Source organism: Tamandua tetradactyla, chromosome X, assembly GCF_023851605.1.
Source record: "Tamandua tetradactyla isolate mTamTet1 chromosome X, mTamTet1.pri, whole genome shotgun sequence".
NCBI classification, from domain to species: domain Eukaryota; kingdom Metazoa; phylum Chordata; class Mammalia; order Pilosa; family Myrmecophagidae; genus Tamandua; species Tamandua tetradactyla.
This window is the reverse complement of record NC_135353.1, coordinates 25252119-25396297: the sequence shown is the minus strand read 5'-3', so window position 1 is coordinate 25396297 and position 144179 is coordinate 25252119. Positions and strand designations below refer to the sequence as shown.

Here is a 144179-nt window from a genome sequence, read left to right as displayed (position 1 = left end):
GAACATTCTTCCTCCAAATCATCACAAAGCTTCCTCCTTGATATTACTTAGGTTTCAGCTCTAATATTACCCTGTCGAAAAAGCCTTTCCTGACCACCTTAGTCAAATAAAACACCCCTACAAACAATTACTCCCAAGTCTAGACCACTGCTGTACAAGGTGTTCTCTGTAACAGCTTGTACATGGACATGGAGTTTGTTAGAAATGCAGAGTCTGGGTCCCCATCCACGACCTACCAAAACAGAATCTTAATTTTAACAAGAACCCCAAGTGATTCATATTCATGTTAAAGTCCTTAGAGCACTGCTCAAGAGCAGGGGTTGACAAACTCTTTCTGTACAAAGATAAATAATAATTTCAGATTTGCAAGCCTTATGGTCTGTGTTATACCTCCTAGTTTTGCCACTGTAGTGCTAATCAAGCCAAAGACAACAACAGGACAAATGAACATGATTGTGTTGCAATAAAATTTCTTTACAAAACAGGCGAGAGGAATGGGGAGTGACAGCTAATGGTGTAGTGTTTCTTTTATGTGGGACAAAAATGTTCTACAGCTAGATTGTGGTGGTGGTTGCATAGCACTGTGAATACACCTTAAAAAATACTGAATTGCACACTTTAAATAAGGTGAACTACAGGTTATGTGAATCAGAACTCAATAAAACTGTTAAAAAAAGAAAAGAAAAAACCAGCAGGCCATATTTAGCCCAAGGGCCACAAACTGCCACTCCAGTCTTACTAGGTAGGAATGGGAATTTTATGACCTTCCACCCCATCTCTCCTAGACAAACAATTTTACTTTTTTTTCTGAGAGGTGGTGGCTTATAACCAACCCTATGGTACCAATCTCTTTATCAATTAGGATTCTTGGCTGTAATCAAGAAATTTAGCTTTCAGTCTCCCAGGGAGCACATAAGAAATTGACATGAAGCCTAGAGAGCCAGACTTGAATTCAGGGAGGAGCTACTTAACTGCTATGGTACAGATACTGGTATAAATAAACTCTAGCAATGTCTTTCATTCTTGTATCACTATACTTATGAATCAAAGTCCAAGAGGAAATGTGAGTAAGCCGAAATTAGATCACATGCTTAGCTCTTGGAAGAACCAGTATGGTGAAAGACAGTATCTGACTACTACAATTTACTACGACTCCCAAGACTGCACCATGAGCATTTTTCCAACATGAAATGGAAGGTATAACTAGAAAACTAGACGCTGGTGGGCAAAGAAACACAAAATTCTATTACAATAATATAAACTTGAAGGTTGTAACATGAAAGACTTCATCACAACTTTTTGCATCAAGTACTATATGCATCAGTAATACCCAACTACCTCTGGTGCTCACTCATACCCACACACTTCTACAACATTGAACTAGCTAGCTGAACCCTTTGACTCTGTCTTCTCACCTATAAAGCAGGAATAAATAAGCAAGCTATTGTTTGTTCCTCACTATTCTTGGCACATAGTAATCATCTAAGTCATTTTGGCTTACTACATGCCGGGCATTTAAATTCCTCATGGAACTTTTTTTATCATGAGGAGAGAGATATAAAAGAGAAAACAGCTAAGGAAAATATATAATAAACTAGATGGTAATACGTGCTAAGAAGAAAAAATAAAGCAGAAAACAATGAACAGCAGGGTTGATGGAGAACAATGTTTAATGCAATTCTCAGAGAATGTTTGATAATGGTTTTAAAACACCTGTGCAGGAAGTAGTTCATCACTTAGGTCCAGAAAAAGAAAACATTGATAAAGGAAATCCAAGAATTTTAAGAACCTATGATGTGAAATGCGCTCTAAAAAAGATGCCAATAGGAAAAAAAAATCAAAGAATGAACATTCATTTTCAAAAGGCTCCACTAAAACGTTAAAAGCACCAATATAAGATTATTAGAAAGGATTAAGGCGACACTCTGATTAATCCACCATGAAAACTGTTAACAACCTCCACTTAACACTCTTGTTTTAGAAATAATTGTTTCGTTTTACAAAGCTTAGTTTTTCAAAACACATTTAAATGAGGCCCTTGTGTGCTAAACGAAAAAACCCTGTACAGGGAGTGAAAGTATTGGTTTCTTATTAACACCTTTGCACTAGGGTCATAGAAATTGTTCTCCAAAGATAGCATGACTGTGTGCTTTCCACCACAACTGCACTGATGACATCAGATTTCTGAGGTATGTATCTATCAGGAAGTTTCAGAGAATCCAGTGTGAAAAAAATACTACCATTTATCAACCCATATCTTCCACAGAGGCTAGTAATGCAGACCTGGGAAAATATAAGAAATGAAAATATTTATTTAAAACCATACATTGTCACAAAGTATGCACTTCCTTATCCTGAATATCATGTCAAAACAATGATTCCAAACCTGATGAGCATATTTGAAATACCGTGGGTGCTTTGTAAAATACTGATGCCAAATCCCATCTCGGAGCGATTAAATCAGATGAAACCCAGGTCTTGGATTTTAAAAAGTTCTCTAAGTATCACATGAAATGTTCATTAACCTCTAGTGCTAAGGTTGAGATAATGAAAGGGGCTAAGTAAGACAGGGATGTGATGATAAGTTAAACATCATTTTTTCTCTACTTCCTCTGCCACATTCCAAGCTCATTTCTTTATATGTACTTTTTGTGCAAACTGAATTTTCTACTCATTTTCAGTCACTACTACTCAAATCATACCCAGATTTTACTGGTATGCTCAAGTCCCAGGACCCAATTAATTCATTCTTTCCCAACAACTCTCACCAGATGAACGGCTTATCTTTGTTATTCTCAAAATATTCTAATACTTCCCAAATATACCACATAATTTAGAACTTAATTATATGTGTGTTCTATATTCTCTATTTCCTTTCATAAGTGAAGCCTTTTTGCCAAAGACTCCTCTTTGCCAAAAAAAAAAAACATTTCTTCTTATTTTTCTAGATTTCCCAGCACAACCAACAGAATCCTGGGGAGTGGAAATTATCACCAATGGACAGTTTAGTAGAAATAAATGACAAGTTAAATGTATAAATGAATTACCTCATTCATGTGTTTACAGTTCATGGGCTTCACTGAGATTGTCTTAATGTATAGTGTGTCTGGCTGGACAGAATACTCAGCTTATACCCAGTCTCCTTTATAAGGCTCAAAACCTAAAACAGCCACGGAGAAAATTAAGTTGTAATTCTGTTAATGTTGGTAAATTATAATTCACTAGTTATTTTGAAGCTACAATACACTAAAATATTAGGTAAGTATGAGATATATTTTGAACATTAAAAAATGTATCTTATAAATGTTTCTTTCAGGAAGAAAGCTTATAATTCTTTAGGCACTGATTGGTCTCTACTGACTTAACAGATTGAAATGACAGAACGTGGCACCTTTAAATTCACAGGCAAATCTTTTGGAGGAAAGCAAAGAATTTCTTAAACCATTGACCACATTCACAACTCCTTCAGGAGAAGTAATAAAGGTAAGAATTCAAGTATGAACCTGGCTGCCTACATTCAAATCTTGATACAGTCATGTAGTTTGCAATGCTGATACTTAACCATTCTATGACTTGGTTTCTTAATCTGTAAAATGGGAAGTACTATAACAGTATTTAACCATACAGAGTTGTAAGGATAAGTAATCAATATATATGAAACTCACAGAATAGTGCTTGGCACATAATTCTAATCATCATCCAAAAATGCTGATTGCTGTTAGTGGAGCAGTAGCAGTAAGATATATTGTGATTGTACTAATGAATCAGTCTCCCCAGTCTTTTTGGCCAGCTGATAACCTCCAAGATATAAATTTTATATTTTACAGTTCTGAACAAATAATACAAACAAGCTTTCACAGTTAGTTAAAGTAAGTCTCAGCAGCCATATCAATAGGTCAAGCCTTCGATCTTGGGGTTCGCCCCTATGAAACTTATTCCTGCAAAGGACAGACTAAGCCTACTTAAAATTAGGCCTAAGGGTCACCCCCAGAGAACCTCCTTAGTTGCTCAGATATGGCCCCTCTCTCTAAGCTAACTTGGCAGGTGAACTCACTGCCCTCCCCTCTATGTGGGACATGATGACCAGGGGTGTAAATCTTCCTGGCAACAAGGGACAGAACTCGTGGGATGAGCCAGGACCTGGCAACAAGGGACTGAGAAAGCCTTCCTCGCCAAAAGGGGCAATAGAGAAATGAGACAAAATGAAGACAATTGTATAAAGATATAACTTTTACAATGTGATTGTGTGATTGTGAAATCCTTGTGTCTGATACTCCTTTTATCCGGCGTATGGACAGATGATTTTTTATGGGTAAAAAACAAGTAAATATTGGGCAGGATAAGGGGTAAAATAAATTGGGTAGATGGAGATACTAGTGGTCAAAGAGAGGGAGGGTAAGGGGTATGGTATGTATGAATTTTTTCTTTTTTCTTCTTATTTCTTTTTCTGGGGTGATGCAAATGTTCTAAAAAATGATCATGGCAATGACTGCCCAATTACGTGAAGATATTGTGAGTCACTGATTGTATACCATGTATGGAATGTATGTGTGTGAAGATTTGTCAATAAAAAATTTTGAAAAATTAAAGTTAAGTCTCCGTGGTACCAGCAAGGATTTGGAACAACTGGAAATCTCAAAGTGCAAGTGAAGTACAAATTGGTACAACCACTTCAGGAAACTGGCCCTATATGCTAAATTTAAACGTGTTTACCCTATGACTCAGTATTTCCTAATTACTTCACAGTCATTTCTTTACTCTCATTTCATTACAACTAAAAATAAGAATGCAATAAGCCACAGGATTTGAACCTCTTCCCACTCTTTCTCTTCTACATATTTGTTATGCATTTATAAAATATTGATAGGTGATAACCCCAAAATTTATAACTAATTACCTACTCAAATTTAACGTGTCTAAAGCTGAGCTCTTACTCTTCTTCTTTTGCACCCAAGTTTGCCCTTTCAGTTTTCTACATCTCAAAATCGGCAGCTCCACCCATATCATTCATTGCTCAAATCAAAACTTTGAACTAATACTTGATATCTCCTTACTTCACACCAAAGGTTCAATCTATTAGCCAATACATTCATTTTTACCTCCAAATTACACCCAGAATCAAGCCACTTTTTAAAGCCTCCACCTCTACTACCCTCATCCAAGTACCAATAATTTCCCAAGGACTATACAATGAACTCCTAAGTGGTCTTCCTGATTCCACCTTTGTCCCACACAGTCTCTTTTCAACAAAACAGACAGAATGACTATCTTAAAACATAATTATGTCAGGGACTTCGCTTTTACATCCATGAAATGTAAAACAGCAAGCAGCTTGGTTGGAATGACCGAATCTCCTCTTTTGTATTCAAGCTACACGCAGTCTAATTAAACTAAAAAAGAATTAAAAAATTGTGTACAAGATATAAGTATATGGATACTAGTGACTGCATTCAACAAATGAACATACAATAAATTAAATGACAGCATAAATCTGTAAAAACATTATGTGTTTCTCCCTATGCTGTAAATTATCTTCAACTGTGCAAAGGTCCACCTCAAACATAAAGAGCCACTAAGAGAAGCAGACTACATTGTAGACGTAGTTCTAGTACTACAGTCCTCTAAAAAAATTAAGCATGTCCTAATTTGACTCTTCAAATAGTCAATGCCTGTAATCATCCGACATTTATAAAGTTTTGTAAAAGTTAAAGACTGGTTTAAAAACATATTTTTTAATTTAAAAAATATGAATCGTACCTTTACAAACAATGTCTAGAGAGAAGTAAACTGATTTATTAATGTAGCCACCATCTTTCATTAGAGAGGTAACACTACCAAATAAAAGGTTGGTACCAGAGTCTGACTGTCCATCATCATCACGACTATCAGAGAAAGCACGCACCTGTAAAATAATGAAATAGGTAGCTCAAACATTAAAATTAAAAAATGGGAAGACATTTAAGTCATTGTTGTTCAAGAAATTATTAATATTCAACAATAGTGAACATATTTTAGATGACAACTACATCAAAGACATGAGATAGGAAAATTTATGCATGAACTTCATATACTCTTATACATCTAAAAACATCAATTGTACATCAAGCTTTATGCACTGATAGTATTAGATTCAAAGATAATAGTATATTGTTTCTAAAAAAAAAACTATACTGTTTCTGCCCTATAAGAATTCACAATTACATGGTGTGCTGGTTTGAAAAAGTTTATGTACCCTAGAAAAGCCATGTTTTAATCCTAATCAAGTTTGTGGGAGCAATGGTTTCTTCTAATCCCTATTCAGTACTGTATGCTGGAGACTTTAATTAAATGATCTCCATAGAGATGTGATTCACTCAAAAGTGGGTGTTAAACTGGATTAGGTGGAGACGCGTCTCCAGCCATTCCAGGTGGGTCTTGATTGGTTTTACTGAGTTCCTTTAAAAGAAGAAGCACTTTGGAAAAAGCTAGAGATTCGACATGTCTATAGACTTGCTTTAATTGGGACATTTCCATGGCCTAAAAACTGTTAACTTACAACTTATTAAACTCCCTTTTCTAAAAGCCATTCTGTTTCTGGTAAATTGCGTTCTGGCAGCTAGCAAACTAGAACACATGAGGGCAACTGTCAAAATTAACTAAGGAAAAGTAAGCCATGATAAATAATACAAAACAAAATTTTTAAATTGGTATCTGGGAATCCCAGGAGGGAGAGAATTTCAGAATGGAGAACTATAGGGAAATTTCTCAGATGAAATGGAATTTGATATGGGTTGTAAACAAGAGAAGGGTTGTTTTTTAATTGGCAAAAGGAGTTAGATGGAGCAGGACAAGGAGACAGGAAGGAGGGGAAGTACACGTTAAAGGAAGAGAGAGAAAAACCATTAAGATTCATGATCAGACAAAAGCGTGAAATAAAGTTGCAAAAATAATCTCAGACTGGGGAGGGCTCTAAAAAGGACAAGTAAAAAATTAGGGTTTTAGTTTATCTACAACAGTGTCACATCCTATTCTTTTCAATATGCCTAAAATCTGACTCTGATATCAAAACCACATCGTCTGTGCCCAAGAACCCTGACTTTTGACACTCAGACATGGAAGAATAAACCATCCAAGTGGACTGAAGAGCAACATCTGGAGCACTCCTCTGTGTAAGGAGCTGCAATGGAGTAAAAATAGGCAAAGTCTGAAACTCAGCCTTGACATTTCCTGAAAAATTATTTCTGAGGCAAGGGTAATTTGTGGCTCATGGTGGTTGGTAGAAAGAGAAGCCAGATAACAGTGAGATGACACACGACTAAAAGGAAAGGCAATGGAAACAGACAATTCTTTTTCAGATACCTGCCTACAAAAAGGAAGGGGCACAACTGGAAGGAAAAGCAATTTTTAAAGCTAGGAGTTATTTTTCAGGAGCTAAGATTTGGGTATGTTCAAACATTGATGGATATAGCCCGTAAAGGGAGAGAGACTAAAGAGACAGGAGGAAAAGAGACACTCAGTAGCATGAGAAAGGGTTCTATGAAGCAAAGGGAATGGGATCTGAAACACAAGTGCAGAGGGTTAGTTAGCCTTAGGAAGAAGGACACTTTTTCCATTCTAATGGGAGAGAAGGAGAGGCTAGGTGAAGACATGGGTATATTTTCAGGCTTTTTTGTTAAAACAAACAAGAACATAAAAACTAATAGCTTTGGATGGAAATGAAGAGCTACCCCAACCCACCCATCCCTTCCCTCCAGGGAAAGGCAAGCTTAATATGGTTTGATAGATAAGTTCTTTAAAATCTTCATGGAACATACATTCAGATATTATACTGTGCAAGAGCATAAAGAATGAAGGAAAGCTTCCCAATTCTTTATATAAAGGCAATAAAACAGTGACTTCAAAAATTGACAAAACAAGCATAGAAAGAGAGGAAGTAGACCTTCCCTTTACAGAGATGCAAAAAATCTAAACAAAAAACAAGCAAAACAAATCCAACAGTACTTTAAAAGGATCATATATCATATATAACCAGATGGGGATCATTCCCACAAAGTAAGAATGGCTTAAACATTAGGATGATTCATATTTTCTTCATATTAAATGGCTCAAAGAAAAAAAGTACATGAATTAAGATCTTGGGGATGCCGAAAAACATTTGAAAAACCTATAATTTCTTAATTTTAAAATATCTAGTAATATAGTACAGATAAACATTTCATTACCATAACCAACACAGGTATGCATTTTCAACAAAACAGGAACCAGATAAGGGCTCTAATCAGTTTTTTTTATAATTCAACATGCCCACTGTTTTTCAAATTTTAATATTATGAAATAAAAATTATGATCGTAATCTATGTATTCTTTATGTTTTCGTTATTAAATTAATGGTGTGTCTTAAAATTGATGGGCACATTAGAATTGAGGATATTCTGTTCTGAAAGGTAAGTCAGTGTAGATGGAATAGGCATAAATATTGTATTTTCTAGATTCTAAGACTACCTTTTAAGATTTGGAATCATGATATTTATTATATTATGTGTCAAAAAGTGGCAATTATTAATTTTGAAGTTATAAAACTAACCTACAGAAGAACTACAAAGAATATGCATGTGCATGTGTGTGTATAAATTAATACATTATCGATAAAAGGGAAAAGGTAATGTAATTGAGCCAAATTCCACATCTTTCATAATACAAATTTAATAAATATTGTCTAATATTGATGACTTAAGAAAAGGTATAACTTTGGATGATTACATAGTACGTGACTATATATATATATATCAATAAAAAAGAAAAGCTGTAAACATATTATTCAAGTTACCCAGGTACCTACCAGAAAAACTAAAATAGAAACCATGAAAACCATCATGTCTGAGGAATGAAATTGGAATTGGAGGGCATGGAGGGAGATTTTTAACTTAAATTTTATAATTTTCTATAGTTTAAATTATTTGTGTATGACTTTTATGTGGTAGAGAACTTTTAAAAGTTGATATTAAACATTCAGTTGACAGATGCTGTTTAAATAATAATAAAGTACATCTGAATCATTTTTAAAAAGTGGAAGTTTGCCATTTACCAAACTATACAACAAAAATCAGTATTTTTATATATAGGAAGGAAAATAGACTGAAAATACAGCATAAAATTATGATGATAATGGAATAAAAACACAGAATGTACTGGAAATAAACTTAACTAGAAATATACAGAACCACTGGAGAAAGCTGTAAAACAGTTCAGAAGAATATTAGAGGAGAGGTTTGCATTGTTGGGGAAAGACTGTTGCCAATATATCAATTCTCTCTAAATTAAATCTATAAACTCAATGTCATCCCAACAGAAAATGTTTTGAACAACTTTTGTTGTTATTTCTGGGGGCACACAGTCCAGCCAATGGGGACGCAGCACGCGCAGCAGCGGCCACTGAGGTGCTGTGAGCTGGTGGGTGGAATGTCGTAGCTCCTCCCACAACAGTGAGGGCTGAAACTTGGTGGCTACCAACAGTGTTTCCAGCAGAAATTCTTGTGTGTGCCTCAGGGGGTACAGGGGCTCCTCTGTGGGGTTCACCAGGAGGAGTGGGTGGCTGCCTTGGAAGAGAAGGGTCAGCAGCCTGCCCCCATGGTGTGAAGCTGGGCCAGACCTGGGGTCCCAGGTGTTTGGCTCCCACATCTTGCTGCCTCAGGGTCCTTTTCTCTCCCTTTGCCTCAGGGCATCCTCCTCCCCAGCTCTAAGCAAGGGATTTCCTTGTAATGTTAAATGCTACCTTAGATGTGGTGGAAAAGCCAAGCTTTCACCGCCACTGTGGCCTCAAAACATAGACTGGGCCTAGTTCTGCTTGGAAGCACAGGCCTACAGTGGCTTTATAGCAAAGCACCCCTTATGGTCCTGAGTTAAAAATGACTAATCTAAGCCATATCAAAATACACATTTCTTCATCAAATCAATGTGGAGATAAGGGTATAGAGGTGAACAAGTTCAGGTGATGCAGCCCCATATAGGGAGTTTGGATTGTGTGACATATTTTACTTGGGGGACTTGAACCTTTTGTATGCAGACATGGTCATGTTAAGGACATTATATGATGAATTGGGTTGTCTTTGATGAGCCACTCACCAAAAATCTGTTTCTAAAACATTTATGTAGCGTTAAGAATCCCCATGTTCAATTCAGGTCACACTAGTGGCCATGTACTTAAGACTGTCTGGTGTGACTCCAGTGTGCCCCCAAAGTAGATAAATGCTGTTAGAGACAGGAAACCACTTCATTAACACCCCCAAGCAAACAATATAGTGGGTATTATTCTTTCAGTGGGACCTTGGCCTGTCAAATCTCCCCTTCTTTGGATGTAAGACAAACCTCTGAAACAGCCTTGCTGCCCCTTCTTCTCACTGGCAAGCCCCACACATACCAAGTGGCTTCCCAGTCCATAGCTTACTTTCTGCACCTCGAGTTCTACCAAGTGCCACCCCAGTTCCCGTGCTCACCCTTGGGCATAGCTTAGGCCCTATCTCTGGCAAACCCTGTCCAGCCGAGAGCTCCAGACCCTCGGAGGTGCCCTGGAGGTGAAAGCATTTACCTTATCTGTGATCCCCACCCTCTGAAGCCCAGGTCTTGCAACCTTGCTTCCTCACCCTCCACTTCAAGTATGTCTCCCCAGATGGTTCTCGGAGCCCGTTATCTGCAGGGCCTCTCCTCCAGTCCATCCTGGCAGCCTACCACCTGTTGGACTCCTAAGATATATCACTCAGACACCTTATTAACCTGATCTCAGTATTATTGAAGTACTCTTTTGACATGAAAGACATAGATATTTTCTTAAGACTTAAATTGAACTTTCAGAGATGAAAAAAAAAATACACCAGGTGGTATTATCAGAATAACCCAGTCTATCCTGACTGTTACAGAAATCTGGAAGTAGAATTGCTACAAACAATGGAAAACGCATTGCCAATGCTAATGTATACTGTGAAATTGTCCTCCAAAAAGGCTGTGCTATGTTTCAGACCCACAACAATTGTATGAGAGTGCCATGCTTGCCACATCATCCTTACCAACACTGGAATGTATCTGGAATATATATTTATATACACTCACACACACATATACTTATACATATACATATATTTATATTTATATATAAAATTTTTGGCCTATCTAGGATTCGCTTCTACATCTATAAAATTAGGATTTTGCCTTGTGTAGTGATCCAGGAAAACATTCCTGTCCCTTCTCTGCCCCACCACTAATATTATCTTCCTAAACTTCAGATGTCCATGACAATATTCTACAGTTTTCATGAATCTTTTCACTTTTGCATGTCACTACTGAGAACTTAAAATATATCTAGTGTGATAGAGGAATTGAATTTTAATTTAATTAATTTTAAGTACTTTGTATTAGTTTAATTTTAAGTACCTTAAATTTAAATAGCTAGTTTATGACTGATGCCTACCATACTAGACAATACATCTCTAGAGAAAGAATTTGGAAAAGTGGGGTGTAATTTTGATCCTTTGATGATGACAGCTAGAAGGATCCTGAGATTCACAGGTGAGAGAATAGGGTGCCATGTCCCTTCCTTCACAACTCCTTCCCCAAGGGATGGAGGAGAAGGGAGTACTCATCTCTTCTGCTCAGGTTTGGCAGCTTGGACTGAGGGAGAGGAAGACTGCATGCTCTTGTAGGAATGCAGTTAACTTCCGGTGGCCTATTCGAAGCACCATCTCCACAGTAAGTCTGAGATGTAAGGGATTTTTCCTTTTGTAAACTCATCACACCATCTAATCTCTCTAAAAAGAAACTAGAGGGCTGTACTAGTTTCCAGATTACCCAAATTCTCCAGCGTTAGTACATACCCTTAGGAGGGTGAGAGATCCGAGTTTACATGATTGATTGAGATTACCTTATTTACCAGTCTTCTATGGATGATCAGGAAGTTCCCTGTAAGATATTGAGTAGTTAGGGCCAATTGTTCTGGGGCATCATCCAAGTCTGAAACTGTATAGAGTTCCACTTGACCGTCCAGCTACAATATCTTGAATATCTGTATGATTATGGATATATCCAAGTACTGATTGGCACCTTTTAGTTGCCATTTAGAACCTACTTCTCTGCAAATTGCTTTCTTCACTCAATGTTATGATTCTGAGATTTATTCATGTGGATACATGTAGCTCTGCTTCCTTAATTTTAGTTTTTCCTTGTACGGCAAAAGACTATAGGAGGTTGGATAGATCAATTTCTGCTCCTCTGGTATGTATTCTTCTTGCCCTACCTGCTGCTGCTTCAGCCTCAACAGTTCACCTTTTCTCTATCTCACATCCTCTGTTTGATCATATATGACATGATGACTAGGAGTGTTCAGACACATTTCTCTCAAACAGTGCACCAAGGAGAACCCCCTACCTGACAACTCTTCTCAGCCCTTTCCACGCCATCCTACAGCTCATCTGCATTCTCTGAGAGAAGACCAGTGGCTGCATTTCAGCAATGCTCAATCATAGCATAGACAGCAAAGGGAATAGAGAAAAGAGGAAAAGCACATAGAGGGGTTAGAGAGTTCTACATAATAAAGAACAGGAAAAGAGCGGACTAAAAGGAGAGAGATTAATAGTCCCTTAAATGAAGGTGGATAAGGAGAGACAGGAATTGTGTTGGAGAAATGCTCTAGAAGATCTGTACTTACAGGAAATTAGGGAGGAGAGGAAGGGGATTAAGAAGAGTATTGCTGCGAGTTTGATTTGGGAAGTCCCTTTAAAGGGTAATAGTAATGCTTGGAATTTGTGACTGTTGTAAATATTTCATTTTATTTTAATTTAATCTTACTCATAAGCTTGCTCATATCCCCTCATGTCCTGACCTTTGACTTTCTTTTTCAATTCAGCTTTAATTCTCACTACTGAATGTCCAACTTTCTACACAATTTCCAGTTCAAATTTCTTGGAGTGAGTATCTGACCTCCCCAGCACTTTCCTTTGGGGAGCTTTTTTAGTGGGGACCATTTTACAACTCTTGTTGACCAATCAGCTTCAAGCAAATGAATTCGGTTCAACGAACTATGGCCTGAATAGGTCAATTTCACATGCAGAAAAAAGTGACAACCTGGAGAGTCCACATTTTTGGGGAAATAGCAGGACAATTACTTTTAGAATACTCTATGAACATGATGTCCCCGATATTAAAATAACTTGCGTTCTGATATTTTTTATATCAAATGAAGCCGAGAAAGACACAACAATGTAGCTCCCTATGTCATCAGCTCAATAAGGTGTCCCAAATTTCCCACCTAGCTCATAGCTTGCTCTTTCTTCAACAATGTTTTTTTAACCAGAGTAAGCAATTAGGTTTTAGAGAACATGACGGATTTTCTCCAAAATGCTAGAGAAAAATTTGGGGTCCTCGAATGTCCATGTACTACATAACTATTCCCTCACATTTTTTCCCGGTTAATGTTGGGTGAGCTCTGATATGCAACATGATTCCACCATCTCCCGTGTGTTGGAGAGCTCCTGCGTAGAATGTTTAGAATGAATAAATTCTCCAGTCCAGCGTAACCTAACAAGGCCATATCTACAAAAAACAAACCAAACCAAAAAGAAGTGAGAGCTCAGCTTCTATTTCAATGCCTCAAACAGAAGAGGAGGTTTTTGTTCTAAATGCCATTTTTGGCTTTTTTATAATTCCGGGTAGGCATAAGCAGGTAAGTCACACAATGTTTTGGTAAAGGCAAATACCCCTCTGGGATTTCTTGTACCAGTGCCCACAGCCAATTCACCAGGTCCACAGCATTTCTGGGAATCCCCAGTTGCCTACCAAGTAAAAAGTTATTTCGTTTTTAGAGGCCAGTTTGGGTTTTAAGTATTCATCTGCCTTCTTCCTCACCCCCAGTGTAGATGTGCTTGGATCAACTTCAGAGCTTCTTGTATCTTTGAATGAGTAACACCACAGATTGCTTCCGGAAGACAACACAACAAAGAAAATCTGAAAACTAAGATGAAACTCAGATAATCAGGTGGACCCAGGGGTCTCTTCCCCACTCCATATCCCTCCTACACACTCCCCACCCCCCCCACACACTTGTTACCAGTCGTAGTCAGAAGAGTGTTTGGGGGCATCAGCTGCTCTGAAATACCAATGTTATCAATTTTCTGTTATATACATGGGTCTATGTCTAGAATCTCTACTCTGTACCATTGACATAGTTTCAATTGCTAAATTTAAGGTGTAGATTTTCATACCTTGTGGCAAAAGCTCCCTCTTATGTATATCCTCACATGTGTTTTCTTCTGATTAATTGAATAAGCAACTTGTTTTGTTTCATGACAAAATGTAGTTAAGGCTCATGACTAAGATCGTCCTAAATTCATAGATTAATCTGTGGAAGAATTGCTACAATTAAAACAATTTTCCTATCCAGAAAAAAATTGTAATTTTAGTGTTGAAACAGGAAACTCATTAAAAAGTTTCACATGTATTTCCCTCTATTTTTAAAATTCATATTCACATGTGTTTTGTGGACGGTGATATCTTATTTCTGCTATTTCATAATTTGTTGTTAGAGAAATATCCAATATCTTCTCTCATGTTTTTACCTTGTATCCATCTTACTTTTTTGTCAAATATCTAAGTGATTGACTTGTTTTACTGAAAAAGTCAGTCACTTACTTAGGAAGACAAAGGGCAATATTTTCCAACTTTGTTATGTTAATAAATTTTAGTACATCAATATGAAATAGAAGGCAAGTATTGAAAAAAATGAAGCTTTTGAAAAAGGGGTCCACTGTGTACTGATATGGAAAAGAATTTTCTCTTGGTGAAGAGCTTTCTCTTGGTGATTGGATCCTGAGGCCAAAATTGCTGACCATTGCCCAGTGGACCTGTTGAAACACAGTGGACACAGACATTTTGGTAACTTCTTCAACAGGAGACATTTTAGTGGAGATATTTTTCACAAGACACCAAAGAACTCTAAGGACGAGATAGCTGAGTGTCCAGGAAACAGATAAGGGAATCGTACTTATCCGTGAGTAATACCTACTATATCTTCCAGCACTTCTCACTCACCTTATTCAGCCCTGGACCAAAAGTAACCGAGGAGGTGGTGTTCAGTGTTTGGATATCGCCATCAGTGTGGACACAAAGTTCTGAAGGCCACTGTGAGACACTGTGACTTTTCTAGGTGTTTAACCAATCAGGCCTTGGGTCTAAGGGAAAGTGAGAAGGAAAAGGAAGAGAAGGGATTTTTCCTCTCCTTCATTGCTTTCTCTTCCAGACCAATCACTAATCCTACAGGAACTGTGGATGCTCAGAGTAATAATAATTTATAATAATTTACCCCAGTGATTTGGGGGGTAAAACATTCAGTTACAACTAGATAATGTAGCATCCTTTTCTGCCATCACAGAATAAATTGACCTGATAAACCCCAACTACTCTGAGTAATGGTGCGGGCTGACTTTTGCCCAAATTAGTAAAATAACATTGCATACAGAAATAGTTTTGGAGTATAGGCTCAAAAGAGAAGCTGTCTGGTTTCCAATCCAGCTCTGTGTGACATTGGGCAAGTCCCTTAACTTCTCTGATCCTCAGCTCCCCTCTCCCCCATAAAGTGGGGATAGCTATAGCACCTCTCCCCTTGAGTGTTTGTGAAGATTAAATGAGATGACACTACGAAGGCACTCAGAAGAGTGGTTGGTATGCAGGGAGTATTCAGATGGTCTTAGAATTTATCACTGAGGCCATCTCAGCAAACTTCTTCTGATTTAACAATCTCAGTTGGATGTATATTTAGTTCCTTTAGCGTTAACCTCCTTCTCTCCCTCTCATTTCCACAGATAAGTGATTGGAGTAAGACAAAGCTCGTGCCTTGGCCTCAATCAGGACATTTGCACACTCTGGGCCATCCTTTTCCTAGTTGGTCCTTGTCTTCTTTATCTGTCCCTCAGCACTCACATGGAGTCTTCCACTGGGGCGTGCAGCTGGAACTCATACATGCCACAAATAAACCATGGGAAACAAAAGGACCTCTCTTTTAGGAATGCCAGGCTGTCATTTCTGACCTTCTGTTACCTTTTCTTGTTTGGGTGGGGCACTGAGAAGTGGTCTCCCTCTCAGGTCCAGATAGGATATAGAACCAGATTCCATTTTGCTCTGGGATTCCTAGCCAGTCTTGATTTCTGCCTTGATACTTTTACCTTTATTCCAGACCTCTTAAAGCTTCCCCTTTTTTTTCTCCAGGGTAACTGCATACAGTTGTGCAGGTTGTATACTCAACAATTGGAGGTGATCCATTAACATGCGATGCACCCTGGAGTTGTGTAGGGCACAGCCTGCATGATCGGACATATTGACCCTGTGCCCAGCTCCTCTCTTGCTCCCCTTTGCACAGCTCCAGAAGAGCCCTACTACTTCCTACAGATCAGAAATCAGTACTTATGTCCTATCCTGCATCCCCTGTATCTATTGCTTAAGATGCAAATCTCCAGACTCTGAGACCTCCAAGCTTTGCCTCCCTAAAGTCCTCACGGACTTTTTTTTTTCAACAAAGCCTGGGTCCTGCAAATGAAAACCTTCATTTTCTCAACTGAGGTCCATGCAGTGGGCTTTCCAATCCTATTTCAGAAATGCAAAGCTGCACCTTGACTGGAAGCCAGTTTCTGTCATCCTTCTATAAAAGTCCGCCATGGTCAGGTTCATATGTCAACTTGGCTAGTGGTGGTGCCTGTTTGTCTGGTTGGGCAAGTGCTGGCCTGTCTGTTGCTATGAGGACATTTCATAGAATTAAATCATGAGCACGTCGGCTGCATCCACAGCTGATTGCATTTGTATTCAGCCACGGGGAGTGTCTTCTGCAATGAGTGATGCTTAATCTAATCACTGGAAGGCTTTTAAGGAGGATTCAGAAGAGACGGTTTCTCTTCCTGCTTCGGCCAACAAGCCTCTCCTGTGGAGTTCGTCCAGACCTTCCATCGGAGTCGTCAGCTTCACAGCCTGCCCTACCGCTTTTGGACTGTAAGCTCCCACAGTTACGTGAGACACATTTATAAATTTTATGTCTGTGGATATTTCCTCCTGATTCTGTTTCTCTCGAAGAACCCTAACTTGTACAAAGTCTATGTCTTAACATAGGGTACATGACAGCAATAATGATTTTTTTTTTTATCTTCCAATAAAACTTTATTTACAAAAACTGGTAGCAAACTGGATTTGCAGTTGCTGGCCCCTGATTTAAAGAGTAAGTGCACTCATTATCCTGGCTTACATCATTGTTATCTTACAAGAAACAAGATGTTTCAGAGGAGGTTAGTTTGGGGGTCGGTTAATTCAGCAGCTCAACAATTTAATCAAGGGCCTAGATTCTTTTCATCAACTTGGCTCAGCTTTGTGCAGGCTTTGTCCTCAGCCTTGTGTCCTCCTAGTCATGAGATAACTACAGCAGCTGTATGCATCCTATCTTCACATAACAGTGTGCAAAGGACAGAAATCTCTCTTTCCTGTGTCTTCTTTTTACCAGCAGAGGAAACTTAGCAGATGCCTCCTAACAAGATTTGATTCACTTCCTGAGGCTGGGGAAGAAAGTGTGGTAGGTGTGCACGTGGGGTTGCGTTGGGGCAGGCAGCTTGGGATTCACTATTTTATGACCAGTATTGGTTTCCTATTGCTGTGTGACAAACAATCACACATCTAGTGGCTTAAAACAACATTCATCTATCGTCTCAGTGTCTGTTGGTAAAGATCCCAAGCAAAGCTTACCCATCCTCTGTTCAGGGTCTCACCAGGCTGGGTTTTCTTCTGGAACAAACGTGTGGTTACTGACAGAATTCAGTTCCTTGTAGTTGTAGGACTGAAGCCCTTGCTTTCTTGCTGACCGTCAGCCAGGGATTTGGGCTCACAGAAGCCACTTGTAGTTCCCTGCCACAGGCCCCCTTACTGGCTCCCATGCAACATGACATCTTTCTCCTTCAAGGCCAGCAGGAGATGCTCTTTCCAATCTCTCCAATCAAGGAAGTGATATCCCATCATGTCTACAGGTGCCAGCCATACCCAATGGAGGGGATTATACACAGGGCATATACCCCAGGTGCAGGAATCTTGGGGGGACATCTTGGAATTCTTCCTACCACAAGCTCTAGCCTTTTGTCTGCTGGTCTTCCCTTTGCCACCCATCCCTTCCAACATGAAAGCCATGTCACATAAATCACTGCAATGGGGTCAAGTTGATGGAAAAAGTCTAAGCATCACCTAAAGTTGCAGGCATGTCCGGGTTGGCCTCTCAGGCATGGCCAGCTGCGTGATCCTGGAGGAACAGTCCTTCTAAGCCTGTTACTGCATCTAGAAGGAGGGAGACCTGGCGCGCTGCAGCAGCTCAGGACTAGCACGTTATCAGTGCGGTGGGTGCTGAAGCAGCTGGAGGGCTGAGCCGAAGGGAACGCTGACGTTCCGGGCTTGACTGCAGGTGGGGGGTGGGGGTGCGGTGAGGGGTGGGAGCTCGAGTTCACATTTAGCCATAAAACGAGAAAATCTGTGACTATTCTTTCTGACTTCCCCCTCAACACGCCAAATGGGCAGCGTGTACCCCCCGTGACAGCGACTTCCTTCCTTCTCGGGGGGAACGCCTCCACCTTCCCCTTCCCACAGGAGACCGCGGCCTCAGCGGCGCGAACCGCATCCCGCCGGCCCGCCGAGCCCCCAGCAATAATGATTTTTGTAAAGAAAATTTTGGACTCATATTCCCAAATATTTCCCTATTGCAACTTTAAGTGGTAGTTAGCTTTTGAGTATGTAAAGGATAGAAGACTCAGAACTGAAACCCTGCCAAAAGGACAAGAATGCTTAAGCATGGTCCTGTATTCAAAGACCAACAAAAAACAGAGTTTTGCCATGTCCATTCTTCCTTGTAAATGAGAGAAGGCTTCCAAGCAAGGCCAAAAAGGGGTTATAGTCAGGATAACAGCGAGTTATAACTGGAGGAGGTAGCTTAACTATGGTAAATGAAGTGAGGTTCACTATGTTTTCTTTTTGTTTGTTTGTTTTGTAGGCTATCTGGTGGGGGTCACATTTCTTTCTTTTTTCATGTGCATATCCCCTTATTACAGCACCATTTACTGATTTTGTTTGCTTGTTTTTCTGTTTGTTTGGAAAGTGCATGGGCTGGGAATCAAACCCAGGTTTCCTTCATTGCAGGCGAGAGTTCTACCACTGAACCACTCTTGCATCCAGCATCCCCAGTTCACTAGGCTTTGAGGGCTGTGGATCGGCTCATTTGAAAAATTTCAGTGGGATTTGTGTTTATGGGCTGTCCCAAGTTATAGGGTATGTGGCCCCAGGGCACTTAGCATCTTAAATAAACTTATATTACATGCCTTAAGAAACTAGAACAAAAGAGCAAACTAAACTGAAAACCAGCAGAAGGAAATTATCGATTTTAGAGTAGAGGTAAATGAAATAGAGACTAGAAAAACAAAAGAGAGAATCAATGAAACCAAAAGTTCACTCTTTGAAAGTGATGAGCAAAATTGACAAACTTTTAGCTAGAATTGACTAAGAAAATAAGCGAGAAGACTCAAGTCACCAAAATAAGAAATGAGAGCAGAGACATCACTAATGACTTTAAAGAAATATAAATCCTTCGAGAAAGGAAATAAAATGAAAGAAAGTAGCTTAGGCTAAGAGACTTAAAATGGAATCAGAGAGCTGTGCCTACAGAAAGTCCGTTATAGGCACTCCTGAATTCCTAAAACTGGTTGTTATAAATGAAACCTAAGCAGCTGATAAATTCACTCCCCTTTAGAAAACAATGACACCTAATTCTAAGACCCTTACCTTAACCAACTTCTCCTTGATTTTCCTCATTTTTCACCCTTTTAAAAATCGTTGCCTAGAGCTGACCAAGATGCAGACATCTGGAGATGCTTGAAGTACCAACAGGGAGAGCAGACGCCTAGACAGAGACATTTGGAGATGCAGAGTCCAGCAGACGTCGCATGTGCCTTACCATGAGATGCTAAGGGAGCCAGAACCCAGAGTTGTATCCTGAAGAACTAAGGGAAGGCCCACACATGTTTAGAGAGGAAACCACTGGCATGAAAAACTGGAAGCAACTGAACCAAGAACAAGGACCAACAGACGCCAGCCATGTGCCTTCCCTTGTGACAGATATTGGCCTTTCTTGAGTCAAGGTATCTTTTCCTGGATCCTGTGATTTGGACATTTTTATGGCCTTAGAACTGTAAATTTGTAACTTAATAAATTCCCTTTTTAAAAGAAAGAAAAACTGTTGCCCGACAGACCCAACTTGAGACACAATTTAGGTTGCCACCTGAATTTGTGTTCCCCCAATTGCAATTCTAATATCCCAAATAAATTATTTTATTGCTTTACAGGTTGAAACTTTATAAGGCAATACCATGGACAATTAAACCCTAAAAAAACAACAACTTAGATGGAATGGAAAAATTCTTAGAAACACACAAATTAACAAAACTCACTGAAGATAAAATCGAAAATAGTGATCAAAACCTTGACAACAAATAAAAGCCCAGGATATCTGTAAATCCATAGAGACAGAAGTAGGCTGGCGGTTAAAAGGGACTGGAGGGAAGAAGTAATTGGGAGTGACTGCTTAGTATGTATGGAGTTTCCCGTGGGGTGTTGAAAATGTTTTAGAACTAGATAAGGGTGATGGTTGCTATTGAATATTTTTCTTTTTGCATGGGCAGGCTCCGGGGATCAAACCCAGGTTTCCAGCATGGCAAGCAAGAATTCTGCCACTGAGCCATCATTGCACAGCCCTGGCTATTGAATTTTCTACTTTTTAATAAGTTAATTGTTTGTTATGTGAATGTTTACCTCATTACAACAAAATTACAGCAAGAATTTCTGCATAGATAGACAAGCATATTCTAAAACTTACATGAAAAGACTCAGGCCTTAGAGTTTCCAAAACAATCTCAAAAAGGAAGAAATAATTGGGAATAATAATTCTTCCTGATATTAATTCCTCTTATGTACCTATAGAAATCAACACAGTGTAGTAGTCACAAGGAATAAATAAATAAGTTTATGGAACAGAAGAGAGAACCCAGAAATAGACCTACACAAATATATTAAACTTATTTTTGATAAAATTGTAAAAGCAGTTTGTGCTGGTTTGAAAGGATGTATGGACCCTAGAAAAGCCATGTTTTAACCAAAATCCTATTTCGTAAAAGCAGAATAATCCCTATTCAATACTGTATATTTGAAACTGTAATCAAATCATCTCCCTGGAGATGTGATTTAATCAAGAGTGGTTGTTAAGCTGGATTAGGTGATGACATGTCTCCACCCATTTGGGTGAGTCTTGATAAGTTTCTGGAGTCCTGTAAAAGAGGAAACATTTTGGAGAATGAAAGAGATTTGGAGAGAGCAGAGCATGCTGCAGCACCATGAAGCAGAGAGTCCACGAGCCAGCGACCTTTAGAGATGAAGAAGGAAAATGCCTCCCGGGGAGCTTCATGAAACTAGAAGCCAGAAGAGAAAGCTATCAGATGACGCTGTGATGGCCATGTGCCCTTCCAAGTGAGAGAGAAACTCTGAACTTCATCAGCCTTCTTGAATCAAAGTATCTTCTCCTGGATGCCTTAGATTGGACATTTCTATAGACTTGTTTTAACTGGAACATTTTCTGGGCCTTAGAACTGTAAACTAGCAACTTATTAAATTCCCTGTGGAGAGCCGGGAGCAATACATCAGGCCCAAGCAGGAAAAGTCCCCAAGAGTTAAACAATGACCAATGTTAGGAAACTGAGGGAACGGAATGTGTTTTGGCAACAGCTAATGGCATTTTGCTTCTATGATTACTCTTGCTTGCTAGCAACTGCAAACCAGGATGTGGTTTTAGCCTTTATAAGCTCACCTTGAAAACCTCTGGGGGTTGCTCTCTGAATCTTCCTTCTTGGTTGGAGGTTTCTGAAGCAGTCGCCGGCCAGCTAATAAAAACTCCCAATTGGCTTGCAGTTTTGAATTACGTGGTCTCTGTTTTGGTGTGCTTCACAAATTCTTCTTTTCAAAAGCCATTCCGTTTCTGGTATATTGCATTCTGGCAGCTAGCAAACTAGAATGCAATTCAACTAAGGAGGATAGCTTTTTCTTTTTTTTACATGGGAAGGCACCAGGAAACGAACCCGGGTCCTCTGGCATGGCAGGCAAGCATTCTCGCCTGCTGAGCCACCGTGCCCCGAGGATAGCTTTTTCAAGAAATAGTATTGAAGCAACAGAGCATCCATAGACAAACAAAAACCAAACCCTTTAAGCTGATTCTTACCTTTTATGAAAAAACTAACTCAGAATTGATTATGCACTTAAATGTAAAACATAAAACTATAAAACTTTTTTAACCCTTTGGAATCTAAGGCTAAGCAATGCCTGTTTTGAGTCACTAAAAGCATAAACCATCAAAGGAAAAATGAATAAATTGGACATTATCAAAATTAAAATGTTTCCTCTGTGAAAGATCTTCTTAAAAGGATGAAATCACAAGCTACAGCCTAAGGGAAATGTTTGCAAACTGCATATCCAATAACATACTAGTATCTAGAATATATAAAGCACTCTCAAAACTCAACAGTAAAAACCAAAGAACCAAATTAGAAAATAGGCAAATGACATCAACATACATTTTTCTAAAGAGGATATATAGATGGCAATTAAGCATATGGAAATATGTTTAACGCCATTAGCATTGAAGAAAATGCAAACTACAAGTACCATGACATCTCACACACATGAAAAGAGCTAAAAAAAAATCATGACGATGCCAGATGCCAGATAGGATTTGTAGAAACTGAATCACTCATACATCACAGATCCTAATGTAAATGATACAGCCACACTAGGAAAAAAGCTTGAAAGTTTCTTATAAAACTAAACATAAAACTACCACACAACACAGATATGGAACTTTAGGGCATTTATCCGAGAGAAATGGAAGCTTATGCTCATACAAAAACCTTTACACAAATGTTCATACCAGCCCTTATGTGATGCAGAGACACTTTGACAGGTGAATAGTTAAACAAACTGGTACATCCACACTACGGAATACCACACTCAGTAGCAAAAAGGAAGGGATTCTTAATATATGCAGCAACTTGAGATGAGTCTCCAGGGAATTATGCTGAATGAAAAAAGCCAATCCCAAGGGTTCACGTAGTGTACAATTCCATTTATATAGTATTCTTGAAGCAACAAAACTATAGAAATAGGGAACAGATTAGCAGTTGCCAGGGCGTAGCAACAACAGTGTGGGGAGTAGGGAAAGGATGTGAGTGGGACTATAGAAGAAAAAGCATAGGGATCCTTATGGTGATGGCTGCTCAGATCTAAATCTCATTTCTGTACTTCAGGCTTCAGGATCTCTCATTTAACTTCCTTTTGCCTCAGTTTCCTCACTTACAGAATGGAGACGATAATAGTAGCTACCTTGCAAAGCTCTGAGGATTAAATTTGTTATGGCATATTAAGTGCTCAGAACAGTACTCGGCACAAACATCCGGTAAGTTTAAGATATTCCTAATACCTTAAAGAAAGTGTGGCTTCATTCTACCCCACCTCTCTCATTCCTTTCACGCTGACAATTGTTGAAAGGACAAGTCACGCTCCCTATGTTCCTTCACCATCTATTGCTGTCCCAACCCATCCCCTCCACCCCTAGAAATCACATAACTCTAAGTCCAGTGGACACTGTTCAGCTCATTGCACTGGGCACAATTGAACCTTCCCCACTTGAAGACCTTCCTTTGTTGCCCAATTACTGATCTCGCCTGCATCCTCCATCCAAAACCCGTCCTCAGTAACTGAAGAAAGGGGAATATGCTGGTTTGAAACTGTTATGTACCCCAGAAAAGCCAGGTCCTTTTAATCCAATATTGTGGGGGCAGACCTATTATTGGAAGAGAACTTTTGATTAGTTTGTTTCCCTGGAGATGTGACCCCACCCATTCAAGGTGGGTCTTAATCCTTTTACTGGAGTCCTCTATGAAGAGAATAAAAGCAGAAAGCATAGAGAAAGCTCAGATCCAACACAGAGAGCAGAGAGATGAAACCAAGACACAGACGTTTGGAGATGCTAAACTAAGAGATGAAACCCAGAGTCTGTCCCCAGAGAAGCTAAGTGAGGACCCACAGACACTTATAGAGAAAGTCACTGGAAACAGGAGCTGAGAGAGAGTTTGAAACCAGAAGCCAGGAGTGAAGGAAAACAGACATTACCATGTACCTTCTCATGTGACAAAGAAACCCCCGACATCATCGGCCTTTCTTCAGAGTCAAGCAATCTTTCTCTGGATGCCTTAATTCAGAAATCTTCATGGCCTTGGGACTGTAAATTTGTAATTTAATAAATCCCCTTTGAAAAAGCCAATCCATTTCTGGTATATTGCATTCTGGCAGATTTAGCAAACCAAAACAGGGAGCTATGTCAATAGACCTCTGAGGGGAGTATGCAGATACTTGAGACGGTTTCTAGCCTTTCTACTTGGCATGGTTTCTTGTTTTTCTATGGAGCTGGAGTCAAACCTAAATTCTGGGTACATGAATGGGGAGTATATAGTGGGAAGTTTGAGGAGTCACAAGGTGAGCGTAGGGACAGCTGGGCAGTCACTGAACAACCTGTAATGTGAGCTCACTGGTGTCCAGAGCCAGCTGGATGTGGAGGTCATGTATGCTGCCCATACTTGGGCGTCCGGGACCAGGTATGGCACTTGACAGAGCTGGGTGATGACAAGTCCATCTTGTAATAGCTATAAGGATATTAGAAAAATGATGTGATTGAATTGAAGCTGGAGAGTGAGGGCTTTTAAGAGATTTGGTGGCTAACGAGGCATAGAGACTCCCAGAAAAGCAGGCTGATGAGGTCTCTGAGTGATATTTCTTAGGGGGCCAAGGGATAGTTGGAGGTATGGTTGGTCTGGAGGAGAGGCACTGGAGACAAGGAACTCTGGGAACCAATGGTTCAGGACAACTGAGAAATTGTGGCTTCCTGGAAGTGGGAAGAATTTCTTGAACCAGAGCAGGGGTCGATAGGCTTTAGATGTTGGGGATTACAGAAAAGTAAATGCTCTCACCCCTAAGACATCTCCCAGGGTCAGGAGCTCCTAGGTGGAGTGGACTTCTCAGAGACAGAGCTTAAACTATGCCCAAGGGTGAGTACATGAGAGCTCACCAATGCTTGGAGGACTCAAGGTTCAGAAGGCAAGCTCTCGACTGGAAAGCTGCCTGGGATGCAAGGTGGATGCCTGTGAGAAGGGGTATTGAGGCTGACTCAGAGATCTATCTTAGATTCCAAGAATATGGGGAAACTTTGACAAAGTAAGGTCATATTGAAAGAATATGCGCACTAAATTATTTGGGGATGTCCTTGTCTCTCACAGAGTTTCACTGTCTTGGAGGATATTGGAATCATTCCAGAGAGTCACATGTAAATGGCCTCTAGTGTGAACTGAACATGGAGACTGTTGAAGCTACGTAAACGTTTTAGAAACAGATTTTTGGTGAGTGGCTCATTAAAAACAACTGAAATCATCATCTAATGTCCTTCATGTGACCATGCCGGCCAAGGGAAGGTTCAAGTCCCCAAAGTAAACACTCACACGATGCAAATCCCTACTGGTGCTGTAGCAACCGAAATTATTCATCTCTACATCCTCATCTCCAGACCAATTTGATGAAGAGATGTGTATTTTGACCTGGCTTGGATTAGTTATTCTTAATTCAGCACCACGAGGAGGGTGTTGGTGTAAAGCTGCAGTCTGCCCAGCTTCCAAGCCGAGTTCTGGGTTCGAGGCCCAAGTGGTTAAGAAAATTTGGCTTTTCCACAATATTTATGGTAGCATCCAATATTGCACAGAAAGAACTTGCTTAGAGCTGACCACTAAACTCTGTGCTGGCAGGGAGGTCGCCTCGAGGCATCCAGGAGTAAGGTCTAGACACTGGGAATCTGAGCACTACCCTAAGCCTCAGAGCACGATTCTGCCCCACGTTCCAGGCTAGGCACTAGACCCTCTAAGGACTCCCCACTGATGAGTCCCTCTACCCAATGAGGTCCTCACAGCAGCTTCAGAACTGACACCATTTTCCTATGGCTGCTGCGTTTGTGCCCCTCCCCCCATTGATGGGAGGAGCTACAATGGTCTTTCTGCTTTCCTATTGGTTGAACGGCAGACTGGGCGGGCACGGGCACAGGCACATGCGCAAACTCAAACGCGCGAGTTGTCGCCGGTAGCGGACATCGTCTACTCAGGTGGCAGCAACGGCTTTGGCTCCTGTGAAGGCTTTTGCTTTTGCGAGGGCTTTTTGTGAAGGCTTTTGCTTTTGCGAGGGCTTTTTGTGAAGGCTTTTGCTTTTGCGAGGGCTTTTTGTGAAGGCTTTTGCTTTTGCGAGGGCTTTTTGTGAAGGCTTTTGCTTTTGCGAGGGCTTTTTGTGAAGGCTTTTGCTTTTGCGAGGGCTTTTTGTGAAGGCTTTTGCTTTTGCGAGGGCTTTTTGTGAAGGCTTTTGCTTTTGCGAGGGCTTTTTGTGAAGGCTTTTGCTTTTGCGAGGGCTTTTTGTGAAGGCTTTTGCTTTTGCGAGGGCTTTTTGTGAAGGCTTTTGCTTTTGCGAGGGCTTTTGCTCCTGTGAGAGCTACTGGCCAACGGTTGGGGCTCACAGAGGCTAAGAAGGAGGAGGAGAGGTCCCTAAGTGACCACTGCGACCAGAAGGCAGCCTGGAGGCAGAAGCGGCGACTGAGATGGCCTCGCACCTTGACTCTCCTGTTGCGAAGGCTGACTCTGACCAGGCGACCAGGCGCCGTGTTGTGAACGCGGCTCTGCCTGTGTTGGGGTCGAGGGAAGAGAAGGAAGAAGAGAAGCAGCCTCAACAACTGGGTATCCACTGCAATCCTTTCTCTGCCCCCCCCCCCCCCCCAAGGAGCCTTTGTTTAGGGACACCTCACCCCTGGTTCTGGGCGCGGGTTTTCGGGCTGGCGCCGCATGTCTGCGGCGGCGCCATCTTGAGGTACTGGGGACCGTCGTCTAGTCAGCGATTCACCCCCAGAGCTCGGCCGGCATCGACCTATAATCCAAACTCTCCTGTGTATAAAGTGGTGATCGGCGATCCTGTGGACAGAGAAGACCCCTGGGGGCTGGGTTCCGTCCTTGTATTTCCGCAGGTGCCTCGGGAACTTAACTTATGCAGATTTTAGGCGATCATGCAAAATACTCCTTTTTAGATTTCCAGGAGTGGTCAGTCTCCCCGATTTGAGTTTGATTTTGTTCCGGGCCGGTCTTTTGATGCCAAGTGGTCGAGTTAACACAAGTTTTCAGTCAGCTATGAAACGGGTGGGGCCGTTAGTTTATCTCGCTCTCTTTTTGTGCCTAAAACCCGCCCCAGAGTCTGGTACTAAGCAGATGCTCAGTGGCTCCCTGTGAAGGCACGCATTTGGTTGGCGGGAATCGTCAAAAGGTGACAAGGTTTTCTCAGTGAATCGTAAACTTGCGCTGAATAGCACTCATGTCGGGTGTGTTGAGTGCTTTTATGTGTTTTATGGGCATTAGTGTCATTAAATCCTCACAAAGCCAACAAGGGACGTAGTAGCATCGTCAAGTTCATTTAACAGCCGAATCAGGGAGACTCTCTTGACCCGTGAACCAGGGCACATAGCTAATATGTAGTGGAGCAGAATTTATGCCCGCGTCGTACAGCATCCGTGTTCATGTGAGGATTTTCTTAGCTTCTGATTCTGTAATGGAGTATAATTAACATTTCGCTCAGACAGATAAATGGTCTGTTCACCCAAATCTATGGGGAAGTGGCTGTGGTATGGAGGTTCAGAGTGTGGACTCTGCCCGCAGACTGCCTGGGTTCAGATCCCAAAGTATTGCTTACTAGCTGTGCTTGTTCAGAAAAGATAACTCCCTTGGGTCATTCTGGTGTGCTTTGGGGATAGATTTCAATCCCCAGATACTTTTTACTGTTTCATCTCATGAAATTTTTAAGAATCTCCTTAGATTGCTCCTGATTATGTTGATGATAATGAAGTGATACAATACTAGTGGATGTTTAAGGACTCTCCATATACAGATATGATAATAATAATTAACATTTACACTCTAACCTATATGAGGCACTCAGTTCTAGGCAGTTTATATGTATGTGTCACTTGGTACTCCTCAAAACCCTAATTGGCAGAAATTGTTATTGCCCTCGTTTGATAGATGAAAACCAAGATTAGAGAGATTAAGAAATGTGGCGAGGTTGCATGTTTTCTTAAGTGGAAGGGCTGTGATTCAAACCCAGGGCTGTGATTCAAACCCAGCCAAATTCAAAATTTGGCTCCAGATTCAGTGCTCTTAACCAAGGGGCTCCCCTGCCTGTTGCATGGAGCTATTGTGCTTTACACAGAAATGATGGAACCTGGGCATTCTGCTTCTAGAATCCTGCAGGTTAAATTCCTTTGCTCTACTGTCGTTGTTGTCAGTATCTTGAAACAAGCCCATTTATTTATAAAGTTAGATCATTTTTTACCTTACCTTCCTCTCATAGGGCTTATTTGTGGTGTGTATTTGCTTTTGAGATTAGCTCATGTAACCTTTTGTTAATCCATTTTATAGGTAACGTCAAGTTGGAAACTATACATGGAGTTGTGACAACGTTGTGTAGCAATTATGGCTTGATTAATGAATTGATCTGCTTTCGTAATGATGCTGTGACTGGCAATGTGCTTCTGAAAGTTGGGCAAAAAGTGACTGTACTTATGGAAGAAGATGAAAAATCTCGTGGAATGAAAGCAGTCAAAGTAAGATTCGCATAAATTTGGGGATAGTTTCTATTCCTGTTGGGCTTCAAGCCTTGCTTTTCTTGTATCTATTCAACTTTTCTGATAAGACCTGGTATAGTGGATGTGGAGTGGAATTTCAAGTTCCACTCACCTCATATTACAGTGCTTTTTTTTTTTTTTAAACATGGCCAGGCACCGGGAATTGAACCTGGGTCCTCTGGCTTGGCAGGTGAGCATTCTTGCCTGCTGAGCCACCGTGGTCCGCCCTCTAGTGGTTTCTGTTTTAAAAATATAAGCTGTATGTCTATTTTTCTAGCGTTAAAAATATAATTAGCAGTGATAATTATTAGGATCTGTTCTATCCTGCGACTTTCTTTTTCAGGAAAAAAGCTGCTGTAGTATACATTCATAGAAGTGGAATTGCTAGGTTTAAGTACATGTACTGTAAACGTTTTAAAAATGCCTGTATTCAGGTATAATTTATATAACATGAAGTTCTCCTGTTTTAAGAGTACGATTCAATGATTTGTTTAGTAAATAAAGTCATGCAACAGTCATCACAGATATTTACCATTTTAATGGGTAGCATCAGATTATCCTTCAGTTCTGTTGTACCAATTTACACTGCCAGCAGCAGGGTGTGTGATTATCTGTCTGCCAATTTTGGAAAGAATGGGAATATTATCTACCTTTAAAATCTTTGCCAATCTGAGAAATGAAAAGCAGTCTTAACCTTTTATTTGGCATTTCTTTAAGTGTTAGAATAGATCAAATTTCCTTTTTTACAGATATTTATATATTAGAGATATTAGAGATATTATATATTAGATATTATATATTAGAGATATTCTTTGTTACGGAAATTAGAGTTTTATTAGGAATATTATCATATGAAGGTTTTCCAAATATTTCCTCCAAGACCTTCCTTTGACTTTGGTTTAAGGCGTTCGATTTTTATGTATTATAATTATGTCCATGCTGGCCATGTGGCTTTTGAATTCACTAAAGAAACCTTAGAGAGATTTATTCCACTTCCTAATTCATGCATATATTCACTGCTCTGAAAGTAATTTGTTTATTTATATCTAAACATTTAGTTTGCCTGGAATTTATTTAGGTGTACAGACTGAGCATCCATATCTTGTTTTGCTAATGAATACCCATTTGTCCCGTGCCATTAATTGAGTAATCTACTTTTTTTCGTATTTAATTGTAGTGCCACCTTCATCATAAAATACCTTCCCATAAATATTTGAATCTATCTGAACTCCCTATCGTGTTGGTGGTACTTGCAAAGGAGAAGAAACAGACTAGGGAGAGTGGGGGGGCAGTTTAAATACGAAATTTGAATGAGCTTTCAGTCTCTGGTATGACTGTGAGCTAGTGTGGATTGAGAGAACAAAGAAGTTAGAGTATCTTATAGATCATAAGCTTGGATAATTACAGAAGTGGTGGTGGAGAGAGAGATGTGAGCCTGGTGTTTCAGCCCTCAGTGAAAATGAATGGGGGTGGGGCTGGGATTGGCAGGTGAAAAGATGTGAGAACTGAGAATAGGCCCTGACCTAGGCTTTTCAAACAAGAAAACTGAACAAGAATATACTCCTTAATGGATCAAATTTCATCAGAAACCTTTGAACAACAAATTTTACTCCTAAGAGTTTATTCTATAGAAATAAATATTACCCATTAAAATAATGTTTCAGAAATCTCTTGTTATGGAAAGATGTTCGGGATACTCTAGCGAAAACTTAAAGTGTATGTGTGTATACACACACACACACACATTGTTAAATTTTACTTTAAAAATGGTGCCTAGGCCATTGATTGTACACTTGGATGATTACATGATGTGTAAATATATAATATATATCAATAAAAATATTAATAGAAAAAAGTACAAAAATGGTGCATAGGTATATTTTTGTATAAGGAAATCATCTGGAGTAGTACATATACCAAAATATTCTAAATGGTTATCTTTAGGTGGTGCAATTATGGATTATAGGTAATTGATTTTTACCATATGCTTGTTTTTTCTAAAATGGACACGTGTTGTATAATTTAAAAATCAAAATATGTAAGGATAAACATTGTATGATGCCAATGATAAGAGATGTCTAGAAATAACAAATCTGCAGAAACAAAATATAGATTAGAGCCTAATAGGAGAAGGGGGAAGATGGAAAGGAGGCTGTATGCCTGGTAAATGTGTAATGTGTGTAAATAAAATGAATTTAAAAAATCAAAATATAAAATTAAGCTTATAACATTTATAACAAAATGTTCAAATCTCTCTCTATGGTAGATATAGCTCTAATTTGATTTGTTCTTTTTAGAGCTTTCACTTGTTTGAGGTTATTTTCCAACTTAATCTCATGTTTCTGTACCCCCAGGGCCCCAGTCTTGGATCCTAGAGTTTTCTTCCTTATTCTTCTTACTTGTTTTTGTTTCTCCTCCCTGTCTCCCTGTCCCTGCCCTTATCCTGCCCACACTTGCCAGGTAAAATTGCTCTTTTTATCAAAGCCCAAGTCAAATCTCACTTCCTCCAAGAAACTCTCCTATATTCTCCCAGTCTGAAATTTTCTGCCCCCTGAAAATTCCCTTCTGCCAACTTTTGAACTCGTTTCATAATATTTATCAGAACCTGCTTTGAATTAGTTATATTTGTCTGTTACCCCCATTTAATTGTGAATTCTTGGAGGGCAGGGACAAGTATATCATCTCTCTTTGACTCTTATACTATTAGTACATTACACTTGGGTGTGCAATGAACATTTTTTGATGTCTGTTAACAGTATATGAAGGTCAGGCTTTGTTTTGACCATCATCTCAGGTCAATGATGTGTATTTGTTATCTGAAATATGTTCTCTACTATTATGTATAGCCATTTAAAACATTTCTGGAACAAAAATGATTTAAGCATATGTTTAACCGTGTTTTAACTTTTGTTATGTTTGAAGCATTTAAGCATGTGTTTTCCCATGTTTTAACTTTTGTTACGTTTGAAGTAACTGCTTCTTTATCTTTCAGGTGGATGCTTTCTTTGATGATTATGATTTCAATGGACTATCAGATTCTAGTACCGGAGTATTAATTGGGTTTGTTACCTCTCTAATAAAAGGTGGTGGCTACATTAATAATACAACTTTCTTCTCTCTAGACATTGTTTGTGAAGGTATGATTTACACTAAGATTTAAAAGTTGGTTTATCTATTTTTAAAAAATTATATAGACTGGTTTGTGAGATGGTTACAGGCATCATTTCAGCATTCAAATTAGGGCACATATAATTTGATTAGAAGATTGTAGTACTAGAACCACTTCTGCAATGTACTTTGATCCAGTCAGTGGCTCTTTTATGTTTTGATGTGGACTTTTGCAGTTGAAACTAATTTACAGCATTGGGAAAAACTCATAATATTTTTTAAAAACTTCATGCTTTTGTCTATTGTCTGTTTATTTGTTGAATGCAGTCACTGATAACTGGATATCACATAAGAATTTAATTATAATCTAACTCAAAAATAGTATAAGCATACAGGAACACTATTACTTTGTAAAATTCTTGAAATATTTCAAACTAAGGTTTAGAGATGGCTTGTGTGTGTGTGCATGAACACACATGTGTTTATGTATATGTGTGTGCATCAATTGTTGGATTCTATTTGTAATTAGGATTTTATTTGTATAAGACTGTTTATATGTAAAGCAACAACTTTTTATGCTATTTGAGTTAAGTCAGCTGCCACATAGCTTGGATACAAAATGGGAGATTAGTTCAACCCCGCTAGGCTGTTTGGTACTTTCCTTTTCTTGGACATAAAATTCAGGACTCTGACATTAATTCTGTTTTTTAAATTTTTTAACTCAATTTTACTGAGATATGTTCACACACCATACAGCCATCCAAAGTATATAATCAGTGGCTCACGGTATCATTACATAGCTGTGTATTCATCACAATCAATTTTAGGATATTTTAATAACTCGGAGAAAATCCAAAACATCCCATAGCCTTTATCCCACTCCCATCATTGTTCCCTAGAATTGATGCAGTACGTTTGTTAATGTTGATGAAAGAATATTTAGATATTGCCATTAACTATATTCCATAGTTTGCAATAAGTGTGTTTTCTTCCCATTAGTTATGTTTTAAGATGTACATTTTTCTTTGTTAAGAAGAGATTATATGGGACAAGGGTGGAATTGGGAAAGTCACGTAGGAGTTCATTGTTAACAGTCCTGGTGAGAGATGATGGAAACTTGGATGAGGTTAGTAGAAGGGGCTGTAAAGAGTGGTTTGATTCTGGGTATATTTTGAAAGTAAAGATGAAAGTTTTGGCTGATAAAGTTTGGATCTTTGGTGTGAAGAAAAGAGAAGTTAAGAGTTACTTCAGAAAATTTGGTTTGAGGGCAAAGTTATTAAATTTGAGATGTGGAAGACTGAGAGGAGAAAAAACTACAAGAGTTCAGCTTTAGACCTATTAAATTTGAGTAGGCATTTGGAGATATGAATTTGAGGTTGCTTACATCTGGAAGTGTAGAGCTAGAGGTATATATATTTCAGAGTAATCAGCCTATGAGCATTATATAAGGTAACATCAAAAAGGTGTGTATAGATAAAAGAGAGAAAGAGAGAAGAGGTCCAAGTCCTGTGGCTTGTGTCATTCAAAAATTTAGTTTTACTGAAAGGAGGAAGGACAAGGAAAGGACTGTGGAGGAAGTACGAAATGCTGGGTCATGGGGTAAACAAATATTTACATTTAGTAGATAGAGCCAGTTTCTGAAGTGATTGTACCAACTTACACTCCTACTTGCAGTGTTTGAGATTTAGAATTGCTCCAAATCCTTCCTGTTACCGTTTATCCTGTGCTTTATTTTTAACTTATTGTTAAACTCTGTTAGAAATTACTTGTTTATAACTTTGAAATGTAAGATATATATCTTACAGTTCATCAGCTGACAAAAAACCTGGGGAAATTGATTCATTCTTACAGTAGCAGTATTTCCTACTGATACCACTAATAGCAGTCAACATTTATTTGATAGTTATTATGTACCAAGTATTTTCCTATGAATTTTACCTGAATTAATTAATTGCCACAGCAGCCTTATGTGGTAAATGCTATTATTGAGTTTCTCATTTTAGAGATGAAGAAATTGAGTCCCAGAAAGGTTATACCTTGGCCAAGGTTGCAGACTACATGGCCATATCAGGATTTGAATGCGGGCAGCGAGGTTCAAACTTCCACTCTTACATGCTTTACTGCCTCTTCTGAAGGCGTTGTGAATGTGACCAATCATTTAATAAATTCTGTGTTGCTCCCCAAAAGACTGACCTGGGAATATAAAGTTGTCACTTATCCCCATTTGACTTGTTCCATCAGTAGAGAATCAGTGTTTAAAGGATTATGAACTTTTTCTCACAGGAAAACTTACAGGGTACCTGTTTTAAAATGTTCAAAATATACCTTAGTTTAAAGGTAAATTATTTTAGTGTATACAATGTCAGCATAATTTGTAAAATATATTACCCAAATTAAGAGATAATTACAGCTCATTTTTATCTCCATGGCTGTTTTAGGTTTTGAGCCTTATGATGGGGATTGGGTGGAAGCTGAATATTCCATAGAGCCAGACGTGCCAAACATCAAGGTCATTTCAGTGAAGCCTCTGAGGTGTAAGAATGTGAATGAGGTAATTCATTTACATGTTGTATTTGTTATTTGTTTCTGCCAAACCTTCCATTAGTGATGATTGTCACTACCCAGGATTCTCTTAGATATGTTGGGAAATATAGAAATTACATGAAAATGCATTCTTTGCCAAAGAGGAGCCTTTTATTGAAAAGGCTTTTCTTTAGAAAGGAAATCATTAGAGAATATTGTAGAACATGCATATAATTACATTCAAAATTATGTAGTTTATTTGGGAAATATTCTGAGAACAGTAAGAACAAAAACAATTGGTGTTCCAGAGAATTGTCAGGAAAGGATGAATGGAGTAGAACTTGAGCTTACTGGTAAAATCTGGGTATGATTTGGGTCATAGAAACCGAAGATGAATTAGAAATTCAGTTTGCACTGATGGAGGAATAAGCTTGGAGCATGACAGCGGAAATAGGGAACGAATGATAGCAAACTTACCAACAAATTCCCTTCTTACTCATCCTTTTTTGCTTTTTCAACCTAAACTATGGAGGTTAGTATACATGTTGTGTAATAGATAGATAGTGTTTCTCATCCCAGATCCCTGCACTATCCTCTGAGGTTCTGGTTTAATTAATCTGAAATGCGGTCTGAGCTTGAGTAGTTTTACAAAACATCTCTGGTATTTTAAATATCAGTCAGATTGGGAATCACTGCTTTGGAGTGATCTGCAGAGTGAGGAGGTATACACCTTGTGACAATGTATGCTTTTATATAACTAATTTCATTTCTTATATTTCCAGGTCTGCATTACTAGGCTATTTGGAAGAAATGGGTTAATAGACGATAATATCTTTTTCACGTTGGATTCTCTGAAGCTTACCAGTAGATACATACCTCAAAACTTTGATGTTGTCAATGCGGTCGTGGTAGAGAGCACTCAGTTATGCTGTCTTTGGAGAGCTCTTTCTATGACACTAGTGAAAAGGTAATAGTAAGAAAACAACATTTTTATTCCCTGAGTAGCATTTCTTCCTTGATTGTGAAAGAATCTGGTTTAAATGTGTCTTGAAAAAATTAGCATAGTAAACCTAAACAATATTTAAAATACTACTCCTCAGTTAAATAGGATTTACATGAATTTGTTGGCTCAAAGGAGTGTTTTCTGGAAGAGGATGTTAAGAATGTTCATGGTGGGTTAAAGAGATTCCCCTATTATTGCTTTCTAATAATCTTATACTGGTATTTTTAATTTTTTACTGGATCCATTTTAAAAAATTGATATATACTCTTTGTTTTTGTTTTCCTTCACCTTTTGGCATTTTTAAACATCACATTGTATATCATAGGTTCTTAAATGTCTTGGATTTCATTTATCGTACTGTTTTTTTTCTGGGCCTAAGTAATCCACTGGGGTTTTCAAACTCTTGTTAAACTTTCTGTATTATTTAACTATTTACTGTCCCTTTTTTTTTTCTTCTTAGCACCTATCACCATCCAGGTTATTATATAATTTTCTTTATTGTGGTTTTTATTGCCTCTTTCTCCTCACAATAAAGTAAGTTTCAGAAAGGAGGGAGCTTTGTTTCTCCTGTCTCCTGTTGTGTTTCTATGCCTGGCATGTAGTGTAACTTGAATGACTAGTATTTGTCAGGCACCATGAGGATATGATATGATATGTTTGCTTACTTACCTCTATTTTAAACTTGAGAAACTTAGACTCAAGGGGCTCAGCAAGCTAGTTCAAAGCTGTAGAAGTGTGTATGGGTAGGTGGGCCTATATAAATATATAAATTCCTGTTAACTTATTTCAGGATAAAATATAATGAAGAAAAGGAAATAAAGAAATAATCTTGAGCAGGGGCTGGCATTCTATAGCTAAGTCTGGCACTGGCAGTTTTTGTTAATAAATTTTATTTTAACAGCCACTCTATTTATTTCCTTACTGTTTTAGTACTACAGTGGCAAAGTTGAGTTTTTGTAACAGAAGCCATCTGGCCTGCAAAACAAAAACTGTTTACCATCCGGCCCTTTACAGAAAAATTTTGCCAACCTTAGGTCTTGAGCAGCGCTTCTCAGACTTTAACATATATACGAACCCCCTGGAGATCTTGGTAAAATGAATTCCGTTTTGGAAGTTCTTGCGGTGGAGGCTGGAATTCTGCATTTCCAGCAAGTTTCACAGTCATGTTCAAGTTATGGTTTACAGGGCTCATCATGGAGCAGCAGGGGAACAAGTGTTTATGGGGGAGTATTATTTTACTAAAATGTTCAGGGAAGTCCTTTTTGAAAAGGTAATACTTAAGACTAAGTCACGTCAAGGAGCCCACTGTTTGAAGATTCGAAGAAAGAATGTTCCAGGCTAAAATAATTTTGGATGCATAATGACAACTTGGATTCTGCCTGCTCACATTTTAATTATACAATATTTTTTTCATCTCTGTGAATCATTTCTTGATGACTGATTATCTTCTTGATTACTTTTTCTGATTTTCAAAATGAATGTATTCTTGGATATTGATAGCAAATACTTTTTGGGGGAAGTGGGAGGGGGTGAACCTATTAAACCAGGAAACTTGCCTCAGAGTCTTCCATTGAGATCTTACTTTGAACTATAGTGCTTTCCTTAAGTTTGAAGACTTTTTGTTTGCTTCTCTTTACTGAAGTTCTGTTTTTGCCAAGTGGAAATAGTACCTGAATCTCAGGGTTGCTGTAGATATTTATTGAATTGATTCCAGAAAAATGGCGTGTTAGTGAAGGACCTGGAACCTACTCAGGGCCTAATATGTTGTACCTACTGTCAATGCCACCATCATTATAGTGGTAGTTGTTAATAGAGGTGCTTTGAAATCTCTCATCACGAGTGTGGTTTCATCCATTTCTACTTGTGCTTCTACTGGGTTCTGGTTTGTTTATTTCCATGCTGTGTTATTAGGTACATGAAAGTTTGACTCTAGATCTTCCTAATGCATTATATCTTTTGTCAGTTTAAATAATCCCTTTTCGTCATGTTGAATGCATGGAATCTTTTTTATTATTTATCTTTTTTTGTTTTTGTTTATTCCTTTCTTGTGAATGCATGGAATCTTGATTTCTCTTGTCTAAAATTGAAAAAGCATTTGCTTTGATTAACTAACATCATTTTGAATATTTTCTTTCCTTTATTTTCAATATTTGCTTTGTCTTACATTAGGTATGACTTTTAAACAGCATAGATCTTTTCCTTTACCTATATTTTACTCCTTTAAGTAGAGGAATGTAACCCATTTTAGTTTGAGTTGATTTCTCTTATGGTGTGATGTATTCCTTTCATGATACTTTTTGTTTGTGACTTACTGTACTTAATGTTTTTTTTCAATTACAAGTTGTTGGTGGATTGAATGAGTCATCTGTCTTCATTTTCTTCATGTATTTTTGGACGTTAGTCATCCTATGTTCCATCTTGTGCATGTTGCCCTTAATTATTTTTATTATGTATTTTATACATAAATAGCTGTAGTAGTATTGAGAAATTGCCTCTATTTCTCTCCACTGTATCTTTTCCATAATTATGGAAACATGGTAGAATATCTCCCATCTGAAAACAAAACAATAAAACAAGTTTAAAAAAAAAAAAACCTCTGTTCTTGAGACCTCCTTCCTCTTTAGCTCCTATGGTGTTTCTTATCTCTTTATTATACCAACAACTTAAAAGAGTTGTCTAGAATTTCTGACTCTGATTCCTTTATTCATGCTGTCACTTTCATTTTTCTAGCCTGGGTTGAATTTTGTGCTTCTTCACATCAGGCCTCTGGAAGTATTGTTGATAATATCTGGGTGTACTCAGTTTTGTAAGCCTACAACTAGGTACTTAATTTTTTAAACTTATTATCATGAAGCAATTTCAATTTTATAGAAAAGATGGAAGAACAGAACAGAGAATTCCTGCATATGCTTCACTTAGAGACAGATGGATTCAATTTTTTGTCAGTGACCCTCGTAATATCTTTAGTAAGGAATCCAACCCAGGCTAGAAAAATGAAAGTGACTCACTATCATACATTGCATCCAGATGCCATGTTTCTCTAGTCTCCTTCAATTTTGAACACTTCGTAAGCCTTTGCCTGATGCTCCTTACCCTGCCAGTTTTTCAAGGCTATAGGCAAGTCAATTGCAGAATATCTTGTGCTTTGGGTTCCTCCCCAGTTTCTTCATGATTAAACAGACTCAGGCTATGTATTTGTGCCCTGAATAGCATAAAAGTAATGCCATGTACTTCTCATTGTGTCCTATGGGCTCTTGCACAACATTTATTTGTCCCATTGCTACTGATGTTAACTTAAGTTGACATATTTTAATACATGTGCGATATATTAGAGAGCATGCAATATTGAACTCTGCAAAAGAAGTGTTTGGGAGGGGAGAAATGGAACTCATTTTGTTGAAATTTTTAGCAGAGAAAGAAAGGTGGTAAATACTTAAAAGAGGAATTTGAATATGTAGAGGAAGAGAAGGAACTGGTTGAAAAGGGGGCATGGTTGAACTTCAGAACATGAGAGACTCACTGGTGAGGTTGAAAATGTCAATATGTTTGTAGATAGGCAGCCAGGAATTTAAGGGAGCTTATTTCCTGAAGGCGCCTATTTTCTTGATGCTGCTGAAAAGTAGGTCTGTCTCTATTTAATGGAGTGGAGGGGTAAAACCTGATCAGATTAATTTCTGGAAGGATTTCTATGGATAGGTGGTGAGTAGAATAACACCTTTGTTTTCATAAGTTACCTTCTTCTGTAAGAGTAGTAATATTGATAGAATATTGGACAGTAGTCAGAACTATTGGAAGGGGAGCACATTTTCTCATGTTTTTTCAAAAGAAAAACTCGTTATTTAGTGGTCTTAAAATATTTTTAAGCAGCAACATTGTCCTTCCATCGGAAACCTTCAGTGGAACCCCAACATACAAACCAGGATAATTGGAGGTGACTGTTTTTGACATATTCCAGTTGACCTCATATCTCTACCTTTTATTTATCCTGTGAGGCAGCCATAGAGAAGATAGTCTGCAAACCCACTGAGAAATGGAGATTATCTTACCTCATTCTCGTATTATGAATATCTTTTCAGGAAAACTACTAACTTGTGGAGACAGATCTAGCTTATGTGGCCAAATCAGCAACTTTCTTGAGATAGCAGTGTGTTTCTTCCTTTTTTTGATTTTATAGTACTTACATATTTTTTGTTCCTTCAATTTTCTAAAATAGTGTGGAAATGTGTTTATGTAATAATCTCCAAGAGGGCTTGCTTTTTAAAAGAATCCAAATTATGTAGCAGTTGGTCATATGTCCTTTAGTTTTGTAGTTTGGGAAGGATAGTGTAAGTCTGAGCAAGTGCACAGTGGTGTTAGAGGAATGCTTTTAATATAATAACAATGCAGTTTATTTGGCTCTTTTCCTCAGAGGCTCTTCTGCTTTTCCTGAGGGGCTTGATGCATCAGTTTTAGTTTCTTTACTGGAAAACAAAGGCAATATTGAAGTTACAGAGTTGACGCATTTTGGAACCGTAAATGAAGGAGAAAGTAAAACTATGATGATATGGATTGAGTAAGTTTTTTCCTTAAAAATTTTACATAGAACTACATGAAGAGTTTTTTAAACCATGATTAAAGAATTTCTGCAAAGTAAGCTTACTGTGCCCATTCGTTGTTTTCTTTTTTCTTTAGACAAATTCTTTCATTATTTATTTCAAAGTTGACTTTTCCTTATATTCATAAATGTAGTTCAGCCACTATTCCTTAGGTAAAGTTCTGTATTTTATGCTCCTGTTTTATGGTAACTGAATATGTTAACATTAGAAATACTGTCTAGGTTCAAAATTAATTCTCTTTTTTTCAGGAATAAAGGACAATTTCCTCAAAACTTAGTCAGATACAAATTTGCTGGCTGGGAAAAAACTAAACAATTCGGATTTCAAATATACGATGAATGCCAGAGTTGCCCAGTATTATCTCATTATCCTCTTTTTTCTGGGAAGGAGAAATTTTTAAATGAGGATATTAGCTCATCAAATGACGATAGTAAAGGTGCGATAGTTCAGGCACTGGAAAGCAGTTTGGTGGACGGCCGCAAATTCTCTCCAGGTATGCATTTACCCTATTAGCATATACTTTACACTTGATTTGGTTTGAAACCCCAGTAAAACTTCACTTTAGTGTGTGTGTGTGTGTGTGTGTGTGTGTGTGTGTGTGTGTGTGTGTGTGGTGTGTTGGGGAATAGCAATTTGTCAGATCAAGCCCAACTACTTTTTTTGAGGTCCAGAAGGTACCAGTATAGTTTTTTTTTCTTCAATGATTTTTCTATTGAGATATAATCATCTAAAGTGTAGAATCAGTGGTTCACAGTACTATCATAAAGCTATACATTCATTACAGTAGATTTTTGAACATTCTCATTATTCCAAAACCAATAAAAATAATAAGAAAAAAGTAAAAAAGAACAACCAAAACATTCCATACCCTCACACCCCTATTGTTTATATATTTATTTTATTTTATTTTCCTTACTCATCTGTTTATACACTGGATGAAAAGAGTGTCAGTCATAAGGTTTTCACACTCACATGCTCACATTTTAAAGCTGCATAGTTATTCAGTCATTTTCAAAAATAAGACCATTGGATTGTAGTTCAACTGTTTTAGGTATTTCCCTCTAGCTACTCCAATAAATCAAAAACTGAAAATGGATATCTATATACAACATAAGAATAGCCTCCAGAATGCCCCCTCAACTCTATTTAAAATCTCACAAGCACTGAAACTTTATTTTGTTTCATTTATCTTCCCTCTTTTGGTCGAAAAGCCTTTCTCATTCCCACAATGCAAGGGCGAGGCTCATCCCCAGGAGTCATGTCCCATGTTGTCAGTGAGATTTTCACCCCTGGGAGACATGTCCCATGTAGGGGGATGGCAGTGAGTTCACTTGCAGAGTTGGCTTAGAAAGAGAGGCCACATTTGAGTAACAAAATAGGTTCTCTGGGGTGACTCTTATGCATAATCATAAAAAGGCTTAGCTTCTCATTTGTCAGAATAATTTTCATAAGGGCAAGCTTATGATTGAGGGCTTGTCCCAACAAATTGGCAGTCTCCAGTGCTTGTGAAAATATCAGGTCTTCTCCAAATGGAGAAGTTTAATATTTCCACCTTTTCCCCCTGTCCCTAAAGGGGATTTTGCAAATCCCAGATTACTTTGGGATGTATGAAGGCATCATACCAACCTATACAAACCAACAAAATTTCACTCCCTATTCGTATTTCCATGTAATTATAAGCCAAGCTATTCTTGCTCTTTGAGTTCTGTACTATTTTTCGAGAATCCGTCACTCCTGCCTATTCCTCTTAATATTTTCAAGGGGAGCTAAAATAGCTTAACTCATACCATGAATTGCTTCTTATTTTGACAGTTTTCTTCAGAGTGTTTCTAAATTGGGGAAAAGTTGCTAAGTTGTGTTCCAGGTGTCATCATGTTGTCATTGTTTCTTCTCCCCCAGTGATTTGGAAGATTTTTACAATTACATCCCGTTCTTCTTTCTTACTGGCATTTTTTTTTATTACTATCTGATGCTCTAGTTGTGTTTGTTTTTATATCTGAGTATACATGTGTATATGTATAGGTATTATTTCCACTAAGCATGCCACCATTGTTGAAAAGCTTTTGCTCCAATTTTGGATTTAAACTTCATTGCATTGCATGAATTTACTTTGCAAGGAGAAAATCAAGAAAAATGGGACACTGTACCTGGGAATCAGATTACAGAAGTTGAATCTAGTGGTCATGGATTAATTCCTCCAGGTGAAAAAACCCGCATTATAGTTACCTGTGATGCAAGGTATGTGATTTGGGGCTTTGGAGTGAGCTGAATTTGGGGACATTTGTTCATTTTTCTTTTTAAAATGTCATCTATTATCCTTTTGGGCTATGTGTTATTAAAAGTATTCACAGACTAGGGCGTGCAAGGGTAGTTCAGTGGTAGAATTCTTGCCTGCCATGCGGGAGACTCGGGTTCAATTTCCAGCCCATGCACTCCCCACCCCCACAAAAAAATTCAACAAATGGTGCCACAATAATGGAATAATCACATGACCCCCACCACAGAATACAAAAAAAAAGTTATTCACAGACTATTCAGATGTGACAAAACCAACTGAAAAAGAATTGGTCCAGATAATGACAGAAGTGAGTTTTACCTACTTGAGGCAATGGCTGTTTTAAACCTTTGTAACTTGGAAGCTTATTCACTTAATTCTATATCACTGATCTCAGTTCCTACATTACAAAAAAAAAAACAGCGTTCAGATATAAATCCCCTTTATTTAACTCACCTTTTCATCTTGAAGTTACCCTATGCCTTTATTCAGCCTTACTACATTCCTTATGTTTCTTGTAGCTCATTAATGACTGAATCACTATTGAGACCTTTATTCCATTAACCTATTCACTCATCCAACTGTCCACATTCCATCCTACTATCCAACTACCTAGTGAAGAGACAGATAATCAGGAATTTATGGTGCCATGTGATTTACAAAGTATAGGGATTTGGAATTGGGGCATCTAGACCCTCCTTTGTGACCCCTCAATACCTTGTACATATTTATGTTGTAGTGTATTGTTGGTATTTATAGCCCTGATATTGTACGGAGTGCCCAGTTGGGAAGCATGGATGAGCTTATTGAGTGAGAGGAAGGGGAGCTTGAAAATGCATAAAGCAAGAGATATTTGGAGCATTATTCCAGCAAGAGTCCAACAGAGGTAGTGGAGAAAGCTTTGGGTCATATGATTCCCACTTATCTAGTATAAGTCAGATCCTGAGATACAGAAGTGGAGGGCATAGGTCTTGTTATCCAGGAGCTTGTAGGCTGCGAGGGAATACTGATAAATCAGCAATTTCATTATGATTTGATATGAGGATAAAAAGAGACATAGTATCTGGCTCCTGGGGGATATAATAAGTAAATAATATTTTAAAAACTTTTATGACATCATAAAAACATACTTTTTGAAATAAGTTGAAAAGAAAATCAATTTTCTATACTGTACATGGTTAAAATAAAAGCAAGAAATAAGGAAGAAGTAAAAATATGTGTTGTATTTTTTTCATGCTGCACGTTTCAACTTTAGTCTCAGAGTTATTGAATCTGTTTTTCATGTTGTTCCTAAATTTGTGAACTACAAAAAAGACAACTTTAGGTGCTTAATTTAATCTTGGGAAAATAGCAATTGCTTATTTTTGAAAGTCTGTTTTTTACCCCCCTGTAAAATGAACAAATACTACTCATGATCACTTTTGTTAGCAATGACTTTTCTTATGTGTTCCTAAGTGAAAGTGTTGACAATTTTATTTGTGATTTAAAAAGAAATTGTATTCCTTTTCTTTTCCAAGACATCCTGGCTACTGCAAGGAACTGCTTTTGCTTCGTTTTTCAAATTTTACAATTGGGCGATACATTGAAGTAAACGTAGTAAGTCCTGAAGAATCACTTCTAACTGTCACAAATCCATGTTCTTGGATGAGGTCTAAGAATTCCCGAGCATTACTTCCCAGAAAATCTGATGTACTTGAGACCAGACCAAGAAGGTATTGTAACTAAAATAAGACAGTAAATGTAAACTGAGAGTATATCTTTCTTGTCATCTATTTTCTTGGCCATTTTCTTTGTTATAAAGAAACTGACTTACAATGAGCATTTATCCCACGGTGAGCACTGGGCTCTGCTTTACCCAAAATTACCTGCCATACACTTAGGGACTGGGTGGTTAACAAGCTTAGCACCTGAAAGCTAAACATGATGGAGATAGGATTTGAGTCTGTTATTGCTCACTTTTTCCTAGTCTATATTCAGTGATGTATAATTTATTGTAGCCGTATCTTCCAGGCACTGTGCCAGGGATTGATCTTAAAGTATAGAGAGCAACACAGATTTATGAGCCAATTGTTAGAACAGTGTGATGAGTTTGAGGTTAGGATGGGCCCTGGACTCTACCTCTTCCTTGTTAGATCACAGTGTCACTCACTGCCTAATACAAGTGTTGATATCTCTAGGGATTAGAGAGAGGAAATCTGACACATGTCCTCATCTCTTGTCATACCCATAAAACTAGCCTGTCTTCCTGAGAGAAGGGGCTATACTGTCTCTTACTCATCTTTGCATTCCATCTGACATAGTGCCTCACACACAACAGGAACTTAATAAATGTTGCAACTATGAGATGGCCTCTGCTTTGTCCTTAGTATTCAGACTTGAGACATTTTTAGTGTAACTTTTTTTTAAAAGCAACAGCAAAATATCTTGGCTGTTTGAAGGTTTTTTAAAAAGATATGTTTACCAATTAAGAATTGATTTTTAAGTAGGATTTTTTAGGTATAGTCTATCAATGACATGTCCAAAGAAGGTGCTAGGGAATTTGGGAACCATTCAGGTTTTCTTTAGGGTGTAGTGTAAAGAGAGTCCACATTTCCTTCTATACAGTTTCATGAAACATGTAAGTCTATTGGAAAACAATTTTTTCCTTAAGTCTGGTGCCAAAATTAGGGAACAAGACCTAACCTGAAGGGATTGGAGAATATATGTTGACTTTATTCTGTTTAGTGTGAGAGAAATTCATGAATTGCCTACATTGATATTGATGGGTTAATTGAGGATATTTATATTAGTCAATGTTCTCCAGAGAAATAGAACTGATAGATAGGATATATATATATATATAAAATGAGATTTATCATAAAAATTGAATCACATGATCATGAGGACTGCAAGTCCTAATTCCATAGGACAGGATGCAGGTTGGGAACTCTGATGAAAGCTTCAATTAGTTCCCCAAAAGAAGCTGATTAGCTGAAGTAGAGTTAGAAATTCTTCCTTATGCCTGCTGAAATCATCTGTTTTCTCTTTAATGCCTTCAATTGATTGGATGGGATTTCTCTAATTGAATTGCTGAAGAAATCTCATTTATTGATTGTAGATGTAACCAGCCTTAGATGCAGTCAACTGACAAATGATTAAAATCCATGAAATACTCTCATAGTAACAGTCAGGTTAATGTTTGCTTCACCAGTTGTTACTGGACACCATAGCCTAACCAAGTTGACATATGAACTCAACAATCATAGTATTATGTACTACTTCTCTAAAATAGGAGATTTCTGGATTCTACAATGCATCTTGCCTTAGTGGTTTAGATAAGGGCTTATGGATCTGTAGTCACATCCAGGCTAAGGAAAAAAATCTGTTATCAGAAATGAGTGAATTTTTTCTGATTTTAGAGTCAAGCTTTGGAGTTCGAATTGCCCTATTTCTACTAGTTAGTGATGAGACTTTAGGCAAGTTTTTGTTTAACTTCTCTGAGTCTCATTCTCCTCATATCTAAAATGTAAAAAATAATCATTTCTAATTCCTATCATGGTTGAGGATGACATGAGATGAAGTAAATAAAATACTTAGCATCATTTTGGCACAGAGACATACTCAATAAATAAAAATAATCAGTGTTAACCTTAAGGGGTCAGTATGGAGCCTAGAAAAGGGAATCAGGAAACTCTCATTGCCTTTCAAGGCAGTGGAGGCCAGCAAGCTGGTATGTGTGAATCTTTAAGACTTCCCTGGTTCTGCTTAACTGGCAGAACATCCTTATTTGACTTATGTTGAGGGAGGGAGAATATACAGAACAGCCACCATAAATATTTTATTACCCTTTGTTAGTTTTTTCCCTTTAAATATTCATATATTATCATGGTATAGGACCTTCTGTGATAGACATTTGCTTCTTGCCAATTCAGTTAGTGGAGCTGATCCTGATTTTGTCAGAGTATGCATAAAACGTAGAATTTCTGGACCTACCAAACCCAGATTCTAGAATTCAGTGAGCCAACCATGGTGGCATTCCAACCATAGTATTTCCCTGAACATGTCACCATCCAGTGCCACTCAGCAGCATCTCTCAGTCTTTACTTCTTCCTTCTAAAATTATGCTCATTTAATAATTTAGCAAATATTTTTTGAACAGCCTCCTTATGCGATGACCTGAGTCAGCTATCCTAAGCCATAAGCAGTCAGACATGTTTCACTGAGATAATTGGGTTCTTTGTTTCTTTTAAAGACCGTGCAGTAAGGTTGAATATTCAGGCCAGCTAACTAAATGTGTATATAGCAGTCGTCGTCGTACACCTTCATTCCTGTTGTGCCCACTGCTTTTCACATGTGCTTTATACATGCTAACTTAATCCTCCAGCGCAAACCTAAGCAGTGGATATCTGCATTTTCTCCTAATTTTCAAGTAAATAGGTTCAGAGAGTTTAAATAGACCTTTTCCTGTGCTGGAAAGTGATGGAGTTGGGATTCATTCAGATATCCCTGGTTGTAAAGGCTTTTCTTTATTTGGTTTAGTTATTCATCATTGGAATAAGGAACCCAGCTCTCTCTACTGCATCCCAACATGAAATGACTACGGTATAAGGTGACTGGGGAAAAACAGTTCCTCCCCATTCCCATTTAGAGATAAAAACGAAGGAAGAGTTAGAATGGAATGAGGGGAACATCATCACATATCTTCTTCATGTTACCAAAATTAGCTGCAGAGAGTCTCCACCTCTGAACTCCTGGAAGTGATATTTGCCAGACCTCACTCTTTGATCATTTTAAACCTCTCTTTTCTTTCCCATGTCTTCTCCAAATTTTTCATTTTCCTGTAATTCCCATTGATATGTTAGAGCTGCCTATGGTAGTTTGTGATATTCTATATCTTGCTGGTGACAAAGTTGTTGCAAACTTCTGCCCCACTCCAGCTTGGATGGCCCAGAATCTTGTTTTGAAACTGTGAACCTTCCCAGAGAAATGCAGACTGAGAAACAAATGAGAAGGCAGGACCCAAGCCGAGTAAACTTTACTAAATGTATTCTTGTTTGCAGTGAAAACATGGGCATAATTTCGGATCTTCATCCATGATTGTTAAAAATATGGTGCTAAGAATTTAGCTAATTGAGAACTTGAAGACAGTTGTTTTCCAACTGTTGGTTCCATGAGGTGTCTGGAAGTTCTAGACCCATTCTCCTACCTATTGCAATCAGATTAGCTGTCTTTATCGGCTTTATGTAGTATTTTAATTCCAACTAAGAACACCTTGTTTGAAAGATTTATTCTAAACCTAAAATAAATGTTTGAACAGTACTGATTAAACATTGGTTAATATATTTCAGATATGTTTTCATTTAGTGAGTAAACTTGAATCTTTTTCAAAGTATGGAAAGGATGTTTAAATAAAATTAACTGGTATAAAAGACTTGCGGACAGGGGGTGCAAGGGTAGGTCAGTTGTAGAATTCTTGCTTGCCATGTGGGAGCATACAAAAAAAAGACTTGTGGACAATTCAGAATTGCTTTTAACTTCTGTTTGTTTGTTTCTTTTAAAGGAATTCAAGACAAATACTTCCGATTTCCCTTCCACATTATCTTATCCCAGAGGCACTTAAACAGTGTGTGGAACAAAACCTTGACATATTGACTTTTCAGCCGTTACTTGCAGAGGTAGGAAAATTATATGTGTGATACTGTGTCAATGAAAATTTAACTTCTCATTTTGTTTTATTTTTTGATCTGTCAAAAACAGAGAGGTCTCTCGTCTCAGATTGGGAAATTATTTTGATTTATTTTTATAATAGTTAGCTGAGAATTTCAGGAAATGAAAGATCAAGGTGACAAAAGAAATTTGTCATCCATTTACGCCCTGAAATTACATGCTCAGTTATTATTCACGCTGCTCTAGCCTGCAGCCATGCCGTAAAGTAGGTGCCATACTTGTTCTTAATAATTCACTACACCTAGTCTTTTAGGGGCTGGTGATAGAGGGAAAGATAATGATGTATCATTTGTCTCTTTTGACTAGATCAGGAAGCAATCTGAGCATTATTGAGGTATAATTTATATACCCATTGACTTTACCTGTTTTAGCTGTACAGTTCACTGACTTTTAGAAATTTTCAGAGTTGTGCTGCTACCACTAATATCTCATTTTAGAACATTTTCTTCTCTCCAGAAAGATCCCTTATGATCATTTGTAGTCAATATCTATTCCTTTCCCCATCCAGATAACCAGTAATCTGCTTTATGTCTATGAATTTGCCATTTCTTGACATTTTGTGTAGGTGGAGTCATGTAATATGGAATCATGGGATGTGTAGTCTTTTGAGTATGGCTAGTTTCATTAGGAAATATTTAGATTAATCCATGTTGTAGCATGTATCAGTAGTTTTTTCCTTTTAATTTTAAACCCCAATTTTATTTACCCATTCAGCATTTAATGGATATCTGGGTTGTTTCTACTTTATGACTTCTATGAATAATGTTGCCATGAGCATTCACATACAATTCTTAATGTGCACATATATTTTCATTTTTCTTGGGGTTGAATCCTGGGCTGCATCACATACTTGTTTTTAAGTTTTGAAGAAGTTGCCAAATGATTAACTATGGTAGCTACACTGTTTTACATTCCCACAGGGAGGGTTCCACTTTTTCTCAGCTTTGCATACACTTGTTGTTGTCTGTCATTTTGTTCATAGCCATTCTTGTGGTGAAGTTGTATCTCATTATGAATTTAACTTAATTTCCCTAATGATTAATGATATTGAGCATGCATTCATAAACTTGTTAACCATTTGTATTCCCTATGTGTTGAAATATCTATGCAAATCTTTTGTCATTTTTTTAAAATTAAGTCCGTCTCCTTCTTATAATTAAGTGATAAAAGTTCTTTCTATATTTGCGATATAGTCCATCACATGTATGATTTGTAAATATTTTCTCCCAATTTGTGGCTGGCTATCTTTTCATTTTCCTAATGGTGTCTATTGAAACACAAAATTTTGAATTGTGGTAACATTCAATTTATCAATTCTTTAATTTTGTGTATTCTGTTTTTGGTGTTATATATAAGAAATCATTGCCTATTTCAAAGTCAGGATGATTTACACCTATGTTTTCATAGTTTAAGCTCTTTGATCCATTTGGGCTTAATTTTTGTGTTTGATATGAGGTAAGGGTCCACTTCATTGTTTTGCATATGGATATTCAGTTGTCTCAACATCGTTTTTTTCAATGAAAGTGTTTTAGTATGTTAGACCTTCTGACAACATATAATATCTTTTTATTTGATGTTTTTTAACTTTTTACTGAAAATATTTTTAAACTTTCAGGAAAGTTACAAAAATAATACATACCTCATACAGAGAGATCCAACAAAATCCTACTTCTCCCCAAATACCCATATCCACCAATTTTAACATTCTACCACATTTGCAATATAACTCTATTAGTTCATTTTATGAATACTTGAATATATCTTGTATTCATCATGCTCTTTGAACACTATTACTCCCATGTATATTTCCTAAGAACAAAGTTACTCACTTAGGTAACCATCTTAAGGGCAGTTATCACATTCAAGAAATTCGAGATTGATATAAAGCTCATGGTCTTTATTACAATTTTTTCATATATCCCAGTAGTATTCCTTTGATCTTTTTCTCCTCCCTTGCTAAATCTCACCTAGGAACAAGTATTGCATGCAATTATCATTGTCTCCTTAGTAGCTTTGTTTGTTTGTTTCCAAACTGTGGGAACATATGTACCACACAAACTTTCCCATCTCAACCACTCCGAAGCTCACCTTCAATGGGATTATCATATTCACAATATTGTGGTACCCTCACCACCTTTCATTACTCAAACTTTCCCATATCCTCAAACAGAAACTCTACTGCCATTACAGGTTAACTGCCAATTCTCTCTGCCCTTTTTAATCTGTATTGCACTTTCTGTTTCTATGAATTTCAGTATTCTCGGCCACTTTCTTCATAGTTACCTTGGGGTTTGAATTGGATATCCTAAATCTATAAGAACCTTGTTTGCTTCAATAGTAAATTAAGTTCAATAGAACACATAAACTATGTCCCTGTAACCTATCTCCCCCCTTTTATGAAGTATTGGTTAAAAGTTACTTCTTTACAAATTATGAGTCCCAGACCATTGATTAATCATTCTATATTATGCATTTGCCTTTTAGAACCTGTAGGAAGTTAGAAGTGGAGTTATAAACCAAAATATTACAATACTGGTGTGTATATTTACTCATGTTGTAATCATTTACCAGAGATCCTTGTTTGTGTGGCTTTAATATATTGAGTAGTATCCTTTCCTTTCTTTTTTTAAAAGTAGTTTTATTGAGATACATTCACATGCTATGCAATTCATACAAAGTGTACAATCAATGGCTTTTAGTATAATCACAGAAGTGTGCATTCATCATCACCATCAATTTTAGAACATTTTTATTATTTCAAAAAATGAAACCTCACACTCTTTAGCAGTCACCTCTCAATCCCTCTATCATTCCCCAGCCTTACATAACCACTAATTTAATTCTATCTCAATAGATTTATTTGTATTTACATTTTATGTAAAAGGAATTATACCATATGTAGGAATTATACCATATGTATGTTACTAGAAGGAGAGCTACATGGGACTGTATTAATACAGTGAACCCTGCTGTGATGTGGTTAATGGCACAAAAAATTTTATCTGGTTTATTTCGCTTAGCATAATGTTTTCTTTAAACTATTGTTATTTTTTTCTTTTAATTGGAGAAGTTGTAGGTTTACATAAAAGTCATCTGAAAAATATGGCATTCCCATATACCCCCCGTGTTGTTGACACTTTGCATTGGTATGGTACATTTATTATAATTTTTGAAAAAATATTAAAATATTACTGTAAACTGTACCCTGTAGCTTGCATTATGTGTATTTTTCCATATATCACCCTATTATTGACACCTTGCAATAGTGACATACATTTGGCATAATTCATGAAAAAATTTTATTTGTGCCATTAACCACATCACGGCAGGGTTCACTGTATTAATACAGTCCCATGTAGCTCTCCTTCTAGTAACATACACAACCCACAAATTCCCCTTTCAACCACATTCACAAACATAAGTCGTCACTGTTAATTACAGTCACAATAATGTGCTACCATCACATTGTCCATTTACAATTAACCTAAATAGGATTTCCGGGAAGATGGTGGAATTGAATAGGCTGAGATCACGTCTGTTCCAAGGAACAGCTAGAGAAGTGATTGGAAGGTGACTGGGATAGTGATTCCAGGGTGTAAGTGACCTGGGAGGGTCTTCTACACCACATAGGGAGACCCTCATGGCAAAAGCTGAAAAATTGAAATGCAGAGAACTGTAGACCGTCCACCTAGTGCAAACAGCTTCATGTACCCCTTTCGAAAGGGAAGCCTGGAGCCCTCAGACAGGAAGACAAGGAAAAGGAAGTAAACCAAGCCACGTTAATTGGACATGCTACCCTCATGTCCGCTGCCTCCATCCCATGACCTGCAACTCCTCCCACACCCCACACATGTGAACCTCAGCAACCCACCCAACATACTCCAAGCACCCCCCAACCCTACCTACGTGTCCCCACCACACACCCTTGCCCCACGCATACGTGCACTCCTGCCCCAGCCGACCCACCTCCCTTGCACAAGCGCACAGTCTCACCCAGCCACTATCGAGACCCGCTTACCTGTGCCCTGCCCCATACCCCCACCTCCCTCACCCTGCCCCCTGCAGGTGGCTGCATGTGCATCCTGGCTGTGGGTGCTCACCTTAATACCCAAGCCACAAACGTCCCCAGCACATATAGTCATGCAACCTCGCCCCTCCCCACCCTGAACTCTGCACATGCATACATCAGCATCTGACCCCCAAGATTCATGCGTGTGTACACCCCCACCATGACCTCCTTTGGGCAAGCGCTGACCTGTGCATCCTAGCCACACCTGCCCCCAGCCCATGCAGGCCCAGCGTCACCCTGTTGCCCCTAAACTTTGTGCACATGCAAACCAGGGCCCTGACTCCCAGACCCACGCACACCAAAGCCCCACCACATAGGCCGGCACACACATACAGCCACAGCCTCCCCACTGGGTGCCCATGCATCAGTGCACTGACCTCTTGACCCCTATACCTCAACCCCCTGCCTCGCACATGTACACTCCCTTGCCCCACCCCCTGGCACAAGCGACCTGCTCCCCACCTGACAGGTGCTCGTATGCATATCTGTGCCACATAGAATGCGCCCTGTACATGCATGCACCCCTGCCCACCAACCCTAGCACCGCACACCCACGCCAGGCCACCGCCGAAACTGACGTCAACCACCCCGACCCACATCCCGCAACCCCCACAACCTGTGTCCCACCCCTACACACTCGCACATCCACATCCCAGCCCCCTTGGATCCCTCTCCCTGCATAAGGATACACTCGTGCCCTGCCCTCCCTGTGCCCTGAACTCTGTGCCCTGTACCCCAAACCCTGATATTCACAGCTCTGGCATTCCACATGCCCACTCACATCCTGCCTGCACACCAGCCCCGGGGCTGTCCCCAATGCCACAACTTGCTCCAGTATGCCAAGGCCTCTCTGAGCTGCACCCCACCCCCATGGCCCCCACACTGCACCTCAACAACCACACACTTCATGCACACAGGCACCAGCGAAGTGTCTCCCATCCGTGCCTATCACTGCACCACAATCCATCACCACACTGTTGTGCCCTGCTCCACGCCACACATCCTGCTCCACATCCATCCCACAAATACAAAGTTTTAGACTACTGAAGGAAATCAACTTCCAAAGTAACCTTATCAAGATATTTACATGCCTTGAAGGCACCGAAGATAACTAAGCATATGAAGATGCAGACATACATAGCCCAGCCTAATGACCAAATTAAAATACCAGAGGAAGACACAGACTTTGTTCATGTAACTCTACTAAATAAAATCAATGGAAACAGTGCAGTGGTGGCTCAGTGACAGAATTCTTGCCTGCCATGCTGGAGACCTGGGTTCAATTCCTGGTGCCTGCACATACCAAAAAAAAAAAAAAATCAATGGGCTGTCTAATGACATAAAGAAGATCAAGAAGACTCGGGAAGAGAATAAAGAGGAATTTGAAAGAATTAATAGAAAAATAGCAGGTATCACAGAAATTAAAGATGCTGTAGATCAAATCAGATATGAGACACAAAGCAGCAGATTTGAAGAGGCAGAAGAAAGAAGAAGTAAGCTAGAGGGCAGGACAACTGATTTTAGACACACAAAGAAGCAAATGGGGGTGGGATGCAAGGGTATTTCAGTGTTAGAATTCTCGCCTGCCATGAGGGAGACCCAGGTTTGATTCCTGGACCATGCACTCCCCCAAGAAACAAAGAAACAAGCAAAAAACAAACAAAAAGCCAACCAACAAACAAAAATTAAACAAATAGTGCTGCAATAATGGGATACTCACATGGAAACATAGTGAAATGTGACACCTCCATGCAGCATATAAAAAAAAAAAGAGTAAATGGCAAAAAAATATGGAAAAATTGAATTAGATCTCAGAGTAATGATGGACAAAAAGCACGCAAATATAAGAATTATCGGTGTCCCAGAAGAAGAGAAGAGTAAAGAGCTAGGAAGATTAGTTGAGGATATAATGGGGGAAACTTCCCAACCCTTATAAAGGACATAAATAGTCAAATCAAAGAAGCCCAATGAACTCTATTTTGAATAATCTAAATAGGCCTACCCCAAGACACATTCTAATCAGTCTGTCAAATGTTGAAGAGAAGCAAAAAATTCTGCAAGCAGCAAGAGAAAAAAATCTACTACATACAAGGAAAGCCATATAAGACTGGAGTTCAGACTACTCAGCTGGCACTATGGAGGCAAGAAGGTAGTGTTATGATATATATATTTAAGATCCTGAAAGAGAAAGACTTCCAGCCAAGAATTCTGTACCCTGCCAAATTTTCCTTCAAAACTGAGGGAGAGATTAAAATTTTCATAGACAAACAAATGCTGAGAAAATTTGTCAACAAGAAACCAGCCCTACAAGAAATTCTAAAGGGAGTTCTGCTGGCTGAAAAAAAAAAAAAGACAGGAAAGGGAGGTCTGGATGAGGGTACAGAATTGAAGTGTACTAGTAAGGATAACTTAAAGGATAAAAAGAGAAAGAGGGAAAAGAACATATAGATCTGACAAATAAAATCCAAAGGATAAGAAGGTAGATTCAAGAATTGTCTTTACAGTAATAACTTTGATTGTTAATGGACTGAACTGCCAATGCAGACTGGCAGAATGGATTAATAAATATAAGCCAGTTATATACTAGACTCATCTTGGACACAAGAATGCAAGTAGATGGAAAGTGAAAGGATGAAAAAAGATGTTTAATGTAAGTTCTAACCAAAAGAAAGCAGGAGTATATATACAAATATCAGACAAAATAGACTTTAAATGTAAAGACAACATAAGAGACAAAGAAGGAAACTATATATTAATAAGAGACAGTTCACTGCGAAGAAATGACAATCATAAATGTATATGCTCCCAATCAGGGAGCTCCAAAGTACATGAGACAGACATTAGCAAAATTGAAGGTAGTGATAGACATGACGGTTCAACAATAATAGTAGGAGACTTCAGTACACCACTCTCCTCTATAGGTAGAATAACCAGACTGAGAATCAGCAAGGAAAAAGAGAACTTAAATAATTTGATAAATGAATTAGACCTGACAAACATATATAGCTCATTACACCTCAAAACACCAGGATATATCTTATTCTCTAGTGCTTTTGGAACATTCTCCAGGATAGATCATATGCTTGGGCACAAAACAGCTCTTTATAAATTTAAAAGCACTGAAATTATTCAAAGCACCTTTTCTGATCACAATGGATGAAGCTGGAAGTCAATAACCAACAAAGAATGAGAACTTTCACTAATATTTGGAGATTAAATAACACACTCTTAACAAATGTGTCAAAAAAGAAATTGCTAGAGAAATTGATAGCTATCTGGAGACGAATGAAAATGAAAATACACAATATCAGCACTTATGAGATATTACAAAGGCTGTGCTGAGAGGGAAATTTATTGCTCTAAATTCCTGTATTAAAAATGAAGAAAAAGCAAAAATCAAGGACTTAACTGCTCACCTGGAGGAACTTGAGAAAGAACAGCAAACTAACAAATAGAAGAGAAATAGAAGAGAAATAACAAAGATTAAAACAGAGTTACATGAATGGGAGAACAAAAGAGCAATAGAATCAATAAAACCAAGTCTTCGTTCTTTGAGAAAATCAATAAAATAGATGGACCACTAGCAAGGCTGACTGAGAAAAAGAGAGGATACAAATAAACAAAATCAGAAATGAGAGGGGGGTCGTTACCACAGATCCTGAAGGAATAAAAAATGTCATAAGAAGATACTATGGGGCTGGCCACGGTGGCTCAGTGGCAGAGTTCTCACCTGCCATGTCAGAGACCTGGGTTCGATTCCCAGTGCCTGCCCATGCAAAAAAAAAAGAAGATACTATGAACAACTATACACCAACAAACTAGATAATTCAGATGAAATGGACAAATTCCTGGAAATACACGAACATGCTACACTGACTAAAGAATAGATCTCACCAAATCAATCACAAGTAAAGAGGTTTAATCAGTCTTCAAAAATCTTCTTACAAAGAAAAGCCCAGGACCAGATGACATCACAGGGGAATTTTATCAAACATTCCTTAAAGAACTGACAACAATCCTGCTCAAAAATTAAGAACATGTTGTTTAATCTCCATATATATATGTGCAAGCTCTGGTTCTTTGGTAATTATTAATTTTCAGCTTTATTGCATTGTGATCACAGAAAATACTTTGGATAATTTCAATTGTATTAAATTTATTAAGACTCAGTTTGTGTCCCAGCATATGATCTATCCTGGAGAATGCTCCACGTGCACTAGAGAAAAATGTATATCCTGGTGTTTTGGGGTGTAATGATCTATATATGTCTATTAGGTCTAATTCATTTCTCCCATTGTTTAGGTTCTCTATTTCCTTATTCATCCTCTGTCTGGTTGTTCTATCTTTAGTAAAGAATGGTGTATTTAAGTGTTCCACTATTACTCTTGAAACGGCTATAGCTCCCTTCTGTTTTGCCAGTGTTTGACATATGTACTTTGGAGCTCCTCGATTGGGGGTATACACATTTATAATTGTTATTTCCTCTTGGTGAATTGTCCCTTTCATTAATATGTAATTTCTCTCTTTTTCTCTTATGATGTCTTAACATTTTTAAAGTCTATTTTTTCTGATATTAGTATAGGTAGTTGGGCCGGCTTGAAAGTATTATGTACCTCCAGAAAAGCCATGTTTTACTCCTGATCCAGTCTTGTGAGAGCAGCCATTTCTTTTAATTAAATATTGTAGGGCAGAAACTTTGATTAAACTATCTCCAGGGAGATGTGACGCACATAATTGTGGGTGTGCCTTTGATTAGATGGAGATGTGATTCCACCCATTCAAAGTGGGTCTTGATTAGATTACTGGAATCCTTTAAAAGAGGAAACATTTTGGAGAGAGTCAGAAACCATAGAGCTGACAAAGAGAGCCAACAGAAACTTCATGGCCTGCAGAGAGAGCAGTTACCCGAATCTTTGGAGATGCCTGGAGCCCAACAGACATTGCCATGTGCCTTTCCATGAGATGTTAAGTAAGCCAGAACCTGAAGAGAGCCGAGGGAAGTCGAGAGATGAAAGCCATCTGCAGAGAAGAAAGTGAGGAACCCCCCACATGGACAGAGACTAAAAGCAGTGGATCCCAGGAGCAAAGGACCAGCAGATACCAGCTACATGACTTCCCAGTGACAGAGGTGTTCCTGACTTATAAGCCTTCCTTGAATTAAGATATCGTCCCCTGGATGCCTTATTTGGGCATTTTTATAGGCTTAGAACTGTAAACTTGTAACTTATCACATTCACCTTTATAAAAGTCATTCCTGTTCTGGTATATCACATTCTGACAGCTTGCAAACTAACATAGTACTCCTGCTTTCTTTTGGTTACCTCTTGCATAGAAGATATTTTTCCATCCTTTTATTTTCAATCTAACTGTGTCTATGAGTCTCATATGCATTTCTTATAAACAACGTATAGCTGGATTAAGTTTTTTTTAATCCATTCTGCCAGTCTGTATCTTTTAATGGGTGAATTTAGTTCATTAACATTCAAAATAATTATTGTAAAAGCAGATATTGTCTCTAATATCTTATCCTTTAGTCTTTATTTGTCAGATCTATGTATTTTTTCTTCTTCTCTCTTTTTATCCTTTAAACTTCTGTTACTCATATTCCTCAATTCCACGCTCTACTCCATATCTCCCTCTCTTGTCTTTTTTTTCAGCTGATGGGACCCCCTTTAGTATTTCTTGTAAAGTAGGTCTCTTGTTGACTAGTTTTCTCAGTCTTTGTTTATCTTTGAAGATTTTAATCTCTCCCTCAGTTTTGTAGGATGACTGGGCAGGATAAAAAATTCGTGGTTGAAAGCCTGTCTTGTTCAGGCTCTTAAGTACATCATACCACTGCCTTTTTGCTTCCATGGTGCCTATTGAGTAGTTCGAAGTCAGTCTTATGTGTTTTCCCTTATATGTGGTAGATTGTTTTTCTCGTGCTGCTTTCAGGATTTTCTGTTTCTCATCAACATTTGACAGTTTGATTAGTATATGTCTTGGAGTAGGCCTATTCAGATTTATTCTATTTAGAGTTTGTTGGGCCACTTTATTTTCATATTTATGTCTTTTATAAGGGTTGGTAATTTTTCCCTTATTATATCTTCAACTAACTTTCCCAGCTCTTTACTCTTCTTTTCACCTTTTGGGACACCAAAGATTTTTATATTTCTGTGCCTCTTGTTGTCCATCATTTCCAAAAGATCCAGTTGCATTTTTTCCAACGTTCTTGAAATTTTGTTCCTTTGTGCACTCTAGTTCATTTGTTCTGTCTTCTAAGCTCACATATTGTTTATTCTGCTTCTTTGACCCTTCTATCCTGTGTCTCTAGTAAGTTCCTAATTTGTTCTACATTATCTTTCATTTCTGTGAGAACTCCCATTTTTCTACTTAATCTTCTAAATTCTTCTTTATGCTCTTCTAGTGTCTTCCTGATATCCTTTATTTCTTTATAAATATCCTTGAGTAGTTATTCCATATTCAGTGTTCCCTCTGAAATTTTGATTTGGTCGTTTGGTCAAGATTCTGCTTGAATCTTCAATTGCTTTGTCATTTTCTGTTGTGTTTGGGGCATTTGATTATCTTGATCTGTTGTTTTGCCTGTTGGTTTCCTTCACTCATCTGAAGTTTTGTATTTACTTGGTTTTCATTGAAGTTTTCCTTTTGCACTTGGTTTGTCAGTTATTCCCCATCAGCTCAGGATCTGGATCTCATGTAGGGGATACATTTCAACTTGAGGGCCTCTTAGAAGCTAGGCCTAGATGTACAGGTACTTCAACGGTAGAATGGCCACCCACCACACAGGAGGCCGAAGTCTGACTCCTGGCCCATACAAGAAGAAAAAAGAAAAAGAAAGATAATCATAATAAAATAAAAATATAATAAAAATATGAAAGAACAACAGCAAGAACAACAATAAGCACATTTCAACAGTAGGGTCCAGAGTCAAAAAAGAGAAACCCTGAGATATATTGGGAGTGAACTCAGACTGGTGCCCACCAAAGGGAGAGATAATTTAAGAAAAAAATTAAAAATAAATGAAATAAAATAGTATATTAAAAATGATATATAAAATAAGAAATAAAGATCAATAGATATAAAAGTATAAAATATCTGAAAAATAAAAATAAAATAATGAGAAAATAATTCTACTACTAATAAAAATATATGGAAACAATATGTTTAATAAACAGGGGAAAAAGAAAAAGGAATATTAGGAAAAAAATTAAAACCTAGGCAGATAAGGGTTTAGCCTGCCTGCACTTACTTACCCCTTCGCCCCAGCAGCTTATCAGCTGAGACACCTCCTCCCATCAAGCTCTCTCCTCCTGCACATTCTGCTTCTCACCAGCAGGTGATGATCTTGAGGCAGCTCCTCAGGCCCACCCTTCTTGTCCTGTAGTGGCTTGAGGATGGCCTGCATGACTGTGGGGCTGTTCCTGGTCATGGCAGTCAGACTGCTGGTCCTGCCAGTTTGGGAACAGCTGACCTGCAGCACTGGCAGGTCCACCAGCCACTGCGCTTGAGGAGCCAGCTATTCCTGGCACGCAGCTGGACCATTGTTCCTGTGCCTGGGAGCCCGGTCCCCTGTGGTGGGTGGACCATTGGGTCTGTGTACGGGCTCCCCGCTGGTGCTATCAACTATGACCCACTCGGGGAATTCTACCCATTCAGCACCTGGGGCAGGCTGGAGCAGCAGGATGATTAGTTCCCTCTGATCACACCTCCATTCATGCCGCAGCCTACCACCAGCAGGAATCACGGTCACACAGCCCACCGTGCTCTCCTGTCTGGATCACTCCCACCCCTTTCTGCCTAGTTACCCTGTTTGATTACTCACACCCCAGGACCACAGTTCAGGTCATTTTCTCCCCATCCCCTATCTTGTTCCACAGAGCTTGGCCATCTTCACAAATCTGTCGTTACTTCTCTTATGATTCTATTTATATTTTCAAATTTTTCTTAATGCTCACCCAGTGCCTTGTTAATATCCTTTATCTTGTTAACCATGTTTTCTTTCCTCTCCTTGAATTAATTTAGGAAGTTTGTTTGAATATCTTTAATTAGTTACAAATTCTGTGTCTCCTTTGAAGTTTTAATCAGTTCCTTTGACTGTGCCATATCTACCAGGTTCTTAGTATGGCTTGTAAGTTTTTGCTGATATCTAGGCATCTGATTTTCTTGATGGGTTTACTCTGAAAGTTAGTTTCTCTCTTTTTCCTAGAGTTTTATTGTTGATTTTCTTTGTGTCAATGCTCTTTTGGGCACTTGGTTCAACTGATTCTGCAACTTTAGAATTGCCCATGTTTAACTGATCAGATTTTTTCAGCTCTTCTTTACATGATTCTTACCCTGCATATGTGGTACAATTTTTTGTTTCACCCTAAGAAGACAGCCTCCTGTTCTCTTTTCCTTTTCGTGAATCTTGATCTGTTCCATTTGTTTTTGCCTTGCCTTCCTAGCTTTTTTTCTTTTTTTTTTTACACTCTTCATTGCTTCCAGCTGCTTTTGCCTGGAAGGCTAATTCTGGGAGGAAGGTCACTCTGGAGAGGACTTTCCCAAGTCAGTATTTCTCAGCCAAAACAGGGCCAGGGGCACAAAGGAGGCACAGACCAGTTCCAAAGAGCCCTGAGGAAAGAATCAGGAAAGACACCAAAAAGCATTTTGTACGGCTCACCAAACTGCACTTTCCTGATCATCCCAGCAGATGGTGCTCTTCAGCAAACTGTTTCCTGCAACCCTCAAGAGGTCCTGCATCTTTGAACCTCCCCTGCCTTCACCCCTGTCAGGTGTGGGTTTGACACAATGGCCATGGAGTTTCCTGTCCAGGGTGGGTTAATACAGCAACTTAGAGCCAGGACCCAGCAATTTAAATTTGCTGATCAAATACCATGATCAGTACTCGGCTGTGCATCCCCTCTGAGAACAAATCTGAGGTCGTTCACCTCGAGAGTGGGTAATGAGTGCTGGCAGCTGCTGCTTTATTCATAGCTCTTTACCACAGTTTCTCAGACTCTTCATTCTACCCTTCTCTGAACACTGGACACTGATCTCCTGGCCTCTGGAGCCCCAAAACAGTTGTTTCAGCCAGTTTCTGCCTGTCCTCTAGCTGTTTCTGGAGGAGGAGAGAGTCCTGAAGCTCCCTACTTTGTCATCTTTTCTGGAAGCTCGTGTCGTTTCTTTCAAACTGCAGAATTCCTTCTAGCATTTTTTTGTAGGGTCAATCTAGAACTGACAAACTCCCTCAACTTCTGTTTATCTGATAATGTGTTAATTTCTTCTTCATTTTAATTTTTTTCAGGTTATCTATTTCATTTAAAAAAAATTTTTATTTAAGATAACAAATAATCGCTTAGAACCACCAACACCAAGTTAGCTTAACCATAGGCATATTTAAATAAAACATCAATATAATCATTGTAAAGCCTGTGTTTGCCCAGTAGGTTTCATAAACCAATTTAAAATAAGGCATCAAGGGAAAAAATCTACATATTCAGGTGGCAAAGTTCTTAAATTCTAAGTATTAAATAGTAACTTAGATACCATTTGATCAGCTGTCAAAACTGGGAATGTTTTCAAAATATCAGGTAGAAAGTTCCTACAAATATCTGCATTGCTATAGTAATTACCTATGTCACTAAATATTTTCCTGATTTCAGAAAAATATGAAGATATAAATATTTTTACAATTAACATATGGAAATCTTAACCACCTAAATAAATATCTAAGTTAGCTTATCCATAGACATATTTTAAAAATTTAAGTAATCATAGTAAAGCCTGTTTGTACAATATGTTTTATAAACCTATTTTAAATTCAAGGAAGAAAAATACTGTAAATACAGATATCAGAGTTACTTGAATTTTCAATATTAAACAGTATCTTAAATACCATTTGATTAAGTATCAAAACTGTGTGCATTCTCAAAATATCAGGTAAAAAGTTATTATCAGTATCAACTTTGCTATACTAGTGAGCTATGTTACTAAATATTTTCAAAATTTTGATTTCAGGAATTTATTTTATCTACTGTTACTATAACTGCCTACAGTTTTTTTAAACTGTTTTGTAGTTGTAAAATATAACATATATATACACACAAAGAAAAGATAAATATATATATATATACACAAAGAAAAGAAAGGAAAAAAGCAATAATTTTCAAAGCACACTTCAATAAGCACTGCAGAACAGTTCTCAGAGTTTGTCATGGGCTAAAAGGCCCTCAACTCACCTCCAAAACACTGGCAGCTTTATCAGAATCATACAGTATCTGTCCTTTTGTGTCTGACTTATTTCACTCAGCATTATGTCTTCAAGTTTCATCCAAGTTGTCATATGTTTTGGGACATCATTTTGGCTAAATGCTGCATAATATTCCATCGAATGTATATACCGTATTTTGCTTATCCATTCGTCTGTTGATGGGCACCTGGATTGTTTCCATCTCTCGGCAATTGTGAATAGTGCCACTATGAACATCGGTGGGAAAATGTCTGTTCGTGTCACTGTCCTCAACTCTTCTGGGTATATACTGAGTATTGGTATTGTTGGGTCTTAGGGCAACTCAATATTTAGTTTTCTGAGGAATTGCCAAACTGATTTCCACAGCAGCTGAACCATTTTACATTCCCACCAACAGTGAGTAAGTCTTCCGATTTCTCTGCATCTTCTCCAGTATTTATAGTTTCCAGTTTGTTTAATAGCAGCTGTTCTTCAATGAGGTGATATCTCATTGTCATCTTAATTTGCATTTCCCTTATAGCCAGTGAAGATGAGTAGTTCTTATGTACTTTATTTTTTTTTACATCTGCCACTTCATTTATTATTATTTTTCTTATTTGCAGGAGTTTGAAACAAGTCTTCAGGGTGTTTTTCACACACACACACACACACACACACACCTCTTAAACATGAATCGTTCAAGTAAAACCAACTCAACTATAGAGATGTAGCAAAGTAAGGGAAAAATAGCAGAACAACCCAAGAGGCAAAGTAGAGGGGAAGTGGTGGGTGCAGTCCACATGTAACACATGCATAATGCCATATGATTCGCCTGCTCTGGACCACCTCCCCAGAAAGCAAGCACAAAGACTCAGTTTAAGAGAATGTTTTTCCTGACCCCCCAAACATCTGAGAATGTTTCAACTTAAAAAGTTTAAGGGTTAAAAAAAAGAAAAAAATCCTAACCAAACAAAAAAATATTACATAAAAATACCCACAAACCACCCAGCCACAACCACCTTCCTTAATCGATCATAGGAATTTCTTTTCATTTTATAAAAAGATTAATAAAAAAAATAGAAAAAAGTGTTCTCATCTTATATTTGTAAAGATAATAGAATTCAGAAGTTTTTTAGAAAACAGACCAGAAACTGCCCTCTAGTTTCCACTCCAGTTGCTGAGAGGATCAACACAACTAGAAAGTTTGGCATGCTGGAGCTGCTGGTGAAGGATGGAAAGCTCAGCCGAGAAGCAATCAGGAAAAATGGGGAGGTGGAATGTGGTTAGAAGCCACACCATGTGATACATGGTTGGGCAGTAAAGGGGAACACAAGGTGATCAGAAAGGCCTTGAACTCCTCCACGACATATGAAACTGGTTTTTACAAAGATCCGAGCAGTTTGGTCCCGAATATAGAAGAACACGTCAATGTTTACTCACATGCTTTGTTTTTCGTTTTAAGAATCAAAGTTACCCAAATTAAGCCTTTATGCTAATGTTACTACACATGTCTATAAACAAGAAGGGCTTTTAAAATCAGGAAAAGGGAGAAAAGATATAAAATAATCAAATTAGTTCTTAGCTCCACATAAAGTGAAATTAAGAACAAAACTGAGGGTTTCTAATAGGGAACAAACCGAAATCCAAGCATAGCTCTTCCCCTCCCCACCGCAGGCCCCACCCCAGACACCAACAACAAATGAGAAATACAGCTAAGCCCAACATGTTGCGTTCTGCTTAAGAGCTGAACCTGACCCCAGGCCTCACAGCCGGCCTCCTCTGTCCAGTAATATGCAGCGCCAGGGAGACTTTCTGCTGTTGTAAGTTTCCATGTAGCTGGTGGGGGCATGGGAGATTTCCATAATTTTTTAGGTTTCTCTATCTCCTCACCAGCCATTTTCCCAGCGCTACTCTCTCCTAGGCAGGGCGCCCATCACAGTGGCCCCTACTCAGCTGTGGGCTGTAAATTGTCCTTCTCTTCCCGGTTCTCTGTCTCACTTTTGTCGTCTTCAGTTTTATCTTCATGCTACTGTAGGGCATTTCAATACTATTCTTTAGTTGAATTTGTAAGTTGGAAAGGATTCTTTCTAGACAAAGAGAAATTTTCAAGGAAATTCAGATTCTTTCTTTGTTGCCCATATGTAAGCTGTCTTCTGGGCACACTCAGACTTCCAATAATAGAGAGGCTTGAGACTTTTTTTTTTTAAGGCTGTGGGCAAGAGCAAGTGGAAGGAGAGGTTGAAAATAAAGCAGAAAAAGGGAAGAGGGCCCAGAACTATACTGTAGAAGAAGAGTATCTAGGACTTTGAAAGATTGTCCTTTAACAAAACGAGGAGGATGTGATGGTGATGACTGACACTTTGTGGACGTGATGGTGATGACTGTGCAAAGCTCTTCCCGGCTGCCAAGGGTTGAGGTTAGAGCGATGGATGACTGAGAGTCAGCATTTGATATCGTCTGGTGGTAGGAGGGTGAGGGCAATAGAGTGCGCTGTATGTTGTGGTAGGTTTGGTGATGGCGGGTATTAAAGAAGGGGATGGCCAACTACCCAAGGCTTGTTGTCATTCTTGAAGACTGAAGAGAAGTTGGTCATTTTGCATGCAAAATGAATCATGTAGAAATAAAGAGAGAAGTGTGGAAGGGCATGATATTTTGGAGAACTGTAGTTTGTGGTTGGATTGGACATGTGTAAAATCATAGATCTGGCAGCATTTGAGAATGGAAAAATGGAAACAACCAAATCTTTAAGGAACTTGGACACATAGCAAACGAGTTTGAACATGTTTCCCACCTTTCATCTCCTAGGATATTAACACTGTCAGATTTTATGGTCAAAGAATTACTATGAGGGACGACAGTGTGGAAGATAGATTGGTGATGTCCTAGAAAATCTCGTGAAGGGAGATTTGATAGACGTTCTTGCAGTAGTCTTGACGGGTGATTTTATATCCTGATCTGAGGCCACACTAGAAAACCATCTTTATGAATAAAGTAGAAAATAATTCTAAAGGCCAATTTTGTTCCACTTTCCTTACCTGTAAAATAGTATTGATAGTACTTACCTCCTCAGTTATTATGTATCTGACCCTCGGTAAGGGCTCAGTAAATGTTGACAACTAATGATGATGATGATGATGATGGGGATAATGACAAGGATAATGATAATGATTGTAGAAGTCACTGAAAATTGATACTGATTTTAGTTAACTGGAAGAAACAAGCATGATCCTCACCTACCAGTAATTATGATGATATTTTAAATGACAGCTGAATGCCATTATAAAACTGAAGTTTTCAAAGTACTTCCACCCTTTTAACTCAGCCAGTTTTCACAACTAACTTGTGAGGTATGCAGGTCATGTGGCGCCATTCCTTTTGAAAAAATGTCTGTAAAAAACAAGCTCTGCCTTCTTCTGAATGAGCTCAGGCAGCCAGAAAAACCAACAGATAAGAACAGTGAGGTTCAGGGACCAGTACTAGTAGAAAAAGGTATGGCCAGCCATTAAAGGGTAGGGATAAAAAAGCATCCTCCCAACTTCAAGAGTGTAGGGTACTTTTCACATTTGAGGCAGAGCACTCATACCCCCCACAGTTCCTAGAGCCACTGAATTACAGCATATTAAAGAAACGTAATAATTGATTTCATAAATTATGATCTTAAATTGACTCACTTGGTGGTGGTTAAGGGTCATATACAGCAAATGACGTGCTTTAACTTTTCTTTATTTAGAACTGCCTTCTCCATAAACTTGTCCTATCATTGACATGTTATTCTACTTCTCTGAATTCTTGATGTTTTGCTAGTTTTGTTTTTATTTCTTTATTTCTTTTTATTTTTATTTTCCTAATTCCTGATGGGTTATTTTCAGGTTTTGAGTATGTTAAACTACGAGGAGAGGTTTTCAACTTTGTTATGGCTTGAGGAGATTCATGAAGAAATGGAAATAAAAAAGTTCAACATGAGAGAAGTGATTTTAAAGAAGAATGGAAATTTCTTAATTTTGAAGATCCCAGGATTATCTAAAAATAGATCGTCTTTATGTCCAGGTGGGTTCATTACTTGTCATGTTTTAATTTAGTAGACAAAAGAGCAGATATTTCATCACAATTACAACAATTAATTTTTAATTTTGTAACATTAAATTCACAATGTTTAATTTTCTTCCTATTGGTGAGAATTTCACTTAAAATATTTTCAACATGCTTCTCTTGTCACATTTACATTTAAGCACTTGACCCCTTTGGTAATTTTGTTTAATTCCATTCTTACAAAGTGTTTGATTTTGTAGTACATTAGCAGGATGTTGAGATTTTATAACAGTTTTACATATGTTGATGTATTTTTTTAACTAGGTTATAAAGTGATTTTAAGAAATTGGAAGTACAAAGAACGTGTGATTAACTACGTTGTCTATATTCATGAGGTGCGTGACTATTTTATTAATAATTGTATTTAATGCATTATAGGAAATCAAAGGTTTAAAATATCATGTTAACTCTTCTTTCTGTTGTAAGTTGCATGGTTGTGTAGGAAATGTTGCTAGATTTTTATATCTGACATTCAGACATAGGAAGTGTTCCCCTTCAGATGTTTGCCTCTTTTGAGAAATTTGGGTATAAAGTGACATTTTGAATAACTTTTTATGCATAAAGGGGAGTTGTTCTCTAAAAAAAATTCTGTGAAAGCAGATTCATCTTTTAAAAATATTGAGGTATAATCAAACTACAATAAGTTGCGCATATTTTAAGTGAAACTCTTTGTTCAATTTTGATATATGTGTATACCCATGAAATCCCCACACACAACCCAACAGTTTTCTTGTGCCCCTTTGAAATCTATCCCTCCCTCTCCACCTATTCCAGGTAATCACTGATCTGCTTTCTTTCACTCTATATTACTTTGCATTTTCTAGAAGTTTATATAGATAAAAACTTAGAATATGTACTTTCTTTTGCCTAATGATTTTGAGATGTATCCATGTTGTTGGGTGTTGTTGTTGCAACATTCATTCATACATAGTACATGTAATTCATTCATTTTTATTGCTTATGATGCTTCCTTGTGGATATACCACAAGTGGTTTACCCGTTCATCTGTTGATGAGTTATTGGATTGTTTTTCAGTTTTTGTTATTACCAATAAAGATGCTGTAAACATTCTTGTATAGGTCTTTATGGGGATCATATATTTCTGTTTCGCTTGGGTAAATACCTAGAAGTGGAATGGTTGGTTTCCCAGTTAGTTTGTACAATTATAACCTAGCAAGAAGGTAAACAGATTTTTATTGAACTTGTGCAAATGACCACATTGCTGTGAAAAGTCATGAAACACGGTAAAATATTTGTTTTGGAATTCTAAGGGGCCAATTTTTTGTGTTACAAAAGCATAGTCTACTACATTGAGGGTTAGAGGTAGATTAAAAAGGAAAAAAAAGGCTTCCTCATATACTCGTCAGAAAATAGAAGATTAAGAATTAATACCATTAATATTCTAATATAAATTATTTCAATGAAATTTATCTTATTAATTCATTCAGTTATATGCAATTATCTCTTATTTCATTGGGTTGCTTCAACCATCTGCTTTCATGAAATCTCTTGCTTCTGAACTAAAATGATTCCTTGACATTCAGATTTAGTCTTCTGTTACAGTTCCACATTTTAAGCATTTGTCAACTTTGATCTCTGAACCCTGTACCCACATGGGTCTAGTCCTTGAAATATTAATAGTTAAAAGTATCTCATATAGTCCTTTCTACAAGACTCTGATACTCTCTGTCTTTGTTGAATCCAGTTCCTTGATCAAATCCTTAACCAAGTGTCAAAGGAAAGCAGAAATCACCTGGAAATGAGGCTAATGAATAGCTGCTGTTAATTTATTACAATAACCCATAGTTTGAGAATAAAGGAGAATAAAGCTACTTGTTGGGGTACAACACAGAGCAACTTATTAAACATTCATTTATTGTTTCCCCTAAGGGTATAAACATATTAGAGACAGTGAGGGCATTAACAAATCTTAGGACCTTCTAATATATCCTGTAAAGTGCATAATCTCTGAAATATTTACAAAAAAAATCATTTTACTAATACAGATTTAATATAGGGAAGGCTGGACTTCTCATTTGATTTGACAACTTTCCCTTCCAGTTCTTTCAATAGGTTTGAGCCAATTAAAACATATGGAGCATGCCAACCATGAATATTTCAAGTATTCCTCTTTTTAGAAAAGGATAAAGAACTTGCATGGGCCCTCTGGGAAATCTCAAAGATTTTGGTATAAAAAGCATCTTAAGAAGCTATTTTTTTTTTATTAACTAACAGGAAAAAAGAAATAAACCTAACATTTAGAAATCATACCATTCTACATATGCAATCAGTAATTCTTAACATCATCACATAGATGCATGATCATCGTTCTTAGTACATTTGCATCGGTTTAGAAGAACTAGCAACACAACAGAAAAAGATATAGAATGTTAATGCAGAGAAAAGAAATAAAAGTAATAATAATAGCAAAAAAAAAACAAAAAAACAAAAAACCTATAGCTCAGATGCAGCTTCATTCAGTGTTTTAACATGATTACTTTACAATTAGGTATTATTGTGCTGTCCATTTTTGAGTTTTTGTATCTAGTCCTGTTGCACAGTCTGTATCCCCTCAGCTCCAATTACCCATTATCTTACCCTGTTTCTAACTCCTGCTGGACTCTGTTACCAATGACGTATTCCAAGTTTATTCTTGAATGTCCGTTCACATCAGTGGGACCATACAGTATTTGTCCTTTAGTTTTTGGCTAGACTCACTCAGCATAATGTTCTCTAGGTCCATCCATGTTATTACATGCTTCATAAGTTTATCCTGTCTTAAAGCTGCATAATATTCCATCGTATTATATACCACAGTTTGTTTAGCCACTCTTCTGTTGATGGACATTTTGGCTGTTTCCATCTCTTTGCAATTGTAAATAACACTGCTATAAACATTGGTGTGCAAATGTCCGTTTGTGTCTTTGCCCTTAAGTCCTTTGAGTAGATACCCAGCAATGGTATTGCTGGGTCGTATGGCAATTCTATATTCAGCTTTTTGAGGAACCGCCAAACTGCCTTCCACAGTGGTTGCACCATTTGACATTCCCACCAACAGTGGATAAGTGTGCCTCTTTCTCCGCATCCTCTCCAGCACTTGTCATTTTCTGTTTTGTTGATAATGACCATTATGGTGGGTGTGAGATGATATCTCATTGTGGTTTTGATTTGCATTTCTCTAATGGCCAGGGACATTGAGCATCTCTTCATGTGCCTTTTGGCCATTTGTATTTCCTCTTCTGGTAGGTGTCTGTTCAAGTCTTTTTCCCATTTTGTAATTGGGTTGGCTGTCTTTTTCTTGTTGAATTGGACAATCTCTTTATAAATTCTGGATACTAGGCCTTTATCTGATATGTCATTTCCAAATATTGTCTCCCATTGTGTAGGCTGTCTTTCTACTTTCTTGATGAAGTTCTTTGATGCACAAAAGTGTTTAATTTTGAGGAGCTCCCATTTATTTATTTCCTTCTTCAGTGCTCTTGCTTTAGGTTTAAAGTCCATAAAACCACCTCCAATTGTAAGTTTCATAAGATATCTCCCTACATATTCCTCTAACGGTTTTATGGTCTTAGACCTAATGTTTAGATCTTTGATCCATTTTGAGTTAACTTTTGTATAGGGTGTGAGATATGGGTCTTCTTTCATTCTTTTGCATATGGATATCCAGTTCTCTAGGCACCATTTATTGAAGAGACTGTTCTGTCCCAGGTGAGTTGGCTTGACTGCCTTATCAAAGATCAAATGTCCATAGATGAGAGGGTCTATATCTGAGCACTCTATTCGATTCCATTGGTCGATATATCTATCTTTATGCCAATACCATGCTGTTTTGACCACTGTGGCTTCATAATATGCCTTAAAGTCAGGCAGCATGAGACTTCCAGTTTCGTTTTTTTTCCTCAAGATGTTTTTAGCAATTCGGGGCACCCTGCCCTTCCAGATAAATTTGCTTATTGGTTTTTCTATTTCTGAAAAATACGTTGTTGGGATTTTGATTGGTATTGCATTGAATCTGTAGATCAATTTAGGTAGGATTGACATCTTAACTATATTTAGTCTTCCAATCCATGAACACGGTATGCCCTTCCATCTATTTAGGTCTTCTGTGATTTCTTTTAGCAGTTTTTTGTAGTTTTCTTTATATAGGTTTTTTATCTCTTTAGTTAAGTTTATTCCTAGGTATTTTATTCTTTTAGTTGCAATTGTAAATGGGATTCGTTTCTTGATTTCCCCTTCAGCTTGTTCGTTACTAGTGTATAGAAATGCTACAGATTTTTGAATGTTGATCTTGTAACCTGCTACTTTGCTGTACTCATTTATTAGCTCTAGTAGTTTTGTTGTGGATTTTTCCGGGTTTTCGACGTATAGTATCATATCATCTGCAAACAGTGATAGTTTTACTTCTTCCTTTCCAATTTTGATGCCTTGTATTTCTTTTTCTTGTCTAATTGCTCTGGCTAGAACCTCCAATACAATGTTGAATAATAGTGGTGATAGCGGACATCCTTGTCTTGTTCCTGATCTTAGGGGGAAAGTTTTCAATTTTTCCCCATTGAGGATGATATTAGCTGTGGGTTTTTCATATATTCCCTCTATCATTTTAAGGAAGTTCCCTTGTATTCCTATCTTTTGAAGTGTTTTCAACAGGAAAGGATGTTGAATCTTGCCAAATGCCTTCTCTGCATCAATTGAGATGATCATGTGATTTTTCTGCTTTGATTTGTTGATATGGTGTATTACATTAATTGATTTTCTTATGTTGAACCATCCTTGCATACCTGGGATGAATCCTACTTGGTCATGATGTATAATTCTTTTAATGTGTTGTTGGATACGATTTGCTAGAATTTTACTGAGGATTTATTCATTAGAGAGATTGGTCTGTAGTTTTCCTTTTTTGTAATATCTTTGCCTGGTTTTGGTATGAGGGTGATGTTGGCTTCATAGAATGAATTAGGTAGTTTTCCCTCCACTTCAATTTTTTTGAAGAGTTTGAGGAGAGTTGGTACTAATTCTTTCTGGAATGTTTCATAGAATTCATATGTGAAGCCGTCTGATCCTGGACTTTTCTTTTTAGGAAGCTTTTGAATGACTAATTCAATTTCTTTACTTGTGATTGGTTTGTTGAGGTCATCTATTTCTTCTTGAGTCAAAGTTGGTTGTTCATGTCTTTCCAGGAACCCATCCATTTCATCTAAGTTGTTGTATTTATTAGCGTAAAGTTGTTCATAGTATCCTGTTATTACCTCCTTTATTTCTGTGAGGTTAGTAGTTATGTCTCCTCTTCCATTTCTGATCTTATTTATTTGCATCCTCTCTCTTCTTCTTTTTGTCAGTCTTGCTAAGGGCCCATCAATCTTATTGATTTTCTCATAGAACCAACTTCTGGTCTTATTGATTTTCTCTATTGTTTTCATGTTTTCAATTTCATTTATTTCTGCTCTAATCTTTGTTATTTCTTTCCTTTTGCTTGCTTCGGGATTAGTTTCCTGTTCTTTCTCCAGTTCTTCCAAGTGAACAGTTAATTCCTGCATTTTTGCCTTTTCTTCTTTTCTGATATAGGCATTTAGGGCAATAAATTTCCCTCTTAGCACTGCCTTTGCTGCGTCCCATAAGTTTTGATATGTTGTGTTTTCATTTTCATTCTCCTCGAGCTATTTACTAATTTCTCTTGCAATTTCTTCTTTGATCCACTCGTTGTTTAAGAGTGTGTTGTTGAGCCTCCACGTATTTGTGAATTTTCTTGCACTCCGCCTATTATTGATTCCCAACTTCATTCCTTTATGATCCGAGAAAGTGTTGTATATGATTTCAATCTTTTTAAATTTGTTAAGACTTGCTTTGTGACCCAGAATATGGTCTATCTTTGAGAATGATCCATGAGCACTTGAGAAAAAGGTGTATCCTGCTGTTGTGGGATGTAATGTCCTATAAATGTCTGTTAAGTCTAGCTCATTTATAGTAATATTCAGATTCTCTATTTCTTTATTGATCCTCTGTCTAGATGTTCTGTCCCTTGATGAGAGTGGTGAATTGAAGTCTCCAACTATTATGATATATGTGTCTATTTCCCTTTTCAGTGTTTGCAGTGTATTCCTCACGTATTTTGGGGCATTCTGGTTTGGTGCGTAAATATTTATGATTGTTATGTCTTCTTGTTTAATTGTTCCTTTTATTAGTATATAGTGTCCTTCTTTGTGTCTTTTAACTGTTTTACATTTTAAGTCTAATTTGTTGGATATTAGTATAGCTACTCCTGCTCTTTTCTGGTTGTTATTTGCATGAAGTATCTTTTCCCAACCTTTCACTTTCAACCTATGTTTATATTTGGGTCTAAGATGTGTTTCCTGTAGACAGCATATAGAAGGATCCTGTTTTTTAATCCATTCTGCCAGTCTATGTCTTTTGATTGGGGAATTCAGTCCATTAACATTTAGTGTTATTACTGTTTGGATAATATTTTCCTCTACCATTTTGCCTTTTGTATTATATATATCATATCTGACTTTCCTTCTTTCTACGCTCTTCTCCATACCTCTCTCTTCTGTCTTTTCGTATCTGACTCTAGTGCTCCCTTTAGTATTTCTTGCAGAGCTGGTCTCTTGGTCACAAATTCTCTAAGTGACATTTTGGCTGAGAATGTTTTAATTTCTCGCTCATTTTTGAAGGACATTTTTGCTGGATATAGGAGTCTTGGTTGGCAGTTTTTCTCTTTTAGTAATTTAAATATATCATCCCACTGTCTTCTAGCTTCCGTGGTTTCTGCTGAGAAATCTACACATAGTCTTATGGGTTTCCCTTGTATGTGATGGATTGTTTTTCTCTTGCTGCTTTCAAGATCCTCTCTTTCTCTTTGACCTCTGACATTCTAACTAGTAAGTGTCTTGGAGAACGCCTATTTGGGTCTAATCTCTTTGGGGTGTGCTGCACTTCTTGGATCTGTAATTTTAGGTCTTTCATAAGAGTTGGGAAATTTTCAGTGATAATTTCTTCCATTAGTTTTTCTCCTCCTTTTCCCTTCTCTTCTCCTTCTGGGACACCCACAATATGTATATTTGTCCGGTTCATATTGTCCTTGAGTTCCCTGATTCCCTGTTCAAATTCTTCCATTCTTTTCCCGATAGTTTCTGTTTCTTTTTGGAATTCAGATGTTCCATCCTCCAAATCACTAATTCTATCTTCTGTCTCTTTAAATCTATCATTGTAGGTATCCATTGTTTTTTCCATCTTTTCTACTTTATCCTTCACTTCCATAAGTTCTGTGATTTGTTTTTTCAGTTTTTCTATTTCTTCTTTTTGTTCAGCCCATGTCTTCTTCATGTCCTCCCTCAAGTTATCGATTTTGTTTTTGAAGAGGTTTTCCATTTCTGTTCGTATATTCAGCATTAGTTGTCTCAGCTCTTGTATCTCATTTGAACTATTGGTTTGTTCCTTTGACTGCACCATATTTTCAATTTTCTGAGCGTGATCCGTTATCTTCTGCTGGCGTCTGGGCTTTTAGTCAGATTTCCCTGGGTGTTGGACCCAACAGGTTGAAAGATTTTTCTGTGAAATCTCTGGGTTCTGTTTTTCTTATCTTGCCCAGTAGGTGGCGCTCGTGGCACACGTTTGTCTGCGGGTCCCACCAGTAAAAGGTGCTGTGGGTCCTTTAACTTTGGAAACCTCTCGCCGTGGGGGAGGTTTGCCAGCCGACGCAGCTTTGAAGAGTGCCAGCTGGCCCGGGGGTCCCAACGCGGGGAGGGTCGCTGCAGCCCGGGAGAGTGCCTGTCTGAATTTCCTAGTGGGCCCGGGGTGCCAAGCGTGGTGGGAGGGCGCCAGCCGCCGCAGCCCGGGAGATTGCACCATTCCCAGCCGAACCGGGAAATCACATGTTTGAAAGGGACCCCCCCGGTCACCGTTCTCTGCGGTCTGGGGATTTCCAATCCAATTCTCTCAGTTGGTCCGGGGGTCCTCGCATGGTGGGGGCGCCAGCCGCCGCGTCTTGAGGGGACTGCCTGCCCAATTCTGCCAGCTGGCCCGGGAAGGAGGAAGGGAGGGACTCCGGCCGCTTGCCGCCCCGCCTGGGAAAGCCCGTTCCCCTCGGCGATCTCACCGGAGCTGGTTCTCCCAGACAGTCAGCCATTCCAGGATGGGGTACGCTGTCTTTTTGATCTCTGTCGTGGCTCTGGGAGCTGTTCTGTATTGTTTCTACTCCCCTAGTAGCTGTTCTGGACGAGGAAAGGTGAGGGTGACAAGGCTGTTGAGGACGGTGGCGGAGGAGCCGGTGAAGGTGGAAGAGGGCACGGTGGTGGTTGGAGAGCCGCTGGAGTAGGAGGAGAAAGGGAAAGATAAGATGGCGGATTGAGCGCCGCTGGAGCAGAAGGGGAAGAGGAGGGCTGGATGGCGGCGGGAGTGCCGGCGGAGAAGGGGGAAGAGGAGGGCTGGATGGCGGCGGGAGTGCCGGCGGAGAAGGGGGAAGAGGAGGGCTGGATGGCGGCAGGAGCGCCGGCGGAGAAGGGGGAAGAGGAGGGCTGGATGGCGGCGGGAGCGCCAGCGGAGCAAGAAGCTATTTTTATGAATTTAGTATATGATCTTGGGAAGGCATAGTAGGTAGAGTTAATGCCACACCTCAATGATGTCCACATCTTAACCTCCAGAACTTGTGAATATGTTGCACTACATAGCAAAAAGGATTTTGCAGATTTGGTTAAATTAAAGATCATGAGATGTGAAGATTATCATGGATTATCTGGGTGGGCACAACATAATCATAAGGGTCGATAGAAGAGAAAGAGGGAGGCAGGAGAGTCAGAGTTATAAAAGGAAGATAATTATAGAAGCAAAGGTTAGAGTGAGGCAGATTCATTGGCCAAACAATTCAGGCAGCCTCTAGAAGCTGGGAAAAAAGACAAGGAAATAGTTTATCTTATAGAGCCTCCAGAAAGAACACAGCCCTGCCAACACCTTGATTTTTAGCCCAGTAACACCCATTTTGAACTTTTGATCTTTAGAACTATAATATGATAAATTCATGTTGCAATAAACCGCTAAGTTTGTGGTAATTTCTTACTGCAGGAAAAAGAAATTAATATAGAAGGCAAAATCAAAAGAATTAGAAAATTGGTCCCTTGATTAGGAAGGAACATTGGAGCATGAGTTTGTAGCTTAACTTCCTGTCAATCAAATTGACAATTCATTATTTTAACGTAACATAAAGAAAAGTAACAGTTGTCTTAGCTCTTTTAGAAGGCAGAAGCTTCTGTTTGTTTTTGTTTTTGTTGTTGTTGTTTTAATAATCAAGGTCATAACAGAGTCAGCACAGAGCATGGAAAGCTATTGGATCCCTGTTATATAAGCATAAAGACTAAAGATTCCAAGATCGATTTGCCATTTTAATAGAGAGAAAGCCCCTATCCTAGACTTGTTTTAATATAACATTTGACAGTAAAGGATTCACAAAACCTTTTTTATTAATGAATAATACCATAAAAACTGGGCAAATATAAAAAAAATTTAGCACATTTCATTGCTTCTTTGAGGCTCATAATATGAAGGTATTATAATGTGACAAGACATACAAAATTTACTTCTCTCACCCTTTATGCAACTTGCAGTGCACATTCCTGTTTTGTCCTTGACTAACTTCTTTCATTTTCTTGAAAAATCTGAAACTTTATTTTAGGAAAAGCTATTTTCTTGTAGTCTTGCAAAAGAAAACCTCATCTATGTGAAGTGTCATACACAGTTATATTTTTCTTCCACCACTGTTCCCAGGATAGTATCATCCACCCATATTCATTATAACTTTTAGCCAAAGTAATCCAACTACTATTTCACAAAGAGAACTGGGTCATTGAGAACTGTCAGTTGTATACAAGCATTTTTAGCTGACCTTCAAAACTCGCAAGCATACATGATACGACCTCCTACAGCCACATACATCACTTTAATACCTTTTGTAAAGAGGGAAGAGTAAACACATTCATTAACATGACCCAAAGATATAGACCCTCGCTGACATAAAAATAAGGTTAAAAAAAGTATATTTCTAAGATTGAAAAGTTTTAAAAGAGTGATTCCTCCCACTGTGTACTTTTATTCCAAAATTGTTTTAGCTATTCTAGTTCCTTTGCCTTTCCGTATAAATTTTAGATAAAATTCTACAAAAGTCTTGCTGGGGTTTAAATAGGGATTGTGTTAAATCTGTATAACAATTTGGTGAGATTTGCCATCTTTACTATTTTGAATTTTTCAATCCATGGACTTTGTCAATCTTTCCATTAATTTTGGTCTTCTTTGACTTCTTTTAATAGCATTTTCTAGTTTTCAGCACACAAATCTTGAATATGTTTTGTTAGAGTTACACATAAATGTTACATTTTTGAGTGCTTTAAAATGATATTGTGTTTTCGTTTTCATGTGTTCATTGCTACCATATAAAAATGTAATTGATTTTTGTATGTTGATCATGTATCCTGTGACTTTGCTGAATACACTTATTAGTTCTAGTAGTTTTTTTTAGTAAACTCATTGGTGTCATAGGCAAGTAGGGACAGTTTTATTTCTTTCTTCCCAAACTGTGTGCCTTTTATTCCATTTCTTGCTTTCCTGTGCTGGATAAGACTTCCAATACTATGTTGAATAAGAGTGGTAAGAATGTAAATCTTCACTTTTTTCGCGACCTTGGGGGGGATATATTCATTCAATCTTTCACTATTAAGAATATTAATTGTAGAGTTCTTATAGCTGCACCTTATCGAGTTCAGGAAGTTCCCCTCTATTCCTAGTTTTGTAAGAGGTTTCTAATATGAATCGATGTTGGATTCTGTCAAATGCTGTTTCTAAGCTATTGATATGATCCTGCGATATTTCTTCTTTAGCCTGTTAATATTGTGTAATATTAATTTTCAAATATTGAACCAGCCTCTCATCCCTGGAATAAACCGTACCTGGTTTATATATGTATATATAAATGTATATATGGCTTTTATATATCATTGAATTCTGTCTCTTAATGTTTTGTTAGGGATTTTTGCATCTATATTTATATGAAATATTGTTCTATAGTTTTCTCTTCTTGTATTCTTTGTCAGGTTCTGATATCAGGGTAATATTGGCTTCATAAAATGGGTTAGTAAGTGTCCCATCCAGTTCTTTTTTCCATCAAAAATTGTTTCGAATTGGCGTTAGTTCTTCTTTAAACATTTTGGTAGAATTTTTCAGTGAAACCATACAGATTTCCTTTGTGGGAGTTTTAAAAGTAGGAACAGAAATTTCCATGTTAGTTATAGGGCTGTTGAAATTATCTGTTTCATATTGGGTGAGTTGTGGTGGTTTGTTCTTTTTGTGGAATTGGTCCATTATATCTAATTTTTCCCTTATTCTCCTAGTGATGTCTTCTGTGTGTTTGGTCATTTTTGGTATTATCTTGTGATTGCTTGTTTTGTTACTCCATCATTATTTCTTTTAATTGTTGCATATTTATTTTAATTTCAGAGAATGATCGTTGCAAGATGTGATATTCATGGGGACTAAATCTGTTTATGTCTAATTGTGCTGACGTATTCATTATGAATGTTTCCTTTTGTGCTTTGTGATACTTGATTATGACTTCATTTTATCTATTAATCTGAGTAACCCAGGGGTCTACATTGAGGATGATTTCTTCCTGAGGAGATTTGTATTTCCTTCTGCTGGAAATATGGGAGCACTTCTGGCTTAGGAAAATCCTTGTACTTTCCAGGTCTGTTTTTTGATTCAGCAGTCTCAAGTTTGTTGGTCCCAGCTGGCTCAAGTCCCTGTTTCATAATCAATTGCTTATATAGGCACCTGACTTCTGGAGAACTTATTTTATATGCGTTCATTGCTTTAAAATTCAGCTACATTTTCAGTTTCTTTTTTTTTGCTCCTACTTATCTTCCTATATGCTCTGAGAATTTTCTTTCCTTCCTGCTAGTCCAGAAAAAGAACAAAAATTAGAATAGGTTTATCAGGAGGAACCCCTGATACCTAGTCCCCCATACTGCTAGAAGGGGAAGACTTGTAATGACCTTTATATCAAGGCTTTCATATAGCATATATCACTTTGCGTTGTAAATATTTGCTTATACAGCTTTGGGGGTTAGTAGTCTGGGTCATACTCACCTTTTTCTTACCAGGTTCTAGGACTTGGCCTGGAAAGTAAAAGTTCAGTAAGTGTTTTTTGGGAAGCATGGACCAATTCCCCTTGTTTGTGTATACTGACAGTGCAATGATTTGCTGTTTTCACTACTTTTTAAAATATCTAAAATGCTAAATTTTAACTCAAGTCTATAGAATGAAGACTTTGCGATGCATTGCTGGATATGAGAAATTAGGTATAGTTTATGAACATTAAATTGTGTGTTAACTTTTCAGATTCATGAAGAAGAGATAATTTTTATAATTAATCCAAAATTTCATGAAGCATATAACTTTGAACCTGTGGATGTGGAATTTATATTTAATAGGTAATTCTTTTAATGAATTTCATAGAATCTTCTCTTTATTCCTAGATACTGCCAGTCTTATGTTCAGTATTTAAAGTAAATCCTTTGACATTCCAGTAATGATAATGCCAGCATGTGTTGAAATATTTATGCTTTGAGGATTTTAAGTTGATTCTCTAGATATGTGTAACTTTACCACCAAACTTTTTTCTTTATGTTTAATAAGATTTATTGAGATACAATTGACATAATAAACTGCACATATGTGTAGTATAAAATTAGATATATTTGTTATGCATATACATTGTGAAAGCATCATCACAATCAAGATAATGAAGATATCCATAATCCCTCAAGATTCTTCATACCCCTTTGTAACCCTTTTCTCCTGACCCTTCTGCCTCCCCTCCCTACTGCCACCCAGGTCCAGGCAAAAGTTATCTCCTTTTTCTCACTGTAGATTTATTTGCTTCACTCTTTGTATCGAAACAAAAATGAGTATATTTATTACTGGTCATGTTGACTTTGTTATTATTTTTTTTTTTTTAGTTTTTGATAATATAGTTTAGCTAGAGCCACATTGGAGTATATTGAGGGTAAATGGATTGTGATGAGACAGTGAATATGCATGAATTATTTTCAAGATGTTTGGTAAATGGGAAAGAGAGTGAGAGAGAACAGTGAAAGGGCATAGCATATTGATTTGTTTGATTTTTAACACGAAAGAGATTAGAGTAGTGGTACTCAAAAATCTGGAGCCTGACCTATAGCATCAGCTTTGCCTTGGAACATGCTAATAATGCAGATTCTTAGGCCTCCTACCAAACTTACTGAATGAGACATCATACTGTCTTCTGACTAAATCTAGTTTAAGAGTTATCTGCCAATACCACTTCATTTAATGTTTTTTTAAAGGCCTAGATGCTGCATTTTCATCTTGTGCCTATTCAGCATTTTTTCAGCATATTAATAGTTATTTTAACTAGATAACTTAATATTAAGTCTGACTTGCATACTAGAATGAAAAACATGATATACTTTGTTTTGTGCATATTTTAAATGTGCTTCAGGAACTCATTAACTAACATTTTATTGTAAGTTAGTGGACTGCAGGTTGATTTTTTGTTTTGTTTCACAGGATCTTTCCCATGTTTTCCGTGTTTTGTTATACCTTTGAAAAGCTTTTTAAATGTTTCTACCTTTTCTTGCTCCTGTGAAAGTATTTAAATAGTATCAGGTTTTCCATTTCTTGAGTGCTTGAGACTGTAACTGTGAAAGTCTTTTGTTTATGTCAGCTAAGTTTATGTCAGCTTTCTCGTTTGGCAATTTCTCTGTTTTAACTTCTTTTTCTTTCTTTTCAAGTCAATTTTGGTAAACCCCAGGATGGTTCCTCTCTGATTATGAAGTTCATTGTATCCCAGCTAGCTATATGTTGAAATATAATTTTGAGAGGACGGAGTGGAGCTGCCAGCTGCTTCATTCCTTAGAAAATCCTCATTAAATTTCTCTTAAGGATGTGGCCTTGGAAGTGGAGTGCATCTAATAGAACTAGATGCTGGCGCTTAGAATAATTATCTCAACAACTGTAGCAAATCTACTGGCAGATAGTACACACACACACATGCACACACACACACATCTGTGTAATTATGGAACTGAATCTGCACAGTAATGTCTGGGCTTCTGCCCTTGCTCCTTGTATTCAATATTCTCATTGAAGAATGGACAGATGGGCCTTTCAGCACCTCATATCTGGGTTTTAGAGAAATCTCTATATCTGTCTTCAGTTGTTAGAAGGTATGTGTCAGCTTTTGCATCCTTGCTTGTTTTGTCCTAGATATTCTTGCCTGTTTGTGTTTCACTATTTTTGTCATGCCTTTTTTTATGGGAATTTTTTTCTCCATTGATTGTTTTTTCAACTAATTTTAAGGAACTGGTCCTTTCACAATCAAAACTACTTTACAGTTGACTCAAAGGGATCAACATTCACAGTACTATTTTTACTTTTCTGTTTTTGTGTTTTTATGTTAAAACAAATATTCCCAGAAAGGAAGAGGAGTATCTTGGCTTCTTATGTCCAGGATAACTTTATTATAATAGTAGAGTTTACATTTACATGTATGGTAAAATAATCTCTCAGTCCTTCAGATTTCCAGGTGGGTCCTTTGGGAATTTAAAGTTTATATACACAGATTACCATGATAGTTTAAGTATTAACTTTTCTTTTTTAATTTAAACTGAATTATTTTCTGATTTTCTCTTTTTGGTAGGACTCCAAGCAGACGATATCACTTTGCAGTTGAACAAGCCAAACATTTAGGTGCAAAAGGTATTTTTGTGAAGTGTATTAAGTACCATTTTCCCAGAGTATATTTATAGAATTTTTATGTAACATGTAAGCAAAATACAGTCTTTTGAATTAAATATTTGAAATAAAACTATAGAATGACCACATATTTTGAACTTTATATGGAGGGGTCCTAGTGTTTTCCACTCTTTCTGTAAAGAAATTTATTACACTTTGTTTTTCCCCTCAATTTACTTTGTTTGTTTCTTTAGTTTATGGGTAGACAAATAAATGACTGAGGCAAAGAATATACAGTACTTGTATCCATATTATCATTTGGAAGCATTGCAGAAATTGTGGAGTAAAAAGGTAGCAAAATATCTATCATTTACTTTTTGTAGGTATGATCATAAAACTGGAAGTTGCATTTGTTCTTGATTATTCTTTTCAGTAATGGTTACCCTGTCACCTTTTCTCATTTTTTTAAAGTATTATTTCCAGACAGTATAACTTTAAAGCCGCCCCAAATCACAGAGAACTGGAAGCATGCACAAGAAAATGCTAATGGCGAACCGTCTCTGAAAACGGTAATATTTTTAGATTTTGATGTATTTAAATACATAATCATTGTGAAATAATTTTAGATATATTAACATCAAAATTACTGGATTATTAGGGGTGGTAGGTCACAAGTAACCTCAAATCACAGTTAAATTAAAGCCAATTAAAATTTGCCATAATGTATAATTTAATGTAAAGTTTACTTAAAATTCATGCAGTGCTGACAGGTCTACAATATGTTGAGAAAAGCAAGATACAACTGTGTAGAATTTGAAATTTTTTAAACTTTTTATTTTAAATAATTTGATTTACAGGAAATTGCAAAGTGTAGATAGGTCCCTTGTACCTTTCATCCAGTTTCCTCCATCAAAATAATTCTATTACAATATAAAAACCAGGAAGTGACATTAATATAAAATATGTATGTCATTTTATCACGTGTAGAGATTCATGTAAACAACATTGTAATCAAGATACGGAATTCTTTCATCAACATAAAAATCTCCCTTGTGCTAAACCTTTATAGTCAGATCCCCCTCTTGCCCCTGTTATTCCTAACCCCTGACAACCACTAATTTGTTCTCCAGCTCTATAATTTTGTCATTTCAAGCATGTTGTATAAATGTTATAGAAAATGTGATCTTTTCAGATTATGTTTTCCCCCTCAGGGATAAAACCCTTGAGGTTCAACTAAGTTGTTGAAAATAGTAATAGTTTGTTCCTTTTTATTGCTATTATTCTGGGGTATGGATGACCACAGTTTAGTTTAACCATTCAGAATTGTAGCATATTTTGGTGTTACAAATCTGCTGTGAACGATAATGTAAAAGATTTTATGTAAACCCCAGTTTTTTAAAACTTTTTTTTAATTAAAAAAAATTAACAAAACATTTGGATATAATTCCATTCTACATATACAATCAGTAATTCTTAATATCATCACATAGTTGCATATTCATCATTTCTTAGTACATTTGCATCGATTTAGAAAAAGAAATAAAAAGACAACAGAAAAAAATAAAATGATAATAGAGAAAAAAAGACTATGCATACCATACCCCTTACCCCTCGCTTTCATTTACCACTAGCATTTCAAACAATTTATTTTAACATTTGTTCCCCTTATTATTTATTTTTATTCCATATGTTCTACTCTTCTGTTGGTATAGTAACTAAAAGGGGCATCGGACATAAGGTTTTCACATTCACAGAGTCTCATTGTGAAAGCTATATCATTGTTCAATCATCCTCAAGAAACATGGTTACTGGAACACAGCACTACATTTTCAGGCAATTCCCTCCAGCCTCTCCACTACATCTTGAACAACAAGGTGATATCTACTTAATGCATAAGAATAACCTCCAGGATAACCTCTCGACTCTGTTTGGAATCTCTCAGCCATTGACACTTTGTCTCATTTTACTCTTCCCCCTTTCGGTCAAGAAGTTTCTCTCAATCCCTTGATGTTAATTCTCAGCTCATTCTAGGGTTTTTCTCAGTCCCTTGATGCTGAGTCTCAGCTCATTCCAGGATCTCTGTCCCACATTGCCAGGAAGGTCCACACCCCTGGGAGTCATGTCCCACGCAGAGAGGGGGAGGGTGTTGAGACTGCTCGTCGTGTTGGCTGGAGAGAAGGACCACATCTGAGCAACAAAAGAGGCTCTCTTGTAAACCCAAATTTTTATTTATCTGGGATAAATGCACAAGAGTGTGATTGCTGGGTAATTTCATACATGTCTGTTTAGGTTTTTCAAGAAACTTCAGAACAGTTTTTCAGAGTAAGTATAACATTTTACATTCCCACCAGCAATGTGTGAGAGGTCCGGTTTCTTCTCATCCTGACTAGCATTTGGTATTGTCTCTGTTTTTTATTTCAACTGTTCAAAGAGGTGTGTAGAGATGCCTTATTATGAACTTAATTTGCATTTCCTTAGTGGATAATGATGTTGAACATCATTTTATGTGCTTATTAGCCATACATAAATCCTCTTTAATGAAATATCTCTTACGTCTCTTACCCATTTTCTGATTGTATTGTGTTTTTGGTTTTTTTTCCTGTTATTTTGAGAGTTTGTTTTATATGTAGGTATTAGTCATTTGTCATTGTTTTAGTTTGCTAGCTACCAGAATGCAAAATACCAGAAATAGAGTGGCTTTTAACAAGGGGAATTTAATGACTTGCTAGTTTACAGTTCTAAGGCCGAGAAAATGTCCCAGTTAAAGCAAGTCTATAGAAATGTCCAATCAAAGGCATCCAGGGAAAGATACCTTGGTTCAGGAAGGCCGATAAAATTCAGGGTTTCTCTCTCAAGTGAGAAGGCACATGGTGAACACAGTCAGAGTTTCTCTCTAGGCTGGAAGGGCACATGGTGAATGCGGCGTCATCTACTAGCTTCTTCTGGCTTCCTGTTTCATGAAACTCCCCGGGAGGCATCTTCCTTCTTCATCTCCAAAGGTCTCTGGCTGTGGACTCTGCTTCGTGGTGCTGCAGCATTCTCTGCTCTCTCTGAATCTCTTTCATTCTCCAAAATGTTTCCTCTTTTATAGAATTCCAGAAACTTATCAAGATCTGCCCAAATGGGTGGAGACATGTCGTCACCTAATCCAGTTTAACAACCACTCTTGACCAAATCACATCACCAGGGAGATGATATAATTACAGTTTCAAACATATGGTGCTGTATAGGGATTAGAAGAAGTGGCTGCCTTTACAAAATGGGATTAGGATTAAAACATGGCTCTTCTAGGGTACTTACATCCTTTCAAACCAGCACAGTCATATATATAGCTTGCAAATGGTTCCCTGTTTGTAGCTTAGCTTTTCATCATCTTAACAAGGTCTTTCCCTGAGCATAGATTTTAATTTTGATGAAGTCTAATTTATTTTTCTTTAATGGATCATGCTTTTAGTGTCAGATCTAAGAATTCTTGTAAGTCCTGATGGTTTTCTCCTGTGTTTCCTACTAAATGTTTTACACTTTTATATTTAAATCTGTCATTCATTTTTAGTTTTTTTTTGTATGCTGTATGGTGGGGTCACATTTCATTATTTTTCCATGTGAGTATCCCATTACTGCAACCCCATTTGTTGAATTTTTGTTTGTTTGTTTTGCTTATTTGTTTGTTTTTTTGAGGGGAAGTGCATGGACCAGGATTTGGACTGGGAATTGAACCTGGTCTTCCGCATGGCAAGCGAGAATTCTACCACTAAACTACCCTTGCACCCCCATTTTGAGTTGTTTTATATATAAATATATATATAGGATTTGAGGTTTTGGTAAAAGTTCATTTTATTTTTGTCCATGGATGTCTTATTGCATTAACAGCACTTATCATTTAAAGAATGGTGGGAAGCCTCCTGACATCTAAGCTTCCAGACACAGCCACGGGCCAAATTTGCAAGCAGGCCTATTTAAGGATAGCAGTCTTAGGACTTCTGTGTTAACTTGTGTCTGCATAGTATCAGATATGCAAAGCCATCACAGTCTTGGCAACCTCCTTGTTAATGCTCACAGTTGTATTTCACATCAGATTTTCTGTGAATACAATCATATCATCTGGGGATTACAGTTTAACTTCTTTATTTTCTGTCTTTACACCATTTCTTCTTTTCCTTACCTTATTTTATTACTTGGGCCCTTTACTGCATCTGAAGTAGAAATGATGAGAAAGGACATCCTTGTTATGTTCTTGAATTAATAAGAAAAGTATGTAATATTTCATTCACAATAAAGTATGCTTTTAGTGGTATGTTTTTTAGAGATCATGGTTATCACGTTAGGGAAGTTCCCCACCCTTTAGTTTTCTGAGAATGCTCAATTATGAATAGCTATTAAATATTTTAACTTGCTTTTTCTGCATCTAAGCAGACCTTACAACACTTTATGTCTCATTTTTTATCCTCCCACCTTTGTTTCATGTTGCCTCATTTTTTAACCTATGTTACAAACTCTCCCTAGGGTTTTTTTTCTTTCAAATCTTCATAGTAAAATTTGCTCTTCTCTTTTTGTGTACAATTCTATGAATTTTAGAACAAGTACATATCAGTATATTTGCTACCTGTAGTGAGTTCAAATTCATGGATTTCAGAGCTAATCTAGAAAAAGTTCTTACCAGTAGATGGTAGTACCACACAAGCTATTTATTTCGGGTGGTGCTCTCACAGGCTACAAAGAGGGAAAATTCTTCTCCACCTTTGAGAGGCTGAGGCAAGAGACCACCTGAAGGGGCAGCAGGGCAAGAGAAAACTCACAGGGGAATAAGAGAAAAGAAGTGAGGAGGACTTACATGTCTAGATAGTGTCTTAAGTCTGCACGTTGGAGAGTCTTTGGGCCAGAAAACTCCAAAGTGGCTTGGGGCAGATTTTATTTTATCTATAATTAGTGGTTATTGGGTTTTCCAGGAAATCAAAGCAGGCCAGTTCCAAATGGGTGAAAATTGCTTATTTAGAGCTATTTTTAAAACAGTTGTATAAGAATTTGAGTTTGACACTGGAAGGCTTTTGACTTATCCTATGGGCCCAGGCTGCCATGAAGAAGTAAACAACAACACAGGGTCGCTACACTAGAGGCCATCTTTAGCTCATTTATATGCCACCACCACCACAATCAGAATACAGAACATGGCCATCTGTATGTTATACCTGCATGACTGGGAAACTTTCTTAGAACAGTTTCCCAAAGCCTATTGCATGATACTTCTTCCCCCTTGATTGCTCATTCCTACACATGACATTTTTAGTCGTCTTGCTTCCCTTCAGCTGGTATTCCAAGCCTGGAGCCATCTCTTTCTGCCTGCCGCCATGTCTTTCTAGGGGCGGGAACTCTATAACATTCCGTTTCTCACTCAGCTTTGCTTTTCCCAACTTCTCATAAAATAAAATAGACTAAAAGGTCATGAAATAAAAGTTATACTTCAGAAAAACTCATTAAACAAATGTAAAAGGCTTTTTTAATTTTTGGTTTTAATTTGGTGCACAAGCTTTCCAGAGAAAGAGTGACATTAAGGAACCATGCCTTCATCCCGTACTCCACAATGGATAAGCGTTGTGAACACTAACCTTAATCATGATCCTTGAAAATTGGGAAGATTTACTGAGTCAATATATATCTCAGTCAAATAAAATTTAATAGTTTGTTGTGGTTCCAGTACATCTTAAAAATGATATTTAGTGTATTTATATTTATTTTTAAAAGGGGTTCCAAAAAGGAAACATAAACCTTTTTACAGTGTTCTGCCAAATTTTATGATATAGTGGCATTATAGGCTATGGCCTGTAGATCTAACCAAAGAGATGTTAATACCATAAGTAGAACATTGCAATCTAAGTCAGCATGAACACAAAGATGGTCTTTCTCAGTACTTTTTCCCTTCAGCATTTTTCTCCATATTTTTTTTTAACAGAATAGAGAAACAGTGAAGTGCCAAACTAAGCATGTGTCAAAGGAGAGGAGTGACAGCACCTTGGACGTGCCAGTCCTGGTGACCTTTGCTACAAACACAAGTAATTTTGGGAATGTATTTGTGAGGTGTTTGGAGAGTTAGGATTTACAATAGAGCAACTAAAATGATTCTTGTCTGGAAACTAGATGCCAGGAGAAATGCTCTTAGGGGGAAAGGAGAAGGATTGGGACTTTTTTTTTAACTATGAAAATTGTATTACCCGGAATGAGAGCCATTTACCTTATCTTTACTAGATACTGATAAAGAGTAAATATTTTAGGTTAGATATTTTTAAAAAATGTTTCTTAATATGTATCATTCTTAGCTTGTGGATCTTTTAAGCTGTCATAGGTATTTTAAAACTGTTACTCTAATATTTTAGGGACTTTTGGATATATAGGCAGAAGTATAGATTGCACAGATTACCTTTTCCCCTTTCTGAAAACCAGGTTAATTTTCCTGATTGTGCTTAATGATGATGCAAATACCTTCTTAAAGGAGTTGGCCTCATTGTACCGTTTTATGATTGGTAAACTAGAGACTTTCGCTGCATGACTTTGGTTTTATTTTAGTCTTCAAAGTAGTCTACACAGTTAACATCTTACTTAAATAATAATAGGTTCTACTGATACTCAAAAGTTTTTTATCTATAACTGAAAGATTATTTTTCCAATTTGAATGTAGTGAGTAGAACTCAGACCTGTAAAGCAAGAGATAAGGAATTTTTCAACCCATTGCTGAATGAAAATCAGAAATTAGCAGTTAGAAGGATTCTGAATGGAGAATGCCGACCAATACCTTATATCCTTTTTGGCCCTCCTGGAACTGGAAAGACAGTTACATTAATAGAAGCTATTTTACAGGTAATGATAGCCAATATGCTGTGAGACATCAGAAATAATGGATTTCCGAAATTCTGAATGTGTAGTTCTGAATGAAATTTTAAGTGTAGCATTATGTGGCATGGGGCTATGTTAACTATTGTAAAAATGATTGGTAATAAACTGGACTTCTGTACTTTATTCATTTATTATGTTTAATTCATCAAGAATTGTTAGTTTCCATTATAGAATCACAAAGTTGTAAGGAGCTTGAGAAATTTCAGTTATTTCAAACTATTTAGTTATCTTTCTTTTGTACAAATAAGTAGAATTTAATATGCTTATTTCACAGAGCTTAGAAAGCAATGGTTTTGTCATGAAATTTGTGCAGAAAAGATATTATCTTTATCAGAATGAAAGCCACTGTTTTACAGAAGTCTCTGATGATTCCATTTATATTTACAATGAAATTTATAAGGATGGTGTGTATTTAGTATTCTGTTTCCACTTGGTGGGTCAGATCAGCAAACCTTTATTGATCACCTACTAGTAGACTAGAACTGTACTGTTTAAAGCTGGTTGCGCAAAGTAAATATGAAATAGTTCCTGTGATTGAAAAGTAGTTTATCATTCTGAAGAGCTTAAAGAGCTTTCCCAAATTCTCTTGACTGTTTAGATTTCTGATAAGGCAGATTAATCATTTCCATTTTGCATTTGCCCTGACTCCCAGTGGTTAAGCAATTTATATTGAAGCCCATTTGAAAAAATACAATAAATCAAATTATAAAATCCAGTTATCTTTGCTGTGACCAAGCCCTGTTCTCTAGACTGAGACCAATTAAATGAATGTGATATGAATTGATATTAAACCTCTTGGTATGTGTTTCTGTGGTATGTGTGACGGTATTTTTTATGTCTTTGACGAAGGTGCATACTGCTTTGCCTGAAAGTCGGATTTTAATCTGTGCGCCATCCAACAGTGCAACAGACCTCTTATGTTTGCGACTGCATGAGACCACGATGCTGACACCTGGGACCATGGTCCGAGTGAATGCCACCTGTAGATATCAGAAGGTGAGTACCAGGGTGTTCAGCAAAGATGAATGTTCTCATGAGATATGCTGTCACGAGATATGAGAATATAATGAAATTTTTTAAGTGGGGGAGAGGGCAAGGGGGTTGTGAGTCATCCAAAGAAAATCAATAACCAATAATTTGCTCTTGTCTATAATTTATTATTAAATATGGTGTGTTTATTTATGAATATTTAATTACATGCTTTTTCTTTGCATTATCAGTCCTATTATGGTCATTGTTAGTTTTATGGAATTCTAAATGTGCTGCTCTCATTTTATTCCAAAATACTGTCTCTTTTTAGTACTATTTTATTGAGTATCCAAAGGGATACTTATAAGTAGTAGTGCTAAAAAAATTTGGGAATCTAGCAAATGAATTCAAAATATAGGTTGGGGAGTGCTCTGTAGGATTGTATAACATATCTGTTTCTATTGAGTCCTCAAAACATGAAATGAGCTTATCTTAAGATGTAAAGTATTTTTACTCAGGGAAAAAAATCTAGCACAGGCAAATGGTCAGGATTTTCTTTTAGAATTTCTTCCAGCTGTGTGATTCTGTCCAATTTAAATACCTGCGTAATAACTTGAAAAATTAATGGACTTTTCTCTTCAGACAGTTAATGATATCATTTGGCCATATTGCCAAGATGGAGAAGATCTCTGGAAAGCCTCACGCTTCAAGATAATACTCACAACATGCAACACTGCAGGGCTTTTTTACCAATTAGGATTAAGGTATTTAAAATGTTTGTATGGTTTCTAATGTGTACTAGACATTATTTGGGTTACTGAGAACCAATGATGGACCATTCAGTTAAGGATCTCTGCCCTCTAAAAGCTTACATTTGTAGGAAGGTTGCCATTAGCAGATAAATTAACAAGAAAGGTAGTTACATGTGTAATTGCTCTAAGACACCCGGGGTCATGTGATGAAAAGGAACTGGGGTGAGTAGAGACAGATACTTGTATAATGTGGACAGGGATGTTGTCTCTAAGGAAGTTATGCTTGAGCTGAGACCTGAAAGAGGACATGCACCCCACACCAGGAAGGACAGAGAGAAGAGCTTCCTGGTAGCTGGAATAGCGTATGCAAAGATCTTGAGGTCAGAAAGATCTTGGCATGTTAAAGAACACAAAGGAGGCCATTGTGGTTGGAGCAAAGTAAGTAAGGGAAAGAATGTCCTGATGTGAGGTTGGAGAGAAAAGCCTTCTCACATAGGGCCTGGTAGTAAAGGTGGATTTCATCTCAAGTTTAGTGGGAGACACTGTAAAGTGAGCTGGGTTAGTAAACAAGCAGGGTGTCCTAAGGTCAAATTTTGCAGACAAGGAACCCATTTCATGCCATGTGTACCTAGTGCTGTGGTGGTCTGTGGGACACTAATCCTCTTGTGTTGTGGAAGATACAGGTATGTACAGGGAAGCACATTGTATGTTATATTGTACAGCACCTGTGGAGGCTTCCCAAAGGACACACATTATGAAAATATCTTGAAAATGCAAATAGGTGATGAAATCATCTTTCCTAGGGAGGGATATGAAAGGATCCTTTATGGAGTCAGCAGTTCTGAGAGCCATAGTTTGTACATGATTTTTGAGATATGAACCAGTGCCCAGTACAATTTAAAATGAGTTGGGAAACCACATTGAACAACTTCTGTTTCTTGAGCAGTACATGTGCAGAGACTGAGGTGCTCTGAATCCCCTGAGAAAGCAATCACAATAATTGTCTTTCTTTTTGTAGTTGAGAAAACTGAAGCTATTTCCAGTGTAGGGAATCTGTAGTCAGTTAGACTTGGAGTCCAGTCTGGCTCTTGTCACTTATTAGTGAAGTTAAGTTAATACCTTATAGCATGACTTGAAGACTTGATCAAGATAAAACAAACAATAGAATCATAACATTTTTTTGAACTGCTGCTGTGTGTCAGGCCCTGTTAAAAATGCTTCATGCTTATTAACTCATTTCATTCTCACCCATACCTTATAAAGGAAGAGATAATATTTTTACACCCATATTACAGATGTGCAAACTGAAGTATAAAGTGGTTAAGTATCCCACCAAGGGAAATATAGCTAGTAAGTTGGGGAAGCCAAGGTTCAAGCCCATTCTGACTCCAGCACTTGTTTACTTATCATCACCAGGAATCACATATAGAAGTAATAAGTGAAAAGTATGAAATATGAACTTTGTAACATTGTGACTTTCATATAGTAGGCATTTAATGTAATTATTCTCACCCCTTTTCTCTTTTGAGTATCTCTTTAATGAACACTTATACGTGTTCATTATACGTCACGAATAATTTACCAGTTACTGTTCTGAGCTATCAAATAATATGAATCATTTACTCCTCATAACAACCCAGGTAAGTTGGCTATTATTATTTAAAAAGGCAACAACAAAAGTTCATTTTACTAATCAATATACTCTTCTATCTTGATTGTGATCCTACGTTGGTGATCCCTACTTCTTTGGAAAAAATGTCAAAATGGTCAACTAAGGTGTAAAAACACATTGATGGCCTAAGATATTTTAACAACTTAATGCTTCCCCCAAAATTAAATTATAAAATATTTGATTTTAGAACTGGACATTTTACACATGTGTTTGTGGATGAAGCTGGGCAAGCTTGTGAGCCGGAATGTCTTATTCCACTAGGGTTAATGTCAAGTACCAAAGGCCAGGTAAGACTTATTTGTGATATCCTTTGTGTGTTTGTTCTTGTTTTTATTATTGTCATTTCTTTTAATTTTCCAGCTTTTAAATTAAGGTATTATTTACCTACATCAAAATTCTCCTCACTTTTCTGTGTGGAGGGCTGAAATTTTGAAGAATGTATTTAACAAATACATATAGTCATATAACCACCACCACAGCCAAGATATAGAACTATCCTATCATTTCACAAAGTTTCCTTTGCAGGTAGGCCACGGTGGCTCAGCAGGTAAGAATGCTTGCCTGCCATGCCCGAGGACCCGGGTTCGTTTCCCAGTGCCTGCACATGTAAAAAAAAAAAAAAGTTTCCTTTGTTCCTGTTTGGATGCAACTCTTTTTCCTACCCCAAGCCCCTGACAGCCACTGCTTTCTTGTATAGTTTGACATTTTCAGAAGTCATATAAAGATCATACATTTTATAAAATTGAGTCTAGCTTCTTTCACTTAGCATAATGCCTCTGAAATTCATCCATGCTGTTGTGTGTATCCATAGTTTATTTCTTTTTATTGTTTAGTAGTATTCCATTGTTTGGATGTACAACAGTCTGTTTAATATATTCATCATTTAAAGTCCATTTGCTTTGTTTTCAGTTTTTATACTCACAAGCCACTGTAAAAACTCATTTACAGTTTTTTTTTTAAAACATGCTTTTATTTCACTTGGATAAAAAGTTGGGACATGATTACATTTTCAAAAGTTTGAGAAATTGACTTTGGTAGGCTGAAAGATTGCTCATCAAAAGATATCAACTTCCTAATATCTGAAACCTGTAAAGTATGGCACAAAAGGGTCTTTGCAGATATGGTTAAGTTAAGGATCTTGAGATGGCAGATTATCCTGGCTTGTCTGGTAGACCCTTGTAGTGGTCTGGAACTATACGTACCTAGAAAATCGTGGTCTTAAAGCCAATCCATTCCTGTGAGCATGAATTTATTGTAAGTAGGTTTTCATGAGGTTGCTTCTTAGTTAAGGCATGTTCTAGGGTGAGTCTTAATCCTTTTACTGGAGTCCTTTACGAGAATGAAATTTAGTCAGAGAGAGAGAAAGCCACAGAAGCAAGAAACTGAAAGCATCAAAACCTAGAAGAGAAGGGAGAGACCAGCAGATGCCACCATGTGCCTCCCCATGTGACAGAGGGGTCCAAGATCACTGGCAGCCAGTTTTCAGGAAGACAGCATTGGCTTGATCATGCCTTGATTTGGACATTTTCACATCCTCAAAACTGTAAGCTTATAAGCTAATAAATTCCCATTGTTAAAAACCAAGCCATTTTATGGCTGCTTTCAGCACCTCAGAAAACTAAAACAACCCTAAATCCAATTTCATGTCTCTTTATAAAGAGAGAGGCACAAGTAGATTTGAGACAGAAATAAGGAGAGAAGGCAATGTGACCAGAGGCAGAAGTTGATAGGATAAGCTAAGTATTAATGCAATAAAATTGTTAAAAATTGTGCTTAACGTAGAATTACCCTAAAATGGGTTGGTAAAATGCCTATATAGTGTTCATTCTTATCATGCACGTAGATTTCATGAATAGTACAAATACTTTGACCCATATCTGAGAAATGGTCAACAACTATATATATGGTCCTTCTAAAAAAACATAGTACCATTTGCATTAAGTCCATTTAACCATTAAAGTCCACTTTATTTTTGGTTTACCTTTCTACCAAGTTCTTTTCAGAGCAGTTTATATCTTTTTTGGTCTGATCATCCTCTTCAAGTTTTCTGATTTCATTTTTTAAACAATTTATAGTTTCAAGATTCACTTTTAATCTTTTAAGCTCTGCAATTTCAAAGCTTATTTTTTTTCTTAACAGCTTCTAATTTTTCTCTAGTTTTCAAGTTCTGCAAATTCTGTTTCATGCTTATAGGCTCCTAATGTTAGCTGACAAAATGTTAATAATTGTGGCATCATTGCTGTTGGATCTTGAAATATCATTTCATCATAGAACTCTGAAACCACTGTTTTTTTTTTAATCCACCATTGCATTAGTGTCTGATTAGAAATAGCTTTAATAAATGATACAAGGTTACAGATCTTTCATTAGGGTCAATGAAAAATATTTTGAGGATTATTTTGAATTCACCCCATCCCGTTTCAGTAATTTCATATGGAGGCTTGGTAACAACTTTTAAAGGATTGCCATAGCTTTCATGTAATTTAAACGGCATTTTCTTCACATAAATTGACATATCAGTTCTGAGGATTTGAAAACGTCTAAATCAAGGCATTATCAAGTGAATTCTTTTCCCCAGAAGACCAGCTGTTGGAGATCCTGGACTCCTGCCACACAGCGAACTGGCAGTGTCTGCTGAACTCTCCCTTCTCTTCTGGGTTCGTTGCTTCCAGCTTTTGGCTTTTGTGGCTTCATCTCTCAGCTTCTGTGGCTTTTTCTCTGTCGGATAGTTTGTTTGCTTGTTTTTTACATGGGCAGGCACGAAGTTTGTTTTTAATTTTAATAATTCACCTCCAGGTTTTCTGGCTTCTTATTGTTTCTTTCGTAAACTGCTTTCTTGAGTTATAATTGACATACTATAAACTGCACACACGTAAAGTATAGAATTAAGTGTAAAAATATTTAAGTTTTGGCATATATGTGTGTCAATAAAACCATCACCAGAATTAAGATAATGGAGCTATCCATTACCCCTGAAACATTCCTTATACACCGTTGTAATCAATCCACCCTTCCTGCTTCTGCTTGCCTCCCTTACTCTTTCCCAGATAACCACTGATGTACTTTTTGTCACTATGGAATAGTTTCCTTTCTCTAGAGTTTCATATAAATGAAATCATAAAATACATATTTCTTTTTTGTCTTGTTACTTTTACAAAGCATAAATATTTTCTTTTTGTATGCTGTGTGGTGAGGGTCACATTTCATTCTTTTTCCATGTGAATATCCAGTTATCGCAGCACCATTTGTTGAATGTCTTTTTTTGTTTGTTTGTTTTGAATGCATGGGCTGGGACTCGAACCCCAGTCTCCCACATGGCAGGTGAGAATTCTGTCACTGAACAACCCATGTACCCCGGCATGTTTATTTTAAGACTCATCCATGATATTGTCTGTTTCAATAATTCATTTCTCTTCTTTTGATGAATATTTCACTTTATGTGTATACTATAATTTTTCATTCACTTGACAATGGACATTTGTATTGTTTCGAGTTTGTGCTTCTTACAAATAAACCAGCTATCAATATTCAAGTAATATTTTTTCATAAGAGATGAATACCCAGGTCATGTGGTAGGAGCCAATGCTGCTATAAGAAAATACCCATTAACTGGTTGGCTTAAACAACAGGAATTATTGCTTAGTTTGGAGGGAAGAAGTTCCAAATCAAGATATTGGCAGGCGATGACTTCTCTGAAGGTTGTAGTGTTCTTTTTGGTGGTGGCTTTCTAGTAGTCAGTCTGTGCCTCTGTCATATGGTGATCTTTCTTTCTGTCTCCTACAGTGGCTTATACTCTGTGTCCAAATTTCCTTTGCTTATAAGACTCCAGTCATCCCTGATGAAGGCCCATCCTGATTCAATTTGTTCCCATATACATAGGATCTTCAACAATCCTGTTTACAAATGAGTCAACACCCACAGGACCAGGAATTAGAACTTGAAGATCAGTCCCCATGTACAAATGCATTCACACTCACTGGAATAGGGGTTAGGACTTGAATATGTCTTTGTTGGGGACATGATTCAATCTCCCACAATAGGTGTATGTTTTAACTTGTTAAGAAACTGCCAACTAGTTTTACAAAGTGTTTGTACCTTCCTGCCAGCAGTATATGAGAGTCCCAATTGCTTCACATTCTTGCCATATATTCTGATATATGCATACTGGTATCTTGTAATGGTTGTAATTTGCATTTTTCTAATGATGAGCTATGTTACACATTTTTCATGTGCTCATTTGCCATCCATTTATCTTTGATTTCATGCAATAACTTCAAATCTTGCCCATTTTTAATTGAGTTTTTCTTATCTAGTTTTGGGTGCTGTTTTTGAGTTCTCAGTCAAAGTCCTCTTTCAGATATGTGATTTTCAAATATTTTCTTCCAGTATGTGATTTGTCTTTAAGTCTCTTCTGAAGAGCAGAAGTTCATAATTTGTTTTTTGAGTTTTAACTTGTTCTTGTGTAATATAACATATACATAAAGCAAAGAAATTAAAAAGTAATAGGTTTCAAAGCACTCTTCAACAAGTAGTTACAGGACAGATCCCAGAGTTTGTCATGGGCTGCCATATGATCCTGTCATATTTTTCCTTTTAGCTGCTCCAGAATATAGGAGGCTAGAGGGCTTAAATTTTTTTTTATCATCAAATTGACTTTTTTCATTCTTTTTTTGTGAAAAGTAACATGTATACACAAAAAGTTATAAATTTCCAAGCACAGCACCACAATTAGTTGTAGAACATATTTCAGACTTTGACATGGGTTACAGTTTCACAATTTCAGGTTTTTACTTCTAGCTGCTCTAAAAGAGATATCAGTTTAATAATTCAGCATTGATATTCATTTGTTAAATCCTGTCTTCTCTGTGTAACTCCACCATCACCTTTGATCTTTCCATCCCTCTCTTTTGCGGTGTTGGGGCTATGGCAATTCTAAATTTCTCACATGGGAAGGGTCTGCCACTAATGTGGGGTAGGGAGATAGAACTATCTGATGTTCTAGAGAGGCTGAGCTAGGTTTCAGGACTCATCTGGACCAGGGACCCATCTGGAGGTTGTAGGTTTCTGGAAAGTTACTCTAGTGCATGGAACCCTTGTAGACTCTTATATATTGCCCTAGATGTTCTTTAGAATTGGCTGGAATGGTTCTGGTAGGGGGGTTGTCATGTTATGATAGTTAACAAGGTCTAACTGAAGCTTGTATAAGAGCAACCTCCAGAGTAGCCTCTTGACTCTATTTGAACTCTCTCTGCCACTGATACTTTATTAATTATAATTCTTTTCCCCCTTTTGGTCAGGATGGAATTGTTGATCCCACAATGGCAGGTCTGGATTAATCCCTAGGAGTCCTCTCCCACGTAGTCAGGGAGACTTTCACTCCTGGGTGTTATGTCCTACGTAGGTGGGAAGGCAATGATTTCACTTGCAAAGTTGGGCTTAGACAGGCTGAGGCCACAATTGATCAACAAAAGAGGTCCTCCAGAAATAACTCTTAGGCATGCCTATAGGTAGCCTGCCCTTCTCCACTACCTACATAAGCTTCACAAGAGTTAAGCCTCATGATCAAGGGCATGGCCTATTGATTTGGGTGTCCCTAAAGTTTGACACAACTATCAGGGGATTCCCTTATAGCAAGGTTTAATAGTTCCATATTCTTTCTCCCATCCCTCAGGGAACTTTGCCAATGCTTTTTGATTATCTGCTTAATATACTCTAGGATGTTTCCAGGCATTGCAATAATCTATACAGGATTAAAGGACTTCTTTCTTATTTTGTGCTCCCTGTGTTTGAAAACTGAAATTTTCTGTAGTGCATAATCTAATTCAACCTATTTGTATAGCTCATTTGAACAATTGAAACACAGGGAGAAGTTTGTAATTTTGCTGACCAATTTATTTTTTCTTTTATGGATCATGTTTTCGGTGTCATATCCACAAAGCCATTGCCTTTTCCAAAGTGACAAAGATTCTTTCCTGTGTTTTCTTCTAAAAATTTTATAGTTTTCAGATTTATACTTAAGTCTGTGACCCATTTTAAATTTTTGCATGTGGTAAGGGTTATAGATTAAAGTTCATTTGTTTGCATACAAATTCCAATGTTTCCAGTACCATTGTTGGAAAGACTTATTTCTCAACAGAATCACCAGTGCACCTTTGTAAAAAAAAATCAGTTAACCATTCATATGTGGGTCTGTAGTTTATTCTGTCACATTGATCTATTTTTCTGTCTTTATGCAAATATCATACTCTTTTTGAGTTCCAGTAATCGGAAAGAATGTGATAACTTTATAATAACAACTTGAAAGCAGGTGGTTTTAGTTCTCCAACTTCCTTCCTCCGTTTCAAATTAGATTTGGAAATACTAGGTAGGTCTTTTGCATTTCAACATGAATATCCAAATACACTTTTCTATTTCTCCAAATAGACTGGTTTGAATCTGTAATTCAGTTAAAGAAGAACGGTTTTATTAATAATATTGAGTCTTCTGATCCATGGGCATAGTATATGTTCCAGTTTGCTAGCTGCCAGAATGCAATATACCAGAAACAGAGTGGCTTTTAAAAAGGGAAATTTAATAAATTGCTAGTTTACAGTTCTAAGGCTGAGAAAATGTCCCAATTAAAGCAAGTCTATAGAAATGTCCAGTCAAAGGCATCCAGGGAAAGATACCTTGGTTCAAGAAGGCCAATGAAGTTCAGGGTTTCTCTCTCAAGTGAGAAGGCACATGGTGAACACAGTCAGGGCTTCTCTCTCAGCTGAAAAGGCACATGGCAAACAGAGTCATCTGCTAGCTTTCTCTCCTGGCTTCTGGTTTCATGAAGCTCCCCAGGAGGCATTTTCTTTCTTCATCTCCATAGGTCACTGGCTGGTGGACTCTGCTTCTCGTGGTTATGTTATTCTGCTCTGCTGTCCTTGAATCTCTTTCTCCAAAATGTTTCCTCTTTTATAGGACTCCAGTAAACCAATCAAGACCTACCCAAATGGGTGGAAACATGTCATCACCTAATCCAGTTTAACAACCACTCTTGACTAAATCACATCATCCAGGGAGACGATCCAATCACAGTTTCAAACATACAGTATTGAACAGGAATTATTCTACTTTTATGAAATGGGACTTTGATTAAAACATGGCTTTTCTAGGGGGCTTACATCCTTTCAAACCAGCACAGTATAGCTGTCATTTATTTTGGTTTTCTTTAATTTCTTTAAAAATATCTTTTAGTTTTCAATATTTGGGTCTTATACATCTTTTGTCAAATTTATTCCCATGCATTTCAAATTTTTGATTCTATTGTAAATGGTATTTTTATTTTATTTCAATGTCTGACTATTTGTTGCTAGCATATAGAGATACAATCTTTACTGTAATGATCTTGTATCCTCCAACCTTGCTGAACTTATGTTATTACTTATAATGGTGGATTTGAATATTCCTTAAGATTTTCTAGATAAACAACATGTCAATTAGGAACAAATAGTGTTTTCCTTCATCCTTTCCAATTGGATACTGTTTCTTTTTTTCTTTTCTTTTTTCCTGATTGTAATGAAGAGGACTAACATCTTAAACATAGCAAGTGTTCCACTCATGGTATTCATCTACATCTAACTAATTAATATTTGATTTGTTTTTATCAGCACTTTATAGATTTCAACATTTAGTTATTACATGTTTTGTTAGATTTACTATACATTTCAAGTTTTTTGTGCTGTTTTAGATGATACTGTTATTGAATTTTTTCAACTTTTTGTGTATTGCTCATATATAATAAGACATATTCTAGTATATTTATTCTATATCCTATATCATTGCTAAACTTACTTAATAATTCTATTAGCTTTTTGTAACATTATTTAGGTTTTGCTGTGCAGACAATGATGTCATCTATGAATAGAGTCAGCTTTATTTCCTCTTTTCCAAACTGTTGAACCACTTTAGGGGATTTTTTAAAAATTTCTGTTACTCTAGTCTTCAGCTCTGTTTGGCACCTTTTCATAATTTCTGTCTTACTGATATTTTCTCTTTATCCTTCTATTATCATTTTATTAATATCCTTTAATTCTTTGTCATTTTTTCCTTTAGTCATTTGAGCATATTTAGTACCATTTTTTTAAAGTCTTTATCTGGTATGTCCTAAGTTTGTTCCGCTTTGTTGATGGTTTGTAATGCTTTAATTGACTCGGTTGCCTGGGCCATCACTTCCTGCTTCTTTGTATGTTTTGTAATCTTTTGTTGAAATCTGGTAATTTTGATATTTTAATGTGTTATCACTGGAATTTAGACTCTGAGGCATCTGTTTCATTAGCGTGTATCCAGTCATTATTATGACAGAGCTTTCCTTGAATACTAGGAGCTAACAAAAAAGATAAGAAAACAGCTCTCCCGGGCTTTATAGATTGACTTGAGTGAATGCTGCCCTTTAGAGCTTAGCCATATAATGGATTTGGAGAATTGTTCAAGGTAAAAGTGTCTCTTTTCTTTCTGCACATATATCTTGTTCTGGGCATGTGCACATAGTCCTAGGAGTTCCCCTATTTACATAGATTTGAATTTCCCCTCTTCCCTAGAAAATACCATTTCCTTATGGTCCTAAGGGCTGCATTGTATGTCCCTCAACCAGCAAACCTTTGCCCTAGGAAGCTACAATTTAACAGTTCTCCTACAGTGTTCTCCAGGAGAATTTTGTGAGTTGCCTTGAACATGCAGGGCAAGTTCTGAAACAGCAAGCTTGCAGTGAGTATCCTGCTTTAGTTCCTCAGGGTGCCACTAGACAGACTGGCTCAAACTTCTATGCTTCCAGTATGTGCACGGGAGTTACTCTCTTCCCTCGCATTGTACATGGACTAGTTTCAGACCTAACTGGTGAGGGGATGGGACAGCAAGGGTTCCATGAGATCCTCAGGGTAGACATTTTCTTGTTTGTCAGTTGCCCTGCAAGTGCAGTCCTTTAGCTATTTTCTGGAGCTTTGAGAAAGATGTTTCTGCCAGTTTTTGCTCGCTGTTAAAGCTTCTGAGGGAGCTAGTATTAGAGCTCATTGCTCCATTATTTTTCGAATATTGAATCATCCTTGTATTTCCAGGTTTAAGTCCAATTGATTTTAATATACTCACTTGGTATCAATTTTCTAAAATTCTGTTATTAATTATTGTGTCTGTATACATGAAGCCAAACCAATAAATAGTTTCCTTTTCTTGTATTATCTTTGTCTGATTTTTTATCAGCATGATAATTACCTAATATGCCTCATAGAATTAATTGGTAACTCCTTTTCAATTTTATTGAAGACCTTTTATGTAATTGGTAGTATTTCTTCCTTTAAAGTTTAGTTTTTATGGTTCAATGTGTTATCACTGGCGTTAGACTCTAATGCATCTGTTTCATAAGCTTGCATCCAGCCAGCGTAATGACAGAGCTTAACACTATCATAGTTAAGCTATGAAGCCCATTGAGTGTATGGATACAATTTCAATGAAATGGTCACTTTATTTTCAAAGATATGCCTATTCAGGTTAACAGTTTCTAATTAACTCAGTGTTGGTAGTTTATATCTTTCAAAGAATTTATCCTCTCCCTCTAGTCACATGTATTGGGAAGAAGTTGCTCATAATAACCCCTTCACTTTTTATTGTCTATAAGATCTGTAATATTGTGCTTTTCTAAGCATTCCCTGTACTGGTAATTTATGTGTTCTGTTGTTATTTTCCTTATTAGCCATGTTGGAGGTTTTCATTTTCTTGATCTACTGGGGGAACCTGCTTCTAGTTTAATTTGTTTTATTTATCTCCTATTTTATTTATTACCTCTCTTGTCTTTATATTGTACTTATGTTTATTTTGGGTTTAATTTTGTCCTTGTTTCTTTAAGTTTAAGCATAAGCTTTTGGTTTGAGACCTTTTCTAATGTAGGCATTTGGGAGTATGAATTTTCCTATGAGCACTGCTTAAGATACATACTCCATGTGATCTATTGGGTTTTCATTTTCATTCAGTTCAGAATGTTTTCTCAATTTCAACTTTGACTCATAGGCTAATTTGAAATCTATTAGTTTTCAAATAATTGGTATGCTTTTAGATTTTTAAAATAACTTCTAGTTTAATTCCATGGTGATTAGAAAACATACTTTGTATGTGTGTCAATATATTTCTTTTCAAAAATGTCTTTTATTTAAAAAAATAAACAATACACTTAAAACCACCAAAAATGGATATATTAGTTAGCGTATCTTAGCCATAGGCATATTTAAATTAAGTATCTGTATAATCATTGTAAAACCTGTGTTTGTGCAGTAAGTTTCATAAACCAATTTAAAATTAAGGCAACAAGGAAAAAATGTACAAATTCTGATAACAAAGTTCGTAAATTCTAAATATTAAACACTAACTTAGATACCATTTGACCAGTTGTCAAAACTGTGAATGTTCTCAAAATATCAAGTAGAAAGTTCTTACACATGATCTCATTGCTATAGTAAGACCTCCATTACTAAATATTTTCCTGATTTTGGGAAAATATGAAGATACAAATATTTTTACAATTAATGTATGAAAATCTTAACCACATAAAATGGATATCTTAGCTTATTCACATATTTAAAAAAAATCTAAGTAATCATCGTAAAGCCTGTTTGTACATATGTTTCATAAACCAATTTAAAATTAAAGCAAGGAAGGAAAAAAATCTGTAGATACAGATATCAGAATTTCTTAAATTCTAAAAATTTAACGCTATCTTAAATATCATTTGATTAACTATCAAAACTGTGTGCATTCTCAGACTATCAAGTAAAAAGGGACAGATATTGTATAATTCCATTGTTGTGACTCTGATAAAGCTGCCAGTGTTTTGGAGCATCTAGAAGGAATAATCTGAGATGAGGGCGTGGTAGCCCATGACAAACTCAGTGAACTGTTCTGTAGCTGCTTGTGAAGTATGCTTTGAAAATTATTGCCTTTTTCTTTCTTTTCTTTGTATATATATGTTATATTTACAAGACCAAAAAAGGTTTAAAAAAAACCCAAAAAACTATGGGTAGTTATAGTAATATTAGATAAAATAAATTCCTGAAATCAAAAATTTGAAAATGTTTAGTAACATAGCTCACTACTATAACAAAGTCAATATTTTTTATGGCCCAAAAACATATGGTCTATGTTATAAATATGTCATGTGCAGTAGAAAAGAATATACATTCTGCTCTTGTTTGGTGACATGTTGTTTAAATGTCAGTTTGGTCATTTGTGTTATTAAAGTGGTTGATAGTGTTATTAAAATCTTTTGCATCAGTGCTGAATTTCTGCTTGTTCAATTGATTGTCAAGAGATTGGTTTTAAAATCTCCCACGGAACTGTGGCTTTGTGTGTTTCTCCCTTCGTTCTTACTAGTTTTTGTCATACTTACTAGGTTTGTCTCCTGCATGTTGAAGCTCTGTTATAGTTTAATAAACATTTGGTATTATTATACTTTCTTGATAAACGACTTTCTTTACTGTGGTTATGTTCTTTGCTGTGAAATTTACTTTGATATTAAAGTGGCACAGGAGCCAATTGCCTGTGCAAGTAAATAAGCATATTTTGGAATACGGCCATATAATTGTTTATGGCTCTATTTTCACCAAAATAGCAGGATTTATTAGTTGTAACAGCAACCTATATTAGTTTCCTATTGCCACTGTGTCTTGGCCCAACGGAGCTTTCCTAGCTGAAAGACCAGAGAAAATTCCAGGCACAAACTGGGACATGAACTTTATTAAGGGGGCTTAAATATAGGAGAAATCAAACAGCTCCAAAGCCAGTGGTCCAGATTGTGGAAGCAGTTCCCACAATTAGGGCCAGTTATAGGGGCCTGAAAAAAAAAACATTCCATTGAGTATAAGAAAAACAGGTAAAGTAAAGGGCTTGCTTGATATGTAACAGTAACATTTGAAGGTTCTTGGGATCATGCAGGATGTACATTGACCACGTGCACATTCTTTCCTCTGTAGGGAGGCCAGCTAAACTTTGACTAACTGCCCAGGGTCACACAGGCTACTGTGTACTCAAGTTTCACAGAATCTTAGGGAAATACCAAGGACCTGGACTCCCACACATGTTATAAATTATCACAAATTAAGTGGCTTTAAACAATGGATTTATTCTCTTACAGTTCTGAAGGTCAGAATTTCTAAATGAATTTTATAGGGTTAAAATAAAGGTGTTGGCTTGGCTGATTCTTCCTGTAGGCTCCAGGGAATTATCTGTTCCTTATCTTTTCCAGCTTCTGAAACTGCCAGCATTCCCTTTCTTGTAGCCAAATTGCTTGAATCTCTGTTTCAACATCAGGTTGCTTTTTCCTCTTCAGTTATTAAAACTTCCTCCACCTCCCTCTTGTAAGGATACTTGTGTTTACATTTAGGGCCCATCCAGATAATTCAAGATCATTTCCGTGTCTAATATCCTTAGCTCAATTACATCTGCAAAGTCCTTTTTGCCATATAAAGAAACATTCAGTTTCATGGATTATGACCTGGATATCTTTGGGGGACATTATTCAACTTACCACAGACCATAAAGTACTCAAATCCAAAATATTTACTATGTGGATTTTTAGAGAATAGTTTGCCAGCCCCTGGTGTATAAAATACATCTAACTTACCAGAGTCTTCCTTCAATTAATAAATCTATTTCTGTGTAGTTTATGAATCTTAAAACAATGTAGTCCTATTTTGCTTCTCCTAGACTTTTCAGTGTTTTTATCATACGGTTTTCTACCTTCTTTATAAACTCATCATACAGTATTATCATTTTTGTTTTAAACAATATCTTATATGTGATTACAAGATACGAAATAATAATTTTATATTCATCCACATATTTACAGTTCCAATGTCCTTCATCTCTTGGTATAGATTCAGATTTTTTTCTTTTAGTACAATTTACTTATTACCGTGTTCATTTCTTTAATATTTCTTATAAAGCAGTCTTTCGGTGATGAATTAGACTTTTTGAAAAAGCCTTTAGCCCACATTTTTCTTAACATTTTTAACTGTGAAATATAACATATATGCAAAAAGCAAATTTTAAAGTACATTTAACAACTGGTTATAGAACAGATTTCAAAGTTTGATATGGATTACAGTTCCACAATTTCACATTTTTCCTTCTCACTGCTCCAAGACACTGGAGACTAAATAGAAATATCAGTATAATGATTCAGTAGTTATACTCATTTGTTAAATCCTAACTTTTCTGTTATAACTCCTCCTTCTTTGATTGTTCTCCCAGTCTTTAGGGATATTCAGGTTAAGCCCATTCTAACTATTTCATGTTGAAAAGTGCTGTTGACAATATGGGACAGGGTGATGGAACTGGTTGATGTTCTTGGAGAGACTGGTACCTCTGAGTTTCAGGACTTATCTGGCCCAGAAACCATCTGAAGGTTTTAGATTTCTGAAAAGCAAACTTAGTGCATGAAACATTTGGAAAATTTCAGACAGAGCCCTGGGTGTCCTTTCAGGCTAATAGGAATGTTGTTGATTGGGGTTTGGCAAACTGTGGTGTATTACTTTGCTAATGCAGCTGGGAAGCAACATACCAAAAATGGGACAACTTTTAAAAAGATAATTTAATAAGTTACAAATTTATAGTTCTAATGTCAAGAAAATGTCCAAACTAAGGCCCCAACAAGAGATTACCTTCACTCGAGAAGGGCTAATGCCATACACAACACCTCTGTCACCTGAGAAGACAGGTGACTGGTATCTGCTGGCCCCTTACTTCTGGATTCTGTTGCTTTCAGCCTCTGTTTCCTGTGGGGGTTCCTCACTTGGCATCTGTAGGCCTTCGCTTGGCCCTTCTGGGACACAATTATGCTTAGAATCTCATGGGAGAAGCGCATGGTGATGTCTGCTGGGTTCTGTCCATGTCTAGTCATCTCTTTCTGTGGGACTCCAAGCGTCTCTAAACATCCATGTCTCTGTCAGCTCCGAAGCAACTGTTCTCTAAGCATCTGCATCTCCAAGCATCTCTGTGGTTTCTGAACTTTCTCCGAAATGTTTCCTCTTTAATGGATTTCAATAAGCTAATCAAGACCTACCTCATATGGGCGGAGTCACAGTTCCATCTAATCAAAAGGTCATACCCATAATAGAGCATGCCACATTTTGGATATAATCTCTTGAAAAATCACAACCACAACTGGCAGCACTATATCTCTGTGAAGATAATCCAATCAAAAGTGTTTTTGCCCTGCAATATTGAATCAAGATTAAAGAACATGGCTTTTCAGGGCTACACAACACTTTTGGATTGGCACATTCTATCCTCTGGACCTCCAAAAGACATGATCTTTCTGTATACAAAATGCATGTATCCCATTACAATATCACAAAGTCTTAAACTATTTCAGTAGCAATATAAATGCAATACAATGTCAGAACCAGTACAAAATCTCGTCAAAGTCAGTTACAGTCATGGTCTGATCTTGGGCAAAATTTTTCCTCTGGCTTTGGATCTGTGAAACTCAGAACAAGTTATCTGCTGTCAGTATACAAAGGAGGGACAGTCATAGGATATATTTCTTTTGCCATAAGGAGAAATCGAAAGGTAAACAGGGGTACCTGTCCCAAACAGTTCCTAAAGCTGGCAGGGCAAACTCCATTGGGTTTCAAAGTGTGAGTCATTTGTCCTCAGAACTTAAAAAGGCAGTAGTCCCACTTTTTTGAAGGGCCTATGCAGCGGTGTTGGTTGCAGACTTGAGGAACATTGCAGAGACCATCTTTTCTTCTTTGGCTCCACCCTCTCCAAGATTCAGGGCAGCATCTGGAATCTCTGCCATCTCTGGGACACAGGTGCAACCCCTCCAGAGCAATAGGGTGTCATCCAGGCTCTTCCCAATCCCTCTCAGAGGCCTGGGGCACCAAAACTCTTCCAGAACATCTAGGCAGAAGGCTCACCCTTTGCCCTTGAGGTAAACTCACCTCTCCACTGTCTGGGTGAGTCAGCTCTCCTGGCCTGAGATTTCCTGCCTCCAAACCTTAGCTTCCCTTCTCTGTCTCTGAAGCCATTTTTCCTTCAATTTGTCCTTTATAGTCCAGACTTGCAAAATATTTTGATTTTCCGTGTAGTACACAAGGATCAAAGCCATCAGACAATAGGATGTTCCACAAGTCCTTTCTGGATAATTCCATTTCTAATCCTCACTTGTCTTGTAATGACTGACTGCTTCCATGTTTGGTTAAATCCTCATATGAGGTCCTATTCACTGGGGTCTTGCTTTCTGGAAGCCCAGAGTTTTCCAGACCAAAAATTTTTGTTTTCTTTGTACCCAGGAGTTCAGTTCTCAACTTATTTCTTTCCTCTCACATTTTACTGTAAGATGCAAGGAGCAGTCACTCTGCATTTTCCATATTTAGCTTGAACATTTCTTGTGCTAAATATCCAAGTTCATCACTCTCAAATTCTGCCTTCCATCCACAGACAATGCCTTCCTTCCAGTTTGCAACAACATGTTCATCATTTCTATCTAAAGCCTTATCAAAAGCATCACTAGAGTTCATGCTTCTACAACAGTCTCTTCAAAGCATTCTAGGCCTTCTCTATCAAGCGCCTCAAAACTATCCCAGAACATTCCCCTTATCCATTTAAAAAGCAGTTCCAACATGTTTGATGTCTGTAAACTATAGCACCCCACTTCCCTGATACCAAAATCTGTATTAGTTTTCTAATGCTGCCAAAAAGCAATAATAAAAAATAAAGTTTTTAAAAAGGAAATTTAATAAATTACAAGTTTACAGTTCTAGTGCCAAGAAAATTTCCAAACTAAGGTACCAACAAGAGATTACCTTCACTCAAGAAAGGCTGATGCCATATGGAGCACCTGTGTCAGCTGAAAAGGCATATGGCTGGCATCTGCTGGTCCTTTGCTCCTGGCCTCCTTTGTTTTCAGCCTCTAGTTCCTGTTGCAATTCCTCTTTGGGCATCTGTGGGCCTTTACTTGGGTCCTCTGGGATACAACTCTGTTTTCTGGCTTGCTGAGCACCTCATAGGAAGGCACATGGCAACATCTCATGGCTCTTACTGCGTGTAGGCATCTCACTCTCTCTGTTGGCATGCCAACCATCTCTAAACATCCATTCTCTGTCAGCTCTGAAGTAACTGTTCTTAAGGCCTATGCATCTCCAAGCACCTCTTCTCATTTCTGAACTTTCTCCAAAATGTTTTCTCTTTTAGAAGATTCCAATAAACTAATCAAGACCAACCTTGAAGGGACACAATCACATCTCCATCTAGACAAAAGGCCCCACCCCCCATAATTGGGCATGCCATATCTTCATGGATTTAATCTCATCAAAATGACACACCCACAACTAGCAGCATTAAATCTCTGTGGAGATAATCTATTCAAAATGTGTCCACCCTGCAATATTGAATCAGGATTAAAGGATGTGGCTTTTCTGGGGTACACAACACTTTCAAACAGGCACATGTGGCAATTAGCAATATCTAGCTTAAGCTTGCATAAGTAGCCTCAGAATAACATCTCAACTTCATTTGAACTCTCTTAGCCACTAATACCTTATTTTGTTACATTTCTTTTCCCCCATTTGGTCTAGAAGGCACTGTCGATCCTACCAGTGTTGGAGCTTGGGAATCGTGTCCCACATTTTCAGGGAGACTTTCATCCCTGGATGTCATATCCCACAGAGAGGGGTAGAGAGTAATGCTTTTACTTGCAGAGTTGGGCTTATAGAGAGAGAGGCCACATCTGAGCAACAAAAGAGGTTTCCTGTGAACAGTTTTCAGGCATAATTATAGGTAGTCTTAGATTCTCCACTACAAAAGTAAGTTCTGTTAAGGGCAAGCCTCAAAATCAAGGGCTTGGCCTATTTTCTTGGGAGTACCGAATGTTTGAGAGAGTACTGGGTTTTTTCTGGATTGGAAAGATTAGTAACTCTGTATTTTTCTCCTGTCCCTGGAGGGACTCTATCAATATTCTTTATTATCAGCTCACTATAGTCTGGAATGTATCCCTGTATTACATTAAGCTATACAGACTTACAAGCCATTATTCCCTTTCTGGGTTCTTTGTGTTTGGGTTGTTTAAATGTGCTATCCTGCAATATCTAATCTACCATCAATCCCATCTGGTATATTATTAATCTTAGACATTGTAATTTTCAGGTCTAGGAATTTCATTTTGGGTCTTTTTTACATCTCTTAAATCTCTCCATAGCATGCCTATGTTTTTGTTTTTCTACTTTGTGAACATGTAGAATATAGTTATAATAGCTATTTTAATATTCTTATCTACTAAATCTCTCATAAACGATGTCATTTCTCAATTGGTCTCCCACCAATAGGAGTGATATTTTGCTGCTTCTTTACATGTTTGATAATTTTTTATTGCTGCCAGAGATGGTTAATTTTACATTGTTAGGTGGTAAACACTTTGGCATTTAAAAATAATTCTTGCAAAATAATTCTTGCTCTTTGTTCTAGGATGTAAATAATTTTCTTGAAAGCAGTTAGATTCTTTTGAGGTTTGTGTTTAATAGTTGTCGGGGGGAAACAGGACAACTTTATTCTGTGGCTAATTTTGCCTTACTCCTTAGAAGTCTACCCAAATCTTCTTGAATTGCAAGGTTTCTACTCTGGCTAGTGGGAACATGAACTATTACTGGCCCTGTGTATGCTTCCAGGATTGTATCCTGTACCTCTTCCATGTGGTTCTTTCCCTCCCTCAGGCAGTTTCCTCATACTCCTGTATTCATCAGAACTTAGTTGAAGACTCAAGAGTGGGTATCTGCAAGTTTCTAGAGATCTCTCTGTACAACTCTCCAGACCTCTGCCCTGCAAACCCTAGCTAACTGTCTCCCCCCAATTCCTAGTTTTTTGCCCTCAATTCACTGATATTAAGCTAAAAATTAAAAAAAAATCATTATGAAATAATGATGTTTGAAAAAAGATCCGTACATGTGTAAGTATCCCATGGGTCAAAGAGGATAATAAAAATTGTAATTAGAAAATATTTTTAAAGGGGTGATAGAAGAAATTTTACATAATATAATTTGTGAAATGAAGCGCAAGTCATGTTAAAAGGAATGGATAGCCTTATAAATACTTTAGCAAAGAAGGTTAAAATCAGTGAGCTAAACATTATATAAGGAAGTTAGAAATAGAATAGCATATTAAAACTAAAACACTTATAAACAAATAAATAAATGAGTGCCTAACTTAATGAATTAAAACATAACCCTTCCAAAGAGAAGAACATCCAGAAATTTGCTTCCTAAAAAGGCTAGTAATTTACATATAATCTAATTATCTGCTACAGTTTAACATACCCATATTCTGCAGTCCAGCACAACTTCTCCTAGATATATCCCAACAGGAATATGTTCCTAAGAGCTCCAGTTGCTCATTATAGTAGCATGTCTGTCATAGTTAATACTTGAAAATAGCCAAATGCCAATAATAAGTTGTAGTATATTAATACAGGTAAACGTTTCATGCTTTTTTTTGTCATGAGCTCTTATGTGAATTGCTCCCAAAATAAAAATGCATTTAAAGGATCATCCTTCTTATTTTCCTTAGATTTCTTTGTAAGGAAATCTTTCCTTCTTTCTTTCCCTTTTTTTTTTTTTTTTTTTTGAAAGGGGGCTGCATGGTCCAGAAATTGAACCCAGGTCTTCCGCATGAAAGATGAACATTCTACCACTGAATGACCCATGCACTCTCTTATTTCTTAAATAAGATCCTTCTTATTCTTATTTTCCTTTGATTTCTCACTCATGTTGTTTCCCATTTTCTCTTTTTTAATACTCTTTAGACAACCTTTGAGACAAAACAGGACAAGACAAAACTAGCAAACCAAAGAGCTTAATCAAACACAAACACAAAACAAAATAAGACCAAGAGCAAAACCATAACTTAGGTGAGCAAGTCTCAATAGCTTTTATGTGCTACTGAGCATCCAAATAAACAAATCCAGAAACCTCAACAAATTCAGTGATCTCCCTTAATGCCAGGGGCTGCTACCTTCCAAACCAAGTCTCAATGGCTGTTCCTGTATGCCTGGGGCCACAACCTCCAAAAAACAGCTTTGGCATTGATTTATGTGCCACAGAGCACTCAAACCAAGTGTGGTCTCCTGCTTACAGCTTCTGCAGGAGTTTTTGGTGCCACTGAATGTTAAAACCAAACCAGGCCTGTACAAACACACAAGACAACCATACTCACTCACCAAACCAGTTTATCTCCTCAGACAGCCACCCTTGGGGTCCTAGATGCCTAAGGCAAGACATTCTTTCCTCCAGTTCTTGGAGAAAAGTATCTCCCATAGCTGTAGAGCTAAGGCTCAGGAATGTCTTACCTCAGAGGTCCAGCAATCCACCCAGCAGTATAGCCTTCAGACCTTGTGTCCCTGTCCAGGTGCCAAAACTGTAGAAGGGATACTTCCCATATCTGGGTTCATCGCTCATCACTGTCTATAAAAGTCATATCTGTTAGGTACATAGTCGTTAAGGAATCCACACAGGACAGTGAGTCAAATCTTAACCAATTTATTGCAGGGAGTGCAGGGAGAAAGGCAGGCTGGAGGCAGCAAAACCTGCCAGCAAAAAGAAAGGAAATGGCTCCAGCTCTCTTTCTGAGAGCTTGCGTTTTTAAAGGAAAAATCATGCTGGGACGGGATGGTTATCAAGCAGGGACAGGTTTTGACCACATGGCTGTTTATCCGTCTTCTGATGTGTGCTGGCATGCTGGGAATCTTGCTCCCACTTCCTGATTATGCAAAAGAAGCTGAGGGGCCCCCTGGCTAAAAAGTCCCTTTTATATGTGAAGTTATTTTTCTGAGACTTGACAATACCTTATGGAGCTGAGGAGGAAAAAGAGGTTTATTTACTGGCAGGAGAATAGAGGAATTTTCCCAAATCTGTCTCCATGAAGTGATTTTTCAGTTGGCTTTTATGAAGATCAGAGACAAAGAGACAATCATTTCAGTTAACAGGTAACAGAGGTCTGGAGAATTTCAGCCCTGTATCTTAGTTATTTCTTATTTTCCACAGGATTACATCTTGTGACACCTTGGAAAGGGTACCTCCCAATGTAGGGAGATAGATGAAAACTTGTGGTCATATCTAGGAGCCCTGGGACCATAGATAAAAGCTTATTTACATCTGGGTGCAGATTTACATATTGCTACAGACTTTACATTTACATATTATTCCTTTGTGATACTAAGAGCTTCCCTTAACAGCTTGCTTTTAGCTTGAAAGTTACACTCAAAGGCTGTTTTAAAAGATATATATACTATGGGTGGACAGTGGTGGCTCAGTGGCAGAGTTCTTTCCTGTCATGCTAGAGACCTGGGTTTGATTCCTGGTACCTGCCCATGTAAAAAAAAGAAAAGTCATATCCTAAGGCTTGCTTACAGTTTTAAGATTATATTTTAAAAATTACAGTTACTCAGTAGAATATAATAACACTATTGGAAACAAGTTACACCACCATACAACAACACGGATGAACCTCATTAGCATAATTTTGAGACAAAGAAGCCAGGCACAAAAGAATACAGGCAGTTTTATTCTGTTTGTATAAAATTCACAAACAGTCCTAACTAAACTACAGTGAACGAAGTGAAGATTCTGGTTTCTTTTAGGTAGGAAGGGAACTATTTGTTGGGTTTGGGGCATCAGAGTGGTTTCTGGATGCTGGAATTATTTTCATGTCTTTGCATAGGTAGTAGTGACATGAATGTTTGCCTTGTAATAATTCTTTGAGGTGTCCATTCATGTTTTGTGCACTTTTCTATATGTGTATTATACTTCAATAAAAAATTTAAGAGAAAGTATGAAAGAAAGAATAATTAGGAAAATAAAAGCTAGGTAAATGTAGAGATGTGTACTTTAGGCAATAGCAAAAAAGTGGAGAAAATGAGAGGGATGGGATAAGGTTAAGGTAAGGTTGAGAGCTTGATAAGACTTGCAGTCTGCAATGAATTCATTTATCAGGTGTTAAAGAAAGTGTCAGATACATAGGATATATTCAGTAAATGCCAGGGAAAGGAGTATAGGAAAAACATGCAGCTTTAGAGCCAGACAGACCTATGTTCAGTCCTGCCTCTGGTCAAACCTTGGCCATCTGAATCATAGTTTCTTTGTATTTTAGAGATGGTAGGGCCTCTCTCTTGGGAATATTGTGAATTTTTTAATGAAATAATACATGCAAAGTTCCTGGCAAGGCATTAACTATGTTAATGTAGCTTTCCAGTGAACACAAGTAACTGAAGCTTCTCTAATCATATTACAGTGAGCTACATTTGTGTTTGTGCCTTCTCTATGACAATTTGTTTATTTCTACTGGTCATAAAATGTATCTGAGAGGAAAAATATCCAGGTGTTTTTTTTTTTTTTTTTTTTGTATGCCATAGATTGTGCTCGCTGGAGACCCCATGCAGCTTGGACCAGTTGTTAAATCCAGACTTGCTATGACTTATGGGCTGAATGTGTCCATGTTGGAAAGATTGATGACTCGACCAACATATCAAAGAGATGAAAAAGCTTTTGGTGATTCTGGTGCATACAATCCTTTGGTGGTAAGTTAACATTATCACCCTTTTGCTGTTAAGCTAAAGTATAGGTGGAGCTGATTTAGAGAAAATTATAATCACACAGAAGGCTTCTCCTTGTTTAATAAGTTAATAGTTCTGTGACAACTTGATAACAGTAAATTGTACTTTTCATCTAATTATTTCTTTGTCCACTCAGAGTCACACTCCATTTGTTAATGTAATGCCAAGAAGGGAAAGTGCTGAGAGGGTTACCAACCATGAGGTAGCAAAATGTCCTTCAATTCCTCTAGTTCTTTTAAACTTCAAAAAGCCCAAATACTGTCACCTGAAAATAGTCATCAATAAAGAGAATGAAAGCAGAAACTTCTTGTGGAATGTATCAAGTTCATTTCCCCTCACCAAAGAATGGACTTGCTCTTTTGTCCAGGAGACAATGAAACTTGTTTCATCAGGGTTTCCTGACAGGGTTATCAGGGAATATCAGGCATTTTTTTGATACCTGAAGAATGGATGAGTTCCTAAGGAGTCAATTATAGGAAATAAATGTCTGTTAACAGGAAAAATGAGAAATAACCTTTTGTAACTTTACTTAAAAGGAAAGAAAACAGGCCAAGGCAAAAAGCTAAGGCAGTGTTTCTCTTGTCAGTTGCATCAGAATCTCCTGAGATGCTTGTTAAGTTGCAGATTCCTGGGATTTCAGCAGATCTCAGAATCAGAATCTAGCTGATGGGCTCTGGAATATTAAGGAGCTCCTTTGAGTGCTAGTGGTTGAGCACCTGGATCTATTACATTGGTTCTTAGTACTAGCCAAATAACATTAAACTGGTACAGTATGAAAATATTTTGCTGTGAATCTATGTTACATTGTTCCTCTTGTTCAACACACTGGTAATGTTGTCATCATCATCATTATTAACTCTCTAAATACAGTCACAACCAAATCCTCCCAAGGTTGGTAGTGGAGGGAAAAATCTTACAATCACCATTTGCCCACTGTACCCTAGGTGGCCATCATCTCCTTAAACACCTATGCCTTAGTAACCTTGAATCCCTACTTCTGTTATTGGACGAAGGCAGTGGATTCTCTGCCTGATGCGCTCAAATGAACAATTCCAGAGACACTGCAGTTTCAAAGAAAGAAAGAGTTTATTTCTAGGCACAAAGCAGAACAGATGGCTTATTGGCTCAAAAATCTGTCTCCCTGAGTCTAGAGGGTTCAAAAATTTGATAGATTCTAGCAAGGGGAGATGAAATCATTACAATTTCAGTAGCATATATAAGCAGAAAGGGGGAGTGACAGTTATCATCTCAATTTCTGGTATAGACAGATACAATTTACAAATATAAAGGAGTGAATCTGTGCTGACTAGTTAATGGTTGGTTTTGAGCTGATTCTAGTTCATCCATTGGTATTAGGGTGTTTGCCCTATAAATTTCTAAAGGAAAAAAAAACAGATAAAGGAAGCATCAACTTTTACACAAGACAAGGGCTTTTACAATCATTATCAAAGATCAGAGCAGTAGATCACAGTTCAGAGAATTCAGATTTTCTTCTCTGTCTACTCTACTATACCAGAAAGAAAAAATAATGTTTATGTAATGATTCAGTAGTCATAATCCTTCATTAAATCCTAACTCCCAGAGTTCTCCATTTGAGCTGATTCAAGGGTTAAAGCAGACCTCATTTCAAAGCTATGGGGTAAAAAAGGCAGTGAAACCAGAAAATCAAATGCAGACAAACATAACTGGCATATAAAATATACATCACTCAACTTTCTTCAGCCATGATACTTTTTCAGGGCTGCCTTACTTCCTGGTTTCCTGTGTGTGTCAGAAGCTACCTCTCCCTTTCTAACAGGAAACTTGAATCCCTTCAGCTATTTCTAGACATCCCAAAGTCCATACCCAGAAGAAGGTCAAAGGGAATTTAAAGACATCACAGAATTTCTACCAACTCCCAAAAGCAGTTTCTGACACCAGGTGCACATACTGCAGTAACTCAATTCAGTTAATTTCTGACTCTGTCTACCTGGACTTAGACCAGACTCCATAGGTTAAATCCCCTTCAGGCACAGTCACAAAGGCAGGCGCCCAGGCTGCCCATACTTCTGACAAACCCGCCACAAATTTGGGGTTCCCACCAACCCCTCAGGTTCAATTCACTAATTCACTAGAATGACCCACAGAACTCACTGAAAGTACTATACTTACTGTACAGTATTTAATAGTAAAAAGCTTTATTATGGTAAAATAGCTTTATTATAGTAAAAAGATAGAAATAACAAGTCAAAAGAAGAGAAAGATTGAGTGAAGTCAGCGAGGATATAAAAAATAAACTTCCATGTTCTGTCCACATGGAGTCAGAACATCATCCTCACAGCGTAGAGATATATCTTAATCATAGAAGCTTACCTGAGCATCAGTTGTCCCAAGTTCATATGGGGGTCTCATTATGTAAGCATGATTGATAGAATCAATGTCCACGTGGCTGAACTCAGTCTGTAGCCCACTTCCCCTCCCAGAGGTCAAGGAGGTGGGTTCATGTGGGGCTATGTGTCAACATAGGCTGATGTGATAAGAATCAAAGTCCAAACCCCCTAATCACATAGTTGGTCTTTCTGGTGTGGTTAGCCCCCACCCTAAGGCTGCAAGTGTGTCCGGCCCTACCCTGTGCCTGTACCTTGTGGTCTTAGGCCCACCAAGTGGAACAGCAGACATTCCTACTGCAGGACAGTGCAAAGATTCATTGGTTGCTTCTCTAGGAACTGGGCAAAAAGCCCAGCCAAGTTTTTCATTTACTACAGAGAGTCTCTCTTCTGTTTTGCTTATAGTCATCTCTACTTCTCTCCGTAAACCAAATTTATCTTATAAATGACTGTACATTCAAGTAAGTAATTTGAAGAACTTAGTCTAATGGTGAGAGTTCCTCCTAAACAGCTGTTTTCATTTTGAGATGAGAAGAGCATGCAAGTGCTCACTGAAGAAAAGAGGTTGCACATTGGGGGTGGAATTTGACCTGACTGTTGGCATTTGTCATGTAGAGCTTTTCTGCTCAATTGACAAAAAGTGTTCCTTGTATGTTATATATAGTTCTATCTATTAAATTGCCTCACATTCTCTCCTTATAGATGACAAAGCTTGTGAAGAACTATAGATCGCACTCGACTTTACTCACCTTGCCATCTAAACTCTTTTATCACAACGAACTCGAAGTCTGTGCAGACCCTAAAATAGTAAACTCTTTGCTTGACTGGGAGAAATTGCCTAAGAAAGGTTTTCCTCTCATCTTTCATGGTGTGAGGGTAAGTTTTCATATTTTGGACCCATGTATAATATTTTTTATGTCAAGTAGGATTGGTACATTAGGAAGTCAGTCAGTTCAGGTGCTTACCTGAGTAAGGGATTATATAATAAGTTTCACTACACTATTTTATTTAAATGGGTTTTTTTGTGTTCTATGTATATATTTTGTGTTATTTGTTTATTAATCAAATATTTAATGAGTACTTGGTATGTGACAGACACTGCACTGTGCCTTGGGAATTAGGAAAACAATAAGAAAGGGTCTTTCTGCCCTCCAGGAGACTTTTAACTTTTAAGGAGACTTAGGTAAACAGATGATTATGTCTCAAATTAAATGAATTAATACATGTACGGGATTTAGAAAGTGGACTGGTACATAATAAGCACTCAAATATTATCTGTAGTTAGATATTTTTATCAGACAAATTTTCTGGTGATGAGTAATAAAAACAGACTGATTAAACTATAATATAAAAGAATTTATTAGAAGAATATTGAAGAACTACAGAATTGACTACAAGACTGAGAAACAGGCAGAATGAAAGAAAACAGGGGGATAGTACACCCCCTGCTACCTCCACAAATATTTTCTCAACTCTTCCTGTGCTGGGGTGTGGTTCAATGGGGAGTGACTGACCTCTTGCGCGTCTATAGTATAAGCAGAAGCTTGCTCTCACCAGGATGTTTCACAGCGAGGAATGTCCCTAAACAGTAACAGCATTTAAATGCTCAGTAGCCCAAACAATTACAAATGTCTAACAAAATATTAGGACTTCTCTTGCCAAAAACAGAACCTGACTAAGTTGTATTAAGCTGTACCCTGGCAAAAGGAAAAGAAGCAGAATTTTATTATATGACTTGAAGAGGATTTATGGTATCCACAGGCAGGGATTCAACCATACTTCAGGCAAGGAGTGGAATCATGAAATGGAAATTCTGGTGTCTGGGTTCTCCTTTACTTGTATTTGTTCTTCTTGAAGCATCTGCTCCATTCTTTACAGTGAAGCCTGTGCTTCAGAGTATATTGGTATAGGTAATACCACTTGGCTACTTCATGGCCACAAGATTTACACATTCGATCTAGTGACATGCTCAGACTCCACCTTATGTAAGCTTGTTCACAGTATCTGCCTCAACCTTGTCTCAGAAGAAAACCAGGAAGTAAACAGAAAAAAACAGAGTAGGGTAATTTGGGGGCTAGGGGTGGGGCAAGGGGTAGTGAAGGCAGAAATATTTGAGCTTTAATCTGAATGAGAGGATTCATCGTTATAAGTACTGGAACAATGAGCATTCCAAGTACAGTGATTTGCACATGCGAAAAAATAAAAGAGATGGTTATGTTCCAGGAAAGAAGTCTACTGTGCCTGGAAGTTAGAGAGCAGGGTGAAATTTGGTAGGCAGTAAGGTTGCAGTTTAGGCAGGGGCAGGTGACTCTGCTGTTTGAGAATCAGAATGGGAAGAACAGTAGAGAGAGATAAAATAATTTTGAACCATATCATGACTGCTTTTTAAAATTCTGAATTGACCTAAAAAATCACTAGAATGGACAGAAAAAATATGAAACCCAGGTATAGATTAAGCTGTTTACACTTGGCAGAATGGGGGCACAGAGGAGACAGGAATTATGTTCAACTCTAGAAAATAATTTGACTATAAAAATATGCTTGGTATAAATGAAAATGCACAATAAGATTTCTAGAGATGTGCAGTAATAGACAAAGACTACCTGTGGATTTAGAGGGATAAAGGTAGCCCTGAAAAGAAATCAGTGCCTTACTTACAATGCTTTAAGTGTTTAAAAGGAAAATTACCTTGTGTTACCTGTGTAACTCAAAGCCAATTTTAAAATGTGGGAAACAATAACTGATATATCAGAGATGCTGCCTACTAAAAATTCATGAGAGGGGTTACTTAGAAAGGGAACAGAGAGTGTGGGAGTAATTTTTATTGGCGATTATGGGACAAATAATAAGCTTAGTAAACTTTATTGATCTCTGCCAAGGTAGCCCATTATAATGACTTGAACATGGAGGAAGATGTATCCACCCTTGTTTTCCTCCATGCTCAAGTAATCCTCTGTAGGACTTAGTAAACATTGCCAGACATCAGCACATTTGTTTTTTTAATGTTTAGATCACAAAAGTACATCTTGCTAGTCTCCCGAGCAAATTTACAGATAAACGCCCACTAGGCAGAGACTCTGGTTCAGTGTTGTAACTTGAGGAGTTAGAAAGGGATCTAATAGTTTGCTTGGCTGATTGACTGAAACATGGACCAAAAGGTGTCCTATACTAAAGTGAACTTGAAATGTCAGAACTGCCTTGGTATACTGTGGAAAGAGGTATCAAAAGGCTTATAGAAATTAGAATGTTAGAGTGACTATGTCATATAAATCCCTGGGAGATCTGGAGGATCCACCTTCCTCCACATCTTTGAGAAATAAATTTGTGAGAGGAGCCCCAGCATCCTTGAAGAATTTGGTGGTCACTTTTTCTATATATCAGAAATTGCAGTGGGAACTACTGCCACTGAACTGGGATCCTTAAATGCAAAGGTGATAATTGGATCCTGGTGTGTCGGGAACCAAGTGGCAACACTTAATTGCTAAATACAAGGTGGATATAATTACCATAGTGGACAACAAAGTAAAAGCAGTAATAATAATAATCTGACTCATAGAGGCCTATGGTATTGGTTAATTGATCCTGTTGTCCTAGGAGAGAAATAAATTGGCAATCTACTAATTTCTTAATTGATTTATATAAACACAGGCATTCTAGGTCTAGTGAATTGCATTACCAAAAGAGAGTCTTTACCCCTAAATTAGTTCCCAGGCTTCAATCAGTTCACAGATCCAGAAGCCCTTCAATAAAGAGGAGGATGTATCCCCTTGAGGAAGGACCCCCCCTACATTGCTGTGGCAGATTGAATCATGTACCCCAACAAAGATATGTTCTTAATCTTAGTCCACTTTCCTGTAGGTGTGAACCCATTTGTAAATTGTACCTTTTGAAGATTTAGTTGTTTTTAGTTCAGGTATGGCCCAACTGAATCACTTTGGGCCTTTTAATCTTTGTTAATGGAGCCTGTTAAAAGCAGAAGAAATTTGGACCCAGTCAGTCAGAAAAGATCACAAAGGAGGAAGCCATAATCAGCAGAAACCAAAAAAGCAGACACAAGAATGAGAGAGATAGAGTGCCATGTAATAGGAGGGAAAGATGCAAGCCAAGGAACCCCAAGACTGTTTCGGAGAACACTGACTGATATGCAGTTATTAGGCCTTTTTAAATTACCAGCATAATTACCATTACTGATGCTTCTTGTTTTATCTTGTGTTTTCAAATTACTGTCTGGGGTCACTTGCTTTCAGCACTTTGAAGATGTCCCACTGACTCCTCTCCTCCATTATTTCTGCTGATATGTCAGCTGTCTATCTCAGTGGGGTTATTTGTACATGATGATTTGTTTTCACTTGCTACTCTCAAGATTTTCTCTTTGTCTTTGAATTTCACATTTTGACTGTTACCTGTCTGAGTGTGGATTTCTGTGTTTATCCTACTTGGAGATTATTGAATCCTTGGGATGTTTTAAGTCATTATTTCTTCCAACATTTTACTGCTCTTTTTCTCTCTGCTCTCATTCTGGTACTCCCATAACACTGTTTGTATCCCACATTTCTGTGAGGCTCTTTCAGTTTTCTTCATTCTTCTCTGTTCTTCAGATTGCATACTCTCAGTTGGTCTGGCTTCATGTTTACAGATTCATTCTGCTCTTTTGGCTTTTTGCCACATTGGCCTTCCCTTATTGTCCTTAACATGCCATGTTCCTTCCCACATTGTGACCTTTTCTTATGTTGTCCCCTCCACCAGTAACTTTATTCTCCTCACTCTTCCCCTTTGCTGTTAAATACCTAATAACCCTTCAGAGTCAACCCAAGTGTCCTTTCATAAAGAAATTCCTCTCTGACCTCCCCACCACTCCCATTCCAATGTTGTTAGTTCACCAAATTATGTGCTCTTTTAGCACCTTTCTCTTTGATAGCACTTAATACAGTTGTTATAAATTATGTAATTAATATCAGTCTTCCCTGCTATGGTATCAGTTCCATAAATGTAGGCTCTTTTCTTTCTTATTTGTTGTTGTGTTCCTTGCACCTAACTCAGTTCCTTACACATAGGCCCTTAATAAACATAAATACATGTTGAGTAAATGAAGTTTTTGTAATTTATGATTCAGTTTGTCTCTCTTCTCCTTTACATAGGGCAGTGAAAAGCATGAAGGAGGAAACCCGTCATGGTTTAATCCAACAGAAGCCGTTCAGGTTATGCGTTATTGCTGTCTTCTTACCAAAAACGCTTCAAGCAAATTGCCAGTGAAAGATATTGGTGTAATTACCCCCTACCGAAAACAGGTATGGAGGCAAGAGGCTCATTTTATAATGTCATGGTACCCCTGTTTCGTTGGCTGTGAGGGGCAGAAATAATCTTAAATTGAAAGCCGGTTTCTCACAGTGGTAACTATTAGAATTTTGGAAGAGAAACTCCTTTTCTCCTTTACATATAAGTAATAAAAATTACAAGAAATCCTTTCAGTTGGAAATAACTTGTAAAAAAAAATTACTCTTAGTCTCTGGGGTAAAACAAACAATCAAAAACCCACTTCATAGTTGTCTTAAACCAACATTGGCTATCTTTCAATATATTGAAGATATGACAGTAATGGGTATGGTGCAGCTTGTGAAGCCTGTGGTGTTACTCGTCTAGGTCAGAACGTCACCTGGAAGGCTGGGTTAGTGACTTGGTGCAATATGGGGCTATCTTGGTGATTGTGGCACTGCCTAGAGCAGTGACTATCTACCTGAAGTAATGACATTCCTTCAGAGGGCATTTGGAAGTGGATGGGTCCTTTATGTTGCCCATACATAACTAAGGGGCACTTTTGGCATTCAATGGGCAAAGTCAATTCAAATCCATATTTGAATTGAAAGATGAGTGTTTTGCATCTTCCTACTTCATCAAGGTAATACCATTTTGCTGCAAGTCACCATGTGTGATTACTAGGTAACCTTCCAACCTAGATGACATTAATTATGAAATGCAAGGGACAGTCCTGCACAATGAATAAATGATCTGCTGAAAATGCCATTTGCACTTCCATAGAGAAACTCAAGTATGGTCTTCATTTAAAAAGCAAGAACGTTGGTCTCCTTTCTGCATTCTGACCTAATTGTATTGGTGATGTTTACTCACACAGCTTCAGAGAAATTCTATCTAGAGTTCAGAATCATGCTTTTCTTTAGAACAGATGATTGGCAGATGATTCTTTGCAGCTTCCTAATAGACTGTAAGCCTGAAAAGTTCTGATCCTGTGCTTATTATTAACACTTAAGACATAATAGCATGCAATAAGTATTTGCAGGATGAATTAGAGATTAAGAAGGGAATAATTTATAGAATTGGTTCTTGGAAGGGCCAGACTCAGGAATACTGGTAGGCTCTGGAAGGAAGGCAGAGAACACAGTTATAAAAATTATATATTCATTAAAAATAATAGTAAATACTTGTCATGTGCCAGATAATGGACTATGTCCCTGGATCTACATAGACAATGAGCACAAAGACCACCTTAAGGGAACTCACAATCAATGGTACTTGGTAGAAAGTACCTTCAAGGAGACCTAGATCCCAACAGCACACTGACTGGGGGAATCAGGGAAGGCATCTCAGAACCAAAATTTGAAAGATGATTAAGAGTTCTCAGGTGTGAGTGGCAGCATGTGAAGAAGCACAGCCTCATGAAGCATGGTGTTAGAACTTATTGGGGTTGGAGAATCGGAGTAATGGGATAATTACAGTGGCTACCTTGTACTGAATAAGCACCAAGTATTCTGCTGGTTGCTGGGTTTGATTTTGGACACGTTGAATTCAGAGGTGCCTTTTCTAATGATATCTTCCCATGGGACGAATTTTTGCAGACATAGGGGGATTTGGTTCATTTTTAAAAGTTTATAAAAGTATTTTGTCACACAATTTATTTTCATTATGTCAAAGATAGAAAATATAGTTTTTTTTAAGAAAATCCCACAATCCTGAGGCACTTACTTTTCATGTAATTTAATGTGTTTTAGAGAATTATGGGTATGTATGTATGAGTTGCCTTACTTTTTCTCCACAGAGACAACTTTTTTTTTCAAGAAGTTTTGGGTTTACAGAGCAATCATGCATAAAATAAAAGATTCCCATACATCACCCCGCCGCAACGATTTCCATTGGTGTGGAACGTGATTTCACTGTTTGCAACTGCACTATTTTTGCCTTTGTTACAATTGATAAACGATTACTAAAATAGAAAAAAAATACCATCGTCCATAGCTTACATTAAGTGTATTTTCCCATATATCACCTGTTCTGGTTTGCTAGTTGTTGGAATGTGATATACCAGAAACAGAATGGCTTTTAAAAGTGGGAATTTATTAAGTTTCATGTCCACAGTTCTAAGGCCATGAAAATGTCCCAGCTAAAGCACGGCTATAGAAATGTCCAATCTAAGGCACCCAGGGAAAGATACATTGGTTCAAGAAGGCCGATGATATTCAAGGTTTCTCTCTCAACTGGGAAGACATGTGGTGAACATGGCAGAATCTGCTAGGTGTCTCTCCAGGCTTCTTGTTTCATGAAGCTCTCCTGAGGGCATTTTCTTTCTTCATCTCCAGAGGTCGCTGGCTGGTGGAGTCTCTGGCTCGTAGCTCTACCATGGTTCTGTGGCTCTCCTCATTCTCAAGTTTTCTTCAAAATGCTTCCTTTTTTAAAGAATTCAAGTAAACTAATCAATACCCACCTGGAATGGGAGGTGCCACGTCTCCGTAGAGATAATGAAACCAAGCTTCCCACATAAAGTGCTGAATAGGGTTTAAGGAAATGGTTGCCTCCATAAAATTGAATTAGGATTAAAGCATGGCTTTTCTAGGTTACATAAATCCTTTCAAACTGGCACACCACCCTATTATTAACACTTTATATTAGTGTCATACATTTCTTAGAATTCATGAAGGAACATTCCTATACTTTTACTATTAACTATATTCCAAGAAGCAGCTTATCTTTTTTCAGAAAGTTTCAAAATTACAAAAAAATTACAAAAATTCCTTTATAATGTACCCTTCACCCAGTGAACCCCTTTGAGTTTCTTTAATTTGTCCAGGAACATGTTTTATAGCCAAGGATCTGATTGAGGATCAGGCATTTCATTAAGTTGTCATGTTTGTCTAGCCTCTTTGAATATGGAACAATTTCTCAGTCTTTCCTTAATTTTAATGACCTTGACACTTATGTACGTGGTCAGTCACTCAAACCCACCAGGCTGCTACCTGATTCATGCACAGTCTGGAGTACTCCTACTTGGACTTGCCTTTCCACCCTGCCCTGTCACAGTCTGTCCTTATACACAGGCCTTTGAATCCATCTTCTGCCCACTTAGGCCAACCAGTCTTACCTATAGACCTACCTCTTAGGAAAGGGATTGGATATTGTTTTAACTGAGAGGCTTTCAATTGAACATAACATAAATCTAACTGATACTAGCTTATGTAAACTGACTCATATAGTGAGAAAATCTAGGAAGGGAGCTGGCCTTAGCACTACAGGGTTAGGAACTCAAACAGCATTTCCTTATTTTGCCAGGCCCCCATCTTGCCAACCTTTAAGACTCATGCATACCTCTGAAATCTTTGCTGATCCCTGAGCTCTGCTCCCATATTAACCTATATATCTCTTTTTATAGCTGCACATTACACTTTGATGTGTAATTATCTGCTTATCTTTTAGTGTTCTTGCACAAAACTGTGGTTTTTCTTGAGGTCCAGCATTCTGTCATCCTCAACTGTCTATCCCAGCACATGCAGTATTATCTAGCACATCCAGCACACACCATATTATCTAGCACATAACAGGTCCTCAGTGATTATTAATGAATGAATCACAATGGGTCAAGGTAGAGAGTCTAGTAGAGTTAATTGGATTATAGGATCCAAAGTGCCAGTGAGTTAAAATGGGCAACAGTGAACCTGTAGGCCAGGAATACAGAGAACTGAAATTAAGATGGCCTCATCTTTTCCATGAGCTGCTTCCCCAGTCTACCAACCCCAGACACTCAGCACCCAGATCTACATATCACACATCCCATATCCAGTCAGTGATTGAGTCTTGCAGATTCTGCTTCTTCAGTTGCTCTTAAATCCTTCCCTTCCTCTCCATCTCCACAACCACCGCCCTAGCATCAGCCCACTTTTGTCTCTCATCTTCAGCGGCCTCCTTACTATTATTCCTGCCTTACATTTCATTTCCTTTGATCTCTGTCCAGAAATCCAAGTGATATTTCGAAAATACAGATCTCACTCTTCCTTCTCAACTAAAAGTCTTTATTGGCTTCCCATTGTTGCAGGAAGTGGCTCCAGCTCTCTCATATGATTACCAGCTCTTCATTATCTGATCTCTACATGTCATTCTAGGTTTCCCCCAAGCCTCTCTGGATTCTTTTCCTCAAGCCTTTGCATGAGACTCTTTCCCTCCTGGTGTGCCTTTTATAATCACTTCCTCAGCTTCATATAACAGGCTGTTAAAATGGGACACTTACTGCCTCAGATTTGGTTAAGGCCAAAAATTTGAGTATGACCAGCAAAGATATGGTATTTGACCTATGCTTGTGAAAACTGTTGGTGAAAGGCAGTAGCTAGAAGTTGCTAGATGGATAGATAGATGGATGGACGGATGGGTGAACAAACAGATCCTTCAAATCTCAGTCTAGGTTTCTATTCTTCCTGACCCAGTTCTTCTGTTTGGCCCTGCTCTTTTGTGCTCCTTCTGTCCTAACACTTATTTCATTCCATTGTGTCTGTTTCCTTCTGTGTCCTTCATATCTGTTTCATTCTCCATTATGTCTCCAGCATATAGCACAGACCTTGGCACACAATTCCTACTTAAAAATTGTGCATAGAGTTAAATTATTGAGTTAGAATGAACTCAGAGGTATGTGGAAAATCAAGAAATTATGGTAATGAGAGAATAATGTCATTTACATAGGTTATTTAGGAGTTTTTGTTTGATTGATTTGGCCTTCAAAGTTCAGTTTAATATAATCACAATATTTCAGATAAATTTTAAGTTATCTTCATGCCCCTCTTCAGTCACATTCACCTCCTTTCTTCCCTAGAAGCATCCACTGTCATGACATTGGTTCAGGTCATAATTTTATACATTTACTTCAAAAAATCTTGGTCATAAACAGTAAGCTTGATTGTATGTTGAACTTATGACAACTGTGCCACAGGAAAACAAGTACCTCCGTGACCACCCTCAACAGCAGAAATAGTAGAAGCACAGCCACTGCTTCTTCCTTGCACCATCCCTTCCTCTCCTCCTATGGTGTACCTAGCTCATGTCCCTGCTCTAAGACCTTTTAGATAATACATTTCTGGCCATAGACATGTACTTTTAGTCCTAAAACCTAACAGACTATGGCTTCAGTTCCCACTTTTCCTCTGTAAAGATCCCTATTGGTCATGGAAGTATTTATCTCACTTTTAGGCAGGGTTGCTTCTTTTTACTTCTTTATCACTTATATCTCCTGTGCCATTACTATAGACTTGGGGGGAAAGAAGTAGTTCCCTCCATGAGATCTGACCCTTTCTCCTTCAAAGTAACATATCTGAAATCAGGATTTGTAATGCAGTTGATGACATTTTAGATATGATGAAGTGTGGTATAGAATTGTTAAATGATATTGCACATTTGTGAATATTTGCTTTCACTACTATATGTACAAATAACTGGCCTGATTTGTAAAACATTATCTCCTTTTTTTCTATTTTAAAGGTGGAGAAAATCAGAATCCTTTTGCAAAGTGTTGATCTAATGGATATCAAGGTTGGATCAGTAGAGGAGTTTCAAGGACAAGAATATCTGGCTATCATCATTTCTACTGTATGCAAACTGTTTTGAATGGGGATAAATCCTGGGCTTTGAAGTCACTTGCATTTTATTGATGGTGCTTGTTTTAGTTTGTTAATGCTGCCAGAATGCAATATACCAAAAATGGGTTGGCTTTTATAAAGGGAATTTATTAAGTTACAAGTTTATAGTTCTAAGCCTATAAAAATGTCTAAACTAAGGCATCCATATGAAGTTGCCTTGACTCAAGAAATGGCTGATGACATTCAGGGTTTCTCTTTCAGCTGGGAAGGCACATGGTGATGTCTACTCACTTTCTCTCCCCCGACTTCTCATTTCAAATGGCTTCCTTGGGGGCGTTTTCTCTGTGCATCTCCACTAGTCTTTGTCAGCTCTGAAGCTTTTTCCAAAATGGTACCCTGTTAAAGGACTTCAGTAAGCAATCTACCTTGAATGGGTGGAGACACATCTCCATGGAAACCACCTCATCCAAAGATCTTACCCACAGTTGGGTGGGTCACATCTCCATGGAAATAACATCTCCATGGAAATAATAAAAAAATCCCACCCTGATTTAATATTGATATTGAATCAAGATAAAGAACATGGCTTTTCTTGGCTACACAACAGTTTGAAAGCAGCACAGTGGTCTTATTACATTCAAATATACGAAGCAGAGTTTGAAAATCCAGAAAAGCATATCTATGTTATCTCTGTTGTGCTTACCTCTGTTGCAGTATGTAGTTTCTTCAAGCAGTAATTGTGGCTGATTTTTGTTTTAATTTTAAGTTCAGAACACATTAGTCTAAAGGAAAGGAAGATAGGAAAAGATGGTAATCACACTGGAGTAGAAGGACAGGATATTGTCAGGAAAAGCAACCATACCATTAGGTTAGAGGTGGAAATCAAATTGGAAAAAAATGAAATAGCTCCAGGAAGGCTTTTAAGTTCTCTCTATTAACTCTGACTCATAGGACATGTTACTTACAGGGGAGCTAAAAAATTCTGTTGGAAGAAAATTTAAATCATCTGTAACCCTGTCACCAAGAGTAACTGTTAGCATTTTGGAATATTTCCTTCTGGACATTTTTCTCTGTGTACATACAAATCGATAATATAATTTTGCTTTTGCTGTTGTTTTTTTCCCCAAACATGATGATTCATGGCATTTCTAAACTTTTTCACATGTTGAGAAATTCTTCCCATGCCAACCAGAATCTGTAACACTGTTTTTTCATTTGTGTTTCATATTTTTAGGTACGATCAAGTGAAGGCGATTTTGAAGATTTTAGATACTTTTTGGGGTTCTTGGCCAGCTCAAAAAGATTTAATGTTGCAGTTACCAGAACTAAAGCTTTGCTGATTGTGGTGGGAAACCCTCATGTTCTTGTCCAAGTGAGTTTTCATGATGTGGGCCTTTCGTTTTATCAAGGAGGGAGGGGCTTAGAAGGAAAAGGTATCATGTCACTAGAAAACGGTAACAGTTGAAGCTGTTTGGCCAGCGTAGCCTGAGCTCTCTGGGACTTGGCTTACTCTGGGCCTGAGACATGAGCCCAAGAAGGACCATGAAGAGAACGTCTTTGCAAGTCAACTAAGCCACCAGCCTTGAGGTCACAGGGGCATTGTCATATTAGCTTTGGCCTAGGGTCTCCTGGCTTACAGGCATTTCCTTGCTTTGCCCTCTCTCATAAGTGGCCATAAAGATGCACACTGGTGCTTCTGGGCATGGACACATGCAGAACCCTTTTTCTTACTTAAACTCAGGCGATTTTTGTGTAGTTTGTTGACAGCCTTCGTTTTTTTCATCTTTTCATTTTCTTTCCTTTTTTTCCTTTTTGAATAGGAACCTTGTTTTAATGCTTTACTGGAATACTGCATTGTAAATGGAGTTTACATAGGATGTGATTTACCTCCTAACCTGCGGTCCTTACAAAGGTGAGTGCTTCTTATTCTGTCTTCCTAAAGGAGGGGAAGGGTTTAGATGTGAAGAGAGAAGCCTCAAATGGGAAGTTTCACAGATTTGTCCCCTCCCTGATAAGATATGCAAAAAATTGAAAGGGTGATTGTGTGTGTGTGTGCATGCGCATGTGTGTGCATAAATGCATGTGCAGATTACCATCTTTAGCATTGCCGCACTCTCTTCCCTATAGCATACCTTCAGCCTCATGTTGAGAAGCAGAGACAGGACTCTGCACGTGAACCAGGCTGCAGCTTAAGGGCAGTTGAACCTGTTCTCTCGATTACTTTAACACCTCCTATTTTCTAGTTTTCAGTTGCCCTCTTTCATATTCTCCCCGGCAGTTCTTTCCTATAACATCTTTTATGGTTCCATGCCATTTTGACTTTGCATATCTAAAATGTGTAAATGTGTAAATGTCACTGCAGCTTGAGAAATAACATTAGGAAATGAAAAGCCAGTCATCCTTGCTAAATTTATGTATGTTTATATTAACCTAGCCGTTCTTCAGAAAAGGTACTAAATTATCTTCTTTGTTTTGTTTATTCAAAATATATGTGTAGGCGTTTTTAGATGATGGGTGGTTCTATCCATTCCTACCCAGCACATACCATGATCAAGTTGCTTCCTGAGAGGAACAGCAGTCTTTCCAAGTTTAAGGAATTTGCACTACTGGAATTATATAATTGCTTAAATTAGTTTTTGCAATTCTTTATGGTTTTTATCTTCTCCATTGGACAATAAATTTCAGGAGGCCAAAGACCTTGTGTGATTTGTTCATTTTTTTTGAGTGCTTGACACAGGATGGGTAATAAATAATTACTATTATGTATTGGTGGAGAGACTGAGACTTTTATGATGCAGATGGATGTCTGTCAAAATTTTGTCTTTCCAACACGAAAAGACTTTCTTAAAAAATTTAATCCAGGTGAGTCAAAGTATGAGAATAGAAGATAAAAGAAATGGCATTGCTGCTGATTTCCCCATTCTTCTGTTCCTCTTTTTCCCTATTCTTCTACAAGGAGAAAGAACACAAATTACTTGACGCACCAGGTACAGGAGCACATGTTGAACTCTTCTCTGGAGTTGTTAAATCATATAAAATACAATTTGTAAAGAGAAGAACTCACTAAAGCTCAGTGGTAGTTATATTATCTCCCAAAAAAAGACAGCAAAGTATGTAGTCTACATCATCACTCTTTGCAAATCTAGGAACTCGGTGAGAATGAAAACTCCTGTACATAATAATAGTAAGGATAAAAATAATAAACCCTCATCTGTGTAAACTGATTAATAATTAAACTGTGACCTCAAACCTGTGTCATTCTGTAAAGTGAACAGGACAAGTATGATAATTTCACCTCAAATAGGTAAAACCAAGACTTATTGGAATAAAGTGAGTTGTTCAAGTTCTGCCAGATCATCAAGAAATATTGACACAGAGTCCTCTGAACTTTTAACTCTGATTTCAGCACCCTTTCCATTTGGACACATCATATATTATCAATTTTTTCTTTTACTTTTTTATTGTATAATATAACATACAAACAAACAAATAAATAAAAAAGTGATAGTTTTCAAAGCACACTTCAACAAATACTTACAGGAGAAAATCCCAGCATTTGTCATGGGCTACTATACAATCATCTCAGATTTTCCCTTTTAGATGTTCCAGGACATTGGAGGCTAGAAAGAATATATATTTTTTATCATCAATTTTTTTTTTGTGAAAAATAACATGTATATTAAAAAACAATAAATTTCAAAGCACAGCACAATTAGTTGTAGAACAGATTTCAGAGTTTGGATAGGTTACAATTCCACAATATTACATTTTTACTCCTAGCTGCTCTGAGATACTGGAAATTAAAGGAAATATCAATACAACGATTCAGCAATCATATCAGTTTCTTAAACCCCACACTCTCTGTATAACTCCATCATCACCTTTGATCTTTCTATCCCACTATTTAGGGGTACTTGGGCTATGGCCATTCTAAGTTTTTCATGTTGGAAGGGGCTGTCAATAACATGGGGTAGGGAGATGGAAGCAGCTCATGTTCTGGAGAGGGTGGGCCCTCTAGGTTTCAGGACTTACCTGGTCTAGGGACCCATCTGGAGGTTGTAGTTTTCTGGAAAGTTACCCTAACACATGGAATCTTTGGAGAACCTTATATATTGCCCTAGGTGTTCTTTAGGATTGGATGGAATAGTTTTGGTTGGGATTTGGCAAGTTATAGGTAGTGATGTCTAACTGAAGCTTGTGTAAGAGTGATCTTCAGAGTAGCCTCTTGACTCTATTTGAACTTTCCTAGCCACTGACACTTTATTAATTACACTTCTTTTCCCCATTTTGGTCAGGAGGCATTGTTGATCCCACAGTGCCAGGGCTGGACTCATCCCTGGGAGTCATCTCCCATATCGTCAGGGAGACTTTCACCCCTGTATGTGATGTTCCATATAGGGGGGAAGCCAATGATTTCACTTGCAGAGTTGGGCTTGGAGAGAGTGAAGCCATATTTGAGCAACAAAAGAGGTCCTCCAGAAGTAACTCTTAAGCATACCTATAGGTAGGTTAAGCTTCTCTGCTACCTACATATGCTTCAAAAGAGTAAGCTTCAAGATCAAGGTCTTGGCCTATTAATTTGGGTGTCCATAATGCTTGAAACAGTATCAGGGGATTCCTTGGTGGTAAAGTTTAATAGTTCCATATTTTTTCTCCCATCCCTCAAGGGACTTAGCCAATACTTTTTGATTATCTGCCTAATATATTCTAGGATGTATCCAGGCATTACAATAAACTATACAGGATTAAAATGTCTTTCTTATTCTGAGTTCCCTGTTTTCCATGAGCTATCCAGACAGGTTGAGTTAGATTATGTGCTACGGAAAATTTAGGTTCTGGGCAAAATAAACCTTTCTTACTTGATCTCAAAGAGTAGGTGTGGTTCTAAAATATAGACAATGTCTTCCTTAGCCCCGTGTCTGAATTACTTTAATCCCAGCCTGACAGGCTTCGTTCTTATCTCTGAATACCAGGTTATAGATATATAAAACAGGCTCTCAAAATCCAGAAATAATAATTACCCCTTTGGACTAAATGTGACTGCTATAAGAGGTTACAATTTAGGCCTTGTTTTCTTACAAGCATTTTCTAAAGGAGACCATACAATAATTGTTCTTTTGTTTCTGATTTATTTTGCCTCACCAAATGTCCACAGGTTCATTCATATCATTGCATGCCTCACAACTTTGTTCCTTTTTGTAGAAGCACAATATTCATTCATATGTATACACCATTGTTTGCCACCTGCATTCATTAGGCATCACGTATAATGCCCCAAGTCCACAGTCCATCAGTACTCTCAATTTTAGATAATTTCATTGTTTCCAAGAGAAAGATACCCAATAAACACACCCTCACCAAATAGGAAATCTAAACCTGTCACTACCCTTATTATTTACTCCTGTTGTTACTGTGGTACTGCTGATATTTTCTTGTAAAATATAGCCTGTAGCATGCAATAGCAGTTTCCCCCTGTACCCTGGACTTAAATACTCTTTGTACATGAATCATACCTTTGAAGTAGTTCTTGCAAGAACTAATTTATATTTCTAGTGTTAATCAGTAGGACACATAGGTCTATACAACCCCTTTCAATCTTGTTCATGTTCAATATGGTAATATCACTTATAGACCCACTAGAGAACCATCTTTACTTCTATCTATTCCCTTACATTGTAGTTCGAACTCATTAGCTAACCGTTCACCCACCTCTAGCTTCTATGTATCACTAAGTCCCCTATATTCTGTATTATAAACCTCTAATTTGACCTTTACCACGGTCATAAAAGTGGGGTCATACAGTATCTGTGGATTCCAAAAGATGTTCTTTCTTAGTGTCCTTTTCAGGTAAAGTCTTCTCCTTGATATGGGGAGCAGTTAAGGCTGAACAAGAGCCCACATGGTTAATTCTGTTACAGGGATTCTTTGTCCTTGCTCATGGTGCTGTTTACGATTCCCGCTGCCCCCTCCCCCCTCTCCCAAATATCCAAGTCCAATCTTCCTTCATCAGGGAACCATGGATTATGTAAAAGATCCTTTAGCTAAACCTCTGAGGCTGTGGCTCCACATATTTTAACAGCTGTTGCAATACCCTAATGTATTGCCTCTGGGGTGTAGGTAGGAGTTGCCCCATGATGATGCCCTGTTCTGCAATTTCCCCGAGCTCAGGCTAACTCAATTCAGACCCGTGTACTCACTGCGCAGCTTTCATTTTGTCCTCGGGAGTTCTGTGAATCGCCTGTCTCAGTCTCCTCACATGGGGCACCAATTGTCGGGGTTACGCCAACACACTCGCTCTCAGTCAAAGAAATACCCAAACACAAGAAGATATGGGTGAACAGGGGACTTCTCTCTTGTTAGAACAGCCTCGAGTGCTTCAGAGAGAAGACTTACATCCACACAGGCAACTCCCGACTTTCTCATGAGTAACGGCTTTAGACAAAACAATGTTCTTATGTTTACCTCTTCTGGACACAGAGTCCAGGTAGCTTATCTGTTCCCCTTTCAGATGAGTTTGGTAACTAGCTTTTCTAGGTCTTCAAGTAGGTTGTTGGAATTTTGGTTGGTACTGCATTGAATCTGTAGATCAGTTTGGGTAGAACTGACATCTTAATTATATTTAACTTTTCTATCCATGAGCACAGAATGTATTTCCACTTATTTCGATCTTCTTTTATTTCTTTTAGCAATGTTATGTAATTTTCTGTGTATAAATCCTTTACGTCCCTAGTTAAATTCATTCCTAAATACTTGATTCTTTTAGTTGCTATTTTGAATGGAATTTTTTCCTTAACTGACTCTTTAATTAGGTTATTGCTTGTGTATAGAAATGTTACTGATTTCTGCACATTAATTTTATTATGAAAATTATCATTAAATTTTATTTAATATTTTATTTTTAATAAAATGTTTTTAAAAACATTCTTAAATAACATTAAAAATAAATGTTTTTTTAAATGAAATTTTAAAAACATTAAAAATAAAATGTTATTAAAAACGCCACCTTGTTGCATTTGTTTATTAGCTCAGGTAACTTTGTTGTAGATTTCTCAGGATTTTCCAAGCATGGTATCATGTTCATCTGCAAATAATGAAAGTTTTACTTCTTCCTTTCCAATTTAGATGTCTTTTACTTCTTTGTCCTGCCTGATAGCTCTAGCTAGAGGTTCTAGCACAAGGTTGAATAATAGTGGTGACAGTGGACATCCTTGTCTTGTTCCTGATCTTAGGGGGAAAGCTTTGAGTCAGTATCCATTGAGTACGATACTGGCTATCAGTTTTTCATATATTCCCTTTATCATATTCAGGTAGTTACATTTGGTTCCTGTCTTTTGAAGTGTTTTATCGAAAAGGATGTTGAATTTTGTCAAATGCTTTTTCAGTATCAATCGAGATGAACATGTGATTTTTCCCTTTTGATATGTTAATGTGCTGTATTACATTAATTGATTTTTCTTGTGTGGAACCATCCTTGCATTCCTGTTATAAATCCCACTTGGTCATGGTGTATGATTCTTTTAATGTGTTGTTGGATTCAATTTGCTAGTATTTTTTGAGAATTTTTGCATCTATGTTCATTAGGGAGATTGGCCTGTAGTTTTCCATTCTTATAGCATCTTTAACTGGTTTTGGTATTAAAATGATTTTAGCATCATAAAGTGAGTTAGGTAGTGTTCTTTTTTCCACAATTTTTTTGGAAAAGTTTGAGCAGGATTGGTGTTAGTCATTTTTCGAATGTTTGATAAAATTCCCCTGTGAAGCCATGTGGCCCTGGGCTTTTCTTTGTAGAAAAACTTTTGATTACTGATTGAATCTCTTTACTTGTGATTGAGTTGTTGAGATCTTCTATTTCTTCCTGAGTCAGTGTAGCTTGTTTGTGTGTTTCCAGGAATTTGTCCATTTCATCTATGTTGTCTAGGTTTTTGCTTATAGTTGCTCGTATTATCCTTTTATGATTCCTTTCATTTTTTCAGAGTCTGTGGTAATACATGCCATATCATTTCTGATTTTGTTTCTTTGCATCCTCTCTCTTTTTTTCTTTGTCAGTCTTGCCAGTGGCCCATCAATTTTACTGATTTTGTCAAAGAACCAACTTTTGATTTTATTGATTCTTTCTATTGTTCTTATTTTCTCCCATTCCTTTAACTCTGCTTTAATCTTTGTTATGTCTCTTTTTCTATTTGTTTTGGGGTTAGTTTGCTGTTCTTTCTCAAGTTCCTCTGGGTGAGCAGTTAAGTCCTCGAGTTTTACTCTTTTTTGTTTCTTAATATAGGCATTTAGGGCAATAAATTTCCCTCTCAACACAGCTTTTGCTGCATCCCATAAATTCTGATATTTTGTATTCTCATTTTTGTTTGTCTCCAGATAGCTTCTGATTTCTCTAACAATTTCTTCTTTGACCCACTAGTTGTTTAAGAGTGTGCTATTTAATCTCCATATATTTGTGAATGTACTTGTTCTTTTTGGTTATTGAGATCCAGTTTCATTCCATTGTGATCAGAGAAAGTGCTTAGAATAATTTCAATGCTTTTAAATTTATAAAGACCTGTTTTTTGCCCCAGCATATGATCTACCTTGGAGAATGTTCCATGAGCACTAGAGTAGAGCATTTACCCTGGTGTTATGGGATTTAATGACCTATACACGTCTGTTAGGTGTAATTCATTTATCAAGTTGTTTAACTTCTCTATTTCCTTGTTGATCTTCTTCTAGTTGTTCTATCCATAGAGGAGAGTGATGTATTGAAGTCTCCTACTGTTATTGGTGAAACATCTATCGGTCTCTTCAGGTTTGCCAATGTCTGTCTCATGTACTTTGGAGCTCCTTGATTGGGTGCATAAACATTTATGATTGTTATTTCTTCTTGGTGAATTGTCCCTTTAATTAATATATAGTGTCCTTTTTTGTCTCTTATTATGATTTACATTTAAAACCTATTTTGTCCATTAGTGTAGCTACTCCTGCTTTCTTTTAGTTACCACTTGTGTGGAACATCTTTTTCCATCCTTTCACTTTCAATCTATTTGTATCCTTATGTCTAAGATGAGTCTCTTGTAAGCAGCATATAGCTGGATTATATTTCTTAATCCATTGTGCCAATCTGTTACTTTTAATTGGTAAATTTAATCTGTTAATATTCAAAGTTATTACTGAAAAAGCATTTCTTGAATCCACCATCTTATTTTTGGATTTTATTTTTCAGATCTATATATTCTTTTCACTCTTTCTCTTTCTATCCTTTAAGTTACCCTTACTGGTACTCTTTGGTTCTGTGCCCTCCTCTAGACCTCCTTCTCCTGTCTTTTTTTTTTCACCTGGAAGAACTACTTTAAGTATTTCTTGTAGGACCAATCTCTTGTTGACAGATTCTTTCAGGATTTGTTTATCTGTGACTATTTTAATCTCTCCCTCAGTTTTGAAGGACAATTTGGCTGGGTACAGAATTCTTGCCTGGAAGTCTTTCTCTTTCAGGATCTTAAATATATCATACCACTGCCTTCTTACCTCATGGTGCCAGTTGAGTAGTCTGAACTCAGTCTTATGTGCTTTCCCTTGTATGTAGTAGACTGTTTTTCCCTTGCCACTTTCAGGATTTTCTGCTTCTCTTCAACATTTGACAGACTTATTAGTATGTGTCTTGGGGAAGGCCTATTTGGATTTATTCTATTTGGAGTTCATTGAACTTCTTTGACTTGTATATTTATGTCCATTTGGAAGTTTTCCCCCATTATATCCTCAACTACTCTTCCTAGCCCTTTACTCTACTCTTCTCCTTCTGGGACACCAGTGATTCTTATATTTTTGTGCTTTGTTTTGTCCATCATTTACCTGAAGTCTAATTGAAATTTTTCCATCAATTTTATCATTTGCTGTTTTTTGCTTTGTTTTGTTTTTTGCATGGGAAGGCTCCAAGAATCATTTACTGTTTTGAGTGTTCAAAATCAGTTGTCCTATCCTCTAGTTTGCTTATTCTTTCTTCTGGCTCTTCAAATCTGCTGTTGTGTGTCTGTAATATGTTTTTTATTTTGTCTACAGCATCTTTAATCTCTATGATATCTGTTGTTTTTCTATTTATTCTTTCAAAATCCTCTTTATGCTCTTCTTATGTCTTCTGCATCTCTTTTATGTCATTAGCCATTCCATTTATTTTATTCAGTAGAGTTATTTGAACATCTTTGATTCGTTGTTCCGATGTCTGTGTCTCCTTTGGTGTTTTAATTTGGTTGTTAGTCTGGGCTATATCTGTCTGCATCATGATATATTTAATGATTTTCTTCTCTCTTCGTGGCATGCAAAAATATTTTGATTGGTTTACTTTGGAAGTTGATTTCCTTCAGTAGTCTAAAGCCTTGTATTTGTGGGATGGATGTGGAGCAGGATGCAGGGCACGGGGTGGGAAACAATAATGAGGTGATGTGTTGCAGTGCAGGTATAGGCACAGGTTGGGATGCTGTGCTGATGCCTGTGAGTGTCGCTCCCAGTGGCAGGGGAGGATGTGGCTGTGTGGATGCACAGGTCTGGGGGACAGGTCCCTACTGTGTGCTGGTCTAGGGCATGGGGCCCTTTGTGCACATGTGGGTCTCCACATTGAGGCACTGCGTAGAACTGAAGGAAGAAATGTTTTAAAGTGTCATCTAACTCCACGATAGCAGCTTGGTTCCCACGACAGTAACAGTAATTAGGTTCAGTGAAGATAGTAACCACATTCCAATCATGACAACAATTGTATCCCTCCATTACAAGTTGATGGGTGTGAGAAACCAGTGTGAGACCACTTGCATGGTTAAACATTTCAGAAATGTCTTGTCCAAATGTGTGGCCAGCACCACATGGAGAAATACCTCACCCACCCTGACCATCTGGATCTGACCACAACAAATCACACATTAGTCCCTCATGTGGAAGTTCGTATAAACTTTCCTGCATTCTTATATGATCCAGTGAATCTATGGACAGAGAGAGGCCACTATGGAGGCAGAATATCTGTCCATCTAATAAAGTGGTAAGTGTACAATAACCAAATAGATCTGTGATATATTTCCCATCACTGGCATTTCCATACTTTCATGGACATTCATCATAAAAGCCATATACTTGGGTAATTTATCAGCTTTCATGGTTTCCTCTCAATATTGCAATATATTCTGGATAACGCACCTTTAATGCCACAAGAAGAGTCAGTCTCCACAGAATAATAACCTCTGTCAACATATCACCCATGAATAGATAGTTTGTGTCTGGTGATTTCTCAGCAATTCTAAAGTGTTCTATAAGATCATGGCATTGACCGTGTATTGTCCACACACGGTAATAGGACAATGAACCTCTTGCATGGTTGAGTCTTTTGTTAGAATTTCCCAACCCTTTTCACACAGGTTCTGCATTTCATTCTCGTTAAGTCGTTTACATTTGTTCAGGTGCTCAAACCACTGGTCCAGCTCCTTGGAGAAGCCATGTCATCCATGGCGACCTGCTCCCCTTCCCTGCTGCCTCTTTTCCCCATTCCTGCCCATGCCCCGGAGCTGAGCTCTGTTCCCCTCTCTCCTCTCCCCTTCCCAATACTTTTTAATTAACTGCCAAACATACTCTGGGATGTATCCAGGTATTGTCTTAAGCTATGCAGAATTACAAGTGCCCATACCCATTCTGGACTCCATGTGTTTGGGTTGTTTAAATGAGCTATCCAGACAGGTTGAGTTAAATGATTTGCTTCAGAAAATTTAGGTTTTGGACAAAACAAACCTTTCTTCCTTTGATCTCATACGGTAGGTGAAGTTCTAAAATACAATGTCATCTTTACCCCTGTAATTATATATAATTCAGTTTATAAGAACTTCTATAGCAGTGTAACTTATTAATCATCCAACTTGAATAAGGTAGTGACATGTAGACAGTGTAACAAAATTAAATCCAAGCAATAATATCCTCCACAAATAGTTTTGAAAGCAAAGATAGTAGAAGTTGTCATTTTTCATTTAATGGGAGTGTCTTGGAAGTGCTGAATGTTAAGTTGTTTGACATATTTATTTGGCTTCTACTATGAGGCAGGTTCTGCTGAGTGCTAAGGATGAAAACATTGAATAGTACTCACCTAGGCTACAAAAGAGCATACAGTAAAATGGCAGCAAATATGTAAACTAAAATTAGAACTCAACAAAAGTGCTATCAGAGAGTTTGTCACAGATTGCTATTAGAGCCAAGAAGATATATTTAAATAAAATTGGTAGAGGGAAAGTCTCCCCATGAGACATGACCCATAAATATAGTTTCAAGGGTGAAAATGAATTTACTAGATATAACAAAAATGGGGGAGGAAGTATAGGAAGAAAGTAATACTTGAACAAGGCACAGATAGTCAAAATAGTGTGTTAAGAAATGTGATGTCTAAAAGTTTGGTGTGCATGTGGGCAAATGGAATAAGATGTTGCTTGAGACAGTAACAAATGTACCACAACACTATGGACCAATAATAATGAGGAATAGGGAGTATGGAAGGATTTGGATTTTCTTTTTTATTTCTTTTCTGGAGTAATGAAAATATTGTAAAATTGATCATGGGGATGTATGCACAACTATGAAATAATCCTATGAGCCAGTGATCATATACTTAGGATAGTTTTTATGGTGTATGAATATATTTCAGTAAAATTCCATTAAAAAAGAGAAATGAGACAAAATAAAGTGTCAATGGCTAAGAGATTTCAAACAGAGTCGAGAGGTTATCCTGGAGGTTATTCTTATGCATAATATAGATATCACCTTTTTAGTTAAGGTATAATGGAGAGGCTGGAGGGAAGTGCCTGAAAAAAAAAAGAAAAAAAAAAAAAGAAGACGTTGGGGATGCGAGGGTAGTTCAATAGTAGAATTTTTGCCTGCCATACAAGAGATCCAGATCGATTCCCAGCCCACACAGTTCCCAAACAAACAAGCAAACAAACAAATGAAAAACCAAACCAAACAAAAATTCAACAAATGGTGCTGCAATAAGGGGATACTCACATGCAAAAAGAGTGAAATGTGACCCCCGCCATGCAGCATACAAAGAAAGAAAAAAAGATGTTGCTGGGGAAGCAGTCAGAGGCCAGATCAGGAAGGACCTTGAGTCCTAAATTAAGGCATTTGAACTTCACACTGAAATTGTTGGGGGGATCTCCTGAAGTATTTTAAACCAAGAACCTTTTCATAACTTCATCTTCTTTTCCTCTAAAGACATTGTATGAGGTAGATCTAAAGGGACCAGACTGGACACAAGGAAGTCAGGAGACTGTAGTGGACACATGTTCTTTGCCCAACCATTCCAGTCCATCTGCATGATTTAGGTGGGGCTTATATGCCAAGGGGTGGACAAGTGTCTCAAAACCTGGAGAATCAAAATATCTCTACTTTGTCCCCACCTCCTACTCCATCCAGGCTACAGTATTTGGATTGGAGTTGTACCCCAACACAATAGACAAAATAGCTTTGCTGAATTTATCAGGAAAGATGCTTGGCTCTTTTATGGAATCACTAGCCAAAGAGCTTGTGTAGACTCAGGGTTAACGGGGGCCAATTTTCTACAATGAGGAGCTCCCTATTATAGACAAAGTATGGGGAAATAAAGCTCTAGTGATACCATTTGAACCTCTGCATTCACACATGTATGAAATAAGTTCCATTCTTCAAACCTTTCAATTGCACGAGCCAATAAAGTCTTCATCTTCTTCCTCTCTTGTTTATTTTTCCTTTTGATTCAGCTACTTGTCATTAGGTTTCTTACACTGAAAACCCATAGATCTGATTAATACAAGGTTCATTTTAGCAATCCAGGTAGAAAATACTGTGAAGGCCTAAACTGAAAAAATGCCCAAGGGTATAAACAGGGAAAACAGATATGAGAGAAAATAGGGAATCAGAATCTACAGGATCTTATACTCGAATACATAGGGGGTGAGAAGAGGGTGAGCCTTTGATAACATCATGATTTTTGGCTTGGGACACTATGTAGATAATGGTGAAATCCAATGAGAAAGTGGATAAAGGTAGTAAACAGGTTTTGGAGGGATGATATTAAGTACACCCTTGGCATGTTTTAATTTCGTAGGCTGGTTAAAGGGTATTCCATGAAATGGATTGAGTTAAACAATGGGAATTTACTTAGTCACAGATTTGAGGCCAGGGAAGTGTTCAAATCAAAGCATCATTAAGGCGATGTTTTTTTCCCAGAGACCGCTGCCAATAATCCTTGGCTCCTCTGCCACTGGTAAGGCACATGGTGGCATCTGCTGGTCTCTCCCTTCTCTTCCAGTTTCATTGCTTTCAGCTTCTTGCTTCCTTGGCTTTCTCTCTCTCTCTCTCTCTCTCTCTCTCTCTCTCTCTCTCTCTCTCTCTCTCTCTCTCTCTCTCTCTCTCTCTCATTGTGTTTATAAAGAACTCCAATAATAGGGTAAGTCCTATCCAGAATGGGTCACACCTTAACTGAAGTAGCCTCATCAAAAGGTCTCCTTACATGCAAGCATACACAGGAATGGACTAGATTTGAGTACGTGTTTTGCTGGGGGTACAAACATCTCCAAATCACCGTTGGCATATTTAATGAGAATAAGGGTCAGAGATTTAAGAAATGATTCTGGCCTTGAGATCTAGGTTTGGGAGTTGTAGGTAAATTATTCTGGATGTGTTCAGCCAGAGAAAATAAAGAGTGAAAATATTAGAGTATCAATGACAAAGTCCCAATGGATAACTGGAATATAAGGGAAGGTAGAGGAGGAGAAACCACAATGAATACTGGGAAAGAGACACCGAGAAGTTGTGTAAAAACCCGAAGATAATGTTTCACCCTGATTGAGGGTTAAGAGTTTCAGGAGTGAAGTTCTACTCAACAGAATTAGTGTAATCAAACACAAATTAGTGATATCTGGGTTTAGCTCTGACATGGAAAGAGCTTGAAAGTCATTGCTGCTTTCATTAGAAAATAGCTCAACTAACAAAATCATTGACTTTTCTTGGCACCTTCAGCAAATTGAAGTTGCAGGGCAAACCGCAACCCTGAAATCTGGAAAAAACAGTGAATACAGAGATTCACAGCTGAGGTCAGTTTTCCTGGCACAAAAGCTGCTGGAGTCAGTGTATGAACTAGTGTGTGAGTGAGAGAAACTCCTGGCGCTATAGTCTTAGGGGATTCTTCATGCTTTCAAGAGTTTTAACTCCAGGAAAACCACCAGGTTCTTACAGTGAAGACCCCAGAAAAAAAAACCCTGTGTTTCTCGAAGGTTGGGGTGGAGAGAAAATTAACCATTTTGAAATAACCTAGAGCTTTCTCCATAACAAGACCTTCTACTCAGCAGGTCGAAAGACTTTACCAGAGCCTTATCCTCTTGAGAGAATGGAAATTACTCATCTTCACCACTTGCTAGACTTTTACTTTCAACTAAGGGGAGGGGAAGGCTGAGAAACACTTGTGAAGGTCACAGCCCAGGGACACAAGCCCACTAACAGACTGAGATTTTAATCATAGTAATATAGAACACCTCACCTCCCCCAACACCATACCAAAGCATCACAGGGCACTAGGATAATAGTGGGTTACAGCTCAAAGATCTCCAAGGATGAGACTCTGTTTAAGGAGTGTTTAGGCATAACCAAAGACAATGGTGGAGACATAAACATCAAAGGAACAAAGCCTACTGCTAGCCAGAATAAAGTAAAACCTCACCTCTATCTAGTTTGAAATGTTTTCATCATCCCCAAAGGAGACAACCATGCTCAATAAGCAATTGTTGCTGGTTCCTCTCAGTCCCTGGCAACCACTAATCTGCATTCCATCACTATGGATTTACGGATACCGAATGTGCCGGTTTGAATCTATTATGTGCCCCAGAAAACCATGTTTTAATCCTGATCCAATCTTGTGGGAGCAACCCTTTCTTTTAATCCTTATCTAACATTGTAGGGTGGAAACTTGGTTAGATTATCTCCATGGAGACGTGACACACCCAATTGTGGGTGTGACCTTTGATTAGATGGAGATGTGACTCCATTCATTCCAGGTGGGTCTTGATTAGTTTAGTGGAGTCCTTTAAAAGAGAAGATGTTTTGGTGAGAGCTAAGAAAGATCCAATGTAGATGTTCAGAGATCAAAACAGAAATACCCTGGTGCTAAGCAAGAACTCACAGAAATAACCAGAACCTGAAGAGAAGAAATCTCTGGCCCTGGTAGAAGCTAAGCTAAGATATGAAACCCAGAATTTTGTCCCAGAGCAGTTAAGTGACTGCCCACAAACACTTAAGAAACCACTGGCATCTGAATTTGGAAGAAACAAAATCAGGAACAAGGACCAGCCGACACCAGCCAGATGCCTTTCAAGATCACTTCTTCCTTGAACCAAGGTATCTTTCTCTGGAGGCCTTAGTTAGGACATATTTATGGCCTTAGAACTATAAACTTGAAACTTATTAAATTCCCTTTATAATGCCATTACATTTCTGGCATATTGCATTCTGGCAGCTTAACAAACTAATACACTGAATATTTCATATACATGGAATCATACAATATGTGAACTGTGTCTGGCTCTTTCGTCTGGGATGTTTTCCAGTTTCATTCACTATAACATGTATCAGTATTTCTTTCATTTTTTTTTTTGACTGAATAATATTCCGTTGCATGGGTATGCATCTATGGATGGACATTTGGGTCATTCCTATCATTTGACTATTGTGAAAACTGCTGCTAAGAATATCGATTTACAAGTATTTGTCTGAATACCTGTTTTCAATTCTTTGATGTATACAACTATGTGTGGAATTGCTGGGTTATACAGTAATTCTACGTTTAGCTTTTTGAGGAAGTGCCCAACTATTTTCTTTAGCAGCTACACCAATTCACAGTCTATCAACAACACACAAGAGTCGAATATTCTGCCCAATATTTATTTTCCTTCTTTATGCTATTATAGCCATCTTGGTGGGTATAATATTATATTTCATTGTGGTTTTGACTTGAACTTCCCCAATGATGAATACTATTGAGCATCTTTTCATGTGTTTATTAGCTATCTATATTTCTTTTTTGAGAAATGTCTGTTCAAGCATTTGTCTATTTTTTAATTAGGTTGGTTGTTTTTTTGTTGTTGAGTTGTAAGTGTTCTTTATAAATTCTGGGTACCAATCCTTTATCAGATATATGATTTCCAAATATTTTCTCTCATTCTTTGGGGTATCTTCTCATTTTCTTGATAGTGTCATTTGAGGAACAAAAGGCTTTAATTTTAATTGAATTTAATTATCTATTTTTCTTTTGTTTCTGTTCTAGTTTCAGAGCTGCTGGAATGCAATATACCAGAAACAGAGTGGCTTTTAAAAAGGGGAATTCAATAAGTTGCAAGTTTATAGTTCTAAGGCTAAGAAAATGCCCCAATTAGACTAAGTCTATAGAAATATCCAATCTAAGGCATTCAGGGAGATACCTTGGTTCAAGAAGGCCAATGAAGTTCAGGGTTTTTCTCTCAAGTGAGAAGGCACATGGTGAACAGTCAGGGCTTCTCTCTCATCTGGGAAGGCATGTGGCTAACACGGCATCATCTGCTAGCTTTCTCTCCTGGCTTCTTGTTTCATGAAGCTCCCCAGGAGGCGTTTTTCTTTTTCACCTCCAAAAGTCACTGGCAGTTGAACTCTCTGCTCTGTGGTTCTGTGGTGTTCTGCTGTGGCTTTCCTGTGGCTCTGAAAAGGGACTCTCCAAAATGTTTCCTCTTTTAAGGATTAATGCGTGGTGTCACAACTCCACGGAAGTTATCTGATCATCACATCTCCATAGGAACAATCAAAATGCTCCCACCCAGCAATATTGCATGAAGATTAAAGGACATGGCTTTTCTGGGGTCCACCACAGATTTAAACCAGCACATTCTACCCTTTCAACCCCCAAAAGACATGTTCTTTCCGAATGCAAAATACATTCATTC

At 37.6% G+C, this 144179-nt stretch overlaps 1 protein-coding gene and 2 pseudogenes across 1 annotated transcript; 1 reads left to right on the top strand and 2 right to left on the bottom strand.

Moving 5' to 3' along the window:
• Positions 1–26217: 26217 nt before the first annotated feature.
• Positions 26218–128925, top strand: LOC143671611 (RNA helicase Mov10l1-like). The gene is made up of 27 exons (XM_077146855.1): positions 26218–26885; positions 28611–28795; positions 31809–31953; positions 34363–34475; positions 35230–35414; positions 39859–40002; positions 40294–40538; positions 42163–42283; positions 43838–44032; positions 47860–47974; positions 66172–66349; positions 66656–66726; positions 78767–78858; positions 81108–81166; positions 81614–81711; positions 87090–87189; positions 87813–87991; positions 88877–89023; positions 89639–89760; positions 91608–91707; positions 112830–112994; positions 116099–116272; positions 120535–120684; positions 126143–126250; positions 127475–127612; positions 128061–128152; positions 128738–128925. Exons 1-27 carry the CDS (start codon positions 26750–26752, stop codon positions 128745–128747), a joined length of 3567 nt encoding a protein of 1188 aa, XP_077002970.1. The 5' UTR covers positions 26218–26749; the 3' UTR covers positions 128748–128925.
• LOC143670904 (YEATS domain-containing protein 4 pseudogene) lies at positions 93398–93935 on the bottom strand (annotated as a pseudogene).
• A 3109-nt stretch (positions 128926–132034) lies between the features above and the next one.
• LOC143671746 (serine/threonine-protein phosphatase 2A catalytic subunit beta isoform pseudogene) lies at positions 132035–137696 on the bottom strand (annotated as a pseudogene).
• Between the last annotated feature and the right edge of the window lie 6483 nt (positions 137697–144179).

Excerpts from the sequence above, each read along its gene's own strand:
- LOC143671611 (XM_077146855.1), top strand. The coding sequence starts at position 26,750 with ATGGCCTCGCACCTTGACTCTCCTGTTGCGAAGGCTGACTCTGACCAG. Across the intron at positions 26,886-28,610 it reads GAAGCAGCCTCAACAACTGG|GTAACGTCAAGTTGGAAACT; the intron begins GTATCCACTGCA and ends TCCATTTTATAG. Across the intron at positions 34,476-35,229 it reads GGTGTAAGAATGTGAATGAG|GTCTGCATTACTAGGCTATT; the intron begins GTAATTCATTTA and ends TTATATTTCCAG.